Raw genomic sequence first — 144,179 nt, forward strand, 5'->3', positions numbered from 1 at the left:
TGGAATTTTCAAGTAGAGGGATGTTTTATTTCACGCTCGTAAAAAAATAGTAATATATTTTTCAAATAATAACTATAAAGTAATTCTTAGCATTTATTGAAAATAATGTTTTAAAATTATTGTTAAATAGGATTATCAAATAAACTATGTAATCTCAATAGAAAATATAGTTATGTATCAATAATTCTTATGTAACAATGATAACAATTACGTAAGACATGATAAATATAAGATAAGATAAGATGATACGACTAAAGAGATGCGATGCTGATATTTAAAGAAAAGACAAAATCTGTGTTTTGCTCATGATACAATCAATCTTGATAAAATTATCTTAATCGCTTTAACCTTTTATTAAAATACACTAAGTTACAGACACTAAGCCTTTTTATAAATATTTATATCAAACGTACCTTCCAATTAATCACGTTTATCGTGAATCATACATTGTTAAAATTTTCATTCTAAAATTAGGGTAAATAACCGGCTGCAATCTATCCATCCAATTAACCGTAAACATTTTTTGCCTTTAAGGTTTTGAAACCGCTTACAACTAGTATGGTTAAAAGGACCATGAATACAAAAGTATACGGTTTTTTTTAACCATTTTCAACTAGCATAGTTTCAAAACTGCAAAAAAATAATAATAATTGGACACTGGAGACAGTTTAGCAGCGCTATGATGCTACCACCTCTATGTGAATAAGAATACCGTATTCTTATAGCCCAGGGTCACAAATTGGAGACACGGGAATCTCTTCATGTGTTGAAGAGAAAGGAAGAAACATTGTAGTGTCAAGGCTGGAATTCGAACACCCGTTCTGTCTGATATAAGTTGACAGATTAGTTTTCTCGGCTATAATATGTACCCATCTGCAAAGAACAAAGTGCCTTCATTACATGGGCCTATTTGGTGCAATAAAATTCTGTTTTTTTTTACCGTATTAGGTGAAGGCAGTGTTAATAAATAATAGGTTTTTCTCTCATTAACAGTTTTGATATCATATCATTTAAGGTTATTTTGCTGTTTCGCTTGAATATAGTAAAATAACCTTAGAATAAATTGTTATTTAACCATTTTTTCCGAAAAATTTCTAACATTGTATTTTAATCGCTTAAAGCTTTTTCTTCTTTTCAAACGCCTAGTACTATACAGTTCACTAAATGATAAAGCGCATAACGTAAAACTGAACACCTCAAACAGCGGCAGCCATTATGGGTTTTAATGTACGGCATTAAGCATTCTTATTTTTTTATTAAAAAATATTTGTCGAAAAAATATATTTTAGCATCCTCAGTATTTGACGATAAACAGATTATCAAAATAGAAATAAATTAAATTAAATTACCCGAAGCATTAATAAAGAATTAGTTTCACGAATTTAGTTTCAAATTCTATTGATATAAAATTGTTACCTAATTATTTTATTCTATACCGCTACAACTTCATCCACAAACTTGTTTCTAAAATTCTTATTCAATACTTGGTTAATAAAGGTACTTATTAAGCATTTTTCGCCAAAGATTTTTTATTTAGTATAGTTCGAACAATTAATGTCTAATATTGCATTGAGTTTTAATAGAATTCATTGAAGAAAGTTGTATATATTACTAGGTTTACTCTAAGTGCGTTGCAACGCTTTTAGTTTGAATTTTAATTTTGTATTTAAGTGCGTAAATGAGATTTGCGATTATGATTTGAAATGAGAATTTTATTTAATGGTGAAAAAACTAGTGATAGTCTCAACAGTTAATTCTTTATGATATCGTTTGTACATTTTCAAACAGACATGTATGGTGATGCAAACGGACCATGAAACATATTTTGGATGATGATCTGAAAAGAGTCTGGATTAATGGTGACATCAGGTATTTCTGCTGATATGAGCTGACCAATTTGTCATGGTGTGATTTTTTTCAATAAGCCAAATCAAGTGGCAGTTCTCTTTTTTTATCATTCAACAGAATACATCAAACACCGTGTCTCTCCAAACGCATGACGCTTCGCAATAAAACCAAGTATAGAGCTTAATATTTGTTTTAATTCACGTGCGCTAATGCATCATGAAGATCCGATGATGTTTGCCAAGCTTACAAAAGCTCTTTAATTTAGCTCAAGCAGGATTGAATGTGAATGTAATAAATAACTCTGGCTGCCCATATGAGCACCGATACTTGTAGCACCGAATGAAGTCATTTGGAAACACGAATGTACCGACATATATTCGCCAAGAAAAGTTTCTATTCATTTGCTTGACCCGATAACAACGTTGATAATGGCTCGGCTGGCGACGTTAAATCTGTTCGTTTCACTTTGCCTCCAGAACAGCAAATTCTAGCTGTTTCATTCTTAAATTTGAGAGAACTTACAAAACATACATAATTGATCCATTTTTCCGATGATGACGCTTGGGTGAAAGACTATAGTTGGCTGTCGGATCTTAGTGAAATGCACTGAGATTCAAATAGTATTGGCAGCGTCTGAATAGCGAAGTGCGTTCTTGATTGATTTTCGTTCTTGTATCCCGTTGTTCTGATGTTTCCGACGAACGGGCTTGAGTAGTGCGTAATTGATTTGTTAACAGTCTTCTTTCCTGTTGCTCAGACGTTTCTAAGGAGCGGGCTAAAGCATTGTGTTCTCGATTAGTTTTAAGTTTTTTTCCCCGTTGCTTCGATGTTTCTGAAACAAGGGTAGTTCTCTTTTTGCGTGCTTGAGATGTTGATCGACTAAGAGCGATTCCTTTAGGCGGCATATTTTTGCAAATAATCTCTCTCAAACAAAAAGAAATGCAAAAGGTGACAGTGGTCGCAAATTTGCTAAATCGAAAATTCACATATTTATTTTTAATAATAAAAAAGCAATACAAATTAAATAAATTAAATAAGAAATATAATAATGATAAAATTTAAAACAAAAATCTACTTTTTAAATGAAAGAAATAAAATGAATGTGAATTCAAAAACTTTCTAATAATAAACAATCTAATAGTTTTCAAATGACAACTATTAAAACAATTCAAAAACTATATTTAGTTGTGATAACCAAAAATTGCATACTAAATATAAATAATTATTGAAAACGCGCAATTTGAATGAAATTTGCTTTTGCCTTTATTTTTATTAAGGCGACTGCCCACGTTCGGTGAACTTTTTTTTAAAAAAATAAATTTTAAAGGAATTTTATGCTTAGTTATATAAAATGGGATAAAAAGTGACACAAATAAGAAAAATTATAACAATATATTTTATAGTTTATAAAATTTTGTTGAATTTAGGTCAAAAATTAGTGATTTTTAAGAGTTACGCTGGACACCCTCAACTTAGTTGTGTTTAATAAAATGCAATTTCCTTTGGAATATATATTATTTTAACCCTTTTCTGTGTTCTGAACTAAAAGTTAATCGAAATTTTAAAAATTTAGTGAAATATGCCCTATTACGTAGAGAAACAGCAAAATAACGATATATTTTTGAAGATTTTTGGATTTTCATAGCTATAAAATAATCAAATATTGAAATAGAATTTTAGTTCTAGTTCAGAACACAGATAATATTATTTATAACAGTGTTACAAAATTGCATCATAAAATTCATAATGGTTTTTGAGAAATAAGGTCCAGCGTGAATCGAAAAACACAAAAATTCAGTTTTCCAGAAAACACATTTTAAGATTTATTTGTTCAGTAAAAGTAAATTACATTTATTATACAAACATTAAACAGTTTTCACATTCGCGATCGCAACGCTCGAGTACGCCCTCTATCGGGAGCCTGTAAATATCAGACATTAATTTATCACGTTTTCATTTAGTTCCATCAAAATCATCGGCCATGACGGACGCCATTATCTTAGCAGCAAATAAAAATCAAAATTTCCCTAAGGAACAGCTGAAGAACTTGAAAAAACTAAGCAGAACACGCCAAGCATTTGAAGAACAATTTCTCAATAATTTTTACCTTTCTATTACCAACAACATAATTTACAATTTCATGATCACTTGCTGTTACAGATGTGTATATTACGGCAAAATAATTTTTTCTGTCTTGAATTCATTACAAATTAAAATGAAGTCAACATTGCTTTCGTCATTCCAATAAAGAAATGTGAATTAAGAACGTCAAGAACTGCAATAGTTATAGAATTCTTCCTTGTTATAGAACAGTATATATTTCTGTATCTATATAATTCGGAAAACAACAATAAAGAATCAACCAAATTACTTGAAATAGTGTCATTTGTGCTGATGATTAATAAATTTTTTATCGTTTTCTTGGTAAGTATTTCTTAGTTTTGAAAGAATAGATAATTTCAACTAGAATTCAGCTGTTCTGTTTTTAAGCTACATATTCAAATTCATATCGAGATCGTACAATTATAAAATTTTGATGTGTGGTATGTTATCTAAAAGTAATAAAGGGATAATCTATGCACACATTATTTGAAAATAAAACTTTCAAACGAAGAACATTTCATTTGGAACTCTGCGGATTTATAAAGATGATTTATGATTTTTATAGTAAAAAATTAGCTTGTAAAACTTTTTTTTCTTATTTGATGATAGTTCTCTACAGAATGGTTTCTTACGTCTGATTAAGAACTATAAGAATAATAAGAAAAGAAACTATATGACAGTTTTTATTTCAATGTAAAGAATTCTTAAAATCGTTTTTTATCCCAAGAATTCTTTATTTTCCGTTTCATAGTTTATAATTTCTTGATAAAAATTGCTGTCAAAATACTTTTTTTGAAAACATAAATGGTTTATGTATACTTCTTCATTATGTGTTTATGTATACTTCTTGCATATTCTAATGTTTCAAGTAATATGATTCAGAAAAGTATGAATGAAAATTCGGTACTTATGTATTAACGCCACAACAGCTACAGATTTGGCTGTTTTTAAGTGCCGCCAATCTACACCTAAAATTTTTGTGACAAATCATAAAACGAAACACTTTATTTAAAATCAAAGTAGTTTATCGGATTTCGGTGGGCAATAGGCAAAATATTTCGCTCCAGAAAAAGTAAAATTGCATCTTGTTCTAATTTTGGCAAATCCCAAAGACGCATTTTCGTAGCACTAAAAAATGGTAACAAAAATCGAAAAACAAATCATTTTGGAATTCTTCTGATTTATAAAGAAGGTAAGTGTTAATTTTTATAAAATAAAAAAATTTACTTTTAAGTAGTTTTTTTCTTGATGATAGTTTTCTATAGAATGGTTTTCTACGTCCGATTATGAATCAAAAAAGAAAAAACATGAAAGTTGTTTATTTTAATATAAGGAATTTTTAGAATTGTTTTTTTTTGTTTTGTATCGTATGCATTCTTTACTTTACGTTTTTCAGTTTCTAAATAATGATTTTTGTTAAAACTTAAAATTTTTTGATAAAATTACTTGTCAAAAAACTTTATTTACAAAATTAAATTACATAAAATTATGAAGCTTATGTATACTTTTTGCTTATTTTAATGTTTGAAGTAATATGATTCTTAAAACTATGGAATGTAAAGTTTAAATAGGCCTTTCAGGTTATATCATTAAATTTAGTAAAACTATTTCTCAGGCATTAGGTTTTAACTCTAATAAGAAGATACATATTTTTTTCTGTTTATTTACAAATATTTTTCAGATGTGTTTTGGATGTTCCTTCTTTAAAAAAAAAAGAGATACCATCTTGTTTTCGGTTGTATAAGAAAGGATATCAAACGTTTTTCTTTTTTAAATTTAATAAGCCACATTAAAGAAGGAACGTTACAATGCTACAAGCTACATTAAAGACGTCTCCAGAGTAACTGAATGACGGTTCATATAGAAATCGCAGGTATGCGTCTCATACAACAACGCCCCCTATAGTTCGTTGCGATCGCGAATACTAAATCCGAGATACGATCAGTAATTACGAAATATATTCTCGTTGATTTTGCGTGATTTTGCTCACCTGACATAAAGAAACTTGCGCGAATTATAATTAAATATTAAAGTATATGTAATTTACTTTTCTAAATGAATAGAGCTAAAAGATAGAAAATATCACTGTCGTTATCTTCAAGATATTTGAAAACTGAATCATTTATAGCAAAATTTGAAACAATGGCTAGCTTTTAACCAATCAGGAAATTCCATTTCGATTTTCGCTGATACCGCTGAAACGGTTTGTCGCAAAATGTTCTAATGTCGACAGTGACCTTCCTCGTGCTTTGAACTATCTGTATGCCAAGTTTTATTGCATTTGGTCGGTTGGCTTAGGAGTCTATAAATGACAGACAGACACACAGTCATTTATGTATATATGTTACCGGCAAAGTATGAAATCCGGCATTGTATAGAATGCCTAAAACTAGCCGGCAAAGTATGAAATGATTTATATTTTACACACATCCTAGGCATTCTACAGAATGCCAAATGAGAAACCGGCAATGTATAAAATAAACGCCCTGATGAGGTTATTATGTAAATGATGTGCATGTTACTGTGAATGACCGAAATCGGTGGTTGTTGACTTTCACCAGTGAATGTTGACAATCACATAGTCGCTTTGATGAATGTCCGAAATATTTATTACATCCGATTTGATATTAATTTATTCTTGGATATAATTACATTTATTCGATATTTTAATACTTACAGACGATAGATTAGAAGAAACATCAGTGTAGGGTATACCGGGCAAATGTATACCGGGCAATGGCACTTGACCTTAAAAAAACATCAGTGTAGGGCCAAAGGTCGCCAAAGTGGTCTATATAGACCCCCAGGGGTCTATTTAACAAAAGCGGGGGTCGATCTAACCCAGGGGGTCGAATGGGGGTCGATCCGAATCGGAAGGGTAGATTGGGGGTCGAAGAAAAAACAATTCTTAATACGCAAATCACACATTCTTAATTGAGTTTGTGAAATTTGTGAATTTTTTTATAATTGACTTAATATCAATTTCTTTATAGAACATAAATTAATAAGCGTATATTTATTGGGGTGAGACAAGTATTTACGTATTTAAAATTGCAAGTTCTCTATTCAACTTGATGAATCTGTTTTTGGCGTTTCTGCTATTCTTATGATGTACGATGGATATTTTAGTAAAATTAAAGGACAAGTCATTGATGAATTTTTATTTGCTAAATATTTTGAAACTGATGGAGAAGGAGAGACAATTTTTAGATGTTTACAAGAATATTTAAATAAATTAATAAATGTGATATTCCGCTTGAAAATATAACAGCGGTAGCCACAAATGGTACATTTCTCAAAGAAAAAGGGCCCGGTATACGTACTATTCACTGTGTGTTACATAGGAACAACTTAGTAGCAAAATATCTGAGTCCAGAGTTACTTAAAGCTTTACAGTTTTGTATTAAGTGTATCAATCAAATTAAAGCCCAACCTCTTAAATCAAGAATATTTTCCAAACTTTGTGTAGAAAACGACGAGTTATTTAACCAATTACTTCTGCACACCGAAGTTAGATGGTTGTCTAGAGGTGCATGCTTGCAAAAGCTCGTTGAGTTATTTGACTACACGACCGAATTTCTCAGCGAAATAAACCCTGTTCTGATTGATGAACTCCAAAACAATAAGAACCATATTTTTTATTTAAACTTATTTGGAAAATTTAATGATGTCCAAACAAAGCTGCAAGGAAAAGATGTAACAATTATCGAAGCTCGAACAATACTGTTAGGCTTCCAAGTAAAATTAAATTTATTTAGATCTTCATTGCTACGTTAGGATTATCAGTATTTCTCAAATCTGCGACAGATGGAATAAAAGAAGAAGACTTGGAAATATATGCAGATCATCTTCAAAAATTGAGAGACGATTTTAAACTGCGCTTTGTTGATTTGGAAAACATTGACATCCCTGATTGGATTATTGAGCTAATTTCTGCTCAAATTGAAAACGTGGAAATCAACCTGCAAGATGAGCTTGCTGAATTATTATCGGATCTTGAAGCAAAGACGCTTCTTGAAAATTTAACAATAAGCAAATTTTGGACAAATATAAATATAATGCGAAAATATGTAAAACTTTACGAAATAGCTCAGCCATATATGCTAGCATTTCCAAGTTCCTGTATGGTTGAAGTCGGTTTCAGTCACGTAAATTCAATCTTAACTATGTACAAATAAATTAAATTAAATGTGGAGTTTCGAGGGGATTTAAGATTAAAATTGACCAATTTTGAACCCAATAAAGCGAACTTTGCAAAAAAACATCAGGCACACCCATCTCATTGATTAAGAAGCAATAAATTTGTAGTTACTTTACTTATTATTTCTATTTATTTATAATTACTTATTATTTAATAAATATTGAGGTATTTAAATTTCAACATTAATATATTTTTCATAAAACTATTGTTACACTATGTACTATTACCTTAATAAATGTTTAAAATCATAAAATAAATGTACAAACACAGTATCTAATAGAGTTTTATTTCAATTAACAGAAAATTACTTCTTATGAGGGTCGATGGAGATTTCGAAAAATTATATAGGGGTCGATGATCAAAAAATTTTGGTGACCTATGGTGTAGGGTATACCGGGCAGTGGCACTTACCTTAAAAAACATCAGTGTAGGGTATACCGGGCAGTGGCACTTGACCTTAAAAAAACATAGTGTAGGGTATACCGGGCAGTTGCACTTGACCTTAAAAAAACATCAGTGTAGGGTATACCGGTCAAATGTATACCGGACAGTGGCACTTAACTAGACCTAGTATATATTTCGGACATTTACCAAAGGTCTAGTCATACTAGGTCTAGTTAAGTGCAGCTGCCCGGTATATATTTGCCCGGTATATCTCACACTATGTTTTTTAAGGCTCAGAGCCACTGCCTGGTATATATTTGCCCGGTATTTCCTACACTGATGTTTTTTTAAGGTTCAGTGCCACTGTCCGGTATACATTTGCCCGGTATACCCTATACTGTTTTTTTTTAAGGTCAAGTGCCATCGCCCGGTATATATTTGCCCGATATTCCAAACACTGATGCTTCTTCTAATCTATTTTCAGTAAGTATTAAAATATCGAATAAATGTAATTATATGCAGGAATAAATTAATATCAAATCGGATGTAATAAATATTTCGGACATTCACCAAAGCGACTATGTGATTGTCAACATTCACCGGTGAAAGTCAACAGCCACCGATTTCGGTCATTCACAGTAACATGCACATATACACATAATAACCTCATCAGGACGTTTATTTCACACTTTGCCTAAATAGCATTTGTCAATCTATAGAATGCCTAGGCATTATAAACAATGTCTAGGGCAGAGGTCGCCAAAGTGGTCTATATAGACCCCCAGGGGTCTATTTAACAAAAGTGGGGGTCGATCCGAATCGGAAGGGTCGATTGGGGGTCAAAGAAAAAACAGTTCTTAATACGAAAATCACACATATCTAATTGAGTATGTAAAATTTGTGAATATTTTTTATATTTGAATTAATATCAGTTTCTTTATAGAACATAAATGAATAAACGCATCATCAAAAACGTGGACATCAACCTGCAAGATGAGTTTGCTGAATTATTATCGGATCTTGAAGCAAAGACGCTTTTTAAAAATTTAACAATAAGTAAATTTTGAACAAATATATATATAATGCAAAAATATGTAGAACTTTATGAAATAGCTCAGCCCTTTTATGCTAGCTTTTCCTAGTTCCTGTATGGTTGAAGCCGGTTTCAGACACGTAAATTCAATCTTAACTAAGTACAGAAATAAATTGAATGTGGAGTTACGAGGGTATTTAAAATTAAAATTGACCAATTTTGAACCCAATATAGCGAACCTTGCAAAAAAAAAAAAAAAAAAAAAAAAAAAACCCAGGCACACTCATCTCATTGGTTAAGAAGCAATAAATCTGTAGTTACTTTACTTATTATTTCTACTTATTTATAATTACTTATTATTTAATAAATATTAAGGTATTTAAATTTCAGCATTAATATATTTTTTATAGAACTATTGTTACACAATGTACTATTACTTTAATAAATGTTTAAATCATAAAATAAATGTACAAACACAGTATCTAATAGAGTTTTATCTTAATTAACAGAAAATTACTTTTATGGGGGTCGATGGAGATTTCGAAAAATTATATAGAGGTCGATGATCAAAAAAGTTTGGCGACCCATGGTGTAGGGAAAGTATGTAATAATTCTCACATTTCATGCTTTGCCTAAAAACATCCGGCATTCTATACAATGCCGGCGTTTCATACTTAGTCGGTAACATATAGATTACATAATTAGTTTTACATATTGAATATTTAGTATTGCATATCACACAATCAGTTATATGTAATATGAAAGTAAACTTTATTTTTTTACCGTTTAATGTGTGTAAAACGGTAACTAAATATTTTTACCACAAGATTTTACATCTAGATTAAACAGTGAGATATCTTTATAATATAGCGAAGTGATAACACATTTGGTTTTAAGCTATTGATTTCAGACAATCGATTGCGTAAAAGAAATAAAACCGAAAGCATCAATTAAGAAGAAAAAAAAAACACAATAATAACTAAGAAAAATCACAAAAAATGATAAATAAATATTACTGGTAAATACGTTTAATTAAAGGATAAATTTATAATTGTAGAAAGTGAGACGAACTCTCTGCGTTAGCTTATGGTTCTGTGTTTCTACTAATGAAGCATGTGGTTGTAAATTAATAATTTTTAGGTTGTTGTAGTTCATTAATGTTACACTAGAGCTGCACAATGAGCTATTGGCGACTGTCTGGGAAACATACCTGAGGATGATCCGAAGACATGCCATCACAATTTTGATCCTCTGCAGAGGGGATGGCACCCCCGCCTCGGTAGCCCGATGACCTGCACTTTACGGTAGAACAGTTTAACGAGAACCCATACCGCACACCCCCGGTCCCTACGCAGACTGATCCAAGTGGTCACCCACCCTCACACTGACCGCAGCCAGCTATGCTTGACTTCGGTGATCTGCTGGGAACCATGTCTTAACGATCAGTCCACGCGGGACAATAATTTTTAGGTAAATACCGGTTTAAATATTTATTAATTTTATACTAATGACAGCCAAGGATGTTTGGTTCATCGTTATTTGAGGATCGTATGATGCGATATTGCTTGTCCAATAAGAATGCACGAAACAGTTAGTCGATAATTACCTTTCAGTGATTTATAAAGATATAAACTTTAAAAAATCCTAGCTTATTTGTTGCAACTATCTTTCATTTGCAACAATGTTAAATCTAAACTTATATTTTAATATGAAGAGATTTTTCAATTTTTTTTTAAAAATTTCCAATGAATCCTGTGTTAATATTTCGTCAATTCAGGTATTTACAGGGCAGATTTGTGGGCTACTCTTTCAGGGGCACCACGTTAGAGGTGGGCCAACGTGGCTCCCCCAGTAAAGACATATAGTACAAAGAATGAAAGAACATCCATGCCTTGCCCGGGATTCGAACCCATAATCTTTCTGATGCGAGGTCAGTTCCTCTGTTCAGTCGGCATTAATATGAATAGATTCTAAAATGCGGGTTCTATTTTATCACTGTTAGGTTTTAATGAATTGAACATCTTTCGGAAATGAATAACATGAAAACATTTTTTCTTCTTAAATTTTACGACTCAAAATTGATTTAGTAAAAGTATAAAGTAAGATTATTGTCCAAATATCAAATAAAAAATACAACGTAATAAATGATGTGCTTTGTTCACATTTTTTTCTTTCTTCACTGGTCAGCTTTTGTGTGGAATGGTTCAATATAGCGAGCCATGTTACGAATGTTCTGCATTGACATTCATTTCCGGGTAGGGAGGAAGTTTCAATTTCAGGATACTTAATGCTTGTTATTGCTTATGGTGAATGTTGTTTTTGATTATATTGCACTGACTTTTGAGAGGCCTTTTAACAAAAGGAACATAAACTGCCCCAATTCTTCACCTGGCAAATTCAATATGCTTTCTTTTAATTGAGGAAAAGAATTCTAACAAAAAGATTCCAAACTATTTTTGAATCTTTTTCTATTATACAGAGATACTATAAAAATAAAATCCATAATTATGGATCCAAGGCATTAAAGGTTCGTCAGTTACAATGAGTGCTTCAGTTTTGTTTGGTGGAGTCACCTTCGTATTTTTCTTCGTATATTCTATGCCTCAGCCAGAGATAACAACACCGGGAGGCATCTTGAACACGATCTGCCATAAAGGTTGCACTGAGATAGTAGTCCATGAATCCAACTGCTGTGAGTAAATTTTAAAATTTCTTATCCTTTTCTTTGGTTTTTATACACTTTACGAGAGAAATGAATTCTTTTTTCGTGGACCTGAAAATTTAAAGTTTCAGTTAGTAGATACTGGTTGTTGTATGTACACTTTAATAACTAAGTAGCCACTTTTTCCTCAAATCTTATGAGTCGGTGAAATCTTTTCATTTAATAGCCACTTTTTGCGAACTATCTTTTTTGCTTACATTATATTACATTTTTAAAAATTAATTAATTAAATTATATTTAAAAAAAATTCAAATTAGAAATAATGTACGGCTAAAAAAAGTAAATTCAACAATGAAAATGATATATGACACAATATAGTTAAACAAACTGACTTTAAAGAACTTTTTTTGAAAATATTGTGGAGGTAAAATATAATTAATGTATACTTTGAAATATGTGAATTGTTAAAGAGCTCTCATTCTACATGAATCTTTCCGGATGGATTATTAAAGATTTTGAAAGGCGACATCATTTTGATGAAAATTCTGTTTTACAGAGTCTTTCTGCATTAATCAACATTAAAACAATAATTTTAAAAAAAATCGATGAGTGAGCGGATATTTATTTAATTTAAGTTGTCACATTTTTGTTGATTCGCCGCGTGGTAATTTTCTAGCCCACCTCTTCGGGAGAAGCGTAAAAAAGTAGTTCAACTTTTATTGACGTCAGTGCTGCTTAATTATGATAATAGATCCTAATGGTATTATAGTAATAGGTATCTTAATATGATAATAATAGGCTAGAATAATAGGCTTTTTACTATCCGTGGAAACGTAATAACACCGAAATGCATGTAATTAACAGGATTTATTCCTTTCATATTTGTAAAACTTTATTTTAAAAAGATTACTAACATTCATAACTTTTATTCTAATGACCAGATTTTCGTTAATCGCAATTGTTTGCGAGCTCAACCTTAAATATGCGATAAAGTTAGAACGATGAATTTCATCTTTTGTGTGATTTTTTTAATTTTATTGGATCAGATAATTTTCTCTGCTTCGTAAACTAACATTCTAAATTTTCCATCGCTCTCTTAACTTAACTATTAGGGCAATATTTTCTAGATTGCGGCACCCACACCCACAAATGAAGATCAAGAATCCTAATGTGTCGAATTAATATGGATTTTTTTATTAAGATGAAGTATGTTTTTGTGCCTGTTTGCTTCCCTTTAAATATCGTCAGCAGAAATTGATTAGCGAATGTCAGCATAAACTCTCGAATCATTAAGATTTTTTATTAGTTCTTGAAAATTGCAATATTTGAACAAATGTTATTCTAGTTGATATTCTTTTTTTGGATCACTGTAAAGTTTAACGAATGAAATTTGTTGCAAGGAATAATTGTGAAAGCCCCGAAGAAATGTTTTTTTTTGTACTTTTGACATTTTAGTTATTTTTAAACAAACAGCTTTTTAAATAAAACGGTTGCCGATAACAGAAGTTATCAGGGCGAAGAGGCGTAAAATAGGCATATGGAGAAGACTGGACCAGTCCCACAATTTCTATTTGATTTATTAAGTGGTTACATACAGAGCAAAGAAAAACAAATGAAGAAATGCTATATGAATGTTGCAACGCATGAAAATCGTTAAGAAGCAAAAAATCACTCCCCACCAGGGCCGGATTAGCCTATAGGCACACTAGGCACGTGCTTAGGGCCTGCGAAATTCAGGGGCCTACTAAAAACTTGGGAGAAAAGAATTTGTTGACAAAAACAAATTAGCTTTAAAAACAACAAGTGTATTTCGCACAAAATTATGAAGATGCAAATAAAAAATATAATATTTCTCGGTAATAAATTATTTTGCAGAATCTTATGATCTAATATATTACTTTTTTGCGATTTTTGGATTCAACGAAATCTTGTATTATGCTGTCGAATTTTTTTCTATTAGTAAACATTTAACCTACCTTGCAAATTTATTTATAAATAATTTCAAAGGATTTACTTTTGACAATGTTAATTTCCTTCACTTAGTTATTATAGTAGTATCATAAAAACTATGAAGCTATTTGTAGTATAACTTGTAATTAATCTCACTATCAATTTCACTGTTTTCTTTGCTGGTTTGTTGTTGTATTGTTGACGTGAAGTGTTTACATAGTTATTCATCGAACTAATCATAATGGTATTATCGATATCAACTGCAATATCGGCAGTATGTCGGTATTGCAGATAAAGTTCGATAAACAAATTTGTAAATTAAAATCCATATTAATAAAAATGTTAAAAAAAAATATGCAAGAAAATTTTAGCTTATATTTTGAAAAGAGGGGAGGAGTGGGGGAAGGAGGGGAGGGCCCAAAAACGGCTATGCCTAGGGCCTACGAAAGGTATAATCCGGCTCTGCTCCCCACAATATAAGGTTACGAAAAACAGCAAACTCTGTTTATTTTACAGAATTCTAATGACATAAGATGAGACGGCATTACAATTCGAAGATCAAAATGTTATGTGGGGTATACGCATATAGCATAAGTCAGGTGGTATTTAGAGTCTAATTTTACATTGTTTTTGTATTCACGTGTTTGGAGATTATGACGCAACTCATTCATAAGATCGCAGGGAAGAAGAAAACGGCGCAGTCGGAGTAAGATAAGTTTTTCTAGACTCACCCAAAGAAGTTGTGACACACATATTGCATTGCTGCATCCTGATTGCACGAAAGAGTATAGAAACGAATTCTTTGGATCAGCAGAAATCATGGATGATTTCTAAGAAGATCTTTAATAGAAGATTTAGAAAATCTATTTTTATTTATTTACTTGATAAAATGAAGTACACGCATTGAATAAATTGGGATCCTTTAAATTTTACCTAAATGCGCAACATTAAACACATGTTTAACAAATATTTAAAAAAAAAACATTAACTAGATACATCTGAGTTAACTCATTCTGGACTAATTGCAATGAAAGAAGGTCTGACAAAGGGCTCGAGTTTTTAGAGGAAAGGAATGGAAGGAACTTCATGATTAGCTGAAAGTTAAATCTTATTACTTAATGAACTAAAGTGACGCGCCACTTAATATTTGACTTGATAAGAAAATGAGAAAAAAAGCTCTACTATAGTCTATAGATTACAACAGGAAAAAAAGTGGTTTGAATGCCAAATCTGCTACATTTATTGATTTCATGAATAGTGTGCTGAGAACAATGGTCACAATAAGTACTTCAACTGTGATTTATGTGAATATTTATGTGGGTGCTCTTTTTTCCTATGGTGTACCAGGGTTTCCGCTACGGTAGCTTTTTTCGCAAAATGCGAAAAGACCCCTCAAAAATGCTAAAATTCAACAAAGCATTTTCGCATTTTTGCTAAAGGATTTTACTAAATTCCATTTAAAAAAAAGCTTCTGCGAAAAACTATGACGCTAACATCCATGAAAAAAACTTGATCAAGCAAGAAGGAGAAAAAATCTAAATATCTTTCGCAAGAAGAACCATGACGCTAGCGTTCACGAAAAAAACGTGATCAAACGAGATGAAGCATAGCGATCAACAAAAATGGCAAGTGCTAATTTAATTTATTCTTCTTTGAATTTATTTATTCTTCTTTGAAAATAGATGTTACAAAATGCTCATCCTTAGGTACAGATGGACCTTCAGTTATGACTGGTGTTAGAGCGGGGGTTGCTGCTCTGTTCAAAAACCAAAATCCGCATTTAATTTCAGTACATTGTGTGGCTAGCATTAGCCGTGAGCCAAGCAGCGTCTGAGAATGCTTACCTGGTAAAGTTTCAGGACATAATAAAAAGAATTCACTCTTATTTTGAATGCTCCCCTGCAAATACCAGGCGATTGAAGAATGTTCAAGATATCCTTGAACAAAAATCAAGGAAATTCATAAAGTTATTAACAACTCGGTGGTTGTCTTTGGGGAATTCAGTTACAGCTCTGGATTGCAACTGGCAAGCTCTTGTTAGTGTTTTAATGGAAGACAAACGTCCTGTTGCTCAAGGGTTGTTAAAAAATATAACTACTTTTTTGTTTTTAGCAACCACTGCCATCATGAATGATATCATGTTCAACATTAATAAATTAAGCCTCATATTTCAAAAATCTAATTTAAATTTTGAATATGTTCAATCAAGTGTGAAGGCTTGTATTTCAAGTTTAGAAGAAATAAAAAATGGCACCGGCACTCTTTATATGAGTTTTTTAGATGATGTGCCTAAGAAGGAAAGTGAAAAACTTGAGTTTCAGGGCCATATAATTTTAGATGGACTGAAACAGAGGGAAATATTCCGTAATTTGATGCACAATTTTTTAAACTGTATCATTGAAAATATTACTGATAGATTGGGAGATTTGGATAAAATCGAAATGTTCAATATATTTATACCTAGCAGGATGCCCCATAGTTCGGAAGAATTACAGCATTATGGTGTAAAGGAAATCCGTTGCATTTTCAATTTGTTTCCGGAATCTCCCAGAAAAGATTTTCAGTTTACAGAGACTGAATTACTTTGTGAATGGGGATTATTTAAACACATCTTAATGCAACGATGTAAAAACATGTCATTTAATGAATTACTTTTATTTTTATATACCAATGATGTGTCTGAACAGTACCCATTAATAACTTCTGTTATAGAGTATTGTGCAACAATACCAATGCACACTGTTGACTGTGAAAGGGGCTTTAGCTGCCTTAATTTGATTAAAACTAATATTCGAAACAGGTTGTTAATCAACCATGCAAACAATTTGTTAATGATTAATATTGAGGGCCCTGAAAGTGCATTTAACTTTCAAGAAGCATTTGTAAAATAGGCAAACATGAAAGAAAGGAAGATTGTTAATTATAAACCAAAATGTTTTGATAAATAATAAATGTGTTTTTTTTTTTTTTTTTTTTTTGTTATAGGTATTCTTTTTGATATTCTTGTACATTAAGCTATTCTTTGTCAGATAACTTACAGTACTTGTTTGATATAAAGTAATTTTATAAGCCTAATGGCATTTTAGCATTTTGCTAAAACTTTTTTTCAGATTTTAGCTTTTTTGCTAATGAATTTTTAGACTCAGCTTAAACCCTGTGGTGTACCCATCTTCCCCTGTTAAAGACCTTTTAAACAGTTTGTTTGATATATAAGTGAAATTTCTTCTAAAATAATTCGAAATGAAAGTATATAGTATCATTTAGGCAGGTTAACTGGTTGTTTTTAATTTACGCTTTGTTCTCTATCGATATATTTTTAAAAAAAAATTAATTGTCCCCGTCTTCCTCATCATCAAAATACCAGGTGTTTCTATATGAAATGAATAATCCTAAGAAACTAAAGTAGCTGTTAGATTCAAAATTATTCAGGCGAAAAAAAATCGACGTGCTTCGAGCGCTCAATAACATGACCTTACCAGGCAGGTCTTGAAAAAGGATGCATTGTTTTGTGGCGTTCGAAACAAGTCGACTTTTTCCACCTTAGTAATTATTGACAGGGAAAGAGGTTTTTTGTTGAAATTATTATTATTAGGAATTTCAACAGTATAAAATTACTTTAAGGTTTGTCTGTTAGCCTTTAAATCTTTAATAATTTTATAAATGATTCCAATAAACCAAATCCTAAATTTTATTTACAGTTCCACCTTGTAATACTTCTTTGTATGAACGATGTGTTGTAGCACCCAAGATGACAGCAGAGCCCTCTTGCTTTATGGCATCAGATACTGCTCTCCTCATCAATCAAATGAAAAGACCCTATATTTGCCGTTGCCATCCATGTCTCTACAGAAACAGTAACCATATTTGTGTCCCAGTTTGTCCAGTAGAAGAGACAGATGATTCAAATTAGAAGAAATGATTAACATATGCATGCATAAAGCACACATTTACTTTTGCACTCATTAAAAGTTCATATTTACTTTTTTATGCTTGTTAAAAGTTGCATCCTGAATTAAAAAGTGTCTCACAATAGAGAAAAAAGCTGAAAAAGTGCTTTGAAAGTTGATTGTAAATTCATGTTTTTGTTTTTTAAAATGTATTATAATTAAATATTGTATATCTATAGAATGAATTTCATCATCTAGAAAAGTTTATAGAATCTATATAGAATTTGCGTATGGATTAGCTATATATATTGAATTTCCTAGAAATCTGGATAAACGTTTAATTTTCTAGAAATCAATATTCTTTCAGCTTTAAAACAGTTGAACTTGTTGTACAGTACTAACGGAAATATTTGATTCTTTAAGAGGATGCTTTAACACGTGAGAAATCATGAGGAAAATGTATTTTTTTTCTTCTTCAAATTATGAAATTACAATCAAATTAAGGCAGGATTAGCTGTTGTTGTGGAGAGAGGAATTAAATCTGTTTTATTTTCATTGCAATTTGAAATTTTTTTCTAAAAAAAAATTTCATCATTTAAAATATCATAGTTTACTCTTGGTTTACCTGAATATTTTTATTTTTATTTTAAATCACTAATATAGTTGAAAATAATTTGAGATGCTGCCATGTTATAGCCTCCGCTTAATGTAACTTATTAGAGTCTACTAAATGTATGTCTGTAATATTCTATCACATTTCAACTTTCATATCGTTTGACAAAAAATATGCGATTTCTTTATATACATAATTGTAAGCTAAGTTACAGTGAGATACATTTGAAACTGGTTTCATATGAAAGAATACTTCCCGAAAATATCCATCCATACATGATATATCAAGTATTAAAATTGACGCTCTAGTTATTATAAAAATGACATTCGTTTAAACAGCAGAAAGCTTTTTACCCATATTTTTAACGAAAAGAATATAACAACAATTCCATATATTTAGACGATTTTCCGACATCAGAAATAATTAAACAGCAGAGAAACCTCTTTAGTCGATGATACCATAATTCTTCATTTTCTTACCCCGCAGCGACTTCTCAATTAAAACTGCCTTATATTATCACTACAGTCTCTATACTCTCAAAACAGTTCCGAAAATCACGTCAGCTTTTTTAATCTATCTCGTTGTACTACTTTTTATTATTACTTTACTTCTTATTATATTATTTATTTTATTATATATTTTTTTATTTTATTATATATTTTTTATTATAATGTGTATATTATATTGTAATATTAGTTTATAACAATGAGCAAGAAAATAATAAACAGAAAATTACATTTAATTGCTTTTTTTTTAAATGAAATATTTTTACAATTACAAATTATAAGGAGAAAACTTACAAGGATACAAACACTAATGTGATTTCTGTATTGTTTTAATTTTTACTAATTCTTTTATATTTAAAATTTTTAAAAAGAATTATTATTTTTTCAATTTAAATTAAGTTTGTGTGCCACATAAAATGCCACCTCTGGTTTAAAGTAACTTTATTTTTTATATGTCAAATATAGCATACACGAATCTGAATTATTTAGTGTTAAAAGTCATGTTTCTCTATTCAGATATTACCTTAAATTTTACATTACATTATGGGAACATACCAATTTTATTTTAAATTACGCTTGATGAAATCTTGAAAATTAAAGAATAAGAATACTGTATAAAATATGTATATATGTATAAGAATACTGTATATTAGATAAAAAATTATTTTTGGAAAAATTTTAAGAAATATATACAGAAAAGTTCGTTTTGTTCAGATTATATATTTTTTTAAAACTCAAAATTTCAGGAGAGGGATAACATGGGCCCTTTGCTCCATCACTGAGTAGAAACAAATATAGCCCATGTTAAAAATAAAAAAAAATAGTGTAGAGCTTTATTCTGTAATAATTCCAGGTAATGTTTGAGTATAGATCTTTATATTGAGTTATTTAGAGACTTTAAAAACAAACACACTTCAAAGAACCTTTATTTTTTTTAAAAACTTTTATGTATTCAAAGAACCTTTATTTAACTTTTATGTATTTTTCATATTAATCAACGATGATTGAATCAGCCTAAGTAAAAACATTAGAAAAGAAATAAGTTCTAGTTGCTCCGGAAGTTTGTGCGGACTGCAAGCGAAAATAAGCCCCGCCTACAGATCAGGTGAATACCCAGTATATAGCAAATCTAAATTTTTATTCACCTTTATTATCCAGTATATAGCAAAATTCTTAAAAATAGGTTGCAATTTTTTTTAAAACTATGCTATTTTATAACCATCGTTGAACAGCCAACCTTATTTCCGGTTTACGACTACTTATTCTGTAGCCTTGTAATTTTGAACCCAATCCAGAAGATAAAGGAACTCTTGGATCAAATATCGGGAGATACTCGTCTTCATGGAGGACTCTTTTGATGGAACTAACCAGCATTTCGTTACACGCAGAGGAAAACCACGAAAATTTTCAACGGTTAGCCTGACAGCAATGGGACTCTCACCCATAATCCATCTACCAGTGACGATATTTTATGTCAGCACTGTGATCGGTGTATCCCGAATGCGAAGTTCGGATCGACTAGCCATCGCTGGGATTTGAAACAGGTTCTGGGGTCCATCAACCATTGGGAGGCGAGTGCTCTATCAAATGCCCCCGAAAATTGGAGCATATTCACAGTTATTTATGTTACCCAAGAAAAAAACAAGAAAAATGAAATAAATATTAAAAAATAAACTGCTGAATTAATAATGCTTGATTATTTGGCGTATAATATGCATGGCCAGCAAATTTTCAATTTCAAACACGTTATTTTGAAATGCATACATACTGCATTTCAAAATGCATCTATACAATACTTGATCCATTTTCTCTAACATCACATTTACTTTCCAATTCCAATACTTTAAACTTAATTTTTTAAAATTGATTTCAGTAAATATTCCTTTTCGATAGCAAAAGAAGAAAAAAACTTTTTATATCCGCATTTAAATTTTTATAAATTAAGAAAGTATTAGCAGTGAATCCCGAAAATAATAGTTACTTATTTATCAAAGCTCTTCGATAATATAGTAAGATATCGTCAATATAATCTTTTTTTTATTGATACATTGGATTAACCACAATGAATTTTGCAAACCTAACTTCATATTCGTCAAGCGATCCTCCAAAACCATAAGTATTACATTAATATACTCTTTATCAAAACGTTTAGGTTTTCAGCCAGTTTTTTTTAGATCCAGACCACTCTGTGCACTGTTTTGAGTGTTCAACTTAACATTACATCTACTATTGCAAAACTGCATGACTTAGAAACTCGAAATTACGACAGTGTGTAAAAAAATGTACACGGAGTACAACAGAATAATAATAATAAAGCATTTGAGAGGTATTAACTGTCAAACTTGTAAGAAAAAACACCATGCGTGCCGCTCTACGGGCTGCAATTACATAGTTGAAATTCGACATGCTGAAAGGGCCATTTTTATTTATGTAACACGAGCTTCTACAGCGAGAAATTACGAAAGTATGTGAAAAACTGCACAAGGAATTCGATGGGGGGGGGGGGGACAAGATTATTTACATATATATATGTCAGCCTATTTTTGCCGATTGAATTGTAAATACAGAGTAAGAATTTGACCAGATGAAAGGGGCATTTTCAGTTACGAACTTGAGGTGAATTTTTCTCTCGATATTTTAGTCCTTTCGAAAGTGACTGCATTTTAAGTGCTTTATTTCATGAATTTTTATTCATTTTTTTTTCTTTACGTAACATTTTGTTTTGCGACTCAAAATCAATTAGGTTTAGAAACTTGAAATTACGAAGGTATGTCGAAAACTGTGCAAAGAATTCCATGAAATAAAAAAAAAATTTAGATAATTATTTATTCTTTGTTATCAAAAAATGTATCTTTCTGGAGGTCATAAGTTCCTGCTTAATTTGTTGTCAAAAGTAACAAATAAAAATAAATAAATAAGAGAAAGTAAACCGATGCTGCCAGACATAAAAATGATAACATTCAAATAGAAATTATAAATGTCCACGAGAGAGAGAAAAACAGTTTCCAATTGGAACTGTTATACAATGTCAAATTATCATTATATATTTTGTTAACAAATAAAGTTACTTTTCATTTATTACTTCTTATTGTGTCACACATCCTGAAATTTTTCTTTTAAATGCAGTTGATCATTTTTCAGATCTAAACAATCGTTCATTTTGCTACCATTAACAAATTAATAAAATGTTCTTAGATAAAATTGTAATAATTATATATTTTATAAACAAAGAAATCATCGCTTTGAAAGGTATCCAATTTCAAGGAGAAAATAAAAAAAAGCAAAAACGAATGAGAGGCTGCCACTGGGGTTGGCTAGCAGAGCGAGCAGGGGGTGAATTCTCCTAGTCATTTAAAAGAATGGACCTTGTATACAGTCGAACTTTGAAGAAAATAAAACTCCCTTCAAATTTCCTATACACTCAATGTTAAAAAAAACTTGATTTCACGAATTTTTTTTTCTAATCCCTCGATAACTTGAATTTTTTTTCTCCACAAATAGTGCAGATTTTTTTTCTGAAATTAAAAAAAATATTCCCAAAATTTCTTTTTAAGAATGGCTGACAAGGCATGGAATGATGTGTCTTCCTCTACGATAATGAATGGCTTCAAGAAGTCTGGATTCATTAAAGATCACAAAAGTAGTCAAACAATCAATATCGTTAATTCTGCCGGAAACTACACCGAAAATGATTGGAACAGATTGACCGGACTCATGAAACTTGATGACATGGAATTTCATGACTTTGTAAACATAGATGATGCAGTAACAGTGTGTGGTCAGTGGGATGACAGTGATATCATCGCTCAAACGAAAGCTTCTTGTGAACTATCAGAAGAAGAGGATGAGAAAATCGAAGATTTACCGCCCAATGTTACTAACAAACAAGCTCTTTCTGCAGTGGACACTGTAATGAGATTTATTGAAAGGCAGCCGAATATGTCAGAGGAGATATTTAAAGCTATAGTCCACTTAGAAAGTGTTATAGAGAAACTTTCTTACACATCTCTAAAGCAAACAACAATTGAATCTTTTTTTAAATGAAATTGTAAAAAGTGTTTTTAGAATAAATATGGAATAGTAAATAAGGTATGTAAAGAGCATCTTTCTTTATTCTACCATCGATAACATGCGATTTTCGATATTTCAAATTTTTTCTCCTCTCCCTTCAAGTTCGAGATATCGAGGTTTGACTGTATTTCCTTAAAATATTCACACATGCAGTCAAATGCTTGTTTATAGAATTTTTTTAAAAACTTTTTCGAAGATTATTTTGATTTAAATTAGAATCTTGATTTAAATCAGATTTTTTATATTTATCAACCAATAATTCGTGTTATTACTTAAAAACAATATTATAGTTAATTCTAAGGAATTTTATACAGAGGAAATTTATCATTTAGATATTTAAGGAAGAGTAAATTAGATTAGATCAGAAAACATTATTAAAAAAAGCAATTAATTATTATTTACTTAATTATCATTGTATTATTGATATACAACAACTACATACTTAATAAGTTTTAAAAGCATTATAAAGCAATAAATTTAAATAAATATAAATCTAAGTAAATGTGGGAATAATTTAAATATATTTATTACCAGCAAATGAGTTTACTTACAGCCAATGGAAAATTTTAATTTCAAAGATTCATGAAATTCTTATGTATTTTTAATATCCTTTTTCAAATTATTTTTTAGCATAATTATTTCTTTGACCTTTCATTATTCATTGGTACAAAACATTCATTACTAATTAAACAGATATTAAAAGAACATACATGCACAAACAGCTATGGTTTAAATTACACTAGTGATTTAAATCATACCAACCCTGGCACATCTCGGAGAGCAATAGCAATTTGAACCATCTTTATAAAAAAAAAAAAAAAAAATTCAATTGTAAAAAACAAATAAGAAGAAAGCTAGTACACCTATGAAAAATGGTAGCAATCAACACATTTAATCTTAAAAAAATTACAAACATAAATTATGTAATATTTCTTTTTAATAAAGATATTTTTATGTACTACTATTTTAAGTAATATTATAATATTAATATAAATTATGTAATATTTTTCAAAGAATGAAATTTCTTCAATAGTTTTCATAAAGCATTTATTAGTAAAGCAATTGCAATGCAAAAGGAGCTTATAGTTTGTTTTAAATAACTTTGAAATGCACAAATAAATAAATAAAAACTTGATTATGAAAAATGAAAAACAACTAAATTATTTATAATGAGTGAAGCAGATAAAAGTATGTATGAAGAACTATACATATATATATATACATAATTAAGATTGATTGTATTATCATAATTTTCTTTAGATCATTTTGAAAGTAGTAAAACCTATACAAAAATAATAATTTTAATATTTTAAACAATTATATAATAAAAGTTGTAATTAATGAAATGAAGCAGGAAAAAGTCAGTTTTAAATTTGCACTGTATGTTAAAAAGTACTGTAAATTTTTAGCCGAATGAAGGGCAACAAATATTATTCAATAATTGAATGAATAAAGTCTTAAATTCTTATAGGTAAATTAGATAATAACCATGTTTTCAAATATGAAGGTAAATTTGGGTATACTATTTTTAATTACTTAATTAGTCTTTTTCTTCTTCTTTTTGAATTAAAGGTGATACAGGAAGAACAAGAAGAAAACTCTGCTTAATTGCTACTTATAAAAAAATGTAATTATTATAAACCTAACTATACTATGAATAATAAATAAATTACAATATTAATTAATTATAATAAACCATTTCTTGTGCAATAATTATGAGTAGCATGGCAGAAATTTTTTAATTTGAATTTCAAAATATATGCTTGATAATATTTTAGGGTTTTAAAATATCCAATTTGCATTTCCCCTATTAATACACACTAAATACATGAATTGGATGCATAAAAAAAAGGGAATTTTCAAGACAATGAAAATTACTTAACATTGATTTCTTTACATTTTTAAGAGATTGTGTACTTAAACTATAATAAAAAAAAATTCTATCTCATACACATTTTTACACGGAATGTATACTCTAAAGTCTACACAAGATTAAATTTTTAATTTAAAAAAAACTTTTTTTTTTTAAAATAACTTTGTTTTTACAAATTTTTAGATTAAGCCACGAACTAATATTTGGGCTAGTTTCAAAAACATTTTTGTAATTTTTTTTTCAAAAAACAATTATGGAATTTAACTTTTCATTTTAACCAAATTTTTTAGAAGAAGCACACAGCGTTTTGCAATAAAAAATGTTTTCTTTAAATTAGCTATAGGCAGTTCTAATAAACAAAACAACTTGACAAAAATATACATGGATATAAATTTAGTGATTATAATAACTATGAAACAGAAATTTTATTTTTTTAACAATTCTTTTCTTGCACAATTTATGAAGTTTACAATACATATTTTCTAAATTCATAAATAAATTTTGTGTCTAAAATAAATATAGAATTTGCTTAGAAATTTCAATTTTGTGGCAAGGACTCAAATATTTTTCTTGCAATAGGTAGTTCTTAAAAGTCAGTAAACATAGCAGTTCGTTTTTTAAAAACTTAAAATGATTGCGGAATAGAAGCTTCAATTTGAGCCATACTTTCAGGTACAAGCTCTAACATTTCTTTTGCAATAGGTAGTTCAGTTTCAATAAAACGTTCATGTTCAGGATTTCTTTCTACATAATCTACAATATATTTATAGCAATCTTTAGACTTTGAGAGATTGTGTAGTTTGCGATTTATATCAGTCTCTATTAACTTGGAATGTAATCTGCCAATATATAACTGGGCCATCAATACTGGTCTGGCATTATCATCAGAAAATACATCTGGGTCCTTACCATCCTTATCCTGAAATGATTTTAGAAAACCATTAAAGTGTGTTATACCTTGCAAAATAAGAGAGTTAATCTTATTCACAGCATGGGCATTGGGATTTTTAGCCATTCTGCACTTGAAATCCATCATTTCGAAATAAATCTCTCCAAGTTCAAACTGTAATTGTCTACAAACAGACAGGTAGTACTGAGGATTGAGTTTCCTTAGAACATCTTCCAGCAAATCGATACGACGTTTGAACATTTTGCAGAGGCGGCCAAGATCCTTCTCGAAATGGGCAAGACATTTAAACAATGTGTTATGATCTTGCACGATTTGTACATGATAATTTGCATACTGATTTAAAGTGTAATGCAATTTCGCAACAGATATGTGATTCACAGCAAATAAAAAGACATTCTTTGCTTCAGTAAAAGTAGTAACATTAATTGGTATCTCCGCCTCCTGATCTGAAATTTCTTTCTCATCCGTTAATTGGAACTTATCGGGAAATAATTTTTCCATCATGTTCTTTGCAAGGTTAATTCCATTACGAGAATCCAGAAGGAGACCAATGCAATATTTTACCCAGAAACACGATATAGCAGCCTTCGTTTGTCGAACTTCATTCCACACATCTTTTTCTTCATCCATTTTCTTTTCATTTAATTCCTTTTCTTTCTTTGCCATGGCATCGGTGGCGCAACATAGCAAATGACGGGCCACAACATACATTTCATTCTTAGTATAATATTGTGACAATGTTGCACAATTGAGAGCCCAATCATTCACATCATAATCACCACTTTCCCTTTGTCTTTTAAGGGTTTCGCGGCAACAACTAGCAGATTTATCATTATCATCCACCGCTTCATATACTTGGGCCATGTAATACAAAGTATGAGTGAAAGTTTTTTCAAAAGTCGACCAATTTCTTTCTGTTGCATTTTCAAGAACAAACATGTCTTCAGTATTGTAGGGAGAAACATCACGAGTCGATTTGTAGCTGTTGTATATAGTCTCTGCTTTGGTAAGATACTCTAATGCTTTACCAACATCCCCACGTTCACTCCATATAATTCCAAGTTGATTCAGTATTTTCAAGGCAAGATGGCAACCTTCAGGTGCCTCTGCAAAGTCTTTAATGTATTCCCAGCTAACATTTAAAGCATCACAACCTGCTGCAATTTCATCAGTCTCTATAGATATTACACCAATTTCAAAGTTAAAGAGTGCATACAAAAGTTTAACTTGTATGTTTCCGTATGACACCCACTTCTTTTCGATTTCGGATGCCAGTTGGTTTAACATTTCTCTTGCACTGTATTTTGAACGATATGGCTCAGCAGGAGGATCATTTTTAGAATTTTTAAGCAATTCTTTGATTATAAGATACCTATCGTGCGCTGAAGTAACCCACACACTAAATTCAGAGACAAACATTTCGAAGGAACGAAAAATTACTCGATAAAACCCACAAGATAGGCTAGTAACTTTACTGGAGCAGCAATATTTAATTGTTTGCTAACTGTTGAAAAAAATTTGTTTACAAAACGATTTAGTTTTGTTTTAGAGCAAAATCGAAGTGAAAGTGTTTGTATTTGACATTGAAGTTGAAGTAACTATTATAAGGTGCTTTTTTGGCAATGCTCCGGAGCGAAATATTAACTGCAGCTGAAACTTTGGTTTGTTTACAAATAGTTAAATGCTCGAGCATCATCATCGTAAAAAAATAAAAAATAGTAATAATTATTATTTTTACTTATGATAATATCCCCATGATAATCCCCCCATTTATTTTGTGTTTATATCCAAGGCTCATAATACTTAAATTTCTTTTTTATTAGATCTCTTGACTTCAAATTATTGTAAATCAAGGATATAAAGGATCGTAGTTTGGATCACTTAATATGTCAGTTATTCTGACAGCTGGAGGCCAAGTTGATGTTTCTGACATTGTTGCATTTGACCCACAAGTTCAAGCAGAACTTGATCCTCTTAATAATGCAACAAATCTTATTAAAACACTGGAAACCGAACTTGATAGAGCCCGATCTGATTTTAGTTGTTTATTGTCTGAAACTTCATCGAAAGTAAACAGTTTGTGTAAAAAGCTTGGATCATGCGCTGAAAAGTCTAAACTTTGTCGGAATTCTCGAATACATGCAAAAAAATGGCTCACTGAAACAAAGAATACAAGTCATCTGGAAGACCAGCGAGTATTATCAGCACACAATGAATCTGAAAAAGCTGTCCATCAGCTTCATCAAGAATTGAAAAAAAGTATAGTTAAATCATGTCTTTCAACCCGGAGAAGTTTGCTTCAATTAAATAATTTAGCAAATCAACATCAGCTTCAACTCTTGCCGTACTTTGAAATGAAAGCTCAGTTTAATCAAATGTTTGAAGAACAAATAAAGAAAGTTCCTCCATTGGAATATAATGATTCAAAAATAAAAATGACTGATGTTGATACGCAGTTTCATTTAGAAAAATCGAGTGAAGAACTTCTTCAACATTGGAAGTTTCAGGATATGCTAGATAATAGAGAAAACAACACTATTCGTTCCAAAGCGTCAATTTCTATGACTTCATCTTATCAAGACAGCTTGTCATCTGAAAATGTATATTTGGAACATTTATTTTTTGAAGATTTGTTTATGGACCTTCCTTCTAGTTTGAAACTAACTCCAGGATTAGTTAATTGCACTGTAAGTCATTCAAGTAACAGTTGCTTTAAGTCTTCACATCATCATTAATTTGAAATAGGATCTTCCATTGAAAATGTAAGCAGCGAGTTATGTCACGAAAGCCCCTCTCATAATAGCTTGCTTTATGAAGGTAAGTCGAATGGCATTGTAAAGAAATGTTAAAACAATGGTAGGAATTGATGAAGCAAATGAATGATGTGATGTGAATAGGCAGTGTTTTCACTACAGCGCGAGAAAGCGAGAATCTCGTATATTTTTTTCTTTTCCCGCATTAAAAAATGATTACCGCGAGAAATTCGCTCATTCTATAAATTAATTTCAAAATTTGCGAATTTCTCTCATTTTGGAAAAAGCTTTGAATTACGCCATTTAGAATAAAATCCGTTTCACTTTTCTTCCTTGATCTTTCATTATTTTCAACATCTGCCCCATTATCTAGCTTCCCTTAAAAAATAGAAGACGTTAAAAATGTCGTTAGAAATCTCACTTAACTTTTTGAAATCTCACCCTGTTTCTGAGAAAGGGTGAGAAATTCTCATCCATTTTTTTCTATGATGAAAACACTGATAGGGATGTGATATCATTTAAAACTACTGATTCTACATCTTCTGTTTTTAATGGTTCACAATTGAATGTTAAATTTTCTGTTTTAAATGCAAACATTTCTGATGATGAAATTTTAGATTCAGAAAGTGTAACTAACAGTGATGAACAGTAATATGTTAGATTATGATCAAATATAATATTTTGATGCCCTGATGGTATTGTCATGTCACAATTTATTATAAAGTATAAAAATTATCATTTGAACTCCAAATGAAATTTTTTAAATAAAATTATTGCTAGAGAGATCAGTCAGAGAAAAGTATAATTCAAAAGGATTAACTATGAAAATAAATGTTAAATTAAGATATTTATAAAAGAAATAACATACGTATAGCCATTTAATTGCAATATTTTAAAGCAATATGTAAAAAGTGCACATTAAAAACTTTAAACCAGCTGGAATTTGTTAAAAGTTAATCTTGTTGCATTATATTTTTAAAACACCTATTATTAAAAAGGCATTCTAAAAAAATAGTAACTGTAAGCTTAAAATTACAAATACATAAATATAATGATAGTAAATCTTTTGTGTTTACTACGAAAGTAGTGCTTTTACAAAGTTATTTTTTATAAAATTTCAGAATTATCCCTTAAACATTTAAATATTTTACCTAAGTTATTAAGCTGAAATCTTTAACGTAATCTTTACAATGGTTATTGTTTTCTTCCGAATGGTACATTATCAATATATTAATGGATTATAAATTGATATTTATGAATTATATTTCTTGTTATATTTTATTGAAATCTTTTAATATGTATAATTTTTATTGTATGTTTTTGTTGTTTTATTTTGCTTCTAGGATTTGTCTAGTACAATCTGTTATTTTTGATTAATAAAGAGATATAAGTAGTTGAATATTTTGAATCATTTTAATTGGTTTGATGTTAGCAAAACTAGCATTTGAAATAGTTCTGAAAGTGTTTTCTTGCAAATTGGCATTGCATATTTAAATACTTTTTAGTCAAGGATGCTTCATGCAGTTTCAGTTTTAATAAGATTATGTATTAATTGTCTAGACCAAACTAGTTGCTAATTGCAATTTTTCATATTTTAATATTCTGATCTTTTTTATCAGAAGATTTTTTAGTAAAATGTAATAAGTTCTAAAAATTAAAATATAGGGTGACCCGGGGTAATTCACAATCACTCTGTTTCTGGGGTAAATAATGATCACCTAAGTTTTATTTTAAAAAAATAATTTTTTTCTAAATTTGAGACATGGACAAGAATGCTTGTACACTTTACTAAGGTATAACTACATTTACTTAATAATAGTTTCTTGTTTAATCTAACAAAATAAGTATCTTTAAACTGCTTTCTGTATTTTCCATTTCAAAGATGGGTTTCAAAAAGTGTACATTTCTGCAAAGATCTCCCTCCTTCTCTTAATAATAAATATTTTGAGTTACTTTCTTTTTCTTTGATATGAAAATAGTGTAAGCTCTTGTTTAATTGTTTCACATCTACTGTAAACATCATAATTGATTATAGGAAACTATATCAAATGTTGCCCCCTACAGATGGGGTAATTATTGATCACTGGGGTAATTCATGATCATTGTCATTTCTTTTCATAAATAGTATTAAAATAAACTAATAAATAACTAATTGTCTTTTCTTAAGTAACAGTTCATATTTTTCAAATGAAACTATAAAATATATTTTAACTCAATTTAATCACAAAATTTGTTTTTAACCGTATGCTAGACAAATGTGTTCCAATTTGTCTTACCTTGCTTCTATCTTAATTTTATGTGTGTACTTTGTTAGAATAATTTTTAAGTTTATAAATTAGCCTAATATAAATATGGTGAGAAATTATAAGCCGAAAAAGGATACAAAGCTTCTAGAAAGCAAAATTAGTTCTAGTAATTAAAATTTCTTAATTAGTAAATTTCTTTTAGTGATTGAAAATGAAAATTTCAGTTTGTGAGCTGTTGATATACCTTACTTAACTTTACACTCTCCCTTAATGAAGTTACAAAATCCAGCAAAAGTAACCCATGTGGGAACTCTTTCTTATATTCCAGCAGAACATGAGAATAAGTTAGCTGCTTGCCTAAAATGTATGGCAGGATACAAAGATTTTTGGAAAATTTCAAGTGCTAACCTTTATTTTTGCTTTTTAAATAAATCGTTTTATTAGCTGCTTAAACATATATTTTTGGTTTATTTGTTTGATCTTAATGTTTTATTTGTTAATTACCACTGCATAATTATTTTTAAACAGCCCCATTATTATTAAAACTGGTGATCAGTAATTACCCCAGAAGTGATCAGGAATTACCCCAGAAAGGATCAAGAGAAGGGGTAATTCCTGATCACTAAAAATTTAAAATATTTTAAATTCTAATTAAATTTTCAAACAAAACAAGGTAGCCTGGGACTCATCTCATATAGCCTCAAACTTCCAGTAAATATTATAATTCTATCTTGAATAGTTTTCTTACAAAATAGATGTTTGTATTTTTTGATCAGGAATTACTCCAGGTCACCCTATTGTATTAAGGATTTTTTATGCCTTTTAATTGCATTGGGTACAAAATTCAAATCACAAATAAAAAGTTACTTATTATTATAAATTTTTATATGCACAGATTGTTAAGAAAGAACACAGTTAGATTGATGTTAAATGCTTATTAGAGAACGCTTTCAAGATTAGAGAAGAAATTATGTCTAAGAATTCACTGTTTACAGGAAAGTTTATCATGTTTTTTTCTTTTTATTGGGGTTTCTTAGAAGAGCTTGATTTTTTTCCCTTGACACCAGAGTATCTTTCATTGTTGTTAAGAAATGAACGAGTCTTGGGAAAAAATCTTCCCCAAACAACTTGGAGTGTCTCATCGTCGGGGTTTAAAAATATTATAAAAGAACTAAATGAAACAATGCTTGACCAGTTATATTTGATAGGGTTTTAATTTTTTTTTTACATCTCAATACTTATATAATTTGTGTATCAAATCTATTTCTGAGACACTTAATCATTTGAAAAAATTTTTTGAAGAATTTTGAAGAAGTTTTCTCAATATAACTTCTTTTGCTTAACAACTGACTAGGGAGGACTCTGTCTGTTATAGTTCACAATCGACTATGTCAGTTCACCGGAAAAAAATTTAAAAAAATATTTTAAATTGATTCAAATCAAATACTTTTTTAAATGTGTGAAACGGTCATATTTTATTTTCAAAATTAAAATTCTGAAAAAGCAAATAACTCACTTATAGGCAATTTATTAATGAACTTTTTTTTCTAGTTTTAAGGTAATATTTTTTTCTAATGGCGGGCACTTGGGTTCATTTCCCATCGGTCTCAGAATTGCTACTCTGTTATCGTTACCCAGTGGGCACCTGTGGCTAAGCCACTACGGTGGAGTAGCGTCGCCCCGTCATGCAACCAAAAACCTGTTTATAGGGCTGGTTACATTAACACAATCGCAGAGAAGAAAGGACATCTCACAGAGAGAGAATGTTACATCCATGCCTACAGTGGGATTCAAACCCACAGACACTGGCCCCGTAGTCCAGTACAATAACCACTAGAACAGTGATTGGTGTTTTAAGGTAATATAATATTGTTAGTAATAAAATTTATATAATTATGTCCACAGATGAACACCATGCGAACGATAATCATAAAATTAAATATTTTTATACTTCACATTCTCTTCCAATTATAATTGCTATTGTTATATCATATCGTAACATTGTGTGTATTTGTCATATAAACATAAGAACTGACTTTTTTCTTTTGAAGCAAGAAAAAAACTTGGTCATGAGCCTATAATTAATGTACAGTATATACAATATATAGAATGAGTAAAAATGTGGAAGGTTTGAACACATTTATCACTTATAATGCTTCAAATTGAATCAATATTACCAAACTAATGTACAGTCATTATAAATAAATTAAGAAATTTAAAAGGCTGAACTTATTTAAGATGCTACAATTAGTGCTACAAATGGCAATTAGAAAATTGCCTGTTTCAAAATAATTATTGCATTGATTTATCAAATCCTGCAAAATAAGAAAATAAACAAATTTATATATAACTCTTTTATTTATATCTTAAGTATAGCTACTGTTTATTTTTCAACACCACATATATCTAAGTACATGATGTTCTAGTATTTTGCTGAAGTAAGTACAGATGTTCTAGTATTTTGCCAGCTTACTGATCCATTTTGCAAAAAACTCAGTTGCCTATCAATTGCACGTATGCTCTTTGGTTAAGAATATTTGTTCTTTTCTTTGAAATATCTGCAGCTTAAAGTTTCGGACGTATACAGAAGTGGTAAGTTAATACCGCAGTGGAAAAAGACTGCGGAAGAGATTATAGGTTTCTTCCACCCTAAGTGTAAGAAATTCTTTTTAAAATATAAATAGATATACTATTTTAAAATTGTTTATAACTGCACAGTCTAGTTTAATTAAAATATTAATTTCTTGGCTCTTCAATTTATCATTTTTAAATAAGGGAAAATTAAAGAGCTATGATTGGAAAGAAAAATAAATGTAACAAATTTTTAAAAAAATTAAATCAACTGGTTCCATTTTTTTTTTTCTCTAGACCTAATCATGAGATTATTGCATTATAATTTATAAAATAAACTAAAAAATTTTTAATTATGAAATTTCTTCATAGAAATTTTGTTTATGAATTATTGAAAAATTATACATAGTTTTGAAAAAATCTTATTTTCCTTTTTAAATTTAAATTTGATTTTTCTCTTTTTAAAAAAAATAACTTTTTTTTAAAAAATTCATTTCTTGGGAAATAAAATACTTCTCCAATAGCAACTGGATTTGAATATTACTATTGCTTGTCAATGATTTAAGAAATTAAATTATTTTATTGATCTTAACATTTAAACGTCTCATAAATAATAATAAAAAATTATTTTCGAATTGAGAGGGGACGTTTATTTCTGTTTGATGTGTGTAGATGGCGACATTATATACTGGTTATGCCCACGGTTAAATTAATATTTTTCGTAAATGCTATTTTGATCTTTTAGTATCTGGCATTAAGGCTTTTGCCGCTATTTTAACCTTTATATTAGTGGCAACGAATGTATTGCATTTATTTATATTTTTGTTTTCAAGTTTTGGTCCTCCGCATGTTCAGATAATTTTTTATTTATATTGTGGTATAATTCATTATGCAGGTATGATTATGCTTGACTCTTTAAATGTTAGAATATTAAAACGAAACCTTTCTTTTTATCTGAGAAGGATTTAATTTTAAGATATGACTGTTAGTTAATAATGTGTAATAAAATTATTTTCCTTCTCTCTCTCTCCGAGGTTGTGTGGTGTCGGAGTGCAGCTCTAATGTAATGTAATTATAGTACGGCTCTAGTCTAGAATCGAGGGTTCCTTGGTTTAGCAATAATTTTCTTTCAGTGTTGCTGAAATCAGATTTCTGGTTATCATGATGTATTTCGTGATCTTTGCTTTCGATGACATCACCTTCTGGTTACCGCAACTTCTGTTTACATTTATTAGATTGGTTTTAGGGGAATGTTTCAGTATCGTGATCGGTCACGCCATCTACAATCGCTAAGGCGCTAAATTGATTTTAAACAGGAAAAATTAAAAAATAAAGAAAAAGGGTTTGCTTGGGGGTGGCTACCAGTTATACCCTTCGAGTTGGTCCCTTTCTATATTTTTTCGCAGGCCGCTACCGGGATCAGATCCGTAAATCTGCCCGGTTTTTGGTTTATTTACATATATATTTGTTAATCTGGAACTCGCCAAAAATGATAGGGGTAACGATTGTAAACTATTACATAAAGTACTGACATGTCTTCTTTCTATAAAAATAGTTATTTAGTTAGAGGTTTTATTAATTCCGAGTTATTTAATGCTTATTGTGTTACATAAAAATTTGTAGCATGTGAAAAACTTATATATTTTTATAAACTTCAATTAAGATATTGCCAATTAATACGTCAAATGTCAAATAGAGGCTAATATCCAAAGTTTCATATTGACACTTTTCATCGGAAAAAGGATAATTTTAACTTTTTAGTGCACCTAGAAATTGATACAAAAATGTAAGTATTGTGAAAAATATTTGCTACAAATTGTATTGATTTTTAAGATTAATGGTTCAAAAGTTTCTTTCATTCTTCATATTTATTATAGTTAATCTATGTAAATAACTGTGGAAAATGTTGATGTTTCAATGTATTTCAAATTTGTTGACACATTTACGTGCATCTAATATTTTTTTTGGAATATTATGAAATTACTTAAGATTTAACACATTCAATATCGAAACAACTTTAAAATTCATCAAAAAATTATATAGTAGTGCATCCTAATATAGCTACATTTTTAATGATAATTAAACTCTGCCTATAAATAGAGTTATTTTTTCCCCCATTCAATTGCATTACCTTGCAACAGCTTCCAAAAATGAGCCAAAATTAGTACATAACCTAACCAGTATCGAGAGCTGGCAGTTTTGTTGCAGAATAAGTAATTTTTATCCATCTTGAAAAATCATTAATTCAACTAAAATGCAGAAAAATTCAGGGAAAATAACACATTTGTATTTGAGGTACCCAGAGGTGATTGTGCTCCAGAAAGAATCTGGATTTTTCTCTAAATGCGATCCGGAAGTTTCCGGAAATCCAAGGTCCAGAAGTTTCAAGAAATCATCGATCTCATTTATGTATAAAAATTCTTTCATATTTTATTTAAAAATATTGGAACTAGAATTTATACTTGGCATCGCTTTCATTTGCAAATATTTTTTCTGGTAGAATAATAAATGTGATGAGACATAAAAGTAAACTTAAACATAATTATTTATTTAAATTAAGCTGCATATAATTTATTTAGAATTTCATGGTTTGAAAATATCAATGATTTCAATTTATGATGACATTAATTTTTTGAAATGCGTCATTAATGATTTTACTCGAGAAATTTTCAGGACTTTTGAGTTGGGTTCAAAATCACCCCTGGGTACCTAACAGTCTAATATATTTTTAAAAAATAATTAGTTTCGTAATAATTTTTATTAAATTTTTTTATTTTCAACTGATATTTTCTAACTGGATTGCTGATCCAATGCTACAATGTGATAAGTCATGGTTGGTGAAGAACAGGGTTCATCAGGAATATAATGACCCCTTGATTAAAACGCTGTTGCTATTTTGTTGGCGACATAATTTTTTTTCTCCATCAAGTTGCATCCTCTTTCATCACCACTCAATTTTCGACTTAATATTGAATGTGTTTTGAAGTTTTTCGCATTTATCAGCATGTATATCATTTATCCACACGTAAAATATATAGCTTAGTAATCAACGTAACTTATTCTTCAAAAAAGACGAAAGAAAATCTTTTCTCAGAAAGACTAATAATTTTATAATCATTTTGTTAAGATTAATATAATAATATTATAATTATTTTATTCCTGCGACAAATTATCTCTCTGAATTGTTGCTTACATTAAAACTTTTATTCTTTGTTATTTGTTGTCCTTTTCTATTACTTTTCCAATTCATAACATTAAGTTTATCAAAACAGAGAAAGTTAAAAGAGAAAAGATAAAAAGTTTCTTTTTTAATGAAATTCAGTTTCCATATTTACATTTATTTAAAGGGTTATTCATAATTCCCTCCAGCGTTTCGGAGCGTTATAGTAAAAAAAAGAAGACGAATATGAAAAAAAAAGAAACATAAGAAATTATTCCGAAACTATTCAAGTTTTACTTACATACATTACAGCTGTTCTATGTGTGAACCCTTGGTCACACGGCATGCATCAATGCAATAGTCCAGTTCCTGTCCGGAGGGAATTATGTTTGACCCTGTATAAATATATTAAATAACCATGATAGTAAAAATTAATCTCAATCACAATTTTTCCTTTGAATTTTCTTTTTTAAATTATTTCAATTTTATTTTTGATTTTTCTTGACAGATTTTTGTTGAAGTTAAAAATACAATTTGAATAGCAAAATAAATATGTGATTTCTTAGATCTTTCAAAATCCTAATTCTCGAATGTCACTCAGAATTATCAATTATGATATTGCCTGTGCAAACCTACATAGGAATAAACCACGGAAACCAAACCTACATGGGAACCTAACCTATGTATGAATCCAAAGATAAATAATTAAGAAAAAGCAGGTTATATAAAAATCCTTTTGATTAAATAAAGCTATAAGCTAGCATGTGATTGTGTTTCTCATATTGTTAAATACTTATGAAATCCTGAGAAAAATTCTTTTCTGTGTGATGTAGTGTAAAAGGGAGTCGTATAATGCAGATTGGTCTGTTGTATCTTTAAATGTATGAATGCCAAATTTGGTGCCAATTGGTTCAGAGTTAAAAATCTGTATGTAGTATATACACATATAAACATTCTGCTTTATTTTCATTTAAAATATATGTTCATTATATATGTTTCAGGCTAAAAGAAAGAAGCATTTGCCTCTCAAGATCAAGACTGAAAATAATGTTAGTTTAAATTCTAATGGTATGGCTTAGCAATATCTTAACTTTTGCAGTAATATTTCACCTAATGTATACACTGAACTGTAAACCATGCTCTTAATTTTTAACTGGGTATATCGTTGGCTAACGGCATTTGTTGTTTAAAACTGTAAAAATGAACATAAGACATGCTCATGCTGTGAAAAACAGGTTAAAGTTTTGAGCGACTGTTTTATCATTTTAGAGTAATTTATCTGTGCTTATTTCCAGATTATGTTTACCTTTTATAATATGTCTCTAGTCAATGTTTTATCATATAATTTATGTCAATATTTTATTTCGTATAAAATAAAAATGAAAAAACTGAACTTTTAAAATTTGAAAACTTAATTTTTAAAGCTGAAGAACTTAAACTTGCTGTAAGTTATAACTTCCAATAAGTGGGATGATTTAGTGGGTTCCACAGAACAATTCTACTGATCATTTTTAGTTTCAACCAATTACTTTCAGGTGAAATCCCTATAATACAAGAATGTATGTAAATTTTTATTTTGTTTTGTCTAAATTTATAAAGTTTGAGCTTAAAATCTGATTTATACTTCACTATCTTGTTGTTGTCGACTTATTCCCTTGGTCAGCCGCAGGCTAGACCAAGTCGATGAGCTCGAAAGTCTTCAGGAAATCAAATACAAGTAAGGGACCAGAGTAGAGATCTTTCTTTTCCAGACTAAGACAGTGCAAAATGTGATCGGGAGAAGCCTGTGCAGAGTTGCACATCGTGCACGTTGAATAGGTCTTTCGCCCAAGCTCAAAAGAGAGACACCTGATGTGTCCACTTATGAGCCTACTTATAGTGGACTGTATGGCTCTGTCAGCCCCTTCTATGGTAAGTGCCCCACCAGGAGTCTGTCCATTATACCAAGAGTGGGCCGGAGGGATGTTCCATAGTTGTTGGTTAGTGGTTCTGATCTTGGAGCAAATCTCAGGGAAGGTCAAAGGTCGACTTGAAATTGTGCTATCAGAAGCTCCCTGCTTGGCCAAAAGATCAGCATTTTCATTATCAAAGAGGCCTATGTGAGAGGGAATCCATTGAATGAAGATTTTACGTCCATGAGAGAGTTGTTTAATTTTATTAAGTATAGAGACAGATGTCTTGTCGCCAGCCTTATTCCAGTTACTTAAGTGCTGTATGGCACTACGACTATCGGATAAGATCCAGATATTAGTGGATGATGTTATAGACCCAATAGCGTTGAGTGCCTCTTCGATGGCAATTAGCTCAGATCTAAAAACAGAGCAGAAGTCTGGATTCTTTATCGTAAGTTTTCTAGAAAAGTCAGGAGGCTTAATGAAAATTCCGCTACCACAAGAACCACATTCGTCTTTGCTGCCATCGGTATAGATGAGAATATCTGTGGCTGGTATTTAGTTAATTATTTCAAGAGCAAGTTGGTGTAAGTAATCAGGCAAGTCTTGCTTTTTGTTAATATGAGCTCCAAGATCAGGCTGGAAATGTACCCCTGGAAAGCCCTCCATGGGATTAAAGATTTTTCTCACGGAGTGACTCTCAACATTTATACTTAGTAAATCCATCAGGTGAAAACGAGAAAAAAGGCTGTCTCTTTTTAATCTTTGTTTGTTTGTCCAATTACAGAAATAATTTGCAGTGCGGTTAAAAACACCAAAACTGTAAAGCTTGTTAAAATACCTAGCCAGTAACTCATTCTTTCTTAGCTTTAATCACTATCTTGTTACGTATAGTAGTTGATAGTTACATGTAGTAGTTGCATAAAGTAATCTTGTTACATATTGCAACATTTCACATGATTTGAAAGCATTAATGTGATTCATTGATGATAATTCCACTTTTAAAAAATTGATTCTGAAATATTGTTGGCGTGCAAAAGCTTGGAAATTATTTAAAAATGGTTAAGTTAAACTTAAATGTATTTTTGTATTTCATATGTCTCCAAAATATTTTTCAGTTGCCACCTGTAAATCCAACAGTATTAAATATTTTAATAAAATAAATGATTAATCCTTTCGCAACGGGAAGCGCGAAAGTACGCTTACCACTGAGGCTGGCAGTCTCTCCAGGGCCGAAGGGGTTTTTGCTGTTAAGCCTAATTCCATGAAATTACCGAAATATCAACGCGTTGTTTAATATTGTTCTGTAGTGTATTTAAATGACATATGCTTTATATATTTCTATGGATATTTTATTCAAGTTATTTCTTGTTTAACTATATATTTTACACATTTAATTTTCTATTGTACTTATCATTTAATAGCATTTAACATTACATATCTGAAATATAAGACTTAAAGTTCTTTTTTCGTATGAAAATTTTTAAAACAGGGATCTACAAGATCTAACTATCCACTAAAAACTAAACCGAGAATCGAAAGTAGCGAAAATAAACCTCCCCTGATTACTGTAAACAAGTACCACATGCAAATTTAAAGAGCCGTCATAAAACATTCCTTCCCCCTCCATACCTTCCCTCTAAAAACCATGTGAATGTACTCTCATCTTGAGTAGAAGGTCAAATCTACATGTATCTGGAACCATATGGACATACAATGGCATCTTTTGGAAGAAATTGTATTTTTTAAAACGTTCCAAAACACAAATGAGTGACGGCCGGGGGTGAACGAGAAAACTCTCTGGCACATGGGTGTGTCGACCGGGAAGTGAGCGCGTCTCTTGCTGGCACGTATATGTGAAAATCGGCACGAAAGGGTTAAAGCAAAGATGTTCAAGGTTTATTTATGAACTTCACAAGTGGGGAAAAATTATCAGCGGAAGTGTCAAATGTATTTGCAGCTGCGGAACCATTTCTCATTTTTCTTTTTCCTCTTCCCTGGTCAAGTTTTTTCTTATTTAAACGGTTTTATTGATCATTAATCCTTTTATTTTACTATGTTGGATAATCACTAGTAGAATAGATGGGACTTAACTGTATTTATGAACATTTGAGGTGTGAATGTGTATAAAATTTTAAGAATCTTTGTATTTTATTTCACTAAATATCTTGATGGTGTAGTATTTTTTTGTTATGTGTATGTCCTAAATTACATGAAAAAGCTAATTAATTTCCTTTTTTTTTTGTGCTGTAAAATATTTTATAATTTATTTTAAATAAAACTTATATTTGTTATTTGTATTCATAATTGAATTTATGAATTTCAGAAAAACAATCTTCAAATCCAAATAAAATAAAAGATAAAAATAAGAAGACTAAGAAAAGAAAACGGCTTATTATACGCAATTTGTCTTTCCAGGTTAGTTCATAATTTTATATTTCATTTTAGTATTATAATAGGTTTTTTCTTATTTCTTTTTTATTACTTTTTTTGAAGATTAAATGAATCAAATAGCTTGATGGATTTTATCTTCAATACTAAAATATATTGTTTATATCCAAAATTTTTTGTTTTGAAAGTAAATTTTTACTGACAAGTTGGCTATCAATTCCTTTTGAGGGCAGGGTGATACTCTGACTATCAAAAGCTGGGCTGAGATCGGCAGCGAGCGCATCATTAACATAACGCAATTAAATTTTATTCAAGGTGTTTTGTTCAAGAGAAAATACCCCAATTTAAAAAAGTATTTTGAAAAAAAAAATTCAGATAGACCTTCACTATGTTTAAATTTGCAATCGGAATTTATAATTATTTGTACTAATTACCGCATCATTAACAGTGTTGATAATTTATCATTCTATAAATATACATTTCTCATCATGCTATTACTTTTGACTAAATATTTACCCCTGTGCATTACAACTATTTTTTAAAAGATTTGTATAATTTTTATTTATTATAATTTTTTTCCTGATTTTTCTGAAAGGATTTTCTTTTTCCAGACAGGGTTTCATTTATTTGACACTTTAATAACTGGGTCGGTTATGTTAAAGAGTTTTATTTTTAAAAGAACTATGTATTTTTTAATAATTCTTTTTAATAAATAAACTTTCTATTATTCACATAAATACTTTAAATCTGAATGTAATAATATGGAAAAAAAATTTCTCATGTCATTTTTAAAATTTTTTTAGTATAGTGCTAATGTGAATCTTTCAAACTTTAAATAAACATAAATAAAAATTTTTTAAAGCGTTTATATTTAATTAATTAATGTGAGTACTTTGATTACTTTTGAGTAATATTTAATCTTGATATATTATGAATCTTGAGTAATCTTGAGTAGTATTTAATCAAATTAATTTGATTTTTAAATAAATTAATTTAAGCAACTTTTAAGGTTGTGTCATAATGTTTCTAAAAAGTACTTATAGTAAAATTGAAAATCATCAACTCCATGACCATGTTCTGTTAAGTTTTAAAATTGGTTAAACAATGTAATTATCGAATGCGGGAAGTTTCTTTAACTTCATATTTTTCTCGTTAACTTTGTGTATTTGTTACAACTTTTTGCTTTACTTACTTTTTAAAATTTTAGATTTAATTTTTTTAAAGGTTTTTTTTTGTCACTAGTGTAAACAATTTTTTTTTTTTATGTAGTATGCTTTTGTTCTTTATTGTAATTCTATTTTCAAAATACATTTTTTTATTAAAAAAAACATGTTCAATAAAGAGTATTCCAAATCCATTTAAAATATTTCCAATATCTATACTCTTATTTAATTCTGAACTATATTAATGAGCATTGTACTAAAACCCCCATTATGTTAAAGAAATGACAAATTTTTTTTAAAGATTTATTATTAATCATTAGTAGGGAAACATACCTTTACTATGTAATGCTGATAAAATAACTGAATCTCTGAATTCTGTGTTTATAAACACAAGTTAACTTGATGAGAAATAATCAAACAAACATGTAACACACAAAAAGTGTTACACTTACTAGTGTTGACCTCACTTCTGGTCCCCACACCGCTAACCTTAATTGGTGACAACATTTATGTAAGCAAAGCCTTTTATTGGTACCCTTTTGTATTTTCTGAAAATTTCAGTAGATAGCAGCACAAATCATTAGTGGGAAAATCACTTTCTATTGATATTTAAACATTAATTAATTCTTTTTGAAGGGTTAAATACATTAATAACCTTAAGATTTTTTTAATGTTTATTCACACATTAAGTTGAGTTGCAAAATATAAATGTGAGTACATTTAAAATCTTCAGCTAAATTTTTTTTAATTATTTTTTATTTTATCATGATAGCATATTTATAAAATAAAAGTGGATTTATTTGGATTATTTATCGAAAATATTTATTAATAGTTGAAAAAAGTTTCTGTAAAATTCTTTTTTATTTAGTTGCTTTTAATTTCTGGTTTAAAATATGATAGTCTTTTGTTTTACATAAATACATAAACTTAAACAACCTGATTTACAAAGGCAGATTTGCTTTTTTCCTTCAAAACCTCAACAAATATATAACTTTTGATATCATTGGTTCCGTTTTTATGTAGGTTCTATTTTTATGTGCGCCTTTTGTGGTCGCTACTTAATTTTTTTAAATGAGGTAAGGAGGGTGAAAATTGAAAATTAATAATACTTTTAAAGATGATGATTTGATTAGTATATGGATTTATTTGATTAGTATATTGATAAGTAGAGCCGCTGATTTAGTTTTTTTTCCTTATAAACCTATTTAAAAAGATCCCCCCCCCAAGAAAAGTTTACTTATTGAATCTGCTGTTATCGATAACTCATTTTTTTACGGGGAATAAAGGAAGTGTATGTTCTTTGCTAATTTCTGTTGAAATTTAATTTGATTACAAACTTGATGTTTGTATTTTTAATATTGTAAATATTTTTTTGTGAATATTTTCAATATAGTGAATATTTTTTTAAAATATAAAAATAAATTTTAATTTATTAAAAGTGAATAAGCTGTTTTAAATCATATCTCTGTACACCATAAATGTATCCATTGTTGTTGAAATGATTTATTTTTGAAACATATTTTATTTTTTCATTTTAAGGTATCATCTGATGAATTACAAGAAACTTTTTCTAAGTTCGGAAATGTTGTAAACGTAAACATTCCTTTAAAAGAAGGTAATTATTTTATTATGTACAAGTGAAAATTAAGCTTTTCAAGTAAACATTGAATTTAGGTAAATGTCTATCTTGAGCTAACATTTATTATAAATTAGGTTTAATTATGAAATCTTTATAAAACTCTAAATTTTTAAAATAAATTTCTTACTTACTTTCTTCCTTATACTACAGACTGTGTAGGATAATGTCCTCCCTAACAGTTCTTTTCCAGAGCCACTTACCTCGTGTTTTGGTCTTGGAAGTCTCTATTCAACCTGATCAATACATCTCTTCTCCGGTCTTCCCTATTTTCTCTTCTGTTAGTCTTTAAAAATCTCATTTATGCACCTGCTGTTGTCCATTGTTTCTAGAGGTTTCCAACTATTGAATTCTATTTGAATCTACTTTCCGTCTACACGCAAGGTTTCATTCTTTACTTTATCATAACCATTTTATGTCTAAACCATTCTAAACAACCATTAAAGTCCTTAAAAAAATGCAACAAGCATCTTAAAATTTGGAATAGGGTAATAACTTTTATGATTTATTTATTGTCAGCAGTTTCATCTGTTTATTTTTTTTACATCTTATAGTAGTTATTTCTTCTAAAAAATATTTCTTGTCAGTATAAAATTGTAAATTTATTGGTAAACATTTGAAGTATGTAAAATTAGATCAAAAGGAAGTAAATCTAACTTAGAAACAATGCAAAATACTTTTCAGAAATTTTTTGAAAAAAAAAAAATTAAAATTCTGTCATTATGAATTGTAAACTAAGTCAATATTGACTGCCTATTTATTATTACACTGACTTTGTATTTATTTTATTTTCCCTTTATTCTATACTTTTTATTATAATTAGAATTATAAATTTTACTTTATTATACTTACTATTTCTGCTATATTTTTTCATTTTGATGTATTTACAATCTATGAGGAAATGTGGAATTTTTATTCGATGTTCTTTCAAATCTGAAATCAGTTTAATCATGCTTATCTTGCTTTTGATGGTGCATACATTAATCACAGCTATTAAAATTTTAAAACTGATCTTATTTTTCGTTTTATAATTTGAACTAAAAGTTTTAGCTTTATTTGCATATTAATGATTCAACTTAGTTTTATGTATACTTAAATTTATTTAAAAAAAATCAGAATAAAATATCTTGATTCAGATTGTGATCATGCTGTTTTCTTATTTGTAAGTTGGATGTAAAATTTTATACTATTTATATTACCTTTCTTTCCTCAATAAAACCCTACTAACTCATGCTATCTATTGTACTATCGCATTGCAAGGGTAATAGAATGCTAGATTACCCTTGAATAATACATTCATACATTCCTTGTGATGAATAGAATTCAAGTATTTAGTAGAACAGTTTATGTGTAAACAAATAAAATTTTATCTTACTCATTCATTGATTGTTCACAATTGTCAAGCCTTAATCATATGGTTTTTATTTTATGTTTTTAGATGGTCGCAAAAAAGGCTTTGCTTTTGTTGAATTTGAGGATTTTAAGTCGTTGATTAAAGCTATGAAAGCTCTGAATAACAAAGAAATTCATGGTAAATCAAGTATAAACCTTTTTTTTACAATAATTTTTTATGTACCATTACTTATGCTGGTGTAAAGTACTTTTTTTATTTTATAATTATATTTTGTGAAAATAATTTTTTATTTATTTTCTCCTTTTTTGTTGTTGTTGATATTACCTTCTATGTTTTGTGTCTGGTAGCACACCAGATTTTGAAAAGTTTTATGCAAACTTCTGAAATAGCCACATATTTTTCTTTTTCATTTAAGAATAACTTTAAATCTGCAATGCCTTAATAATTAAAAAAAAATTAAGGCGAAAAATTGTTTTAATATTTAACTTATGCATTGGCTGAGATAATATATTTTAAATCTTGTTCCAATTTGATCTATCGCAAAATTCTGCTTTTTGTTATAGTTGTAAAATTAAATCTTTTGACTAATAAATGTGATAATAAATCAACCCTTAAATTAATAACTAGCTATAAAGTATTTTTAAACTTTCTAATAGTAAAACTCTGATAGAAAGTAAACATAATATATAAAGTTTTTGTAACTTTTTTTGTTTGAAGAAGATCTAAATATTGGTTTATCAAACTTTGAGTTGGTTATCGACCTTTCAACATTATTGATCCTTTCAAGATAAGTAAGGGAAAATTAAAAAACATTTCATTTCTGTAAAACCATAATTTGAATTATAGCTTAAAGATGAATTTTACTTTTTTTAATAATATTTTTTTGTGATTTATTTTTTGAAAAAGAAAAAAAAATTAAATTGCCAAGTTATATTTGTTTGGAAAACATTCCTGGTGTCCATGCGGCTTGCAAACTTTTGAGAATCGCAAATATACCTTTATAGTTTTTATCACAAAATATCATACTGATGTTGATGCATTTGGTGTAACTTGAATAATTTAATTTTATTCTAAATTTTAAATATTTATCATTGTCTAGTTTGGTTGTATAGTTGAATTCAATTAAAAAGAAAAACATATTTTTTTTTGTGATTGGTATTCGAATATTAAATTTTTTAACTAGTTGAATTATACATTTTTAATATTTTTCAAAAAGGAAAAAAAAAAAGATGGTTTAGAGACTAAATTAATGATTTGTTTTATAAATTGTCATATGCTGTGAATCATGAAGGAAATAATCAACAATTCTAAATGTTTGTGCAGAAAAACAATTCTGAAATTGTACATTTGCACTTTTTGTTTAATATGTCATGTTAATTCTTTCATGATAGGTACCTATTCCTGGGAACCTATTTTTTAATATCATTTGCTAGTGACACGCTATATTATGGAGTACATGTGTTATTAGTATAATTTTAAGATGGTTTTAAAAAGTATAAAAAAATTGAGTAACAAGACTAAGAATTTAGATCTTATTTATCATCATATAAATTGTAATAATATTAATATTATGTACCAATGTGTTGCAATATGTATGTGACTATCTGTTTATTCTTAAAAAGCAAAAAATGATTGTAGCTACTGTGAGGATTGGTTAGCTAGTTGCAACATAGTGTGAAATCAATTATGCCATTCAATAGTTTATTTCTTTTTAATTGTGTAAAAATTAATATTGAGTTTATAATTTATCAGTAGATAAAAATTGCGTTACAATTTATTACTTAATTCCAGAGATCCAATCTTTAAATATGGCAGAAAGTGTGATTTTTACTCAGAAATGTATTACATAGAAGATTGTTTACTCATGAATGCAATAAAATATTTTTTTTGGTGCAAAATTCAATTTATTAAACTCAACTATCATTTTTTTTTAGTTATTTTTAAATGTTACTTAAAAAATTGAAAAATTTTAATTTGAAGCATTTTTTGCTTATTGTATGATATTTTTATAGTGTATTTCTTCACATTTTAATCTTTGAGTAAAATCCACTAGACTCAAATAATTAGATATTTATATACCATAAAATTTTCTAAAATGTTAATTGAATCAAACCCCTCTGATGATCAGAGACTGATAGAAGTTGTTAAATTTTAGTAAAAATTTTCAGAAGCCAGCTTTTAGAATTTATGTGCTCTAAAATAAAAAAACTGACTTCTTATAGACAGACTTGAATAACCTTTTGGGTTGTGGGTTATGTGCACATATTTTCTCAGTAAAAGAGTTGTATATTTAATTAAAAAAATCAAATTCACCTAAAATTTTATCGATATCTTTAAAATTGCAATTCCTCTGATTTTATGAAACAAACTATGAAAAAAATTCTAAAACAGTCGGTAATTTAATATTGCTACTTTTAATATAAACATGAATTAGATAAAGAAAAAGTGATCGATTTTGACTTTTTCCCCATAAAGAATCCTACTGTTTATAATAACAAATAATAAGTAATTGAATAATATGTTGAAAAAGTTAGTCATCAAGGGAATTTTTCTAGTGGTTTTATAAAGGCATACAAACATAATAGAAAAAACAATCTTAAAATATTGTTTTTCAAGTAGTTTTAAAAAAAATTGTACCAAATGTTCTCTAATTTTAATGTTGAATAATGCTGGATAATAATAATAATATTTGCAATATTGCGGAGTCTTAAGAGGTTAAGTAGCATCTTAACCTTTTAACTGCCGTAATTCAAAATTTTCATTTTTAATTTTAATTTTTTGCTTAAATGACTCATTTTACCTCTAGTATAGCTAATCGTAACATAGTTTGGCGAAAAAAAAATTTTAAGTAGGGTTTTCACGATGTTCCCATTTGGGAACATCGGCGTTTGGAATGAAGTAAACGGGGTGATTTTTCTCAAAAGGTTATTTATTGAAAAAACATGAAAAAATTTTAATATTTTTTGTTTCTTTTACATACCATTTTACTTTTTTCTTCTGGGTGACATTTTTTTCTTATTGTCCATGGTATTGGGGGAAGCAAGAAGAATGGAGCCGCTTTTCGCAGGCAACGCACTGTTTTCGCACGTTCTTTTTGCAAACCGCGCAACGTCCCTGAGTGAAGGAGACTAGATAATGCTTATCCGTTTTTCTACTTATGAGAGGAAGATGTGGTCGAGGACCAGGTTTACTTGACTCCTTCGTCTGAGAATATAATAAGGCCATTGTGACGTTGCGGCGGAATTGGAGGTGCGATAACTCACTTTTAGTGCCTTTATTGATCTCACAGTGTATCAACCAGCTCGCTACTACTCCCATATTCAAAGCATTGGAAAATAAGTTCCACCACCATTTTTTGCTCCTAAGCTGTGGACGATAACTTCCTAATAATCTGTCTAACAGATCCACGCCGCCCATCCCTTCATTGTATCTTTGAATCAGAGCCGGCTGAGGAATGTCAACTCTTTTCTTTTCTGTTCTAGAATATCTCTTTGCTTTAGAGATTGGCTCGTGTGTAGCTTAATTTGAAGCAACCGTTACCACAGAGCTATCATTCCAGCGACAAACAAAAATATTTCCATTGGAACGGTAGTCATATGTCCCTCTCTCTGTTTTTTTCATATCCTTGGCGGATCGAAGAGGACACTCTCCAGTCCTATTTTCTCGAACAGTTCCAACAGCTCTTATCTTCAGAGAAGTCAGTTGATTCATCAAGTTGTATGATGTGAAAAAATTATCAAAAAAAACCTCGTGCTGCTCAGGATGTTCCACAACAGACAGCATGTCCATTACGACTCTAGATCCAAGTGGAGTATCTGCCTTAGCACCATTTTGTTTTCCAGAATAAATTTCCATCTTATATGGGTATCCATTTGATGAGCATATCATCCAAATTTTGTAACCAAATCTGATTGGCTTTCCTCGTATGAACATCTTACAAGAATGATGTCCGTAATACGGTACCATTGATTCATCAATACTGAGTTTATCATGAAAAACGCCGAACTGAATTAAATTTTTACATAATTCATCATATATGGGAGCAATCTTTGCGAGCTTATCTCCTGATTTCACATCTTTGTTGTTATCCACTAGATGAAAATATTTTTTTAGTTGACGAAAGCGTGACCTGCTCATTATTTTCGAGAATATTTGATTAGACGTGTCCTCAGAAGTACTCCAATACAAGTCTTCTGAAGGTACTGTGTGATATCCACTTAAAATAAGCAAGCCAAGGAACTGCTGAATATCCTTACTGGTAACAGTTATAGTCTCTCCTTTTTGTAGGGCATACAACATTGTCATATCAGCTAGATGTTGCATATAATCCAAAGGAAGTATTTTGAAAAATAACTGCAGAGGATCCATTGTCTGAAGCTCGGGAAATTTTTCAGTTAATTTTTCGAGGTTTTTTCCGTGAAGATTTTCTTCAAACGTTGCCTTTTTTTTCCATCTGGGATAGGGTTCTTGTTTTCGTTTCTTTGCTTTTGGAGCCAAGCAAGAGGGTGTGCTTTTCTTTTGATCTCTTGAATCATGAAGCTCATCATCTGAACAATTTGAATTTCTATCTTCATTGCTTTTGTCAAGCATCAGGTCAATCTGGCCACAGACATCTTGTGGATGAACTTCATTTAAGGCTTCGTCGTTTATATGCTCATCATCGCTCAGATTCGCGTCTTCATCAGGTGGCAAAATACAAAGATCAGGCTCCTGTACGTCATCGAGTTCGCTATCGGATAGGCTATGAAAATAGTCTAACGCAGCTTCCAACGTTAAAAACTTGCGAGGCATCTCTAGATGGTAGCTTATACCCAATAATAATTGTAAAACACTAAACAGATGAAAACTATTTCATTCAGAGTCTAATAATACTCTAAAAACACAATCGTTGATACGTATGAAATTCGGTAAAAGAAACAGATCGCAACTTCGTCGAGTCGTGAAATGAAATGATGAAATGAGACCGCTCATCGAAAGTCCCGTGTCTTTACCTCCCCCTGAGTCAAGTGATACATTTCTAAGAAATGTGAAACACATATGCAAATCTTAAAAATTGAATAGGGTAGAAGACAAGCAGATATCCATCTGAGAAACTGTGATTGACTAACAATAGAGCGAACGAATTACACAGAATAAGGGTGTGAAAGACAAGCTGATAACAGATGTACATTGAACATGTGAATGAAAGAACCAAGCCCCTGTTCACAACAAAAAACAGGGGGGGGGGCTTGTGGACAGGTGTTGTTTGCTTTCACGAAATAATTGTGAAAGAAAGAATAGAATCGCACTCAAAGTTTGTGAGTTACGAAAAACCCCCTCAAATACTATACTCCAAACGCTGATGTTCCCAAATGGGAACATTTTAATTTTTACGGAAATAACTCCCTAGAAATAATAATTGGACATATTTTGGTACGTTAAAACGAACAATATGTCCCCTGGCTACTAAATAAGACCAATAAAAAAAAATTTCTATTACTTTTTTTTAAAATTAGAGACTGAAAAACTTAAGAAAATTATAAGTTCAGAAATTCTGTAAATTTGGCCTTAAATCTATAAAAAAATTTAATGATTTTCCAAAAATTAAGAGCATCTAAAATAAATTAATACTGTTCTGTGTCATTTCAGAAAATATGACAAATGTAAACAAATAATTAGGTTAGTAAAAAAATTCACAAAAAAATGTTCCCATTTGGGAACATCGGCAGGTAAAAGGTTAATTTTATATTCTTTCAAGTTAGACAAGGTTAGAAATAATAATTTTTAATAAAAATCACATTGTTTTTGACATATTACAAGGCATAATGATGTAAAATTAGTATGATATCAGTAGTTAGTTGATCTTTAAGTGTGCTGAAATCAATTATTTATCATCAAATAGAAAATAATATTTATTAAACTTTATGCATTTATTACCTACTTAATCTGCCCTTAAAGTTTGACATGTTTATAATTTTTTAGTATTAATTTCAGTTAAAATTTCATTCTCAGTTTATATTGCAATACATATTGCATTCTAAGTCTTGTGAAATCTATTATGACATCCTTAGTTAAATATTTTGTTATAATACTTATTGTGCTAAAGTCAATGTTCCAGAGTGTCAGAATAATTAAAGTAAAAACTTTTCTCGCAACTTATTTTGTTAGTTAATAATGCCAGCTTTTTTTTTAAAAAAAAAAGAAGTTTTTTGTAAAACAGTTCTTTGATTTTTCAGGACGTCGGGTTGCTATTGATTATGCTGTTGATAAGACCAATTACCAATTGAAGTTACAAAGCATTAAAAAGGAAAAGGACGATTCACCACAAAAGCAGTTAAATGCAAAATCGTCAAGTTTATCAAGTGATGATGATTCTGAAGAGGAAAAACCAGATTTAAGTTTAATTAAAGATGAAGAGGAAGATATTGATGAGGATGATAAACGAGTTAATGAATTTCTGAAGGAATTTGATTCTGGTATTGAAGCTGTGCAGGATGATGATGATTCAGATGAATCATCTAATGATGGTGCGCTCTTTTTTTTTTTTCAAAGTAATTAATATATATCAGTGTATTCATTACAGAAAGAAAATGGGAGAGAATTTCTCCCCCTTTCTCAAAAACAGGGTGAGATTTCAAAAAGTTAAGTGAGATTTCTAAAAATTAAAAAAACCCGAATAGACTTGTAAAAAAATTATTTCCTTAATTATAACATTTTTCACATCTTCAAATTGAATATTTTTGCTGCATCATCATATGGAAAATGTTCTATATCTACTTTGTCATCGGCTATTATATTTATTTGATAGAAAAATATCCGTATTTGTTTCGTTTTGACCGCTTCTACCGACATTTGTTTCATTTTCATTTGTCCGTCATGGAGTAAAAGATGTCGCCTTAACAAGTTATTTGTCCATCTTACATTCATGCACAAAAAATTTAAACGTCTTACATGAAGAAACCTTACCTACGGTGAACACGTGGTTGCAGAGAAATGTGTTCTGAAAGGTGTTCGGGGGAGGGGGGTGCTCTGCTGTGTGCACGGGTGCAAACAATACTTCTGAACAAATAGGGAAGCTAGATAACAAAGGCCGATGTTCAAAATAATGAAAGATCAAGGAAGAAAAGTGAAACGGATTTTATTCAAAATAGCAAAAGACGAATTTTTTTCCAAAATTTGTGCATTTTGAAATTGATTAATAAAGTGCGCGAACTTCTCGCGTTACTCGTTTTTTATTGCGAGAAAAGAAAAAAATCGGCGAGATTCTCGCGCTGTAGTGAAAACACTGTATATCCATAGTATATTTTTTATTAATGCTTGCAAAAATAGTTATTGGTATAATGATAAGATGTTTTTACAGTTATTGAGTACTTGTTTTACATTGAATGAAACTGAGAAGTTTTGTGCATTTAATTAAATTTAAAGAATGAGGAAGATTAAAATGTAACTTTTTTTTTAAAGAATAATAGTTTAAACTGTAATGTCTTTGGGTCTTTTGAAAATATATTAAAAAAATATTTTATAATTATCTATTCATGTAAATTATTTTTTTATTTAGGTTCTAGAAGGAAATTAAATTTAACCTATTCAAGAAACATAAAATAATTAAAAATCATTTTAAAATTATTAGATAATTCATACTTTCTAAAGGTGTACTAACTTTCAAATGAAATGAATGAAAAGTTAAACATAAACTAAAAATAAGATGTATCTTAATTGTTAATTTTTAAATTTTTTTGTTTGTTTTTACCCAAAAATTTAACAGCTATGTTTCTAAATTTTAATTTATAATGAATTTTAGAATCTGAAAAGGATGAAGAAGATGAGGTGTCAGGAGATGAGGATGAAGAAATTGATGATGAAAGCGATTCAAGTTTGGCTGATATTAAAAAGCATCCTTATAAGGAAAAATCATTTAGTAACAAAAAACATTCTGATGATATATCAGAAGGGAAAACTGTTTTCATAAGAAATGTGTCATTTGCGACAACTAAAGAGAGTCTTAGAGAATCATTAGAGAGATATGGAGATTGTGAATATTGTTTGATTTGTGTTGATCCTGTTACAGAACATTCAAAGGGCACAGCATTTGTGAAATTCAAAAGTAAAGCAAGTGCTGATAAATTGCTTGAAGAATCTATGAAAGTGAGCATCATTTTTCATTGATTTAAAGTTTTATCTGTATCTTTCTTTTGGGAGGGGATCAAGTGTTTTTTTTCTTATAGAAATTGCTTAAATGACAGTTGTTGATTTAAATGATTTATTAGTGAGAAATTAATGAAAGCTTGATTTTTTTTTTGATACCATATAGTGAAAGCATCCTCATGATTTTACTCTTCCAGTCAATGATTATTTTCATAGTAATTTATTAGAGTAAGCTTTTATTAACATATTTAAGGACAAACATTTCTAAAGGATACAATTTTGTATAAAAAATTATGCACAATATTTTATTTAATTTTAAAAATAAGTCATATTATCTCACACTTTTTTTATATAAACATACTTTTTTTTTCAATGGATTCGGATTTCTGACCTCCAAAATATAGGGGTAGCCGCAATCTGGAAAATATGGTCCCAATAATTGGTCAAGAGAGCAGTCCAAAATTTGGACCCTTTAATGTTCATTTTATTCTTGCTTATTTCGCCATTTCTTGAAAACTTTTTAGGAGAAGTAAAAATCTTTGCCCGTAATTGTATATCCAAAGATAATTCTATGCAAAAAATAACTTTTAGTAAATATTTATTATTTTATTTAATAATGTTTGAAAAAAATTTGAATTGTAAGGTATACTATTTTAAAGAATATAATTTTACATGGCAAAACACAAAATAGTTCCTGATAAATTGAATTTCAAAAAAGTAAGATGTGTAAAATTCAATTTCTCAGGAACTAATCGACTGATTTTGCTCAAATTTTGCATTACAGTTTTAAACATTTTTTTAACCTTTTAAACTAATATATTTAAAATCAGTATTGAAATAGTTTTATTTTACTTCATTGTAGGAACCAGGTATTCTAGTTGATGGGAGAAAACTGACATGCTCTCCTGCTGTAAGTAAAGAATCAATATTTCAGCAAAAAGACCAACTGAAAAAACCAAAAGACAGGAGAAATTTGCGGCTGCTTAAAGTAGGATTAATTTTGCCCCATTCTGAAGAAAGCAAAGCGGTATCTCCTTCTGATATGGCCAAAAGAGCTCAGGTGCAATATTTTGTTATTAATAAAATAGTTTGTTACTTTATTTTGACTTTAATGAAGGTATTTATTTTCTTAATAATTGTTATATAAAAAATAAATAAAAAAAAGTTTTTAACATCTATATTTAGCTATATTATTGTGTACCTTAGTACCAATTACTTGCATTTTCTGAATTACTAAAAAAATATATGTAATTTCTAAATTTTATTAAAATTGTAAAAAAAAAAATTTGTTAAAAAAATTTAAAAAAGATTGCGTAAGTTTTTAACAGTTAACTTTACATGTTTCAATCCTATAGTGTATAATCTATCTTATTGTACAATCTAAGTACCATAATTAATATATTAGGGTTAACAGTTATCAATTAGAAAAAAATGCCTACTAAGGAAAATTCGTGATTTTGTACTTATGATAATTTTTTTTTTTTTTTTGAGGATTTACCAATAGAGATTTAGTGGTTAGGGATGAAACAATTAGGACAAACATTTAAAGATTTGCAAACTTAATTGGGAAAACTTAAATTGCAGATAAATTTTTGTGACCAGTTAGATCAGAGGAATTAAAATTGCTTTAAATAATTTTTTAAAATTATTAAAAAATTATGAAAGAATTTTTTAATAATTTAATAAAATTTTAATTTTTTTAATAATTTTGTAATGTTTCTTATCCTTTGAATAGACTATTTTCATCATTGTGTGAAATTGTACCATTTAAAATGTTAGCTTGAAATTAAAAAAATTATCAAAACTACCTGTAAAACATCCCTTTTATAAACAAACCTCTTTTGGAATAGCGACTAATTGTTGTCACTTACTTTCATTAATTAATAAAAATAAATTTAAAAAATATAATTATTATTTCAAACTTTTAATTGGAATATTTCAGCTAAATAAGTTTTTTCTTTTTATTTTAACTTTTTATTTATATTAGTTATTTTATAATATTTTTTTACTTTACAATTTCTAGTGTAATTTTAAAACATATTGAAATAAGTTGATGATTTTAAAATCCAGATGTTTTTACTTTCCTTTTTCTTAAGATTTTATCTTTCTCTTTTTTTTAAACACAATTCTTTTTTTGTTATTCTTTGTCAGTTGGAAAATGTTTTAAATTATGATATTTTAGACATTAAAAAAAAAAAGAAAAACATATTAAAGTACATAGTAAAAGCATTAAAAAAACATTAATAAAGTACATATATAGAAGAAAGTGCATAATAAACATGTAAAAATTAATGATGCTGAATTTCCTACTTATAAAATTTGTCTAAAAAGTGTTCCGTGCAAAGTGAAAATATTTCCTAATTTGATTCTCTCTCATTTTTGTATTATATGGTAGTAAATGAATTAAATAAAGGTAATGAATTAAATAATTTTTTGAAGAGTGAGGCAACCCCATCTTTATTTGTTTTGAGATAAAGATATTTATAAAATTGCATTCAATTTTTATATATAAAATTATAGATAATATATAAAATTTCTTTGATTTGTTTCAAATTGCTTTTATTTTTGAGGCACATTTTTATAATATTTTTAGTGATTGCATATTAAACGTGTCTTATTTTTTCTGCTATTGTGTTATTTATCTGTATATGTAATTCAGTATATTGAACAAATTTGTAGATTCATTTTAATGAATATATATTCAATAAAATTAAGTTATTATTTTTTTGTATAGCTGGAGAGGCTTAAGAACCAAAAATTGAAAAACGTCAACTTTTTTGTGTCAGATAAAAGACTGATGGTTCACAACCTTCCTAAAACATTAACAGATGTTAAGTTAAGAAAAATATTTAAAGATGCTGCTGGTAAAGGAGCTGTTGTTACAGAAGTAGTTATATTACTTTTTTCTTTTAATTCTATGAATTATCCTAAATACTAAGTCCATCAACTCCACTTTGATTTTATATGTGGCACTATTAATCAGTTGTTTACGATTTTCTTTCTTCATGTTTATCTTAAACAAAAAGCTAACAAACGTGCAAATATTATGTATTTCATTTGAAGAAAATTCATTATATAAAGTATATCATGCTTTTTTTTTAATTCTTGTAAATGTTTGTTTTTCTAATAGACTTTTAACAATAGACTGTTCAACATTTAACTGAGCAGCAGCAGTATCTGAGTAATAAAGATAACGAATAGACAAAAATAGGTTAGAAAATAATGATAGGGAGTAGGTAATGAAATAAGTGGATGAATAATAATATTTGTGTGTGATTGCATTGTACAATTCCGATGATTTGAATTTAATGATTCAAATGTCATTCTAAGCGCTGAGGATTCTTAGAGAAGAAGTTACAGCGAGTTCAAATTTAATTGAATTTAGGGAAGGGAAGCGGCTGAGATTTTCTGTGAATCAGAAACTTACTTAAAAAACAGTTTAAAATTCTTAGTTACTTAAATGTATTATTTTAAAAAGTTTTCTGATTTTGTATTAAAAAATCATTTACATTATAATGGAAGCAGCCGAGTTGATTAAAATCTTGTTACTGAGTTATAGATTATTTAAACAATTAGATAACTCTTCAATTTTTTTGCTGTTTCTCATAAAAATATCTTAAATTTACGTAATACATATTTTCTTTTTTAAAATCTGGATTACTTCACATTTTTAATTTATACACTGCTATGCTAATGAAAGAATACAAGTGCAGTTAGCTTTTGAGAATGCGATGAAAGAACACACATAGCTTTTGAGAAAAGCAGCTCTACAACTATTTTCTTCCTTTAGTTAATGTTATAAGGCTGAAATAAAATTTCAAAACGCTATTAAAAATTTAAAAGAAAAAGCTTTTTGTACAGAAATGCCAAATATATAAAAATTTAGATTAGATATTTGACAGTCTCAATTTTGAATTATTTCAATTTGAATTGCATGGCAGTACGGTTCTATTTAATTTTTATTGTTAAATAAAATATGACACACTAGATATTTTTTTACAATAGACTGTAAGTGCAAAAACTGCCCACAATAAGAGAACAGAGAGAATGGGCCATTGTAATTTGATTATATTCCTCTGCTGTTGAAAAAGAAATAGGATTTTTTTTTATATTTTAGTTTTTTTTAAAAATAGTTTTGTTTAATTTAGCCTATAGTGACAAAATTAACATGCACTATTTTTTTCCTTCCATAACCTGAGTGAAAAAGTATGCATATTGCTGTATGTGTCATATCTATTAATAACACAAAACAGATACAAAAACATACCTTCTCTGAATAAACATACTTTTTTCGATGGATTCAAATTCTTGACCTTCGAAATATTGGGAATTGCCGCAATCTGGAAGATGATCCTAATAGTTTGGTGAAGAGAGCAGTCTAAAGTTTAGACCCTTTAATGCTAATTTTACTTTTTGTGTATTCCTTCATATCTCAAAAACTTTTTAAGTGAATGGAAAATTTTTTACATAATTTTAAAATTCGTTTTTCCAAAGATAATTCCATAAAAGATATAGCTTTTAGTAAATATTTATTATTTTATTTAATAATAGTAGAAAAAGTTTTGAATTGTGAGGTTTAAAATTTTCACATCATTTTACAAGCTTAACTGGCAAAATACAAAATTTGAGTGGAATCAGTTGTAGATCTTGAGAAATCAAATTTTGAATATTTTGTATTTTTAAAATTTGATTTCTCAGGAACTATTTGGCCAATTTCTCTCAAATTTTGTATTTTGTTATGTAAACTTACATTCTTTAAAATTGTGTTAAAAATGTATACCTTACGATTCAAATTCTTTTGACTATTATTAAATAAAATAATAAAAATTTTAAATATTTACAAAAAGTTATTTTCAGCAGTTATCTTTAGATAAACAAATTTTATAATTGTGTGCAAAAATATTTCAATTCACTTATAAAGTTCTCGAGATATGACGAAATGTGCAACTTTGAACTGCTCTCAACTATGAACTCAAACTGTGGGAACCATATTTCCCAGATAGCAGCTACTCTCTATATCTGGGGTGGTCAAGCTCCTTGATAGTCGAGCCATTTTTCAAAATTACGTATTTAAAAGCTAGATGAAAAAGGTATGAAAAAATTTTTTTTTCACTGAAATTATATTTATCGAAAACATATAAATAAAAGTACAAAATATGTGTATTGAATTTAAATATTAAAAATTAAACACATTCATTTCACTTCTCTTGATAATTCTTTGAAATTTGGTGAATAATTGGTTACAACACTTCTCAGTAATTCTTTGAAATGCTGGTTAGTTAATACTGATCAGTGTTTTGATTTCACGAATTTTAAAGTGGAATAAAATTTTTCACATAAGTACGTTGCTCCGAATATTGAAATAATTTGACAGGCAGCCTTTTCTAATTTAATATACTTTGATTCTGGTACAAATTTCAAAATTCAGTAATCAACGGCGACTTATATTTTTATTGAAGAGCTTGATCTTCTTGCATCTCTATTAATTCTAATTCTCCAGATGCCTTTTGGGTTATAATTATATTGGAAATGGGAAACTCACATTGAATTATGTTAATTTCAAATAGATTCAGAAAAAAAATCAAGAGACAATTTAAAATATTTCAAGTCTTGAAATCTATTTTGGAATTCCGTCAATATTCCTTCTAGTGTTTTTATATACTGGTTGAGTTTTTCTTGTTTAATATTGGAACATTTTTTTTTTTTAATTCGAGGAAAATGACAAAATGTTTTATTTTTAATGTCCTTTTGAAAAAGTTGCAATTTAGTTTGAAAACTAAATATACACTGTGAGAGGTCAGATTATTTCATCTCTCCCCCGCAATTGTAAATTCAGTGTTTGCAAATTTTCCATGACATCAGTTAAAAACATTAAGTCTTGTAACCATTCGTCATCGTCTAATTCTGAATCGGCTATTTCCTTTACTTTTAGAAATGCAGTTATCGGATCAAACAAATCTAGAAAACGATTAATATGTTGTAGCTAGATAACCATCTAACAATGCAAAAGAAATTAATGACATTTGGAAGTTCTTCGTCCTTTAATTTTTTAAGGAAATTTTTGAATTGTTGATGATTTTTTGCATTGGTGCGAATGTAATTTACAGAGTGTAACACTGTTTTCATGATATCAGGATATTTCAAATATTTTGTAAAGAGATATTCTCAGTGAATTATGCAGTGAATCGGTATGAATTGTGGAATTTGAGAATCATCTCTTAAAAGCCCAATAAAACCAATTTTTTTACCCAGCATTGCCGGAGCTCCATCAGTTGCAATGCTTACAAGTTTATTAAGAAGCACATCAAAAGTTTTCATTATTGAATCTTATGCATTTTTAATATCGATACCGCTGGTTGACTTTTGAAGTGCTACTAAATCTAATAATTCTTCAATAACGAAGTCAGGTGAAACAAAACGTATGAAAACTGCTAATTGCGGAAGATCTGTGATATCTGTCGAATCGTCAAGAAACGATGATAATTGAAAAAAAATATATAATAGCTCAAAAATGAAAAGGGAACTCGGGTACATTTATTGAGAGTCTCAAATAATCCTTCAAACAGCCGCAGGTTGGCCACCCCTCTTCTATATTATGGGGATCAAAAATCCGAATCCATCCAGAAAAGGGTATGTTTATTCAGAGAAAGTACGTTTTTGTGTCGGATTGCGTAATTTAAAATATCATTTTCACTAATTAATTAACGTAAATAAATTGAGTCCTAGAACGTGAAGATCTGATTATTTGATCAAAAGTTGATCAGAGTGGTCTGTTTTTTATTTTGTGCTTTGTACACTTTTAAATTTACTTTTCTGAAAATGTAATGTAAAAATAATTCAGAATTCTATCATAATTTTGACAAAAGAAAAGCCTGTTGAAATTCTAGAATAATATTGATTTTATTTTAACATTGTAATTGGGCAAGGACATTCTATATTACATGTTTCAAAAGAGACTGCTAAGCCCAGTTAATAAACTGTTTGTGAAGTTGAATAATTAAAAACATATTTATTATTTATCCCTCTAGCTTCAGTGGGTAAATTTTGGTTGTTAGGAAAGAAAGCCTCTTAATGAATGTATATTTCTAGTTTGTTATGTTAGGGTTCATGCCAGAATAAAGACATAGCAACAGTTATCACCAAGGCGTTAAATGTATAAAAAATCATAAGTTTGAATGCTAAATTTGTCATTTAGAATATTTGTGTATTCATCAATAATACCATTGAGTAAAAAATTAAAATTTTAAAATTGTATAGAAATACTGTCAGAAAAACTAACAAAAATCCACATGAATGTGAAAGGAAACCGTTGTGAATACAATCCTTTAAATCTCAAGTAAATATTATATTAAAAATTTTTAGATTTGAAAACCATATGAATATCCATAGCAAAAACTAAGAAAACAATTAAAAAAGCCTTGAGAACTTACAATTGAATGGTCAGGAAACTTTAATGGTTAGTTTAAATGACTAATTTTTTATTGTTTTTGTGAACCCTAGTTGTATTTATTTATTATGTATTTGAAAACTATTATTTTATTTATTGTATTGAAAATATAAACACATTTCAGGCAAGAGTGATGAGAGATTTTAAAAAGACTAGTGTCCAAGGAATACCATTATCAAGAGGATTTGGTTTTGTTAGTTTTAGTAAACATGAAGAGGCATTGGAAGCTATTGGAAAACTAAATAACAATCCTAAAATTTTTACAACACAAAAAGTAATTTTTCTTGATTATTTTAAAATTAAAATTTTACATAGCATATTTTGTTGTAGATGTAACCTTTATTTGAGTTCTCTCACGGTTCTTAACCCCTGTGTGTTTGAAAAAGAGAATTAAGTGGAGTAATTTGTTCACATAAGAATGAAAACTAAATGTGTTTGTTACTCATAATACTATTATTTTGATTCACCATTCCATGCATCATCGTTGAAACTTTTCAATCTTCTAACAGATTTTTGAAAAATTTTAAGAATTAGAAAAAGATAAAAGGTTGTAAAGTAATATATAATGATAAAAAAAAAGTTTAACTGTAGATTCAACAAATAATGTTTTTCCCTAATTTCAATGTGTGTTATTATTCTGCTAATTTTATTCATTAACTAAAGATATTACTTTAGTTGGTTTTTTTATTCCCAGATTGTATTCATTTTGGAAAAATATTTTTTTTCTAAAGTATTAAGTTTATATCATTTTAAAAATAGAATGAGTTATAAGTTTTGTTCTTTTATTTTAAAATTTAACTTGCGTTAAATATTTATATTTTAGGGTAAACACCCTTATTAAATGATCAAAACTTAAATGATTAGATAGATCATCCTTTGTTAAAATTTTATTTAATCTATCATTAGTATTTTGCACATTAATTTTTACTTTCTATTTTTCACCAGTTTTTCAAGACTAATTTTCATAGAAGAATTGGTATCTATTTTTAAAGTGTGAGGATTTATATTTAATATTTTTATTTTCTTAAAAATTTGAGATAGCTTTTCATTTAAAGAATTTCAGTTTAATTATATTCTAGTCACACATCAGCTCTATGTATAAGTGCTCGAGTGTTTGCCAGATATTCTTTAATTTTTTTTTTCTGCTTAGGAATTTTAATTTCCTTTTAGATTTGCTAGAAATCTTGATAAGTCGATGTATTAGGGCAGCCTACATCATTCCTAGATATTATTTTATAAAGGTTCTATTAGCATATATTATGCACATGCACTAGCTCTGGATACTACATAGATTTTTTTTATCATATACAGTATCAAGTACAGTAATTTTATTCAGTTTTATAGAAATATTCATGAATAGTTTCTATTTTATATAGCTTCTCTTACTGATGGATAGTACATTTCTTTTTAAAAATTTATTTAAAACTTGTAATTAGAACTAAGAGTACATAAAATGCTCATTATTGTTTTTTTTTTTTACCCCCTCAGAGACCAATTGTAGAGTTTTCAGTGGAAAATAAAGTAGCACTTTTGACAAAAGAAAGAAGGAGGGAAAAATTAAAACAGCGGAACAAGGTTAGTATTTAAAAACTTTTTTAGATTTTTACATAAAATTTCAATATAAATAGGTAGATGTTAATGTATAGTAAATATAAATTACTTTTCTATAGTTAAGAAGTAAAGCAAATTTTTAGAAATGAGACGAAAAGCTCTTCTAGTGGCTTAATTTTTTAGTGTTTTTCAAAATTATTTCTCTCTTTTTCAGGGTATTAATTAACTTCTTATTGTTTGAAATATTGAATATAAAAGTATAGTTCTGCCTATAATTGTACTAATTTATTTTGAATGTTTATTAATTAATGTTACAAAACTAAATCACTGATTGTATTTTAGAGGCGAAGTGAAGAAAAAAGTGGTAGGAAAATGAACGAAAATGTAAAAAACAAGGTGGAAACTTCTAATGCAAAAGTGCTCTCAAAAAAGGTAAAATATTTCATTAAAGTTATTGTACAGCGGCGATTATCCGATAGCCAATTTACCAGATTGTTTAATTATCCATATCGTTGAAGAAATGGCTTTTTTTAAAACTCTTGGTGACCTTGAAAAGAGCATCATGTTCGTTCTGTCCAGTTTTAGTACATGTAAGTAGTATCAAAAAAGGAATAAGTTCTAATCAAATGTTAAAAGAAATTAAAGCCACACATTTGTAATTTGCTATAATAGGCACTACTGTAATAGTCAATCCTAAGCCTGGAAAAAGTGTGAAGGATAGTTACTTAAAGAAAATTTTTCATTTTATAATTATTTTCTTAACAATATCACAAAGAATTCTGCCCAAGGAGACTAACTGTGACAGAATTGATTAAATCATAACAAGCAATATTTGATTCATCATTTTCAAAAACTTAACTTAAATTGTAGTCTGCAAGGTGCTAGAAAATATGTTCCATCTCAGATGAAAGTTTCTTGTTGAAGCATTTTAATACTAAATTGTTTGTAATTTCATTCTCCTTTTCGAGGTTAAAACAGATTGAACTTTTTCAATTGTTTAAACTGCTACAATAATTTGGCACACACTCAACTGGCTCCATGTTGCAGAACTCAATTATTTTGTTCGAATTTTTATTATGATATAAAATGAATATTTTTAGCATTTGAAACAAAGATATTTGTTAGCAATTCATGAATGGGATTAAGTGATAATAGGTCTGAGATCGATAGATTGAAGTATGCAATTTATGTAACGACGTATGATTCTCACACTTTATTTCATATATAGCATAAATCATGAATATGAATGATAAATTCTGTGACAGACAAATAAAGTGTGATTTCCACACTTTAAAACGTTTGAGTGTTACGATTTCAAAATATATTACAAATAATTTTTAATACCATACTTTTTTTTTGGAAAGTATTTTTTAATTCTCAAATAAAGGCTTAGAATATTATCTTCAATTTTAATTTAAGAATTTAGAAGCTATTCTTTAGATTAAATTTACAAATGCTTTCATATTTTTTCTTTTTTATAATTTCACCTATATAAACAATTTAGGTTAATATATATTTTTTGTTCGAATAAGTTGCGAAATTAGAGGCATGTATCCATTTTGAAAGTGTAGCTATTCTTAATATTTTCTTCTAATATTTTTAACTAATCTTGCTTAATTCTTTTTATAATCTTGCTACACAGACTAAGAAAAGAAAAAAGATATCTTCTGTTTCTGAAGAAAAAGAAAGACCTGAAAATACTGACATTTCAGAAGGTAGTCCGAGAAAAAAACAAAAGGTAAATAAAACTTTCATTTATTTCAAAACTTTAATAACTTAACTAAAAGGTAAATAAAACTTTCATTCAAAATTTTATTTAGCGAAATTCAACACTTGAAGCACAATGCAAGGTTGAACCTATGACACACTCATCCAATATTTATAAAAGTTTACACCTTAAAATAGGGGTGCACAGCCTTTTTGAGTGAAAGACCTCTTGCACTGCAGGTTGACTAACAAAAGGCCACACACATATTTAATCATGTTGATGGCAAATATGATATTTTTTTTATAAATGTTACTGTTTTCAGCTCTAAATTTTTTTTAATCAAAAAAATTAGTAATATATTTGCAGAAAATTAAATACTTTTAATTTTTATGCTTCTAGAAATTTTTTTCCTGTTTTATCAATTATTGTTTTTGTTATATATTGTTTTTGTTTTATATATATATATATATATATATATATATATATATATATATATATATATATATATATATATATATATATATATATATATATATATATATATATTGAAGGGGGAATATAAATTCTAACAAAAGAAAAACTGTAATGCTCCCAGAGTGAAAGTGAGCAAAAACAAAGAATAAAACATAACCATTATAGTACAAAATAAGATTCAATATTTATTTGGTATTATATTTCAGATATTTTTTCTATTTCTTGAATTATTAAAGGTATAACATTTCGTGTTTTCTAAAAAAATCCATGCTACAAAATTTTAAAACAAATAAATTACTAACAGTGAACATGTTAAAAATTCACGTTTTCCTACAATTTTTCAAATTTTTCAGTTTGCAATAACATTGTGTCAAAATATCGAGATTCTAAAGAACACATACAAATGCATGGCACCACCTGTCAGAAAAATTACTTATATTTAGAGGGAAATATGTACAAATAAATAGTATCAAAAAGTGATTTATATGCGCTATAAGAAACTTGCATGTCATAATAATAACATAGTTAAAGTAGCAGAATTGTCAAAATCATGTGAAAAAACATCACAATAATTTCAACAAAAAAAAAATGCTTAAATTTCCGATGAAATTAGTATGAGTAAAGCACCTAAATAAGTAATTATTTAAATACGTGATTTAAAATTCTCATGTTGTAGCAAAATCAGCATTTTTAAAGCTAAGTGAAGATGTATCGCAAAAACTGTCTAAAAATTAAAAAAAAAATTAACTTTGCTTTACAGTAAAATCAGCAAAAATAAAGCTTGTCAAAAAGTAATTATTTAAATGTGCAATTTGAAATTCACATGTCGTAATGATATTGTAGTAAAAATATGAGATCTTCAAAATCGCGTGTGCTTTCCAAACGTTGGCGGTTTCACCCCTACACTTATATATTTTCAGTTCTGCCCAAGTAGTGTTCCAGAGAAATGTAGTCCAGTTATAAATCCTGAATGTCAGTTTCCTTATTCAAAGATAACTTTTGATATTGATAATTATTAATATGTTAAGTTTTGTTTGTTGATAATTGATATAGAACTGCAAATGTGTAAAAGACATATTACGCTCTTTTCAAAGCCTACATAAACACTTTTTTTAATAATAATTTCAATTGTATAATACAAAAAAAAAAAAAAATTGAAGTTTCAAACATGTTTGTTGGGAATTTTAAACTTTAGTACATTGTTTTGTTACATTGTTCTAATTAAAGATTTTGTTTTTAGGGCAGGGACAAAAACTCAGCAACAGATCAAGGTGCTAAAGCAGTAAATATCCTTGAAGGTAGCCAAATATCAACAGAAAAGTCTCCTAAAAAGAAGCAGAGAAAAGTAAGTATTTTGAAGTAATGATGTGAGACAGGAAAATTAATGTGATTTATTTATTTAAAAAATCACAAAATATGAAAATGTGATACAGGAAATTTTTTTGTCATGCAGGCAATTTTTTTGTGATACAGTAGATGCTTGATAGTCAAAGTGTGGTTAAGACCCCTAACTATAGAAAACTCTTAACTAATGAAATCATAGTATTTAATAAATGGAAATATGCAATTTTTGCATTTTAATGTAGTATATTTAACTCTTTAACGACCCAAGCAGAGGAAAATTTACCCCCGTAAACATCCTGAGTTTTTCATTCGCAAATGAACTCACCCATTTTGTTGGGGCTATCTTTGGTCATTTGCTTCACAGCTGGCAAGAGTATCCCCCATGTCACTAATAAATCAAAGGTGTGCTCATCTTGATAGTGGAACTTCCTGGCATTCAAACTAACAATCGGTTTGTGAATATCGCTTATTCCCCCCCCCCATAGAACATTTTCTCGTTAAATATTGAAAAGCGGGAATAAAACGATTTTTATATTTTTTTCCCACATCTTCTTTTTAATTATATATTTATTTATTTCTCTTCATTTTTTTTTAAAATTCTGGTTATTTTTTCTCAAAACTGATTATTTTAAATGCCTATGTCGTACAAAAAAATATTTTATCTTGAAAATGTGTTGAAAGATCAGCTTTTTAAAAGTAACAAAAAAATTTTTTAAATTTTTTTTTTTTTTTTTTTGTATGAGTTAATATTAACTGAACTCGCGTTCTTTTTAGTTTTAAAAGTCAAATAAAGTTTTGATTATATTGAAGTTTGTTAATGGAAATGTTTTTGTTAAATATTTCTTTGAACTATTTTCCTGATTTAATTGAATATGTGAAAGAATAACAGAAATAACTTTCCAAATGCATAGATATTTAGTTGTAACTGTAGCAAGAGACGCTGAAACTGGCAATTACTGTTTATAAATTACTGTAAAAAGCAGATGACTACCCATAGTATGAAAGTATGATTATCCATCACTGGAATTCGAACCTGGTTCACCTCATTGAAAGGCGAATGTTCTATAGCCTGAGCCGCAACGGCTTTACGTCATATTTTTAGAACTAATGAGATTATGACTACAATTTTGAGTAGGGAATATCATAACGTTGACCAAGTTTTTTGCAGTAATTGGATTTTTTACCGCTTGTTAGTAAAGATTTAGAAATCAACTGAAAAAAGGAAATTGTGATACTTTTCTTTTTTTTATATTAATTATAGAATTGTTTTTTTAAAAAACAGTTAGCATTTTTAACAGAGTTCGTACTATTTTAAATGAAATATTTTTATTCATTGATCTAACAAATTAAACCTGCAGCAGAAACAAATAATATTGTTTAACAAATAAAATTTACTTAAATAAAATAATTTCTTTTCATACAAATATAATATAAGCTTTTTAAATAATAAATAATGAGTTTCTTCACTTATATTAATTTAGAAGTTTTTCCGTTTCGCGTAACGAAAATGGGCGCATATTAGCTATTTCTCTTTTATGTCATACTCATCAAAGATCAAAGGGGAGATGAAAAAAAAAATATGTATATATATATATATATATATATATATATATATATATATATACACACACATTATATATATTTTTTTAAATAATTAGGAAACCTAAATTTCTCGTAGGTGGTATCTTTGGTATTGTTTAATAGTACATCTAAATAATTTTTTTTAAATGCATATAAATGAAATATATGAACCTGAATCAATCTGAACTATTTTGATGTCTGGTTTTATCCATAAATATGCTACACCTTTAAAGCCATATTTTGCTCAACATAAAATGTCTGAAATATATTGAAACATGAAAATAGTTTACTTATACTTCTCTTTACTGTATTAAATTCATTTATGGTGACAAAACTTTATTTTCATAAACAAATAAATATCGGATAATTCAGCTATAATACTGTTTTTAGAATAGTACCAAATCAGACACAAAAATTAACGTTTAAACGTATGGTACTTTTTAGCAGGTGAGTTTGTTTTTATTTTCTGAGATTAAAGATTAACTTTTAAAATTGCTATTAAATTAAATTATTTATTTATTTGAATAAACCATTGACTGGGTTAAATTTACCATTGCAAATGAGCGTATTGTCAATTCTATTTAACTACCTGCACTCAATTACAGACTTTACCTACTAATCATATGAGAGTACTACCGGATGGTTACAAATAATTGCGGCGTTTAGTGAATGGAAATAGATTCCAAGTATTTTTCAAACAAGATAAGTTGCTATTGTCAGTGCCTATCTATTTACTTCACTTTTCGGCTTAGTCACGAAAGAACACAAATATACCATCCTTTCGCCGTTCAGTGACCAAGGAATATCGCTTTCTGCACTTCTCCTGACTGATGGTTTTTCTTTGTTGCATTCAAACTCGTTTTTAACAACTAATGATTTAAAAGGCTCATTATCACCTTATTCTTTTCTCTAATAAATCAGTTAATTTTGAAATTTTTCCTTATATATATCTATATTAGATATATATTGAAATAATTTTGTTAAATTTTTTAAATTTTTAAGTCAACTAAAGTATCTAGCAATTTGACTTAAGTAATCAAAAGAGTGACTAACAATTAAAATTACACTATTCAGAAAACTCCAGATAATAGATATTATGTATTGTGATTTGAAGATTACCTGGATGCTTTTTACTGCTATCTGATCCAGGACTCAAATTTATATACAAAATTTATATACAAAATTTATTTATTTATTACATAACTTACTATAAGATTATTCAATTAAATTAAATTCTTATCAGCAATGCCAATAAACAAAGTGATAAACTTATTTTTAAGCTGATTTGGAGATTGTAATAGTAGTAAAAAAGTAAATAATAACTAACAGGCTCTGGTTTGCAATTAGAATATATAACTTGTTTCTTAAAGAAAATGTATTAGAATTTAATAAGCTATTTTCATAACAATTAATTATTTACAAACATGACAGGTGAAATCTGAAAAACCATTTCATTCAGGAAGATCTACGATATTGTTTGACCATGCCTATTGAATTACTTATATACAATAATTGCATTACCAAAACTGCTTACATATAAGTGAGATAACATTTACAAAATTCCTTTACATGAAAGTAATTTTCTGTCAACAATAATTTTATATAATTTATTATCCTTAATAAATAATTTATTTAATTTTGAAAGCATTTCAAGTGTAAAACCACTGAACTTCAAGTTTGTTAACGAGATATAATGTGTCCAAATTTAAGACTCGAAAGTAGTAGGAAATTAATACCAAAAAGAACGAAATTCCTATAACGATACAAATATAATACAATGAAACGAAATTGAAAAAAAAAACAAAACAAAACTGCATTATTTTTTTAAAAATATTTGTATAGCATTTAAAATTATATAAAAGGGCATAGTTTAGTTCATAGAAATTTAGTTCAATGGAATAGCCAGTTATGTATAAGATTTTTTATTCTCTTAGGTGTGTGTAGGTAATTTTACAAATAAGTGAGTGACATCAGATGAATAATTTTTTTGAATAAAAATTGAAATTATCAATGGCTAAATCTAGAACAAAGTCAATATCAAACCCTTCTACAATATCAAAACCCTTCTAGAATAATTTATGGAGGTAAACCTCTATAAATTATTCTAGAAGGGTTTGGTTTTGATTTCGAAAAATTATTTAAACTAAAAGTAAAAATGAAGCTAAAATGCATAGGAAGATATTAAATTAGAATGAAGATATCTAGACAAATTGTGTTATTAATAACATTATAAATGTTGAAAAACTTTATTTGCTTCAAAAATGTATAAATAGGAAATATCAGTCGACGTGCTTTAAGTGCTCAAAAGCGGGTGCCCATTTTCAAGACTAGCCAGACGTGAAAGACAAGAAGCAAAAGTGATTTGATATATAAAATAAAGATGCGAAGCAAAACTAAAAAAAATAGTGTAAAATGCAATTCCACATGCTATGAAGAGGTGGTGAGGAACTATTGCCATTAACAAGGGAATCAACATACGTATGAATACATCAATATTCCAGGGCATCAAGATGCGCTGATGTGGAAATAATTTTGGCATTGTTGAATTAAAGTTTATGCCCAGTTTAAAGATTTCAACAATGTGCAGCAATTAATGATTTCTTTTATTCTTGATAACAAACATATCTAACATATTCCTTAAGCCTGAATTTTAAAGTGTTACTAGTTTAGCCGATGTAGTCAAATTTGCACTCACAAGGAATGCGGTAAATGCCCCAGCCATTATTAAATTTAATTGGGTCTTTTAAAGGCTTAAATTTAATTTTGTTAACAGGCCTAAAAATGACTTTAAAACCAAAACTGCACAGGATATTAGCAATTTTATAACAAACGGGAGAAAAATACAGTAAAGTAATGAGTGCTCTGTAAGGATTAGAAGAAGAGAGACGTTTAGGTCTTGTGATTTTTAGTTAGAGCGGAATCAACTATAGAAACGTTTAGGTCTTGTGATTTTTAGTTAGAGCGGAATCAACTATAGAAACGTTAAATCCATGGTTAGCAGCAGGAAGTTAAATTTGGAGTTTAAGGAAGAAGAGTGAGATTAAAGAGATGCAAAGATTTTCTAACAATTAGGGTGAATAGAATTAACATGACGTGGAAAAGAGACGGCAAAACGTTTACTGTAAACAGAGGTGAAAAAATGTTCAGGGTATTTAGTCACAAGAACATTTTAAAAAAGTACACAAGTCACAAGAGCATTTTAAAAGTAAAATTAATTTCACCTTTAAAGTAAGTTGAATGTTGGGGTTAACTAAGTTGACAGCAGAAAGTAATTCTTGAAAACCAGTATCACCGTCTATTAAGACAAATGTATTGTTAACATATCTTTTCCACCATGGGAATTTGGAAACTTTTTCTTCAAAATAATGCATGAATATGTCCCAAAGAATGGGAGAGAGGGGATCACCCAAGGCTAGAGTCTCAGTTAGTTAATAGAAATTATCATTGAATGGAAAAGCAGTTAGTTTTGATAATTGCAAGGACTTTTATCGAATACCTTGTCAGTGGGGACCTTGGTTACATTGGACAAACTAGAAACGCTTAAAAACTTTGACTTAAGGAACTTGATAGATATGTCTGTTACCCAGAATTCGAGAAATCATGAATTGCTGCGCATTTCATAACTATCATTGAACAGCCCACCCCATGTTCTGGGTTTACGACTACTAAGATTTACTTTGGATTAGTTTTATTGGTCTAGTTATTTCTATATTCAATTTAACTAAAATTGGAAACAACTTTTGGATAAATCTAATAGTTAGAAACTTTAAACCTAACTAATTAGTTTAATACTATTAATAATATTCATGAATTGTTTGTATAAAAAAATTTCTCTTTTACAGAAGAATAAATCAAAATTCAAAAAGAAAACTAATCCTGAAAAGTCAGACAACTTTAATCAAGAAACATTTAAGACTATGGTCGACAAGTTTAAGGAAAAGCTGTTAAATAAAATGTAATTTAAGTTTTTAATTTTTATTTTATTTGTAAATAAAATATTTTTCTCACATCTTTTGTGTTCATTGTTAAGTTATGTACTCAATATTAATTCATTAAGATTTTAACTTTTGTTGAATAATGTTCAAAAAACTTTGAAATCTATTCAAAAATTCATCTATTCCCATAGTAATTACTGGATTAAAATATTTGGATTTTTAAATATTCTGAATTATTAGTCTAAGCTTAGTATGTTGAAAACTATAGGAAAAGTTATAATAAATGAGAAACCAAGTAAAATAATTCTAATTTTATAATTCTAAATTTTATTTTATATGCAGATTCTATATGCATTATGTTGCCAATTTTAATGGTTCAAAGCATTGACATCAAAAATGTTAGATACAAAAATGAATTTTTTAAAAAATAAACATAAATTTTTTTCAAAGGATTTGAATTTTTTTTAACCATAAAATTGTTAGGGGCAGTCTGGAAATTATGGTCACCGTTTAATCAGGAGAGCTGTTGGAAGCTCCTGCCCCTTCCAGATAATTTTACTTTTTGCGTATATAGCCATTTTTTAACGATTTTTTGGAACTTTTTAAACAAATCTAAAATTTTTTGCTCTCTTAAAAAAATTGGTTTATTAATGACAAAAATAATTTTCAATAATTTTTATTATTTTATTAATTAACAGTTGAAAAAGTTTTGATTGACATAGTTTTAAACAATGTATAAGTTTCTCATTGTTAAATAAGTTCATTGTTAATAAGAATACATAATTGAAGAATAAATATTTATTAAAAAATGTGTTTTGCATAGAATTTTTTTGGTAAACCAGTTTTATAGCAATGTATAAAAATGTTTCAGAACATACTATTGAAAAAAGTGAATTTAACTTTGAGGGGTTCAAACTTTCAACTGCTCTGCTTACTAAACAATTGGGACTCTATTTTCCAGATTGCAGCCAATGCCCATATTTTTGGCAGTCAAAAATGTTTATTCAGATAAAGAATATCATATCTGATATCTTAACTTAATTCATTGTTAAAACTAATATATTACTAAATTAAAAGGGGGGGGGGGAGAGCCTATTAACTGTTTTGTTTTCAAAGTAAGTATTTCCCTCATATATCATATTTGATTGCATATCATAAATAAATGTCAAGTTTAGCTAAGTTAGTTTAAGGCAAATAAAAGAAAATTATTTTAATTTATCAGATTCTTCAAACAGTTCTTATTCATTTTTCTAGAATAAACTTGTCTATTTAACTTTCGAGCTTGTTAATCTTAGATATTTTAACAATTAGGAACTTATTTTAGATGTATGATAGAAAAAGAAAAAAAAAGTTACTTTCTGAATCCGTGAGATCCAGCTTTTTCTTGTGAAGTATAAAGTTGTGTCTCAGTAGATCATAGAAGTCAAATATCACTGACAGTTGTAGTTCGTTTACGTTGCACTATAGCTACACAATGGGCTGTTGGCGATGGTCTGGGAAACATCTTTGGAGATGATGTGAAGACCAGCCATCACAATTTGATCCTTTGCCGAGGGGGTGGCACCGACAGCGATGTGTGAGCAGGGCCTAATTGGGGTCCCCCTCTGCTTCACTACTTTAGGGTAATGAAGAACCGAACTTTACGGAGGTATTTAAATTTTATCACCTCATTATAGATAACATAACAAGAAAATTGACTAGAACCTGGACAGACGAAATATCGTTCTGTCCATTTTATAGATTTTCTGACAATTCTATGTCCATCATGCCAAATGCAGTTTTCTGATTGTCATCTAGCTGCGAAAAATTCATATCCCTGCTGACAAGGTGGAATTCATCTAAATTTTAGCAATTAGGATGGCTCAATTAAGCCAATCAAAAGCCTGTATTTGTGTAAACACATCGCTTTTTGCGATATGTAAAAATACAGGCTCTTGACTGGCCAAATTTGTCCATCGTAATTGCGAAAATTTAGCTGAATTCTTCCTAGAAAGCCATGGATTTACGAGATATAGATTTTTCTGTTCATACGATAGATTAATGAAGAAGCTAATATGAAACTGACGGATTTTACACTGTACTGATATTTTGTTTAAAAACAGTTCATTCTAAAAGGAAACTTAAAATAAACTTGGCCCGGGCCCCCTCTGATGTGAGGCCCGGGGCAACTGCCTCGTAAGCTCCTGCCTTAGTCAGGCTCTGTGTGTGAGCGGGTGGGTGACCACTTTGATCAGCCTGTGGGGTGTCGGTCGTCGTTTAATTGACCTAATATAAAGTGCTCGACTTCTTGATCCTCCTTATGTATGTTTCCCAAACCGTCGCCAATAGCCCATTGTGCAGCTCTTGTAAATAAAAGTATTATTATTTTTTTCTTTCCCACTCTCACCCTAGATGGTTTTTTGACTGCAGGTGGACAATATAGTGTTGATGAGCAGGAGTTATGCCTTTGCTTGCTTAAATAGAGTTTGACGACGATATGGATAGCCAAAAGCGAACTGGTTTAAGATTAAAACAAAAGAACATTTGAAATCGTTATGGCAGTTTACCAAAAATGAGTCAACGCAATGCTGCAGCACAGTTCTCAACCTGTACATAAATGTCCAGTCTCTGTTCAAATGTGAAATGCAATTGGCGTTCGAAACGGGCTACAGGTCGCGCTGAGCAGAACTTTTTACCTATGTCAACTCTTCGCATGCTTTCACCAGTAGTAGTTTCCACCAGTAGTAGTAGGAAGTTCGTTAGTTTCTGTCTTTATTTTTAAACAGATTAAAAATTTTCAAGTTATTAAACTATATGGCACTCGATACTGCATTAAAGTTAGTTCTTAAAGAAAGCCTTATATACTTCCCATAAAACTGAGCGAAGGTGGAAAGGGAAGGGGAGAGGGTCAATACATAAAAACCGGTCTTCTCCCCAGATGGCGTATTGCAATCGCGAATGCCATTCCGATGACTTTAAAAAGCTTTAATTTCTAAATAAGCTTTTCGGAAAAAATTGTACTTTTTTGTGTGAATATTCTTAGTTTTTGTATTTTAAAGGAGATATACAGCACATAAATATACGTAATATTTTTTTCATTTTGTTTTCACACTCGGCATGTGGGTTTTAATTTTTCTTGATTCGTTTCTTTTTATTAAAATCACTTGTGTTCCAAAGTGATAACATTTTAGCATTAATTTTGATTTTAACAAATAATTAAGACTAAGTAGGATTTAAAAAAATAAATTAATGTTTAAGTAACTATCGATTCATAAAATTACATTTAGTTAGTTAAGAAATACAAAATGAAAATCGATGCATCACCACGCAACGTAACATATCGAGTATATAAGTATATCGTTCACGTTTGGTGCAGTATAATAAATTCATGTTCGTGTATCACTAAACTTTACATTTAACCATTCAACCCAAGAAATCACTGTAACTAACTTAACTTTTGCTCTTTAATGTGCAAAACTGTAGTAATATGAATTAAGCTTTGAACTTTAAATTGCAATAATTTATAGATAATGATAATTTTTTTTCCATGCGAAAATAAATATTTCATTTTGGAGAGGAGAAATTCAGAGAAATAAGTAATAAGCTACCTATGATCACCTATATGCCATTCATAAGTTTTTCCAAAAGTGATATTTTTACGTCAATTGTTACCGAATACTGTTTGTAGGTAAGTACTTATTGAAATTTCCTCTAAAACACAGAACAGTACACAGAATATCTTATTGCCTACATAGAAATTCTGGTATCTTTTATTGCTAAGAAAACTTTCCTGAAGTATTTGATAATGTGGCTTGTTATTATTCTTTTTCTCTTATTCTCTTTTTACTTTTTTTTATAGTAGATAAATAGACAAAAAAATTTTAAAAAAAAGCAATATATCTGAATATTTGACGAAAGGAGGGTAAACTGTATTAATTTAAAATGAGTTAGGATTTATGTTAGCAGTCCCTGTTTGAAGAGAATATCTTTTTCAACGTTTATAATCGCACGTGCGATTATAAACGTGTAGAAAATAATTGAAATAATTGAAGCTGCACAGAGTGAAACTTCGCGTATCCATTATTAAACATTTTAAAGGCGTTACAATAATGTTAACGTTGTCAAGAAATCCCTTTCTTCTTTAACGAGAGAGGTGTACCGCAAACTTCTTAAACCTTTCCAAAACTTTAAAGGTGTTTCAAGAAGAGGGCAATTAGAGTAGAAAATATTTGTAAAAGTTACCGTTATAAATTGCCGCTTAGGGGAGTTTTAATAACTTTCCTGATTGCCCTCAATCTCCTTTCAATTCCTCCTTTAATAAGCTCATCATGATGTTACTGAAACGGTAGTCTCATAGGAGTTCTACCTAACCGCCTGAGGTTTTGTTTTGTAGGAGCACTTCATTAGCTTTAAAGTGCTTGGTGGTTCCAATTTGGGGAGAGTTTTTTTCGCCGTAGGAAACCGTGAATTTTCTTTTAAATTTAGGACATCAATCGCTTCATTTTACAACTTTCTGTTACACTGTTGAAAATACAAAAAAAAAAAAAAGAATATTTTTGATATCTCGTTAAAAAAAAGTTAGGAGTTTACCTTGGTTTTTATCTGGTATTGCATTGAACAATATTAATAAAAGCCAAACGGAGAAAAAAAATCGCGACTTAATGGTTGAATTTTTATGAACTCAAACGAAATCTTAATAGTTCATTTATGCTGTATGTAATTATTTCTTGCTGACGACATAATTTCTACGAAGAAACATTATTACTATTATGCTTGACGTAGTTTACTTTTTGTCTGTTAACCCTTTAGTGGGCCATTTATTTCTAGTAAAGGTAAATTAAAGAGTTTTTTGAATTGAAATACATATAAGAATAGTAATTGATATAAGAAAAGAAAAACTCATTTAGCTTATAAAAATTAATTTAAATTTTAATGCCATTTTATTTTTTTAAAACTTTAATGCCATTTAAGTACATTTACTACGACCTATTAGGAACTTATTGACTTTTATTTTTCTTTATTTATAAAATAAATTTTATAAATGCTACGAACTTCAGAAGGAATTAAGCATTTTATAACTTTTATACGTTTTCTTATACTACTAAAAAATGGTTGCCAACTTTATTCAAACGCACTTCAAGAAAGCTGAAGTTATTAACAAATTTAAACCTAAATTAAAAGTGGTAGAGAAGTGAACATGGACTTTAAAAATTGGTGGTAAGTATACTTACTACGTCTTTAGAAAGGGTTAAAATACCAGAAGCTGCTACAGTCTGAAAAATAGGAACTACATATAGTTTAGTCAAGGTAGTAGTTGAAGTTGATGTTATTTCTATTTTGCACGCATTGCGCCATATCTCTAGAGCTATGCACTTATGCGAATCAAAATCTGATTGCACCCAATTACGAAACTTGTTTATTTAAAAGATAAATGCCCCGCAGAAATAATTATTTAATACTGACTGTAAAAAATAATTGTTAAAAGTTATTTCTTTTTTAAATTTTCTTTATGTAGTTTTAAAGGACGAAATCCGAACCTTGGACATCAAAGTCGGTCGAGAAATGATTAATTTTTCGTATCATTATTGAGTTTAGTGAACACTGAATGCTGGCTAAAAAAATTAATTGGGATTTATTTTACCCAAAATATTTATACGTTATATACGTAGGGATGCTCAACTTATGGTCCGCCATCAAAGAAACTTTTTTACTGAACTGTCTTAAAAAAAAATATATTTGAAAATTTCTTTTCTGCAGGCCGTTCTGTAATAGTTTACTAGCTTTTCTCAAAGTATCCAATTGTAACCATTTCAATTTTTGTTTGTGATAATTGGTTTAATATTTGCAGTGAAATGTAATTTACTTTGTGCACATATAAAACCGAATCATTAGGAAAGAAAATAACTAAAGAGAAGAAACTAGAAAAGAATAGTTTTAAAAAATCAAAGAAAAAAAATTATGCTTTTGAAATTCCAATGATTAACAACCATAACAATAAAAATGTATAGTTAGCAAATTTTGTCTTCTGAATACACATTAGCGTTTGGGTAAACGAAAATTTAAATTTTCAGCTTTTCCTTTTATATACCAATATTAGACATAATCAGTAGTTGATTTATTTTCATTAAATATTTTTATTTATTTATTTTTTGTACTTCAGCAAAATATTAGGTTATACCTACTTGCTTAACTCATCAATATTGCTTTCAAATATAATCTAAATATTTCTTGCATTTTCAAGATTACAGAGTAATGCTAATATTGGCCCCAGCAGTTTATTATTAGTTTTTGTGACCCCCAATAAAAAAAATCCCTGTTATTCAGACTTATAAAATGCTAGAATCTGGCTAGGAATTGTAAATTCCTGATCTAAGTAGACTTGAATAAAGTATTCAGTGACGAAACACTACGTTGTGCACTGTTCATTAATTTTAATTGACATTTGTCAGGCTAAGCGCTGGAGAACTTATCATCAGTGATTACAATATCTTAAACCAGGGGTGGCGAACCTTTATGCACCAACGTGCCATTTTTTCTAAAAAATTGTTTAATTTGGTCATAGACGTGCCGTCAAACAATTTTGACTTTGTGATTATTGGGAAAATAATAACACTAAATACTATCAACTCATAACTCTTTATTTACTATGAAAAAGAATACATTTCGCAATGTCTCAGTTATACGCGTAATTCAACTTAAAGTAACATCAGTGTGACTTCTGTTGTTGCAGATTAGATGACAAATAACTTATATTAGGTTGTAAGATGTTAGTTTAAGCAGGTCTGTTAATTTTTTTTTTGCTAGTTATTTATTGTTAGCTTGCTAATTAATTGTTTTTTTGGCATTAATTGTAACTTTTTTGTTAATAATTGTTTATTTTTTTATGCTTGTTTTTGTGAATTTTAATTTAATTGGTAAATTGCTTCACAGTGAACTTCGTGATCGGTGGCGTGCCCAAAATATTATGTGGCGTGCCATAAATGGCACGCGTGCCATTGATTCGCCACCCCTGTCTTAAACAGTTAAGCACCTTCAAAATCTGTGAACTTGTACCCATTTTACATTTAGAGGAATGATTAAATCTAAGGAGAATAATGAACTTTAAAAACTACATTCCAATACGTCAAGACATTTGCTGAAGGTGTTTATGTGTTTCAACAAGATAGCTAAAGGCAATAAATCCAAGATGAAAAAAAAAGGTAAATAACAGTTTGGAATTGACCTGAGAATTTTCCATATTTAAATCCCATAGAAAATTAGTGGAGCATTGTGAAGAAATTTATGAATAAGGTGAACTACAGTCTGGCTAATACGATATGAGCCCCCTACACTAGACTCCTAAGTGGCGGTTCCTTATAGAAAAAAAAATGTCCGATATAAAATAATTATACTGGCTTATGAAACACCGGTTCTAGTCTGATATTGGACTCATATTATACCAGACCCTAAATTGTACCGGAATCAGAGTTTCATAAGCCGGTATCATATTCGTTCCGATATTATATCAGGTCTGTTAATGCAGGAACCGATGTTTCATAAGCCGGTATCATACACGTTCCGGTATGATGCCGGATCCGATTATTATACCGGAACCCGTGTTTCATAAGCTGGTATCACACAGGCTCTGATAGGATACCGGATCTGATTATCGTTGTTTATTTATTTTTATTCAAAAATTATGCCTTGTTTTCGCTGCCGCGTTGAATTATAAACTATAGTTTCTGTTTGGCTGTTAGTTTTAGCTAATATCCATTTTCCTTATTACTTCGCGATATGAACAAGCCTCTAAACCTTACCAAAAGTTTATCTCATTCTTGAAAGACAGTACTCCATCCAAAGGAAAAGGTTGAGAAAAACTTCGATTCCTAAAGACGAAATCCAGCATTTCTGTCGTACTCATCCTGTCGAAAACGGATCTTTTAAAAGCTAGGAGAACATATTTTCAGCTCGGCTGTATGTCATAAAGCTAATGAAACTAGATATGTTTGTGTTTGTATCAATTAATTTGCACAGTACTGAAATTACCAAGTCGGAGGAAACTAAAAAGTAAATTTTAGAACAGTCTTTCATCATCATCTGGTAATAAAAATAGTTTGAAATATTTTTTTCACTTTTAAATATTATTTGCAATTCCTAATGAACATGTTATTTTGCACTTCTTGCATTCCCAAATAATTCTAAAAATACATATTACCGACATGGGTTAATCTTGTTTATACATATTTAAATAGTGTAAATCTTTAAATAGCTTCTTTATGATTTACCAAGCATTTAATAATTTTTTTTTATGTAGTTAACTAATTAACTCATTCATTAAAATGTATTCGCTACCACAACATTCGAATGTCTTGACCCTCCGCCTTTCCCTCTTCTCTGCTCAGTTGTATGGGAATGTACAACACATTTCCCCCCCTTCAGTAATATTTTTCGCATTTAATTGTCAAAAGCATTTCCTAAAATTTCTCAGTCACTTTCTTTTAAAATTATGTCCAATGCAGTTTTGAGTTTCATACATTATCTTAACTTAAAAACATTTTAAATCTTTCTTCTTCTCTGGCCATCCATACGCTACTAATGAATTCTGATCTGCTCCACCTGTAGCCCCTTTCGATCACCAATAACTCAAACCTTAAAAAATGTATTTTAGGTTTCTGAACATACATAAACAACGTTGCCAAAAAAGAACAGTTCTGACTGTTCTTTACTTTAACATCAGGAATAGGGTTAAAATTATTTTGATTAGCTACATTTTTGATAAAAGGACTGAAAAGAAAATATGGGAAAAAAACAGGTGTTTCATGAAAAGTCAAGATTCTTTGAGATTCTATTTTTGGCACTTGCCAACCTTTCATCTTCAATGAAATGTTAACAAAAAAGGCAAAATTTAATTTCATTTATAAAATATATTTTCTTTTCTAGGAAGAAAAATTCGAGCTACTGTAGAGCTCAAAAAAAAAATTTTTTTTTATAAACTTTTCATACTTTTTAGAATAACATACCTTGCAAAAGAAAAAGTAGTTTTTTTGCTCTGTACGTCAGGAAGCTCTAAGCTAATATTTTTTGACAGGTTTATATCTTGCTAAAAGAAACAAGTTTTTTTTATTTTTATTTTGGATGAATCACTTTTTCACGAACTTTCTTTTCAAAAGATGATTTTGTTATTAAGCTCTTGCAGTTAATTTTTTTTTATATTTTGTTTAACAAGGAATATATGTCATATATTTCTCTCAAAATACTGCATTTTTCTTCCTTTGATTTTAAAAAGTTTAATATAATTTTTTTTTTATTTAATTTTAATATTTATGTTGTTTTAACGATGCTGAAATTCGTACAAGAAGAAAAAAATGTCCTAAACTGTCTTATTAAGTTCATTTATTTATTCCATTTTGAAAAAGTTTCAAGCTAAAAGATATGCAAAATTTTTCATGTGTCTAAGAAGGTAGGAAAAAAGTCCCCAAGATGTAACACTTCTTTTAAAATTAAGATTGTAACATATAACTATTATTCTTAAATTTAATATGAAGTGTGCAAAAAAAGTTTAAACTTTAAATATTCTTTGATCTAATGATCAGACTTTCATGTACCAAAACTCAGTCTAAATGATTCAAGGTTCCAACCTTAAATACGCTGATAAATTAGGTGCCAGCGATTTTTAAGTTACGAAATAAGGCAGGGCTCGAAAAACCACCCGTCCGCCCGTCCTCAGCGGTCAAAAATTCCCAGCGGACAACAAATTTCTCGAATCCGACGTCCGCGCGGACGGCCATTTTCCCGTTAATTATCGTGATACATTTTCAATTTTTGTTATCTTACAATCTTTTTTGAAGGAGTAGATAAAATTTTTTTTCTCAAGAATGGGTGTCATTAAAATTTAAGATACATAACATCGTTAAACACCAGAAAACTTCAGCCTTCCGAGACCAAGCTATTTATAACGACCTAATGCATCAAAATTATCCACAATACAGCAACATATTGCGCATGGTGGAATTGATAAACAAGAAGTGTTAAACGCAATTATGAAAATCTACCTAAATGGAAAACCCCTTTCCGATTTCTGTGCAGAAACCTCTGTAAATCATTGGCATTGTGTAACTGGCAAACGTCATATTTGATTCATTTAAAAAAGCAGTACCCTCGGATAAATTGATATTCCAGATAACTTGGCCTTTGTAATTTAAATTATTTCATAAAAGAAATAAATCATTTCATAAAAGAAACACTAGGTTACTATTAGTAACCTAGTATTTCTTTTATTACTGTATAATGTATTCCTAGTAACTACTAATTCATTGTGCAATTCATATAAATGTTTGTAATAAGTAAGGGAAAATTATATTTTTATTTATTTAAAAGCTATGGGTTAGTTTCAAAGGAGGACGGGTACATTGTTGAACAAGCCGTCCTCGGGGACGGGTAAAATTTTTGAGTTTTTTCGAGCCCTGAAATAAGGCACAGAAATGTTTTGTCTCTGAATAACCATGCTTAACTTTCAAAGGATTCCGATTTTTTGACACTAATTATATAAGAAATCCATAGCCACAATCTTGAAAATATGGCCCTAATAGTTTGGTCAGGCGTTAATTTTACTTTTTTGTTATTTCACGATTTCATAAGAACTTATAAATCGAGTGGGAAATTTTTTGAACATAATTATAAAATTCATTTATCCAAAGATATTTTTGATTAAAAAATAATTTTAATTTTTTTATTATTTTATTTAACACTAATCGAACTGTAAAGCATTCAAATTTTTACATCATTTTAAAGAATGTAATTTCAATTGGCAAAATATAACATTTGAATGAAATTAATCAAATAGTCCGCGAGAAATTTAACTATACGACTTTTTTAAATGCGTTAACTTGTCACAACAACGGTTTCCAATTTTCTTTCGCCAATGGAACTCAAAATGATCAACTTTGTTCTGGCGGAACTCTTACATTATTAATACAGTATATGAAGACAATTGGGAACGTATTAAACAAACAATAAAAAAAATGCTAATTATGTTAAAAATATTTAATGAGAAGAAGACAATGTTATTTTATAACTTTATTATTAATCATCATAAAATTAGGTAACGCCCCCTATAGGCGTTGCGATCGCGAATTTCGCGATCGCAACGAACTATAGGGGGCGTTGTTGTGTGAGCCGCTTACCTGCGATTTCTATATGAACCGTCATTCAGTTACTCTGGAGACGTCGTTAACGTAGCGTGTAGCATTGCAACGTTCCTTCTTTATTGTGGCTAATTAAATTTAAAAAAGAAAAATGCTTGATATTCTTTCTTCTGCAAACGAAAACTAAATGGTATCTCTTTTTATTAGAGAAGGAATATCCAAAACGCATCGGAAAAATATTTGTACATTAACAGAAAAAAATATGTATATTTCTTATAAGAGTTAAAACCTAATTTCCCGAGAAATAGTATTACTAAATTTAATGATATAACATGAAAGGCCCATTTAAACTTTACATTCTATAGTTTTAAGAATCATATTACTTCAAAAATTAAAATGAACAAAAAGTATACATAAGCCTCATAATTTTATGAAATTTAATTTTGTAAGCAAAGTTTTTTGACAACAATTTTTATAAAAAAATTTCAAGTTTCAATAAAAATCATTATTTAGAAACTAAGAAACGTAAAATAAAGAATGCTGACGAAACAAAAACAAAAAAAAAACAATTCTTTTTTGTCGCCATTTTTAGTGCTACGAAAATTCGTCTTTGGGATTTGCCAAAAACAAAACAAGAAGCAATTTTATTTTTTCAGGAGGGAAATATTTTACCGAAAAAACGAAAATGTACCAATTCCCACAACATAAAACTTTATCTTGGTAAACATACGTTTTGGAAATGTTATTTCATTTGGAATCTTATTTATCAGAGTTCATATGGCGATATGATTGTTTTGAATCTATGCTAAACTCTATATCGGCTCATTTTCCACCGAAATCCGATTGACTATTTTGATTTTAAATAAAGTGTTTTATTTTATGAATTGTCGCAAAAATTTTAAGTGTAGATTGGCGGCACTTAAAAACCGCCAAATCTGTAGCGGCGGTAGCGTTAATAAGTAAGTACCGAATTTTTATTCCATACTTTTCTGAATCATATTACTTCAAACATTGGAATATACAAGAAGTATACATAAACACATAATGTTATACCATTTAATTTTTCAGAAAAAGTATTTTGAGAACAATTTTTATCAAAAAATTATAAACTGAAAAACGGAAAATAAAGAATTCTTAGGATAAAAAAACGATTTTAAGAATTCTTTACATTGAAATAAAAACTTTCATATTGTTTCTTTTTTTATTATTCTTATAGTTCTTAATCAGACGTAAAAAACCATTCTGTAGAGAACCAACATCAAATGAAAAAAAAAATATTTACAAGCAAATTTTTTATTGTAAAAATCATTGCACTTACCTGATTTATAATTCCCGGAGAATTCCAAAATGATAAGTTCCTTGTTTGAAAACTTTATTCTCAAATAATATATGCATAGTTTATCCCTTCATTACTTTTAGATAACATACTACACAGTAAAATTTTATAATTGATATGAATTTGAATATGTAGCTAAAAACAGAATAGCTGAATTCTAGTTGAAATTATTCCTTCAAAACAAAATAATAATTACCAAGAAAACGATTCAAATTTATTAATAATCAGCACAAATGAATCTATTTCAAGTAGTTCGGATGATTCTTTATTGTTGTTTTACGAATAATAGATACAGAAATATATACTGTTCTATAAAGAAGAACAATATTCTATAACTACATATTATACAGTTCTGTGCATATTCTGAATTCTTATTTATTCATTGGAATGACGAAAGCAATGCTGATTTCACTTTAATTTGTAATGAATTGAAGACAGAAAAAATTATTTTACCGTAATGCACACAATCTGTAACAGCAAGTTATCATGAAATTGGAAGTTATGTTGTTGGTAATAGAAAGGTAAAAATTATCCAGAAATTGTTCTTCAAATGCTTGGCGTGTTCTGCTTCAATGTTTGGCATGTTCTGATTAGTTTTTTCAAGAAGTTCTACCTTTTCCTTAGGGAAATTTTGCTTCTTATTTGCTGCTAATGAAATGGCGTCCGTCGTTGCCAATGGTTTTGTGGGAACTAATGTCCGATATTTTCAGTCTCCCGCTAGATGGCGTACTCGAGCGTTGCGATCGCGAATAGAGTTCGTATTAGTTGTGTTTCTGAGCCCCTAATTGCGAGGATTTTCGTAGCGACCCCGCATGCATACGTGTTTAGAAGAAATAGACGTGTGAGAAACAAAGTGGGGCATGCAGTAGCACGGAACATCCGAATGACTGTGACGAACCGTACATCATCCTTTTGTGATTCAGCACAATCCCAGAGTACAGATGTTTTGTTGTCTAGCGCCATGCTTTGTCGCCATCTGCTGCAGCTGTGCGGAAGATTTCCTCTACGGAAAGATTCCTTTCTCGCTGACGCATTCAGCAACACAGTGCATGGCTTGCTCCGTGAATACATGTTACTTTCTATGATGAGTCTCGCTACAATCTAGAGTACAGTGACGGAACAGTCCAGACGTTACTGAGTGTATTATCAAGAGTCTAACCACAAACGCTCAGCAAATTGTGGTCAACCTCAACAGTGATCTTTACATAAGAGAAATTGATGACCGCCAGAGGGCCACCCTATTCTTCGAGGCAGTCCGATAGGCAGGATAACGCCCAGGCAAATAAGCCGTCTTCGGTTCTTCCATGGCCTGCTTATTTCTCGCCCATTGATGTTTGTCTGTTATTACATATGTCGGTGACTCGCTCGTACAGCTGGTGAAGCGCACAGTGAAATTGAACTTCGGCGTCAAGTTGAAGCCATGTGGAATGCCATTCCTTCGGATTACATTCAGAACCTATATGATTCAATGTCACGATGTAAGCTTCTCATCGCTCAAAGTGGTGGATACACAAAATATTAAATTACAATTTTTTTTGTCTTGTAAATTAGATCGTTTAGTGGTGCCGGGATAGCCTGGTTGGTAGGGTATTGGGCCCATTTCCAAGAGATCATGAGTTCTATCCCCGTCGGCCGAAATCTCCCCATGTAGTAAATGGTGATTGGGGCACTTTAAATCTGTCGAGTCACAAAGGTCCTCCATGTTCCCATAAAAAGTCATATCCCTGGGGGTACTGAATTGGAGATAGATCGTTCCCTGGTTCAGGTCAAACTCACGATCTGTGAATGGATGTATGAATGATCCCGCCTTATAAACGGGCTATGACATATGTATGGCTGAATTCGTATTCTTCGCCACAGATTGCGCCACTGAAAAACAAGAAACGATCACTCTGCTTTCAATTCGCCGGGTTTCATCAAGCAGGCTTGCAAGGATTTGCAAGTGGCATTAGAAACAGCAAAAAAAGATCGTTTAGTTGTACCACTAATATGATATGTGGAATAAATTTCCATAATTTCTGACAATTCCTTCATAGTGCGGCAATTTTTACAATCATTATTGTAGATGTATAATTGCCGTGCAATTGAAAAAACAGCGTAGGTGCTTCATGATTGATTCCGAGAACAGTGGCTTGACAACTTTTCTCCTTCTATTAATAATGCTATGAACGCTAAAATAGAATTTCAAACAACTGATTAAATAAAATTTATTTTTTAAATTCTTTTTTGTAATATATATTTGTTGCTTACCATATAAAGATGCCAAACATACAAAAATTTTACTTATGAATTTTTCGTATCCTACGTCGATTTTTTAATTGCACAGCAGTGAACACCTTTTGAGCAGGGCAGATGCAAACCTTTTCAGTCCTCCTTGTTCGTGTTGTCCAGCATTGTAACCTATTTTAATGGATAAATGAATAAAGGTTCTGGCCTATAGACAACCACCCTATGATGAAATTTTTTAAAAATAATTTGAGTCTAAATTGTAAGTTAAATTAATTTTTTTTTCAAAATTTGAATGTTTTTTAAGTCATAATTTTTTTTTAAATTATAAAACTAATTACCCGTTTGTGTTGATTTTTATATCCCTTTTGTGCCTAGATTTGTATCTTTGAACTAATTTTTGTCTCTTTGCTAAGAGGCAGTTCTAACACTTCCCAAGCCGTGACTTCTACAGCGACAGTTCTATTGTTTCACTTAATTTAGGTCTTGATATGGAAATAGAATCTAATCTAAATGGTAATTATATCCTTAGGATATGAACATTTCGAACTAAAATTTTTATTCTGTAAAAGTTTAGAGCCCTGAAGATGTACTTCTGCTTTTTTTTCTGTTTCGCTTTCGTTACATTTGTAACATTATTGATTAGATCTAATTAAAATTTTTTTTAATCATATTTATACAATTGGAAACTATTGTACAGTGCTCAAAAAAGGAAGAAAAAAAAACAAATAAAAAATCGAACCACTCTGAAAAACTTTTGATTTAATGGTCGAATCTTCACGTTCAATGACTCGTAATGGTTCAAATATGCAAATTAATTAGTGCAGATGATAATTTAAGTTATGAAATCAGATACAAAAATACCCTTTCTCTGAATAAACATACCTTTTTTTCAACGGATTCGGATTTTGAACTCCCAAATTTATAAAGGGTGGCCGAAACTGGAAATATCGTCCCAATAGTTTGTCAGGAGAGCGGTTCAAAGTTTGGACCCCTTAATGTTAATTTTATTTTTAGCGTATTTTGCCATATTTCGAGAACTTTTCAAGCAGATTGAAATGTTTTTGCATGCAAATATAAAATTCGTTTTTTTTCCAAAGATAATTTCGTGTAAAAATTAACTTTCAGTAAATAGTAATTATTTTTATTATTTTATTTAATAATAGTCGAAAAAATTTTGAATTGTAAGATATACGATTTTTTACGTCTTTTGAAAGAATATAATTTATAAAATATAAAAGAAATCGAACATGCAGTTCGGAGAAATATAATTTTAAAATAACGACATTTTTTAAAAATTTGCTTAAAAATTCCCAAATATGGTGAAATACGCACAAAGTAAAGTTGAAGGGTCTAAATTTCAGACTGCTGCTCTCCTCACCAAACTATTGGGATCATATTTTTCAGATTGCGGCTACCCCCTAGATGTTGGGGGTCAAAAATCCGTATCCGTTGAAAATGAAAAGTTTGTTTATTCAGAGAAAAATTGATTTCGTGTATTATTTTGTAAGTTAAAATATCGTCTACTCTAATTAATTAGCATATTTGAGGTCATCTCTTCAAACCATAAAGATTGAGTCCTAGAACGTGAAATATGATCATTCGATTAAAAGTTATTCTGAGTGGTCTGTTTTTTTTAATTCCCGCACTGTATATTTAAATAATGATAAAATTGACTGGATTGCTCATTTTTACCTATTGCTGTATTTTTAGCATCAAAAAAACTATTTTAAAAATAGCTTTTTCTGTTTAACTAGTAAATAGATAAGATGAATGTAATTTTTTTTTTTAACTTAACTTCTTAGGGTCAGGAAATAAAAATTTAACAGAATCTTTTACTCGAAAACTGATTTATTAGGTAATTAGTTCCTAAGAAATCATTGCACCTCTGGAAGGATAAAACTTAAATGTCTGTAAAAAGGGAGAAAAAAAAAAGCATTTGCTGGAGAACGATATCGTCGCGGAACACTATTTACCGGTAAGACATTCAAATAAATTAGAGGAATTTCGACACTCCATAAAATGTAATGCGATTTAGATATTTCAGGCGAAATTGTCGCCAAACGTGGATAAGAGTTGATCGTTTTCGAAGAAGTTGTAGCTTGCTTGGTATTTCTTTTTCTTATCTCATCTTATTTGTAACTGTAACTGAGCAAGTTTATTTCTGATTTAGAGCCCAGGAGACGACATTAAAGAGAAGAGTGATTCGAAATTGAATTCTTTTTTATTTAGATTTCTTTCTGAGACACTTTTTCTTCCTTTACTTTGATCATTGGCTTGGGTGATATTATTCGACGCCGGTTTGGCTCGAAAAGTATTAAAAGAGAGGAAATCTGAAGGTCGTAAAAAGAAAAAAAAAAGCTAAGGAATTAGGTTGCCAGAAAAAAAAGTTTATTTAACTTTTTTTTCAAAATTTAATACGAAAGGAAAAGATAAAACTTGAATTGTAAACGGTAAGATGATAAGAAAAAAACTTGGAATTCTTAAACTTTAATATAAATTTATTTTTTATTTATTACATGCATAGATCTTTTTAGTCACAGTCAATGAAAAGTCAATTCGGCTCAAATAATCAAAAAACTTGTGTGTCAAATAGGGGAGCAGATTTGTTGCAATATTCTTTGCGGAATAAATTAATTGGGAATTCGTGTTATATATGAAGAAATCTATTTATCCAAAACACGATGGCAATGTTCTCATTACTTCAATAATAGTGATATGAGATTTTGCTAAGATAAGAAATCTGTAAATACGCGACAGTTTTCAGCTACGCAGGATATTTTATAAGTAATTGATGTAACATTTGTAACTCATTTTCGTCTGTTTCCTCTTAAACTTAAAACAAAATTTTTTCCCCACATGGTTGTTGTTGTTGTTGTTCATTTACGTCGCACTAGAGCTGCACAATGGGCTATTGGCGACGGTCTGGGAAACATCCCTGAGGATGATCCGAAGACATGCCATCACAATTTGGATCCTCTGCAGAGGGGATGGCACCCCAGCTTCGGTAGCCCGACGACCTGCACGCGAAGTCGAGCACTTTACGGTAGAACAGTTTAACGAGGACCCATACCGCACACCCTCGGTCCCTACGCAGACTGATCCAAGTGGTCACCCACCCGCACACTGACCGTAGCCAGTGATGCTTGACTTCGGTGATTTGCTGGGAACCGTGAATTAACGATCAGTTCACTGCGGGACTTTTTTCACATGGAGTTAGATAATTCCGCATATGAAAAAATGTATCTCTTCTAATGACTCTGTATTGTTTTTAGTACTATTTTGTAAATAAGAGAGACTCAAAGCATATCATTTCATTCATCATAAAGAATCAGAATATTTCAGTACCGCTATATATTACTTTTTATAATTTTACAATTTTATAACCGTCGTTGAACAGCCGACCCAATCTTATGGGTTTACGACTGCTAATCGAAGCTTAATCCAGTCCCGCCCCCCTCAGGGCGCATCCGGAGAATACTGTAGACTCTAATTTTACGCACGTGACCTCTCAGTAAAAAAAAAGAGGATTCAGAAAGGTAGGCTTGGTGGCGTTCCATGGCAACACCAGAAGGCCTCAAACAATATAGTGAAATCTTAAAATTAACAATATCAGCTACTCAGAAAATAGAATTTAGGAGTTTGAGTGTTCAAACATAATAGGCGAGGCATAAAAAAAACAACTTAACAAACATATTGTGATGATGAAAAGTACCAGAATTTGTCCAAAGCCCCTCAAAACAGATACAATTTCAAAAAGAAGAGTTACGGCGTTTACGACTACTAATGTTCAACTCCGTAACCTTGTAATTTTAAACCCAATCCAGAAGACAAGAGAACTCCTGGATCGAGTATTGGGAGAAATTTGCCTTCGTGGAGGACTTTTTGATGGAGCTAACCCGCATTTGCGTTATATGGAAAGGAAGACCATGAGAACCTCCTACGGTTAGCCTGACGGCAAGGGGACTCTAACCCATGGTCCGTCTACCACTGAGGATATTTCACGTCAGCACTGTGGTCGGTGCAAGCCGGATGCGGTATTCGTATTGACTGGGATTCTCCCTTCACAGCATGAACTTGGTTTTTCGAAGCTCTGTGGCCAATGAAAGCAAAGGAGCCATAGTTTAAGTGATTTACACTTAAAGTGATGATTTTTAAGTATATGTATCATCTTGCCGTGAAGAATTATCTGGACTTCAGAATGGATAATGGATAAATGACTCAAATATTTTAAAACTTACTAATTTTTTTAAAAACAAATTGCCAATTTGGCGACATTTTCCCACCTAGATGTAAACTATCAAAATCACTCTTATTCTCAGTTTTTATGAGTCCAGATAATACAGCATTGGAGTAAGTTTTTAAATATTAAAAAATTAGGTTTCAAAAACTTTTCATTTTCAATAAACTGTGGCTTTTCTTCATATTGGCGTCTTACGCCATTTTCAAAATAAGCATACATCGCCAGCTTTAGATAAGCTAGACTTGAACTAACAGTCATGAGTAACTGTTGCTAACTCACAAAAGTTATAAAAATAAAGCGTATTATACGCAAAAAAGTATCATTTCAAAAGATCAAAGAAGTATTAGTGTAATTATATTAAAGTATATTATCAAAAAAATATCAGTGTAATTAGCAAGAGAATAAGTATTGAAAAATAGCCTGAAATAAACAGATGAGTAATCAGCGGTATTTGATTCATCTTTCTTAAACGAAAAACATTAAAAAAAAACTGTTGATTTAAATAAAAGTTGATGATTTCCCTTTAAATGACATTATAAATAAGAATTTGAGAGAGTTGATTTTTTATCCAAATTATACTTTATGACTGGCATTGAAAACGCTTATCCATGTATCAGATGTAAGACATTTAATTTCAATTGCTGTTGTTAATTTACGTCGCACTAGAGCTGCACCATGGGCTATTGGCGACGGTCTGGGAAACATCCCGGAGGATGATCCGAAGACATGCCATCACAATTTTGATTCTCTGCGGAGGGGATGGCACCCCCGCTTCGGTAGCCCGACGACCTGCGCGCGAAGTCGAGCACTTTACGGTAGCACAGTTTAACGAGGACCCATACCGCACACCCTCGGTCCCTACGCAGACTGATCCAAGTGGTCACCCACCCGCACACTGACCGTAGCCAGTGATGCTCGACTTCGGTGCTCTGCTGGGAACCGTGTCTTAACGATCAGTCCACTGCGGGACTAATTTCAATTGCATAATCTTAAAATTTTGAATCAATCCATGTTCAACTCCATAACCTTGAAATTTTGACCCTACCCATAAGTCAAGTTATCAATTGAATCACATTGATTAGTTTAGACGGTTAAGGAGATTTTAAACTTACGATTAGGCTACCGATGTGATGTCCCATATTTAATACCAGCACTGCATAATATTTAAGTTGTTAAGGCATTGAACGGTCATTTATTTATTTTTATTTATAGCAGGCGACGACGTTGGACAACCGACTCATTTTTGGGTCAATTGACTCTCAATGTTGAACTTGCAGTCCTGTAATTTTGAACCCCTCACAGATTGCAAGGGAACTCCTGGATCAAGCATCAGGACAAACTAGACTTCATGGAGGATTTAACTAAACAGCATTTGCGTTGCATGCAGAGGAAAATCACGAAACGTTCTCGCGGTTATTCAACGGTATTCTAACTCATACTCCGTCTATCACTGAGGATATTTTACTTCAGCACAGTAGTCGTATCGACCAGTCATCGCTTTGATTCGAACCCGGTTCACTTCATTGGAACGCTCTATAGCCAAAAATATTTTTGTTCTTCTCAACACTTATGTGTTACTCAAACGAACACCTCCCTGACCGAGCCTGCAAACGCTGTGCAAAGCCTGTCTGCATTATGTTTATCTGTTTGAGAAAGCTTTATAAGCCTAAATTGAGCACACCACTGGGGATACTCGGCACAGTGATCGCTGCAAGTAAAAAGCAGAATTCGGATCGATCAGCCATCGCTGGGATTCGAGCCGGTGTCACACCAGCAAGTGCTCCTGAGCCACCACGGCTCATTGGCCCAAGTTCAAGAGGTCGTGGGTTCGATCCTCGCCGGCCGAAGACTCCTCGTGTAGTAAATGGTGACTGATGCACGTTAAATCTGTCGAGTCTCAAAGTCCTCCATGTTCCCATAACAAATCAACACCTCTGGGGGTACTAATCCAGGAGTTTCCTTGTCTTCTGGATTGGTTCAAAATGACAAGGCTACGGAGTTGAACATTAGTAGTCGTAAACTCATTAAATTGGGTCGGCTGTTCAACGACGGTTATAAAATAAAATTAAATCAATGGTTGAATCTTGAAACCTACCTAGTTTTCAATCGATGAGTCTTTTTTTGGAAGTAAAAGCGCAGTACTGATTCATCATATCATGAAGTGGTGCATCAGCCAACAACTGATTTTCTTCTTCTTTTTACTATATTGTGGTTTTGTATATGCTGAAAACAATGCATGACTAAACTACTCATAGTTGAGATTCAAACCTGGGTCTTATGATATTGGAATTCTTTATTTCCTACGATAAAACCTCTCATAAAAAATTAACTCTATAGAAGATATGACAGTTGTAATAAAACATGCTAACTTTTCATTGTTTAATTTAAGATTATAAAAACGAATCACACAATATTTCCTTTTTTAAAGAATAATTTTTAAGATGGTGGTAATTCTTGAAACCCATTTCTTTACCTTTTCATATCTTTTTCTTTTTAAATTCACGAAAGCAGTATTAAAGCAAAATGACTGTACATTTTTGTTTTACTTTATTGTTCGATCCCGCTTTTGTTGGATAATGGAAAAAAGAAATCTTTGATTTCTAATTTTTCTTTAAGCAAACAAATAAAAATATCACACAAATGAATTTTTTTTTAATCTTTCTGTAACACGCATTGTAAAAAAATATATTTTATAAATTTTTTTTCAAAGAACCATAAAAGGAAATTGGATTTCGATTAATTCCTACCTATGTGGAAAACAAAGCAACGAGAATAAAATCCAAATACAATAGCTTTTGAAGATAATTCCAATACGCAATAAACACTGATATTTTTTCTTAGGAAAAAAAGAGTGTTTTATTTGAAAAAGAAACGACTGATAAAGCTGCTGTAAGAATAATACATATCATTAAATTGCAAAACTTTTATTGATTTTTTATTTTGCATATTAAATATTTTGGAGAGCTTTACTATAATCTTGAGTTTTGTTTCACCGTTTAAAACGAATGCGTCTAGAATTTTTTGTTGTTTTCAATTATCACTGTAAGAAGTTTCGTTTTATAATTTAGGGGAGAGTGGGATTTCGATGGTGTCGAAATTAGTTCAGTTTTCTGGAGGACAAAATCTGAATTGCACTTAACTAGACAAGTATCAGCGTGTTGTTGATTTATTTACAACGTTGATTTTAATGTCAACTCTCTAATGTTTTTAAAGTTTTGTTTTGTTTTATTGGTCATTTAAGTTACAAAAATTATTTTTTGTTCAACCAATTATACTTTTACTGAATATTCGCACCTTAACTAACACTAAGGATTTAGTTCAATAATAGTACTTTTACATTACGATAATCTCTGTTAACGAGGTAAGACCGGTTACAACCAGGTTCTTTCTGTTGCCCATGAAAGTTGCAGTTCAACGGAGAAAGAAGATAAATAGATTCAAAGCTGAACAAATGTTTTACGGGTACCAGGTCAAAATTTATTGAGAGCCTCTTAAAGCGCACACACAGAAAAAAAAAAATCGCATTTTGTAGTATATTTGAAAACCTTTTTATAAATAATTGCAGTTTTTACATGTAAATAAAATTCTTTGAAATTTTCTTTTTAAAAATTAATTTATAAATACTATATATATGTCGGAACAAATTTTGGTCGCGGTTTCAACAGTCCCTTCTATCTCACAAGGGAATCTAGGGAAGTGTGACTCGCCAATTTTGAAATAAACTAGTGGGATGTACGCGTTATGAGGAATAATTTTAGGGGGCAACATTCGTTTCGGCCCATAGAAGGTCCTATGAGAGATAAAAAATAATTCAACTCATAGAAAAATCGGTATTTTATTACTTCAATGCAGACTATTAGTTATTGTAATTATCTCATACTCCAATTAATTTACAATCAATTGGTTAAATAATTAATTAGCAAATAAATTGTTAATTAATTAATTAATTTGTAATTACATACTCCAATTAATTTGGAAAATTTTTTTAAAAAAAATTAAGAAATTTGATGCCATTTTTTTTAAAAATATAATTTGACAGGTTTTTCTGAAGAACTACAGATATATAAAATTTTCGAAATCAATTTTGACAATAAATATGCAGTATATAGTACGTGAAAGTATCACAAAATTAATTGAAGTATGAGATAATTACAATAACTAATAGTCTGCATTGAAGTAATAAAATACCGATTTTTCTATGAGTTGAATTTTCTTTTATCTCTCATAGGACCTTCTATGGGCCGAAACGAATGATGCCCCCTAATATTATTCCTCATAACGCGTACATCCCACTAGTTTATTTCGAAATTGGTGAGTCACACTTCATTAGTCTCCCTTGTCAGCCGAGTACGACCTTGACTACATCACATGCAAATTACATTCATAATTTTCTTAAATTGTCATATATAATAAAAATGCTACTTTCTCACTGAAATTTTAGTATCTTTAAATTTTTCCTAGAGGTAATGCGTATATCTGGTCTTATCCCACAAGCCGGTTAAGTTTTGACTAAGACCAGCTGTTTGAAAAAAAATAATTTATAAAAAATATAGTTCAGAAATGATATTTTTGACACAATTACACAGAATATCTTGATTAGTTCTCACTGTTACTACGTCGAAAAGTTTAACTCCAACATCTTTTTAAGTCCCACTTTTTCCCATATAATTGACGAGCCTCACACCTATTTTTTGTACCAGACGAAAGCGGTAAATAATCAATGAACAGGCATCTATTAATAATACGAAATCATGAACAAAAACTGAAAGACATATACCGACATAAGAGATTAAAACTAAAATAATAAATTATTATGTGTTGTCCTTCTAGGTGGCTTTACGATATTAGATTAAGAAAAGGAGGTTTTTAAAAGTTCAGCTCATCAAAATAAACATTAACTGCATTCAGGATTGTTTGTCTTTCACGAGGATTAACACATGATATTAAAATATAATATATATATATGTAACAAAATATAATATTTTTTGATAATTTTACATAAAATTAAAATTGACGATGTGTGTTTCTTAACCATTCATACATCAAAGTAAAAAAAAAAAAATCAATTAAAAACTCTTCAAAATTTTATTGAATTAATACAAATGATTTTTCATTATATTGAAGTAAAATTTCTAGCAATCAATAAGTTTGCTTAGTTACCATTTGTAAATTTACAGTTTTTTAAAAATTCTTTTTCTATAGTTTGACTAGGTTTCGATAAAATCTCGTTAAATATTTATCGCCAAAGAGATTATTTAACGATAGTGTGAAAAGTATTAATAATTTCAAACAGTTAAGTTTTATTCATTATATTAAAATTTGATATAGTTTTGCAAAAAATATAGGTTTACATTACAAAAGTATATAGAATTTGTTAAAACGTATTGTTTTTTCCCGCTCAATAGAACTGTAATTAAATATTTCTTTTCATAAAATGTTGCATAGCAAGACATTATCGCATAATTATTTGTTAGTTTTGAGCCCTTAATGGAATAATAAACTCAACCTAATAAATACTAAGATATTTGGATCTTTTTTGATTATTAAAGACCATATCGTGATTTTTCAAGCGGCTTAATCCTAGAATCCATTACACGGTGTATTTGGCGGCATTGGGGATGGTGATACAGTTTGCAATCTGTAGTTGTACATTTGGATAGACATACATTTTTAAAAAATAATTGAGCTTTAGTTTTGTTCCGTTAGTGCCACTGCCCGGTATAAATTTGCCCGGTATACCTTGCTTTGATGTTTTTTTAAGGTTAAGTACCACTGACCGGTATACCAACAGTTTGGTGACAAGCATCATCACGGCGTTGGTAACATTTCTAAAAATCACGCGAGGCTTGTAATCTATACTAGGATTTTACCTTTCAATCCAATGAGAATACGTTAAATGGTTTGTCGAGAAATTATTTCCTTAATTACATAAATCTATGTAACTTATTAAAATTTTCTCAATTCTACTTCTTTCAATAAATAGTATTTGTGATTCAGTGAGATAAAAACATCGTCCTGAAGCCTACAAATTTTGGATTAAAATATTTCGTAGTTGGGATTATTAACAATCATAATTTAGGAATACAAATGTAATCATACAAAATTGCACGAATGTTTAAATAAGTACAATCGAAAAATAAACACAATAGAAAAATAAGTCCTATTTACGAATCAGTAACTTTATCAGAATTTATCAGCAACTTTATTTTTCAATAGATTCCATATAGGCAGGTAAAATAGCTCGTTACTTAAATAATCTAGAGCTTAATTAAAGTTTTGTTGTACTTACAAGTAAATTTATTTTATTGAAATTACATACATTTGCTGACTTGTGTGCTCAATATAGGCTTATAAGTCATTGTCAAGTAGAAAATACAGATAGAACAATTCAGAGAAAGACATCACAAAGAATACATCTAGGGTTACGGCGGGATTCGAACCCGCTACCTCCACGCTTAACAGAGCGTTTGGACCGGCGATACCGCTCGGCCAGGGAGGCCCCCTTACAAGTAAAGAAATCCAACAATGCAGTGGAGTGTTTTTTTTTGTAATTGATTAGTTTATTGTTGTTGGAATTACATACATTAGCAGGCCTGTGTGTTCAATTTAGGCTTATAAACCTTTGTCAAATAAAAGGACAGATAGCACAATACAGAGACGAACAGCACGAAGATACATCCAGGGTAACGGAGGTTCGAACCCGTTACCTCCTCGCTTTGCACAGCGTTTTGTGGGCGATACCGTTCAGCCAGGGAGGCCTCTTTATTGATTTATTGAAATTGCATACATTTGCAGGCTTGTTTGCTTAATATAGGCTTATAAACGTTTGTCAAGTAGAAGAACAGATAGAAAAATTTAGAGAAGGACGTCACAAAAAATACATCCAGGGTTAAGACGGGATTAGAACCCGTCACCTCCACGCTTCACTCAGCGTTTGACGGGCGACACTTCTCGGCCAGAGAGGCCCCGGAGGCCTCTTTGTAATTGATGATGATGACTGACAGGCATTTTTGGACTTCTTTGCGGTAGTGCGCTAATAGCTCGCTTGGTTTTTAGGATGAGTAGAAGATTTTTATAGATTTATACTCCTTAAGCATTGAAATTTGTGATCGTTTGAGTTACAAATAAATGTTGAGAAAAACAAAAACATTTTTAACAATGAGTACAATACATTTAGGACGCAAAAGAATGAACGGCATTTAAATTCCTTATCAGCACAATTGAATAAAATTATGAATGCTAAAATAATTCATTCATTGCTAATTAATATAAAATTATAAGGAGCTTAGGCTCCTTATAATTTCCATTTTTATAATACGTAAACCAGCGGAGTTCATAAAATAGCTCAACAACGTTCATAATCCTGTAAAGTTCATAATAAAGCAGCCAAGCTTGTAGTAACAACACAGCCAAGTTCATATTAACACAACAAAATTCATGTTTATGTAGTCAAGTTCAGAAAAAAACAGTCAAGTTAGTAGTCACGCAGCCAGTTTATTAGTAAAACATAAATTTGCTGTTGCTGTTGTCCCGCAGTGGACTGATCGTTAAGACACGGTTCCCAGCAGATCACCGAAGTCAAGCATCACTGGCTACGGTCAGTGTGCGGGTGGGTGACCACTAGGATCAGTCTGCGTAGGGACCGAGGGTGTGCGGTATTAGTCCTCGTTAAACTGTGCTACCGTAAAGTTCTCGACTTCGCGCGCAGGTCGTCGGGCTACCGAAGCGGGGGTGCCATCCCTTCCGCAGAGGATCAAAATTGTGATGGCATGTCTTCGGATCATCCTCCGGGATGTTTCCCAGACCGTCGCCAATAGCCCATTGTGCAGCTCTAGTGCGACGTAAAGTAACAACAGCAACAGCATAAATTTGCAGGCTTGTGTGCTCAGATATGGCTTATAAACCTAATAAGTAGATGGACATATAGCACAATGCAGATAGGGACAGCACAAAGATAAGCCCGCTACCTCCACGCTTCTCACAGCGTTGACATATAAGAACGACATTTAAGTTCCGTCGAAATGAAGGTTTAAAATGCGTGCTAAATAAATTGATGTTAAACATAATGTGGGTAGACTGGAATACTTAAAACAATTCTGCGAAAAAGAAATTCAAATATATATTATTTTTACCATTTTAGTAGTTGCTCTGCAGTATTCAAATTTGAAAAAACTTGCATCAATATTGATTTGCATATAAAGATAATTAAAGCCAAAAAGCTTCCCCTTTTTTTCATATGGGTAGGGATTAACGCTATCTAAATAATTATGCTAATAATAATAATTATTATTAATAATGATTAATAACTTTCATTGATGAAGTCTCTCATGCTCGTTGCATAATGCGTTTCTTAATGTGCCATTTGAAAAAATGTAACGTCAAATTGTAGTAAGTGAATAGTATTTTAATTAGATAGTTTTTAATTTATTATTATTTTTTTATTTAAGTGATGTTTTGAACCATTTGGTTGCAGGAAAACATTAAAAAAATCGATAGTTTTTAAGCTGACTCCATTTCTTTTACAAATGCTTAAATCTTTTTTCTTTTTCTTTTTTTCGTTGTTGATCTCAATGTCATCTTTCTTAAAATGTGTCAAAAAGGAAATTCCAGAACAATCTTATGTAGTTATTTACTTTTTGTTTCTATTCCTTTACAGGAAATTGAATACTATATTCGATTTTCCATTTTCCCATTCAAACAAATAAAAAAGAAAAAAAACAATAAAGGTTATTTTGCTATTTGTTTCGGAAAGATAAAAGAGATATTTCTTTTTGTTTCAATTTTTTTGGGATATAAACCGTAAAAGGAAATTGGATTTTCAGTATTATAGCCTATAAAGCAATTAAAAAAAATCTCAATACAGCAGACTTTCTTTTCGAAAGAACTTTCAATTTAGGTAAACAACAAGAAAAAGTATATGATTCAAAGTGTTCATTTTAATAAAAGTGAAAATTGTTTGGTAATTTATGTTGTGAGTGCCATGATTAGACAGTGGAAAACGTGCTCTATTGAGTTTGCTTTTAAAATGATGTACCGTTGAAAAGTTGCAGAAATTTTTTTTTTCCTTGTTCTTATTTTAAAAATAACGATAACATGAAGTGAAAGCATATAAAGAATTCGAATGCCTGCAGCGACTGGAACCAGAAAAAGAGAAAGGAAAAAAGTTTAGCTCTTCGAATACGTAATGAACGAGGAAAACTGCTCGGTGCAGTATGCAATCTGATCAGCCTGCGAAGGGACCGAGGGAGCGCTGTATCGGTCCCCGTTCAACTGTTTTACCGTACAGTTCACGCGCAGGTTGTCGGGCTACCAAAGTAGAGGAGCCTTCCCTCTTCAGAGGATCAAAATGGCGCGTCTTCGGATCATCCTCAGAGATGTTTCCCAGACCGTCTCCAATCGCGACGTAAATAAAACACCTTTACATTTTGTTATGCTCTTGGAATTTAATTTAGAATTAGTTTATGCTTTTGGAATTTAGTTTATAGATTACTGAATAAATTAACTTGTGTGTTGGTGCTAACTTTAATGAACTTCTCATATTGTTTTGGGGAGTCAAGGGCTGAGAAAAAGCTTGAAAATTTGAATGAATAGAGCTGTCACGAGAGTATAGCCTCGAGCCCATACCTATTGCCAGATGTCTTCTGCATGACACATTGCAACGTTGAATGTTAATTAAGCTGAAATCCTCGAAGAGCTAAAAAAGTGATAGTAAAATTTCTAAACGGATATTTGAAAAAAAAAAAAACCATGCTTTATTTTTGTTGTTGTTGTTGTTGTTCTTCATTTACGTCGCACTAGAGCTGCACAATGGGCTATTGGCGACGGTCTGGGAAACATCCCTGAGGATGATCCGAAGACATGCCATCACAATTTTGATCCTCTGCGGAGGGGATGGCACCCCCGCTTCGGTAGCCCGACGACCTGCACGTGAAGTCGAGCACTTTACGGTAGAACAGTTTAACGAGGACCAATACCGCACACCCTCGGTCCCTACGCAGGCTGATCCAAGTGGTCACCCACCCGCACACTGACCGCAGCCAGTGATGCTTGACTTCGGTAATCTGCTGGGAACCGTGTCTTAACGATTCGTCCACTGCGGGACGCTTTATTTTTGTAATTTGATACTTTTAGAACAGAAATCCATCGCAAAGAGTATCGAACAGAAATAATTATTTTAAAAATTAGAAAATTAAAAATTGAATTTTCGAATGTTTTTTTTTAAAAATTAGGGTACCAGTTTTTCAGTTTTCTGAGGACACTGGTCAACTTAATGTTAATAGTTTTTTTCTTTATATGTAATTTATTACCAGCGTTGAACAGTCAACTCATGTTTGGCTATCGATGTTCATTTCCGTAGCCTCGTAATTGTGAACCTAATCCAAAAGGAACTCCTGCGATCATTAATACAAATAAGTCTTTGTCGATGACTTTTTGATGGAACTCACCTGGAGTTTGATGGAAATAACCTGGACCTATTTGCTTTGCATAGGGAGGGAAACCACGAAAAGTTCCCGTGGTTATCCCGATGACAAGGGTATTCTCACCCATGATCCACTGAGGGTATTTTATATTATCGCTATGGTTTGGGCTCCCTGGGAGCAGAATTCGCATTGATCAGCCATAAATAGATTCATGTCAGCAACAACGCTCATTTTCAAGAAGTTGTTAATTTGTTTGTGCATTAGTCTTTTTTAAGTATATACTTTAAGCTTTTCTCTCTCAAACTCTAAAAATTTCTTTTATCGCATATATAATAGCATAGAGTATTTAGCCTATAAAATAAATTAAGGCGCCGTAAATTAATTGTAATATATCCAATTTGAAAAATTGAAATTGGATTGCCATTTCGAAAAAAAAAAAGATAAGAAAAAGAGTATTTTTTATGATTATTTGATCATTATTTTCAAACAGTTTTGCAATGTAATTAAATAGTAATAAAAATTTGGAGCTTTTTTTCCCACGTTAAAAGTTGTACTAAGTAGTTGGAAAAGTCCAAAAGTCATTTCATGCAGTTTTTGAATAATTTTATACAATGTTTTTTGAATTCGATGATTGCTTTGTAATTCAACTCGTAGGCAAATAAATCCATAATATGAAGAGTTTTACAATATTTATTGATGTGATCCTTGGGTGCAAAATGGCTTGTTTACGTTACAAAGTTCTTAAAAACTTGATTTCGAAATAAAAAAATTATAATAAATGATTTAAACAGTTTTTAAGCTTTTTTAAAAGTAAATAACGACTTAGGAAATGTTGAGCAAATTATAAAATAACCCTGCAAAAATAATAATTTAAATAATATCATATTTCAAGTTATAACACGCAGCTTAAATAGTAACAATAGAAAGATGATTTACTTTTTATGAAGAAATTTTTTTCCACCATAATGCCCAATACTAAATATTTCTTCCATTTTAGTCAACTTCTGTAGTTAAATTAAATAAATGAATAAACAATAAAAAGTAAATTTAATGAATAATTAACAATAACGCTAATACAACAATTTATTATCATTTCTCACTGATGAATGATAGGAAATTATGGCAATTTTAAACCTAAAACTTTTTTTTTTATAAGTTAAACAAAAATTTAAATCAAACCAGATGAAAAAAAAAGTGCTTTATTTTTAAAATTTATTATTTTTTTAATTTCTTTTTTGCGTGCAACCTTTGTTTTTGTTAATTTATTTTTAGTGATGCTTTATTCCTATAGATGGCGATAACAGCAACTCCCTAGTTGTAAAATTGAGAAAAAAGTAAGTTAGATTTGGGTTTTTGAATGAATCACCAATTATGTCTGTAAATAATTACCAACGTATATTTTCAAATCATGCCTGTATATAATTATCATATTTAAATTTCTTGTAATCCAAATTGTTTTTAATTTATCAAGCAAAGAGCTTGACTTTTTTAAAAGCTACCATAATGTTGCTTAAATCAAAATGTTTTTAAATCAATGTATATAGTTATTTCATGATGCATGTGATAGGGGTCGCTGTGCTGCCCAGGTGCCCAGTTTTTGGTAAATAAAGGAAGGAAAAATGAAATGTTGTTTGAATGATTGAATGAACAAAAAATATAATATTTTTCAATTTATTTTGACCCACTCAGTTCTTGTAGTAATAATGTGTCTATTTAAAGAAATTTTTAAAATTCTTTCACTTAAAAAAATAATGCTGATTACTGTACTGTAAAAAATAATTGTCTCTTTAAAACTGTACCTGACTTGAAACTGTTTCGAATGCAAAAAGTAACCAAATAATTTTTCAATTAATTGTAAATGGTGGATTTCCACATAAATAAAGTTTGTAATACTTTATTGGGAGTGAAAATTGAATAATTTTTAACATTAATTTTCCTACTTTTCCTTACGTTTTAATTGTTCAAATTTCAAAACTAAATGGTTCTTTGAAGCTTAATTAAAATATTATTAAAGTTTTACAGGCGTTGGTTGATCAAATTAGTTGATAAAACTAATTAATTTTCTTGCTAATTAAAACTAATTAAAATTTCTGCTTCGTTAAATTTTCTAATCACTAACTATATAAGAAACTCTTCATTTAAAATTTGTTACAAATTCGATTATAAAACAACTGTTTTCTTGGTATTTAAAATAAGAACAAACTATGTAAATCAATTTAATTTATATTCCTATATTAAATTTAATCTAAAACAAATACTTTGAAATTTAATTTACATAAAATGTAATAACTTTAGTTAAATTAATGCATTTTTAAGTACTTATTATTTACAGAATGCAAAATAAGTAAAGTATATATTTCTTACAAAAAAAAAAAAAAAAAAAAAAAACGTTTTACGTGTAACGTAATAATGAATATTTTTGGCTATATGTTTGACTGTTCTGAATTTTGAGAGAACATAACATTACATATTTAAAAAAAATTATCATTACTACGGAGAAAAAAAAATCTAATCTGGTAAAATTACCGTTCTGAATTGGAAAGATATTTCTGGGGGAAAAAGAATCACAATTCCAGTTATAAAACTAAAATATAGGGTATTTAATCTACCTATGATAACGGTAACCGGAAATTCTGGTTTTCAAAATTATAGTTCTTATTACCACACATTTATTAAAAACAAAACTGAAAAGTAAATTTAACCGAATGAATGGATTTATGCCATGCTCTAAGGTATCAAGACAAAATTACCAAATGTTACCACATTTACCAAATTATAACGCACATTATAAAACACTGTTTCACTGTTAATTTAACTAAAGCGCTCGAAAAAAATTACCGTTCTTTTGGGTGTTACCTTAGAGCCAGAATCACGATACATTTTACCATATTCTGGTTTTTTTGACCCTACTTTTTTTCTTCAGAGTATTATTTTGTAAAATTCTCTTTCTTACAATGTCTATTGATATTTCTCTAGTGTCATTTGAAAGATGAAGTTTCAGAGCTGCCGTAGATATTTTGAAACTCTTAGTATTCAACTGTTATCACCGATTACCCGAATTCTTATAGAATAAAGTTTAGGGAACAAAATTAAGGAACAAATTACTCAAAATATTAATTAATATGTTTATATGGAATTTATTCGTTTTCATACATATCCCTGTAGATTAATCGAAGAAAAGGTAAAAGAAAATTTGAATGAAGTGAATTTAAAAATTTTTTTTGTTTACTATACAAACTTCATAGTCAATAAAAAAACTTTTTTGATGAAAAAAATATTGTACTAATTTTGATGCGTTCGCTGTCGTTCTGGCGTCAGCGTTGGATGCTTTTCTAGAGTTGAACTGGAGCTATATTAGTGGTCAACGGATTAAAAATTTCAAAATATGAACTTTTAAAGGATTATTATTTCAGGATAACACAGGCATTTCGTTTTCATTGTGCGTGAGCAAAAATATAACGAAACGAAAACACAGTCTCTTTCCTTTACCATGTCAAATCATTTGAGTATGGCACACCAATGCTGATTCCTGCTTTTGTGCCATTAAACTCTATCGATAAAAATACTGTTCTGCCACTCAGTATTTTCATCCGCATTTTCTCTTCAACCTTAGTTTATAGTATCATTTGTTTCCATTACCTCGGTTTGTTATATAATTTTGATTTTTCGTAGTACAGAAGATGCCTGCCTTTGTGCCTTTATGTTCTACCCTCATATCCAATCAAAAAGGTGTTGACAGTTCTGCTACTTTATATTCTGTATTTTCATATCATGTTTTTGTTTATATTTTCCAGTCAGAATAGTTTATAACACATTTCGTTTTCGTTCCTTCGGTATATTATATTTCAGTAAAGCGAATTATAACTAATTCCTGCTCTTACATTAAAACTATGTATTAATTTCAATTCAATTTAAAATATGTTGAAAGTATTGCCATGTAAAGTATTAAGTTGCCAAATGGTGATTTTCCGTCAGATCTTATAGCACCGTTTTATTTCGTTTCCTTGATATATTTGTTGGTCTCTGCTGTTATGCCACTGAAATCTACATTTATTCCAATACGATATACAATAAAATTAATACAATAAAATTCATTGATAATTTTATTATTCAAAATATGTACTAAGTTGCCACATAGTTTTTTTTCCAAGGAAAATTCTATTAGTCTATATTTTCTTGTCAGAATTAATTGATAAGACATTTAGCTTTCGTTACCTCGGTATATTATATTTGAGTATGGATAACTGATTCCATCTCTTACGTCATTAAGACTCTATATTCATTCCAATCTGATTTAAAATCTGCTGAAAGCTTTGCCATGCAAAATACTAAGTTGTTTTACGGTGATTTTCCTCCAGACTTTGTATATAGCACAGTTTGATTTCGTTACAATTGTTATAATTGTTGATCCCTGCTCTTATGCTGTAGAAATTTTCATTTATTCTAATACAATGTACAATAAGATAAATACTATAAAATAAATTAATAATTTTACCATTCTAAATATGTTCTAAAGCTGTCTTTTTCTTGAAAAAAAAAATAATATTTACAGAGATAAATCTAATTTTTTTTAGGAATTTAGAACTAAAATCTCTTGGAATTAAAATGTGAAAACATTTTAATTTCCAATTTTCTAATATAGGAAATAAAGCATTGCAAAATAAATGTATAATTCGAAACTTTTTGAGTTATTTTGCGTCAGAAAACTATTTTAATTAAATGTCGTTGCCATTTCTTATCTGCAATGTATTAAATTTAAACTAATATAAAAAAATGGAGGGAAAAAGAAAAATGACATCTCATTTTAAACATTTTATTCGGTAGTTTAAGCAAAATCGAATTCTCAATAATGTGATAAAGTACATACTAATAACTAGATACTTTTACAGAAAGTATTTTTAAGCCGTTATTTAAAAAATAAAATTGATAGGAAAGGAATAAAAAATAACTAAGTACAGACCCGTTTGATGTTGCTGAAATCAAATAAACTGTAAGTTTTTCTTTTTTGAACTAAAATTTTCCTGATAAAACTTTGTTTTTCCTCATCTGTAAAATTAAATTTGGGGGAAACAAAAGAAATTGAAGAAAAAGAGCGTAAAGTTAATTATAAGCATTGATCATTGAGGTAGAACTGAATCAGTCAGGCAAATAATTTATACATGTATGATAAAACCTCTTTTCTTTGCTCCCTGCAGGGCATTATTCGCGACAAATTCGGGAATAAATCTAAAAATGCCACTAATCTATTACCGGTCTCTCGCCAGAAAGTAATCCATAAATATAATTGGATTTCTAAGCCCTAAAGGAAAAGTTTTTTTTTTTTTTTAATTTTGTGTGCCTTGTAATTGGATGCTTTATTACCTTAAATTTACGGTTTTCGTGCCTCTAGTGATGAGGAAATAGTTATGAAGATTTATAATTCTTTAACGAACGCGTTTCGAAATACCTTTTTGATAAATTTTGTAAATTGATAGGAGCGTATTTAAATTATTTATTAATTATTAGCTCTAAAAGCTTAGGGAAATATTTTCTAAGCATTCATTTAATGTTAATATCATTGGTATTTAAGTATGTTATTTTCTCTCGTGTTTGTTTGCTTATCACAATTTCAATCATAAGATATCATAAGAGTCATCAGATGGATATGTAGGTAGATAATTTATCTACGTCGCACTAGAGCTTCTATTAAGGTCTAAATACATTCCTGGGAATCATCCGAAGACATACTATTAAAAGTTTGATCCTCTGCAGAGGGAATCTCAGTCGTGAGGTCACTTCCTCGATCTAGACGTAGATCTGAAGGGGAAGGAAACTTTTTTCCTGTATCCATGGTACTGCTCAACTACCGACTTTGGATTCCACACATTTTACGAGATTCTATATCACATGTACTCTATGGTTCTTAACGGAGACGAGGATAGCAACCAACATGGCCTATAAGATGCTCATAGATTTCCCACCATGAGTTGGCGTGCAGACCGGTTCAATCAAACCGGTTAAACAAAAATGAGAATAGCAATGTCTTTTTAAACTGGGATTACACATTTATTACTTTTAAAAAAGAGTTGCCCTTATCGGCATCTCAATGTAAACAATCAACAGAATCATTGACTTGGGTATTGCCAATATGAGAATAACAGATGTAAAGATGCTGTTGCCATCGCAAATAAAAATACGTTTTTATAATAAAAGAGTTTACATCATCTTTCAACCTATTTTTTAAATATAATTATTTGCTTGCGATGCCGGAAAATTCGCTTCCAAGTAGCGACAGTTGTTCTACTTTTGAGTGCACTATGCGTCGAAGCACTAATTTATTATCTAGAATTAAGATGTTTAAATTCCCTGAAAACCCATCACGCCGTATACAATGGAGTATTGCATGAAAGAGGAACGATTGAAAAAAAAAAGAAATAGTCTAGTTCTGCCATGACGTCAGAGGAGGACACCGCAAGATTTCCTGAAGGTTTGTTTTCTATTTTAGGATAGATGGTGAATAAAAGAGTTACAAAGTTATGTACTTCTAGAATATAGTAGATACGAAGGAAATCAAAGTTACAAAAAAGGTTTTTAATGAATGAAAGGCACAAAAATAATTTGCCATGATTTTGTGACTTTGAAACAGCGACCCTGTTTTCAGTGGTACGCGAGGCAGATGTACGCATGCGCAGAGAATTTCTGTAGAATTGCATCTCCAGTCACTCCAGTACTTTTCATTGCAAGAGATGGATCTGTGACTTAGAACGAAAATTTACTGAAGATTTCGGCGACTGCAAATGTCAATAATGTGCTTCGTGATTGACTTTAAGGTTACGTTACTTGCATTTCATCATTGTTATCTATAAGATCTTTTATTATATAAAACAATGTTTTTTGAAAATAACATGCTGTTACTTAACACTTATTTAAAAATGTTAGACTAAGTTTTGTCCATCTCTTGCTAGTGCATATGGCTATGAAAAGGGTACGAAATATATGTAAATGTGAATGCATAGCATAACTTAATTACATGCATCATTAAAAAGTACACAGATTTAAAAAAATAGTACGTGGAGTCCCTCCGCACGGAAGAAGTTAAACTTTATAACCTGCGACGTTAATTGTAGAAGAATCAGCAGTCGTAGAAGGATCACTAGTTCTATTCAACGACTCTTTTTCTTGCTCCGCTCGCTTCCGTGCTCTGCAATCACGGTAATATTGTGCATTTTTCCCTCGTGGACCTCTTGAACCAGTGGAAGTGATTGTGGTTGCCTCATCGTCTCGCCCTGGAAAATGTATTTGTATTAATAATGTATGTGAATGCGTCATAATGTAATTTCAGAACAGAAAACCTAACAATCAATTGATATTCACAAGAGACATACCTTGAGATAACCTTACATTCGTCGCATTGTCCGTGGTATTGTTTTCACTCATTTTTTAAAATTGTTATCCACCAAATTTGAAAATAAAAAATACTACCCTATTAAATTATATGTGTATCAAAACAAACTAAAAAAATATTTATAGAAAAACAGTACTTTTATGACTTTTATTATTTTTATGCTAGTGAGAACCAAAACAATATGGAAATGAATGAGGGAGAACTGGATCCTACCACGTGATTTCCCGGCCAATAAAAATGTAGAGTTAAACGTTTAACGCAACCTTGTTGGAAGTCGCATAAGAAGTATAACTTCAAAAATAAGATAAACATATTTCTTTTGTCATTATAATATGTGATACAATAAGCGGTACATCAGTGTAGAGAGTTACGTTGTGTCTTTAAATTTCAGAAGTACAGTGTGCTGCCTTTTAAATTCAGAGGCAAAATGGTTTCATTTTTGTCTCTGAAATAAGAAATACTGTTTTGAGAGTATTGACACCTTTGGAGTACTAAAGAAAAAAAAAAAATCAATTTTTTAAAATAGTTTTTTACGGCAGAGAACCAAAGAATTGGAGTGGTATGCCAGTTTGAAATGCTTGGCAAAAGAAATATGCTCATTTTTTGCGAGCTTAAACTTTCCCAATTATGGAAAAGTGAACTCTTCCTCTGCTCTTTCCCGCTATCTGCTGTCAACTTTTCAGGGTTGAATAATACTTACCATGTTAAGCTTTTGTGGCCATCCAATCCAATCTATATATATATTTCTCTTACACGGCGACAAAAAAAAGCCTCATTACAACTCCCCGAATGGCAACGCTAGAAAATCGACCAATGATTGACGCTAATCTATATATATATTTCTATTACACGGCGACAAAAAAAAGCCTCATTACAACTCCCCGAATGGCAACACTAAAAAATCGACCAATGATTGCCGCAAAAAATGTCACATGCCAAATCTAGCTGAGATGGCTCAACATATAGCGCTTTTAAAAACTGAAACTGAAATAACCAGAGAGAGCATAAGCTAGGCAGAAGTGAGTAGTCTTTGTTGATAGATCTCTATTTTAGTATTTTGTCGAAAACGCTTTTTTTCACGAATTTATATATTACGAATTTATTTGACGATTTTTGATTTATATCACAAATTTATTTGTTTTACTAGAATTTATTTGTTTATGCAGGTTTTTCCTTTGCAATTCACTTATCTCAATTTTTAATAGACTTAATTATCGCCAAAATTTTGACCTTTTTAAAGAGATATCAGTTTTAGAAATTTTATCTTAAGATATTATACTATAGCACATTTCTAATGGGTTTAACGAATTACATGTCATTTATTTGAATTCAAATTTATTTTAATGGCTTTGTATTTACTAAAAAGATGTAATTTTTTTTAGAAAACAAAGTTGTTATAAGGATTTGAATGATTGTTTTGAATTCTTAGAATTTTGTGCATTTACAAAGTACCTTAGATAGTAGCGAGGGAAGCGAGCTTGGTTTGTGAAGCAAACCATACAAGATTGCGTAGCAATTTTCGGGGGTTTGCGAGCGTTAGCGAGCAGGGGGCGCATCCCACTAGTTTTTATTATTTCTACAATAAATTAATTTTCAATCAGGTATAAAATTAATTTAGTTTGAATTCACACGATTTATATTTCACGGGATAGCTGCTTTATTTAAGGTTATTAAAAAGTTTTAATACTTTTATTAATGATGAGAGAATAGTTATGAAGATTCTTTAACGAGCGTATTTTATATTTTGTAAATATTTTTCTCCTAATCAATGTCCAAATCTTTCGTATTAGTTCCGCCTTAAAAATTCGAATTATTTAGCAACAGAATACTAATAATAATTTATAAATAATAGATTAGATAGATAGATAGATATTTCCCGCCCCAAATTCTTTTTTTGTGAATAAAAAAGAAATGAAGCAATTTTTTGCAGCATTGGTAATTAGTAACATAGTTAGAAACTTGAAATCCGATTAAATTGTTTGTATAAGAAAGGTTTCATATTTCGATAAGCACGCAACTATTGCTAACATTGTAAATTAATTAGATATATGAAATGAAATATATTAAGTTAGTTTCTAATATTAAACTATTCTAAAAAGATATCATAAAATTATATGAAATATATCAATTTCTTTGGATTTAGATTAGAAAACAACAGACATAACATATTTAACAACGAATCTGCATTATTTGTGAACATTTAGTAAATACAGACATAAAATAAATTATTTTCCCAAATATAAACAATATGTAGGTGCAGTAAACTATATACTATTTAAAAAAAATCATTTATTAGCCTATTTAGGAATAACGAACATCGAACTACAGCTCTCCGAAAGAAAAACGAAATAAAATCTGCCTTATTAGTCCTGCACTTTAAATTTTCCAAAATTCAAATAGAACAGCAACAGAATTAGATCAATTATTTATGAATAATAAATTATTTCTCTATACAAAAACATTTTTTGTTTTCGAAAAAGAAATGAAGTAACTTTCTGCAGCATTGTAATTAGCAACATAGAAACTTGAAAATCCGAATAAATTGTTAGTGTATGCAAAATAATAAGTAATTATAAAAAATTATTTTTTGCGTGGAATATTATATCAGTAGAATTTGGGGTTGTCTGATTTTTTTTGAGTTTGCTGCTGAAGTTTCTTCTCACTGGTTGATTTCCACTATATTAAACCACTTACTCCATAATCGTGCCACTGATGCCTTAATTTTCGCGGATATGTAATTAACTAGTCGCGAAGTCCATATTTACACAAAGACCCTCTGAAAAGGTAGAGGTTGAAGCGCTCTGATTATCAGTGAGAAAACGAAAATCACACAAACGTGATATTAAAACAAATAGCGGGAAGAAAAACGTCCATTAGTGTTGGTTGATATATATCTATACTCAGTCACGCGACAGCTCATGGTTGGCCTAATGTGCTCATCACACTTTCATTAACCACGGGCTCTGGGGTGCAAGAGCAGATGCTCCGGTTTGTGGCCAGCTGAATGTGGGACACCCTGTGTTTTCTTTCCAAGCATGCTTGGTACTCCTTTTATCGACCCACTGAAGGGATGAAAGACTGAGCCATTCTTGTCCGCGTTAAGGGGACAGAACCCCGAACGAGGGCCACGGGCTAACATTTATCCACCGGGCCTTATTTATAGGTTGATAAAGAAGATTATGTATGAATATATATTACCTTAGCAATTTTTATTCTTATTAAGCAATCAAAATTTTAACTCTGGCTATTAATAATTAAGGTACAAAAATGAAGGAGTTAATTCGAGGATTATATCAAATGTCTTTGGTCGAAATGCTTGTGAAAAATACAACACCAGGAAGGAATAATGCAAATTGAACCAAACTAACATGAAATGTGAAGTGAGGTAAGGCATGCAAACGATTAAAATTACAAAGCGATTGCTCATGCGTGGAATGAGAACCTTATCAGCAGCTTGTATTGAGAACTGTAAAGATGCGTTTAAAGCAATTTCTGTCTGCGGCAAACATTTAATGAGTGGTCGAAACTGGAGAGTAAGCGCCTCATCAACAATAGAGTTCGTATTAGTTGTGTTTCTGAGCCCCTAATTGCGAGGATTTTCGTAGCGACAAATATCACGCCGCATGCATACGTGTTTAGAAGAAATAGACGTGTGAGAAACAAAGTGGGGCATGCAGTAGCACGGAACATCCGAATGACTGTGACGAACCGTACATCATCCTTTTGTGATTCAGCACAGTCCCAGAGTACAGATGTTTTGTTGTCTAGCGCCATGCTTTGTCGCCATCTGCTGCAGCTGTGCGGAAGATTTCCTCTACGGAAAGATTCCTTCCTCGCTGACGCATTCAGCAACACAGTGCATGGCTTGCTCCGTGACTACATGTTACTTTCTATGATGAGTTTCGCTACAATCTAGAGTACAGTGACGGAACAGTCCAGACGTTACTGGGTGTATTATCAAGAGTCTAACCACAAACGCTCAGCAAATTGCGGTCAATCTCAACAGTGATCTTTACATAAGAGAAATTGATGACCGCCAGAGGACCACCCTATTCTTCGAGGCAGTCCGATAGGCAGGATAACGCCCAGGCAAATAAGCCGTCTTCGGTTCTTCCATGGCCTGCTTATTTCACCCCCATTGATGTTTGTCTGTTATTACATATGTCGGTGACTCGCTCGTACAGCTGGTGAAGCGCACAGTAAAATTGAACTTCGGCGTCAACTTGAAGCCATGTGGAATGCCATTCCTTCTGATTACATTCAGAACCTATATGATTCAATGTCACGATGTAAGCTTCTCATCGCTCAAAGTGGTGGATACACAAAATATTAAATTACAAATATTTTTTTGTCTTGTAAATTAGATCGTTTAGTGGTGACGGGATAGCCTGGTTGGTAGGGCATTGGGCCCATTTCCAAGAGATCATGAGTTCTATCCCCGTCGGCCGAAATCTCCCCATGTAGTAAATGGTGACTGGTGCACTTTAAATCTGTCGAGTCACAAAGGTCCTCCATGTTCCCATAAAAAATCATATCTCTGGCGGTACTGAATTGGAGATGGATCGTTCCCTGGTTCAGGTCAAACTTACGATCTGTGAATGGATGTATGAATGATCCCGCCTTATAAACGGGCTATGACATATGTATGGCTGAATTCGTATTCTTCGCCACAGATTGCGCCACTGAAAAACAAGAAACGACCACTCTGCCTTCAATTCGCCGGGTTTCATCAAGCAGGCTTGCAAGGATTTGCAAGTGGCATTAGAAACAGCAAAAAAAGATCGTTTAGTTGTACCACTAATATGATATGTGGAATAAATTTCCATAATTTCTGACAATTCCTTCATAGTGTGGCAATTTTTACAATCATTATTGTAGATGTATAATTGCCGCGCAATTGAAAAAACAGCGTAGGTGCTTCATGATTCATTCCGAGAACAGTGGCTTGACAACTTTTCTCCTTCTATTAATAATGCTATGAACGCTAAAATAGAATTTCAAACAACTGATTACATAAAATTTATTTTTGAAATTCTTTTTTGTAATATATATTTGTTGCTTACCATATAAAGATGCCAAACATACAAAAATTTCAATTATGAATTTTTCGTATCCTACGTCGATTTTTTAATTGCACAGCAGTGAACACCTTTTGAGCAGGGCAGATGCAAACCTTTTCAGTCCTCCTTGTTCGTGTTGTCGAGCATTGTAACCTATTTTAATGGATAAATGAATAAAGGTTCTGGCCTATAGACAACCACCCTATGATGAAATTTTTTAAAAACAATTTGAGTCTAAATTGTAAGTTAAATAAATTTTTTTTTCAAAATTTGAATGTTTTTTAAGTCATAATTTTTTTTTAAATTATAAAACTAATTACCCGTTTGTGTTGATTTTTATATCCCTTTTGTACCTAGATAATTATCTTTGAACCAATTTTTGTCTCTTTGCTAAGAGACAGTTCTAACACTTCCCAAGCCGTGACTTCTACAGCGACAGTTCTATTGTTTCACTTAATTTAGGTCTTGATATGGAAATAGAATCTAATCTAAATGCTAATTATATCCTTAGGATATGAACATTTCGAACTAAAAGTTTTATTCTGTAAAACTTTAGAGCCCTGAAGATTCTGTTTCGCTTTCGTTACATTTGTAACATTATTGATTAGATCTAATTAAAAATTTTTTAATCATATTTATACAATTGGAAACTATTGTACAGTGCTCAAAAAAGGAAGAAAAAAAAACAAATAAAAATCGAACCACTCTGAAAAACTTTTGATTTAATGGTCGAATCTTCACGTTCAATGACTCGTAATGGTTCAAATATGCAAATTAATTAGTGCAGATGATAATTTAAGTTATGAAATCAGATACAAAAATACCCTTTCTCTGAATAAACATACCTTTTTTTCAACGGATTCGGATTTTGAACTCCCAAATTTATAAAGGGTGGCCGAAACTGGAAATATCGTCCCAATAGTTTGTCAGGAGAGCGGTTCAAAGTTTGGACCCCTTAATGTTAATTTTATTTTTAGCGTATTTTGCCATATTTCGAGAATTTTTCAAACAGATTGAAATGTTTTTGCATGCAAATATAAAATTCGTTTTTTTTCCAAAGATAATTTCGTGTAAAAATTAACTTTCAGTAAATAGTAATTATTTTTATTATTTTATTTAATAATAGTCGAAAAAATTTTGAATTGTAAGATATACGATTTTTTACGTCTTTTGAAAGAATATAATTTATAAAATATAAAAGAAATCGAACATGCAGTTCGGAGAAATATAATTTTAAAATAACGACATTTTTTAAAAATTTGCTTAAAAATTCCCAAATATGGTGAAATACGCACAAAGTATAACGTTGAAGGGTCTAAATTTCAGACTGCTGCTCTCCTCACCAAACTATTGGGATCATATTTTTCAGATTGCGGCTACCCCCTAGATATTGGGGGTCAAAAATCCGTATCCGTTGAAAATGAAAAGTTTGTTTATTCGGAGAAAAATTGATTTCGTGTATTATTTTGTAAGTTAAAATATCGTCTACTCTAATTAATTAGCATATTTGAGGTCATCTCTTCAAACCATAAAGATTGAGTCCTAGAACGTGAAATATGATCATTAGATTAAAAGTTATTCTGAGTGGTCTGTTTTTTTTTAATTCCCGCACTGTATATTTAAATAATGATAAAATTGACTGGATTGCTCATTTTTACCTATTGCTGTATTTTTAGCATCAAAAAAACTATTTTAAAAATAGCTTTTTCTGTTTAACTAGTAAATAGATAAGATGAATGTAATTTTTTTTTTAACTTAACTTCTTAGGGTCAGGAAATAAAAATTTAACAGAATCTTTTACTCGAAAACTGATTTATTAGGTAATTAGTTCCTAAGAAATCATTGCACCTCTGGAAGGATAAAACTTAAATGTCTGTAAAAAGGGAGAAAAAAAAGCATTTGCTGGAGAACGATATCGTCGCGGAACACTATTTACCGGTAAGACATTCAAATAAATTAGAGGAATTTCGACACTCCATAAAATGTAATGCGATTTAGATATTTCAGGCGAAATTGTCGCCAAACGTGGATAAGAGTTGATCGTTTTCGAAGAAGTTGTAGCTTGCTTGGTATTTCTTTTTCTTATCTCATCTTATTTGTAACTGTAACTGAGCAAGTTTATTTCTGATTTAGAGCCTAGGAGACGACATTAAAGAGAAGAGTGATTCGAAATTGAATTCTTTTTTATTTAGATTTCTTTCTGAGACACTTTTTCTTCCTTTACTTTGATCATTGGCTTGGGTGATATTATTCGACGCCGGTTTGGCTCGAAAAGTATTAAAAGAGAGGAAATCTGAAGGTCGTAAAAAGAAAAAAAAAAAAAGCTAAGGAATTAGGTTGCCAGAAAAAAAAAGTTTATTTAACTTTTTTTTCAAAATTTAATATGAAAGGAAAAGATAAAACTTGAATTGTAAACGGTAAGATGATAAGAAAAAAACTTGGAATTCTTAAACTTTAATATAAATTTATTTTTTATTTATTACATGCATAGATCTTTTTAGTCACAGTCAATGAAAAGTCAATTCGGCTCAAATAATCAAAAAACTTGTGTGTCAAATAGGGGAGCAGATTTGTTGCAATATTCTTTGCGGAATAAATTAATTGGGAATTCGTGTTATATATGAAGAAATCTATTTATCCAAAACACGATGGCAATGTTCTCATTACTTCAATAATAGTGATATGAGATTTTGCTAAGATAAGAAATCTGTAAATACGCGACAGTTTTCAGCTACGCAGGATATTTTATAAGTAATTGATGTAACATTTGTAACTCATTTTCGTCTGTTTCCTCTTAAACTTAAAACAAAATTTTTTCCCCACATGGTTGTTGTTCTTGTAGTTCACTTACGTCGCACTAGAGCTGCACAATGGGCTATTGGCGACGGTCTGGGAAACATCCCTGAGGATGATCCGAAGACATGCCATCACAATTTGGATCCTCTGCAGAGGGGATGGCACCCCAGCTTCGGTAGCCCGACGACCTGCACGCGAAGTCGAGCACTTTACGGTAGAACAGTTTAACGAGGACCCATACCGCACACCCTCGGTCCCTACGCAGACTGATCCAAGTGGTCACCCACCCGCACACTGACCGTAGCCAGTCATGCTTGACTTCGGTGATTTGCTGGGAACCGTGTCTTAACGATCAGTTCACTGCGGGACTTTTTTCACATGGAGTTAGATAATTCCGCATATGAAAAAATGTATCTCTTCTAATGACTCTGTATTGTTTTTAGTATTATTTTGTAAATAAGAGAGACTCAAAGCATATCATTTCATTCATCATAAAGAATCAGAATATTTCAGTACCGCTATATATTACTTTTTATAATTTTACAATTTTATAACCGTCGTTGAACAGCCGACCCAATCTTATGGGTTTACGACTGCTAATCGAAGCTTAACCCAGTCCCGCCCCCCTCAGGGCGCATCCGGAGAATACTGTAGACTCTAATTTTACGCACGTGACCTCTCAGTAAAAAAAAAGAGGATTCAGAAAGGTAGGCTTGGTGGCGTTCCATGGCAACACCAGAAGGCCTCAAACAATATAGTGAAATCTTAAAATTAACAATATCAGCTACTCAGAAAATAGAATTTAGGAGTTTGAGTGTTCAAACATAATAGGCGAGGCATAAAAAAAAATACTTAACAAACATATTGTGATGATGAAAAGTACCAGAATTTGTCCAAAGCCCCTCAAAACAGATACAATTTCAAAAAGAAGAGTTACGGCGTTTACGACTACTAATGTTCAACTCCGTAACCTTGTAATTTTAAACCCAATCCAGAAGACAAGAGAACTCCTGGATCGAGTATTGGGAGAAATTTGCCTTCGTGGAGGACTTTTTGATGGAGCTAACCCGCATTTGCGTTATATGGAAAGGAAGACCATGAGAACCTCCTACGGTTAGCCTGACGGCAAGGGGACTCTAACCCATGGTCCGTCTACCACTGAGGATATTTCACGTCAGCACTGTGGTCGGTGCAAGCCGGATGCGGTATTCGTATCGACTGGGATTCTCCCTTCACAGCTCACAGTATGAACTTGGTTTTTCGAAGCTCTGTGGCCAAGGAAAGCAAAGGAGCCATAGTTTAAGTGCTTTACACTTAAAGTGATGATTTTTAAGTATATGTATCATCTTGCCGTGAAGAATTATCTGGACTTCAGAATGGATAATGGATAAATGACTCAAATATTTTAAAACTTACTAATTTTTTTAAAAACAAATTGCCAATTTGGCGACATTTTCCCACCTAGATGTAAACTATCAAAATCACTCTTATTCTCAGTTTTTGCAAGTTTTTTTGAGTCCAGATAATACAGCATTGGAGTAAGTTTTTAAATATTAAAAAATTAGGTTTCAAAAACTTTTCATTTTCAATAAACTGTGGCTTTTCTTCATATTGGCGTCTTACGCCATTTTCAAAATAAGCATACATCGCCAGCTTTAGATAAGCTAGAAGTATTGAAAAATAGCCTGAAATAAACAGATGAGTAATCAGCAGTATTTGATTCATCTTTCTTAAGCGAAAAACATTAAAAAAAACTGTAGATTTTAATAAAAGTTGATGATTTCCCTTTAAATGACATTATAAATAAGAATTTGAGAGAGTTGATTTTTATCCAAATTATACTTTATGACTGGCATTGAAAACGCTTATCCATGTATCAGATGTAAGACATTTAATTTCAATTGCTGTTGTTGTTAATTTACGTCGCACTAGAGCTGCACAATGGGCTATTGGCGGCGGTCTGGGAAACATCCCGGAGGATGATCCGAAGACATGTCATCACAATTTTGATTCTCTGCGGAGGGGATGGCTCCCCGCTTCGGTAGCCCGACGACCTGCGCGCGAAGTCGAGCACTTTACGGTAGCACAGTTTAACGAGGATCAATACCGCACACCCTCGGTCCCAACACAGACTGATCGAAGTGGTCACCCACCCGCACACTGACCGTAGCCAGTGATGCTTGGCTTCGGTGATCTGCTGGGAACCGTGTCTTAACGATCAGTCCACTGCGGGACTAATTTCAATTGCATAATCTTAAAATTTTGAATCAATCCATGTTCAACTCCATAACCTTGAAATTTTGACCCTACCCATAAGTCAAGTTATCAATTGAATCACATTGATTAGTTTAGACGGTTAAGGAGATTTTAAACTTACGATTAGGCTACCGATGTGATGTCCCATATTTAATACCAGCCTGTATAATATTTAAGTTGTTAAGGCATTGAACGGTCATTTATTTATTTTTATTTATAGCGGGCGACGACGTTGGACAACCGACCCATTTTTGGGTCAATTGACTCTCAATGTTGAACTTGCAGTCCTGTAATTTTGAACCCCTCACAGATTGCAAGGGAACTCCTGGATCAAGCATTAGGACAAACTAGACTTCATGGAGGAATTTTTTTAATGAAACTAAACCGCATTTGCGTTGCATGCAGAGGAAAATCACGAAACGTTCTCGCGGTTAGCTCGATGGCAACGGTATTCTAACTCATACTCCGTCTATCACTGAGGATATTTTATTTCAGCACAGTAGTCGGTGTAAGCCGGATGCGGTATTCGTATCGACCAGTCATCGCTTTGATTCGAACCCGGTTCACTTTATTGGAAGGCGAACGCTCTATCCCCTGAGTCAAAAATATTTTTGTTCCTCTCAACACTTATGTGTTACTCAAACGAACACAAAGGGGCCTCCCTGACCGAGCGGTATCGCCTGCAAACGCTGTGCAAAGCGTGGAGGTAGCGGATTCGACTCCCGCTATTACCCTGGATGTATCTTCGTGCTGTTCTTTTCTGCAATATGTTATCTGTTTGACAAAGCTTTATAAGCCTAAATTGAGCACACACACACACACCACTGGGGATACTCGGCACTGTGATCGCTGCAAGTAAAAAGCAGAACGACCAGCCAGCACAGGGATTCGAGCCGGTGTCACCCCATTGTGAAGCTGTGGGGATTTATTTTAGACTATGTCAACCTTCATCTATCAAAAGGTACCTCATGATAGAATCAAGTTAACATGTCTTATATACTAGTGAATTGGTATTTAATATTTATAGTGGTAGTTACGCCACATTACTCCCCTTCCAGAATTTTATCTGTGATAGAATTCGATGAACAATTACCACTAGTTGATTAATGCTGTTTATTTATTAACTTCAATTTTTGCTCATTATATTTTTTTATTTTTATTTTCTTCCAAGCATTTCGCTCATTTTTTTTATAGCTTTTCGCTATTTTTTCCCATCATTTTTTTTATAGCTTTTCACTATTATTATTTTTTTTTCTAGCATTTCGCTCATTATTATTTATTAACCGGGAGACTTTTATTTACTTCACCGGATTTTTTTTTCTTCTTTTTTTTTCTTTCTTTTTTTTTGAGCAGTATATTTTTATTTTTTTATTTATTTTTATTTATCCAGATCAGAAGGTTGCGTGTTCAAATCACGTCCGGGTCACCAATGTGGGGATTTAATCTTAGACTATGTCAACCTTCTTCTATCAAAAGGTACCTCATGATAGAATCAAGTTAACATGTCTTATATACTAGTGAATTGGTATTTAATATTTATAGTGGTAGTTACGCCACAAAGCAAGTGCTCCTGAGCCACCACGGCTCATTGAGCTGTTATTGAGCTTCGATTCAATCAATGGTTGAATCTTGAAACCTACCTAGTTTTCAATCAATGAGTCTTTTTTGGAAGTAAAAGCGCAGTACTGATTCATCAAATCATGAAGTGGTGCATCAGCCAACAACTGATATTCTTCTTCTTTTTACTATATTGTGGTTTTGTATATGCTGAAAACAATGCATGACCAAACTACTCATAGTTGAGATTCAAACCTGGGTCTTATGATTTTGGAATTCTTTATTTCCTACGATAAAACCTCTCATAAAAAATTAACTCTATAGAAGATATGACAGTTGTAATAAAACATGCTAAATTTTCATTGTTTAATTTATGATTATAAAAACGAATCACACAATATTTCCTTTTTTAAAGAATAATTTTTAAGATGGTGGTAATTCTTGAAACCCATTGCTTTACCTTTTCATATCTTTTTCTTTTTAAATTCACGAAAGCAGTATTAAAGCAAAATGAATGTACATTTTTGTTTTACTTTATTGTTCGATCCCGCTTTTGTTGGATAATGGAAAAAAGAAATCTTTGATTTTTAATTTTTCTTTAAGCAAACAAATAAAAATATCACACAAATGAATTTTTTTTAATCTTTCTGTAACACGCATTGTAAAAAAATATATTTTATAAATTTTTTTTCAAAGAACCATAAAAGGAAATTGGATTTCGATTAATTCCTACCTATGTGGAAAACAAAGCTACGAGAATAAAATCCAAATACAATAGCTTTTGAAGATAATTCCAATACGCAATAAACACTGATATTTTTTCTTAGGAAAAAAGAGTGTTTTATTTGAAAAAGAAACGACTGATAAAGCTGCTGTAAGAATAATACATATCATTAAATTGCAAAACTTTTATTGATTTTTTATTTTGCATATTAAATATTTTGGAGAGCTTTACTATAATCTTGAGTTTTGTTTCACCGTTTAAAACGAATGCGTCTAGAATTTTTTGTTGTTTTCAATTATCACTGTAAGAAGTTTCGTTTTATAATTTAGGGGAGAGTGGGATTTCGATGGTGTCGAAATTAGTTCAGTTTTCTGGAGGACAAAATCTGAATTGCACTTAACTAGACAAGTATCAGTGTGTTGTTGATTTATTTACAACGTTGATTCTAATGCCAACTCTCTAATGTTTTTAAAGTTTTGTTTTATTGGTCATTTAAGTTACAAAAATTATTTTTTGTTCAACCAATTATACGTTTACTGAATATTCGCACCTTAACTAAGGATTTAGTTCAATAATAGTACTTTTACATTGCGATAATCTCTGTTAACGAGGTAAGACCGGTTACAACCAGGTTCTTTCTGTTGCCCATGAAAGTTGCTGTTCAACGGAGAAAGAAGATAAATAGATTCAAAGCTGAACAAATGTTTTACGGGTACCAGGCCAAAATTTATTGAGAGCCTCTTAAAGCACACACACAGAAAAAAAAAATCGTATTTTGTAGTAGTAAAACCTGTCTATAACGATACTGTAGGGACCTAAATAAAATATTGTTATAGGCAGGTTATCGTTATAGACAGGTTTGAAATTTAAAAGTATACGTTTAAAACTAATGATAAATTAAACTTCTTTTATAGGCTCCAAATGAAAATTTTACTTAGAATTATGAAACAGCACACAAGAAAAATTTACTTACAATTTTATGAATCAAAACAGAAATTATTTAGAAAAATAATCGGTTAGTTTTGTTTGCTTATTTTTGGAAGCAATTGTCATTTCCATGCACATAGATTTCAGTCCATCTAATGAATTCAAATGAACATCAGTTACATTTGGTAATGTTGCAACAAAATCTTGCAAAGTGTTAATTAGCAATATGGCATTCTCGGGTGAAATTTGAGTCCTGTTTTGAGAACAGTCAGCTGCTTCTTCCTCATCACTTTGATCACCCGGGATAACTTTTGCTAATATCTGTTCATCACTTGCACCACTGAAAGCCAACACATCATTATCTAAATTTAAAAATTCATCTGCGTTAAATAGAAATGATGTATTAGATGATCTTTGGAAATCACTGACAATCGAATTTAAACCTGCCACACATTTTTCTTCTTCATCAGTGATTTCAGTAAGCTCAGTTTCTGCGTTTCCGTTGCTTTTATCCTCAAAGAAAGAAGCTTTCTTCCAACAATTTTGGATGGTGGATTGTGTCAATGAATTCCACCCTCCGGAAATCCAATCACATGCAATTTTTACATCAACTGCATAAGGATTTGGGAGTTTTCCAACGGTAGAAAAATCGGAATAGAACTATCAACTATCAAAAGAGTAAAAATTATCGTTGTAGACATGTTTAACTGAAAAGTGGTTATCGCTATAAACAGGTTAAAAATACATTGAGTAAATAGGAATTTCACCGGGACCTCAAGGAAATATCGCTATAGACAGGTTTATCGTTATAGACAGTATCGTTATACACAGGCTTCACTGTATATATGAAGACCTTTTTATAAATAATTGCAGTTTTTACATGTAAATAAAATTCTTTGAAATTTTCTTTTTAAAAATTAATTTATAAATAACTATATATGTCGGAACAAATTTTGGTCGCGGTTTCAACAGTCCCCTCTATCTCAGCCGAGTACGGCCTTGACTACATCACATGCAAATTACATTCATAATTTTCTTAAATTGTCATATAAAATAAAAATGCTACTTTCTCACTGAAATTTTAGTATCTTTAAATTTTTCCTAGAGGTAATGCGTATATCTGGTCTTATCCCACAAGCCGGTTAAGTTTTGACTAAGACCAGCTGTTTGAAAAAAAATAATTTATAAAAAATATAGTTCAGAAATGATATTTTTGACACAATTACACAGAATATCTTGATTAGTTCTCACTGTTACTACGTCGAAAAGTTTAACTCCAACATCTTTTTAAGTCCCACTTTTTCCCATATAATTGACTAGCCTCACACCTATTTTTTGTACCAGACGAAAGCGGTAAATAATCAATGAACAGGCATAAGAGATTAAAACTAAAATAATAAATTATTATGTGTTGTCCTTCTAGGTGGCTTTACGATATTAGATTAAGAAAAGGAGGTTTTTAAAAGTTCAGCTCATCAAAATAAACATTAACTGCATTCAGGATTGTTTGTCTTTCACGAGGATTAACACATGATATTAAAATATAATATATATATATGTAACAAAATATAATATTTTTTGATAATTTTACATAAAATTAAAATTGACGATGTGTGTTTCTTAACCATTCATACATCAAACTAAAAAAAAAAAAAAAATCAATTAAAAACTCTTCAAAATTTTATTGAATTAATACAAATGATTTTTCATTATATTGAAGTAAAATTTCTAGCAATCAATAAGTTTGCTTAGTTACCATTTGTAAATTTACAGTTTTTTAAAAATTCTTTTTCTATAGTTTGACTAGGTTTCGATAAAATCTCGTTAAATATTTATCGCCAAAGAGATTATTTAACGATAGTGTGAAAAGTATTAATAATTTCAAACAATTAAGTTTTATTCATTATATTAAAATTTGATATAGTTTTGCAAAAAATATAGGTTTACATTACAAAAGTATATAGAATTTGTTAAAACGTATTGTTTTTTCCCGCTCAATAGAACTGTAATTAAATATTTCTTTTCATAAAATGTTGCATAGCAAGACATTATCGCATAATTATTTGTTAGTTTTGAGCCCTTAATGGAATAATAAACTCAACCTAATAAATACTAAGATATTTGGATCTTTTTTGATTATTAAAGATCATATCGTGATTTTTCAAGCGGCTTAATCCTAGAATCCATTACACGGTGTATTTGGCGGCATTGGGGATGGTGATACAGTTTGCAATCTGTAGTTGTACATTTGGATAGACATACATTTTTAAAAAATAATTGAGCTTTAGTTTTGTTCTGTTAGTGCCACTGCCCGGTATAAATTTGCCCGGTATACCTTGCTTTGATGTTTTTTTAAGGTTAAGTACCACTGACCGGTATACCAACAGTTTGGTGACAAGCATCATCACGGCGTTGGTAACATTTCTAAAAATCACGCGAGGCTTGTAATCTATACTAGGATTTTACCTTTCAATCCAATGAGAATACGTTAAATGGTTTGTCGAGAAATTATTTCCTTAATTACATAAATCTATGTAACTTATTAAAATTTTCTCAATTCTACTTCTTTCAATAAATAGTATTTGTGATTCAGTGAGATAAAAACATCGTCCTGATGCCTACAAATTTTGGATTAAAATATTTCGTAGTTGGGATTATTAACAATCATAATTTAGGAATACAAATGTAATCATACAAAATTGCACGAATGTTTAAATAAGCACAATCGAAAAATAAACACAATGGAAAAATAAGTCCTAGTTACGAATCAGTAACTTTATCAGAATTTATCAGCAACTTTATTTTTCAATAGATTCCATATAGGCAGGTAAAATAGCTCGTTACTTAAATAATCTAGAGCTTAATTAAAGTTTTGTTGTACTTACAAGTAAAGAAATCCAACAATGCAGTGGAGTGTTTTTTTTTTTTTTTTTTTTTTTTTTGTAATTGATTAGTTTATTGTTGTTGGAATTACATACATTAGCAGGTCTGTGTGTTCAATTTAGGCTTATAAACCTTTGTCAAATAAAAGGACAGATAGCACAATACAGAGACGAACAGCACGAAGATACATCCAGGGTAACGGAGGTTCGAACCCGTTACCTCCTCGCTTTGCACAGCGTTTTGTGGGCGATACCATTCAGCCAGGGAGGCCTCTTTATTGATTTATTGAAATTGCATACATTTGCAGGCTTGTTTGCATAATATAGGCTTATAAACGTTTGTCAAGTAGAAGAACAGATAGAACAATTTAGAGAAGGACATCACAAAGAATACATCCAGGGTTAAGACGGGATTAGAACCCGTCACCTCCACGCTTCACTCAGCGTTTGACGGGCGACACCTCTCGGCCAGAGAGGCCCCGGAGGCCTCTTTGTAATTGATGATGATGACTGACAGGCATTTTTGGACTTCTTTGCGGTAGTGCGCTTATAGCTCGCTTGGTTTTTAGGATGAGTAGAAGATTTTTATAGATTTACACTCCTTAAGCATTGAAGTTTGTGATCGTTTGAGTTACAAATAAATGTTGAGAAAAACAAAAACATTTTTAACAATGAGTACAATACATTTAGGACGCAAAAGAATGAACGGCATTTAAATTCCTTATCAGCACAATTGAATAAAATTATGAATGCTAAAATAATTCATTCATTGCTAATTAATATAAAATTATAAGGAGCTTAGGCTAGATCCCTTTCCATTTTTATAATACGTAAACCAGCGGAGTTCATAAAATAGCTCAACAACGTTCATAATCCTGTAAAGTTCATAATAAAGCAGCCAAGCTTGTAGTCACAACACAGCCAAGTTCATATTAACACAACAAAATTCATGTTTATGTAGTCAAGTTCAGAAAAAAACAGTCAAGTTAGTAGTCACGCAGCCAGTTTATTAGTAAAACATAAATTTGCTGTTGCTGTTGTCCCGCAGTGGACTGATCGTTAAGACACGGTTCCCAGCAGATCACCGAAGTCAAGCATCACTGGCTACGGTCAGTGTGCGGGTGGGTGACCACTTGGATCAGTCTGCGTAGGGACCGAGGGTGTGCGGTTTTAGTCCTCGTTAAACTGTGCTACCGTAAAGTGCTCGACTTCGCGCGCAGGTCGTCGGGCTACCGAAGCGGGGGTGCCATCCCTTCCGCAGTGGATCAAAATTGTGATGGCATGTCTTCGGATCATCCTCCGGGATGTTTCCCAGACCGTCGCCAATAGCCCATTGTGCAGCTCTAGTGCGACGTAAAGTAACAACAGCAACAGCATAAATTTGCAGGCTTGTGTGCTCAGATATGGCTTATAAACCTAATAAGTAGATGGACATATAGCACAATGCAGATAGGGACAGCACAAAGATAAGCCCGCTACCTCCACCCTTCTCACAGCGTTGACATATAAGAACGACATTTAAGTTCCGTCGAAATGAAGGTTTAAAATGCGTGCTAAATAAATTGATGTTAAACATAATGTGGGTAGACTGGAATACTTAAAACAATTCTGCGAAAAAGAAATTCAAATATTTATTATTTTTACCATTTTAGTAGTTGCTCTGCAGTATTCAAATTTGAAAAAACTTGCATCAATTTTGATTTGCATATAAAGATAATCAAAGCCAAAAAGCTTCCCCTTTTTTTCATATGGGTAGGGTTCAACGCTATCTAAATAATTATGCTAATAATAATAATTATTATTAATAATGATTAATAACTTTCATTGATGAAGTCTCTCATGCTCGTTGCATAATGCGTTCCTTAATGTGCCATTTGAAAAAATGTAACGTCAAATTGTAGTAAATGAATAGTATTTTAATTAGATAGTTTTTAATTTTTAATTTTTATTTAAGTGATGTTTTGAACCATTTGGTTGTAGGAAAACATTAAAAAAATCGATAGTTTTTAAGCTGACTCCATTTCTTTTACAAATGCTCAAATCTTTTTTCTTTTTCTTTTTTTCGTTGTTGATCTCAATGTCATCTTTCTTAAAATGTGTCAAAAAGGAAATTCCAGAACAATCTTATGTAGTTATTTACTTTTTATTTCTATTCCTTTACAGGAAATTGAATACTATGTTCGATTTTCCATTTTCCCATTCAAACAAATAAAAAAGAAAAAAAACAATAAAGGTTATTTTGCTATTTGTTTCGGAAAGATAAAAGAGATATTTCTTTTTGTTTCAATTTTTTTGGGACATAAACCGTAAAAGGAAATTGGATTTTCAGTATTATAGCCTATAAAGCAATTAAAAAAAATCTCAATACAGCAGACTTTCTTTTCGAAAGAACTTTCAATTTAGGTAAACAACAAGAAAAAGTATTTGATTCAAAGTGTTCATTTTAATAAAAGTGAAAAGTGTTTGGTAATTTATGTTGTGAGTGCCATGATTAGACAGTGGAAAACGCGCTCTATTAAGTTTGCTTTTAAAATGATGTACCGTTGAAAAGTTGCAGAAAATTTTTTTTCCTTGTTCTTATTTTAAAAATAACGATAACATGAAGTGAAAGCATAAAAAGAATTCGAATGCCTGCAGCGACTGGAACCAGAAAAAGAGAAAGGAAAAAAGTTTAGCTCTTCGAATACGTAATGAACGAGGAAAACTGCTCGGTGCAGTATGCAATCTGATCAGCCTGCGAAGGGACCAAGGGAGCGCTGTATCGGTCCCCGTTCAACTGTTCTACCGTACAGTTCACGCGCAGGTTGTCGGGCTACCAAAGTAGAGGAGCCTTCCCTCTTCAGAGGATCAAAATGGCGCGTCTTCGGATCATCCTCAGAGATGTTTCCCAGACCGTCTCCAATCGCGACGTAAATAAAACACCTTTACATTTTGTTATGCTCTTGGAATTTAATTTAGAATTAGTTTATGCTTTTGGAATTTAGTTTATAGATTACTGAATAAATTAACTTGTGTGTTGGTGCTAACTTTAATGAACTTCTCATATTGTTTTGGGGAGTCAAGGGCTGAGAAAAAGCTTGAAAATTTGAATGGATAGAGTTGTCACGAGAGTATAGCCTCGAGCCCATACCTATTGCCAGATGTCTTCTGCATGACACATTGCAACGTTGAATGTTAATTAAGCTGAAATCCTCGAAGAGCTAAAAAATTGATAGTAAAATTTCTAAACGGATATTTGAAAAAAAAACCATGCTTTATTTTTGTAATTTGATACTTTGAGAACAGAAATCCATCGCAAAGAGTATTGAACACAAATAATTATTTTAAAAATTAGAAAATTAAAAATTGAATTTTCGAATGTTTTTTTTTTAAAAATTAGGGTACCAGTTTTTCAGTTTTCTGAGGACACTGGTCAACTTAATGTTAATAGTTTTTTTCTTTATATGTAATTTATTACCAGCGTTGAACAGTCAACTCATGTTTGGCTATCGATGTTCATTTCCGTAGCCTCGTAATTTTGAACCTAATCCAAAAGGAACTCCTGCGATCATTAATACAAATAAGTCTTTGTCGATGACTTTTTGATGGAACTCACCTGGAGTTTGATGGAAATAACCTGGACCTATTTGCTTTGCATAGGGAGGGAAACCACGAAAAGTTCCCGTGGTTATCCCGATGACAAGGGTATTCTCACCCATGATCCACTGAGGGTATTTTATATTATCGCTATGGTTTGGGCTCCCTGGGAGCAGAATTCGCATTGATCAGCCATAAATAGATTCATGTCAGCAACAACGCTCATTTTCAAGAAGTTGTTAATTTGTTTGTGCATTAGTCTTTTTTAAGTATATACTTTAAGCTTTTCTCTCTCAAACTCTAAAAATTTCTTTTATCGCATATATAATAGCATAGAGTATTTAGCCTATAAAATAAATTAAGGCGCCGTAAATTAATTGTAATATATCCAATTTGAAAAATTGAAATTGGATTGCCATTTCGAAAAAAAAAAAGATAAGAAAAAGAGTATTTTTTATGATTATTTGATCATTATTTTCAAACAGTTTTGCAATGTAATTAAATAGTAATAAAAATTTGGAGCTTTTTTTCCCACGTTAAAAGTTGTACTAAGTAGTTGGAAAAGTCCAAAAGTCATTTCATGCAGTTTTTGAATAATTTTATACAATGTTTTTTGAATTCGATGATTGCTTTGTAATTCAACTCGTAGGCAAATAAATCCATAATATGAAGAGTTTTACAATATTTATTGATGTGATCCTTGGGTGCAAAATGGCTTGTTTACGTTACAAAGTGCTTAAAAACTTGATTTCGAAATAAAAAAATTATAATAAATGATTTAAACAGTTTTTAAGCTTTTTTAAAAGTAAATAACGACTTAGGAAATGTTGAGCAAATTATAAAATAACCCTGCAAAAATAATAATTTAAATAATATCATATTTCAAGTTATAACACGCAGCTTAAATAGTAACAATAGAAAGATGATTTACTTTTTATGAAGAAATTTTTTTCCACCATAATGCCCAATACTAAATATTTCTTCCATTTTAGTCAACTTCTGTAGTTAAATTAAATAAATGAATAAACAATAAAAAGTAAATTTAATGAATAATTAACAATAACGCTAATACAACAATTTATTATCATTTCTCACTGATGAATGATAGGAAATTATGGCAATTTTAAACCTAAAACTTTTTTTTTATAAGTTAAACAAAAATTTAAATCAAACCAGATGAAAAAAAAAGTGCTTTATTTTTAAAATTTATTATTTTTTTAATTTCTTTTTTGCGTGCAACCTTTGTTTTTGTTAATTTATTTTTAGTGATGCTTTATTCCTATAGATGGCGATAACAGCAACTCCCTAGTTGTAAAATTGAGAAAAAAGTAAGTTAGATTTGGGTTTTTGAATGAATCACCAATTATGTCTGTAAATAATTACCAACGTATATTTTCAAATCATGCCTGTATATAATTATCATATTTAAATTTCTTGTAATCCAAATTGTTTTTAATTTATCAAGCAAAGAGCTTGACTTTTTTAAAAGCTACCATAATGTTGCTTAAATCAAAATGTTTTTAAATCAATGTATATAGTTATTTCATGATGCATGTGATAGGGGTCGCTGTGCTGCCCAGGTGCCCAGTTTTTGGTAAATAAAGGAAGGAAAAATGAAATGTTGTTTGAATGATTGAATGAACAAAAAATATAATATTTTTCAATTTATTTTGACCCACTCAGTTCTTGTAGTAATAATGTGTCTATTTAAAGAAATTTTTAAAATTCTTTCACTTAAAAAAATAATGCTGATTACTGTACTGTAAAAAATAATTGTCTCTTTAAAACTGTACCTGACTTGAAACTGTTTCGAATGCAAAAAGTAACCAAATAATTTTTCAATTAATTGTAAATGGTGGATTTCCACATAAATAAAGTTTGTAATACTTTATTGGGAGTGAAAATTGAATAATTTTTAACATTAATTTTTCTACTTTTCCTTACGTTTTAATTGTTCAAATTTCAAAACTAAATGGTTCTTTGAAGCTTAATTAAAATATTATTAAAGTTTTACAGGCGTTGGTTGATCAAATTAGTTGATAAAAACTAATTAATTTTCTTGCTAATTAAAACTAATTAAAATTTCTGCTTCGTTAAATTTTCTAATCACTAACTATATAAGAAACTCTTCATTTAAAATTTGTTACAAATTCGATTATAAAACAACTGTTTTCTTGGTATTTAAAATAAGAACAAACTATGTAAATCAATTTAATTTATATTCCTATATTAAATTTAATCTAAAACAAATACTTTGAAATTTAATTTACATAAAATGTAATAACTTTAGTTAAATTAATGCATTTTTAAGTACTTATTATTTACAGAATGCAAAATAAGTAAAGTATATATTTCTTCCAAAAAAAAAAAAAAAAAAAAAAAAAAAAACGTTTTACGTGTAACGTAATAATGAATATTTTTGGCTATATGTTTGACTGTTCTGAATTTTGAGAGAACATAACATCACATATTTAAAAAAAATTATCATTACTACGGAGAAAAAAAAAATCTAATCTGGTAAAATTACCGTTCTGAATTGGAAAGATATTTCTGGGGGAAAAAGAATCACAATTCCAGTTATAAAACTAAAATATAGGGTATTTAATCTACCTATGATAACGGTAACCGGAAATTCTGGTTTTCAAAATTATAGTTCTTATTACCACACATTTATTAAAAACAAAACTGAAAAGTAAATTTAACCGAATGAATGGATTTATGCCATGCTCTAAGGTATCAAGACAAAATTACCAAATGTTACCACATTTACCAAATTATAACGCACATTATAAAACACTGTTTCACTGTTAATTTAACTAAAGCGCTCGAAAAAAATTACCGTTCTTTTGGGTGTTACCTTAGAGCCAGAATCACGATACATTTTACCATATTCTGGTTTTTTTGACCCTACTTTTTTTTCTTCAGAGTATTATTTTGTAAAATTCTCTTTCTTACAATGTCTATTGATATTTCTCTAGTGTCATTTGAAAGATGAAGTTTCAGAGCTGCCGTAGATATTTTGAAACTCTTAGTATTCAACTGTTATCACCGATTACCCGAATTCTTATAGAATAAAGTTTAGGGAACAAAATTAAGGAACAAATTACTCAAAATATTAATTAATATGTTTATATGGAATTTATTCGTTTTCATACATATCCCTGTAGATTAATCGAAGAAAAGGTAAAAGAAAATTTGAATGAAGTGAATTTAAAAATTTTTTTTGTTTACTATACAAACTTCATAGTCAATAAAAAAACTTTTTTGATGAAAAAAATATTGTACTAATTTTGATGCGTTCGCTGTCGTTCTGGCGTCAGCGTTGGATGCTTTTCTAGAGTTGAACTGGAGCTATATTAGTGGTCAACGGATTAAAAATTTCAAAATATGAACTTTTAAAGGATTATTATTTCAGGATAACACAGGCATTTCGTTTTCATTGTGCGTGAGCAAAAATATAACGAAACGAAAACACAGTCTCTTTCCTTTACCATGTCAAATCATTTGAGTATGGCACACCAATGCTGATTCCTGCTTTTGTGCCATTAAACTCTATCGATAAAAATACTGTTCTGCCACTCAGTATTTTCATCCGCATTTTCTCTTCAACCTTAGTTTATAGTATCATTTGTTTCCATTACCTCGGTTTGTTATATAATTTTGATTTTTCGTAGTACAGAAGATGCCTGCCTTTGTGCCTTTATGTTCTACCCTCATATCCAATCAAAAAGGTGTTGACAGTTCTGCTACTTTATATTCTGTATTTTCATATCATGTTTTTGTTTATATTTTCCAGTCAGAATAGTTTATAACACATTTCGTTTTCGTTCCTTCGGTATATTATATTTCAGTAAAGCGAATTATAACTAATTCCTGCTCTTACATTAAAACTATGTATTAATTTCAATTCAATTTAAAATATGTTGAAAGTATTGCCATGTAAAGTATTAAGTTGCCAAATGGTGATTTTCCGTCAGATCTTATAGCACCGTTTTATTTCGTTTCCTTGATATATTTGTTGGTCTCTGCTGTTATGCCACTGAAATCTACATTTATTCCAATACGATATACAATAAAATTAATACAATAAAATTCATTGATAATTTTATTATTCAAAATATGTACTAAGTTGCCACATAGTTTTTTTTCCAAGGAAAATTCTATTAGTCTATATTTTCTTGTCAGAATTAATTGATAAGACATTTAGCTTTCGTTACCTCGGTATATTATATTTGAGTATGGATAACTGATTCCATCTCTTACGTCATTAAGACTCTATATTCATTCCAATCTGATTTAAAATCTGCTGAAAGCTTTGCCATGCAAAATACTAAGTTGTTTTACGGTGATTTTCCTCCAGACTTTGTATATAGCACAGTTTGATTTCGTTACAATTGTTATAATTGTTGATCCCTGCTCTTATGCTGTAGAAATTTTCATTTATTCTAATACAATGTACAATAAGATAAATACTATAAAATAAATTAATAATTTTACCATTCTAAATATGTTCTAAAGCTGTCTTTTTCTTGAAAAAAAAAATAATATTTACAGAGATAAATCTAATTTTTTTTAGGAATTTAGAACTAAAATCTCTTGGAATTAAAATGTGAAAACATTTTAATTTCCAATTTTCTAATATAGGAAATAAAGCATTGCAAAATAAATGTATAATTCGAAACTTTTTAAGTTATTTTGCGTCAGAAAACTATTTTAATTAAATGTCGTTGCCATTTCTTATCTGCAATGTATTAAATTTAAACTAATATAAAAAAAATGGAGGGAAAAAGAAAAATGACATCTCATTTTAAACATTTTATTCGGTAGTTTAAGCAAAATTGAATTCTCAATAATGTGATAAAGTACATACTAATAACTAGATACTTTTACAGAAAGTACTTTTAAGCCGTTATTTAAAAAATAAAATTGATAGGAAAGGAATAAAAAATAACTAAGTACAGACCCGTTTGATGTTGCTGAAATCAAATAAACTGTAAGTTTTTCTTTTTTGAACTAAAATTTTCCTGATAAAACTTTGTTTTTCCTCATCTGTAAAATTAAATTTGGGGGAAACAAAAGAAATTGAAGAAAAAGAGCGTAAAGTTAATTATAAGCATTGATCATTGAGGTAGAACTGAATCAGTCAGGCAAATAATTTATACATGTATGATAAAACCTCTTTTCTTTGCTCCCTGCAGGGCATTATTCGCGACAAATTCGGGAATAAATCTAAAAATGCCACTAATCTATTACCGGTCTCTCGCCAGAAAGTAATCCATAAATATAATTGGATTTCTAAGCCCTAAAGGAAAAGTTTTTTTTTTAATTTTGTGTGCCTTGTAATTGGATGCTTTATTACCTTAAATTTACGGTTTTCGTGCCTCTAGTGATGAGGAAATAGTTATGAAGATTTATAATTCTTTAACGAACGCGTTTCGAAATACCTTTTTGATAAATTTTGTAAATTGATAGGAGCGTATTTAAATTATTTATTAATTATTAGCTCTAAAAGCTTAGGGAAATATTTTCTAAGCATTCATTTAATGTTAATATCATTGGTATTTAAGTATGTTATTTTCTCTCGTGTTTGTTTGCTTATCACAATTTCAATCATAAGATATCATCAGATGGATAGGTAGGTAGGCAATTTATCTATGTCGCACTAGAACTTCTATTGAGGTCTAAATACATTCCTGGGAATCATCCGAAGACATATTATTAAAATTTTGATCCTCTGCAGAGGGGATCTCATTCGTGAGGTCACTTCCTCGATCTAGACGTAGATCTGAAGGGGAAGGAAACTTTTTTCCTGTATCCATGGTACTGCTAAAACTACCGACTTTGGATTCCACACATTTTACGAGATTCTATATCACATGTACTCTATGGTTCTTAACGGAGACGAGGATAGCAACCAACACGGCCTATAAGATGCTCATAGATTTCCCACCATGAGTTGGCGTGCAGACCGGTTCAATCAAACCGGTTAAACAAAAATGAGAATAGCAATGTCTTTTTAAACTGGGATTACACATTTATTTCTTTTAAAAAAGAGTTGCCCTTATCGGCATCTCAATGTAAACAATCAACAGAGTCATTGACTTGGGTATTGCCAATATGAGAATAACAGATGTAAAGATGCTGTTGCCATCGCAAATAAAAATACGTTTTCATAATAAAAGAGTTTACATCATCTTTCAACCTATTTTTTAAATATAGTTGGGTATAATATGAAAAAAACACAACTACTTCGATTTAGTAGGAACAACATATGACGCAATGCTAAACGAATGGAATTTAGTTGCTGTTTATTTAGTTATTGTTATTAGTAGTTGTTGTTATTTGTTTTAGTTGTTGTTGTTTATTTAGTTGTATTTAGTTTCAATAACTTTTCTTTATAATGCAATAAAATCTGGCGAGCAGCTATTTAAACGATCGAACACTTCGTTTGTTTATTTGTGGCTTGAACTTAGGCTCGCAGAAAATGCCGTTCATGGGTTAAATTTAGTAGGAACAACACAACCTGTGACGTAGGCTATATTATACCCAATTATTTGCTTGCGAAGCCGGAAAATTCGCTTCCAAGTAGCGACAGTTGTTCTACTTTTGAGTGCACTATGCGTCGAAGCACTAATTTATTATCTAGAATTAAGATGTTTAAATTCCCTGAAAACCCATCACGCCGTATACAATGGAGTATTGCATGAAAGGGGAACGATTGAAAAAAAAAAGAAATAGTCTAGTTCTGCCATGACGTCAGAGGAGGACAACGCAAGATTTCCTGAAGGTTTGTTTTCTATTTTAGGATAGATGGTGAATAAAAGAGTTACAAAGTTATGTACTTCTAGAATATAATAGATACGAAGGAAATCAAAGTTACAAAAAAGGTTTTTAATGAATGAAAGGCACAAAAATAATTTGCCATGATTTTGTGACTTTGAAACAGCGACCCTGTTTTCGGTGGTACGCGAGGCAGATGTACGCATGCGCAGAGAATTTCGGTAGAATTGCATCATTGTTTCGCACTTCACTTCCGACATACACTTCCAACGGCCGTTAAGAAGCGAACTCTAGTAATCTCCAGTCACTCCAGTACTTTTCATTGCAAGAGATGGATCTGTGACTAAGAACGAAAATTTACTGAAGATTTCGGCGACTGCAAATGTCAATAATGTGCTTCGTGATTGACTTTAAGGTTACGTTACTTGCATTTCATCATTTTTATCTATAAGATCTTTTATTATATAAAACAATGTTTTTTGAAAATAACATGCTGTTATTTAACACTTTATTTAAAAATGTTAGGCTAAGTTTTGTCCATCTCTTACTAGTGCATATGGCTATGAAAAGGGTACGAAATATATGTAAATGTGAATGCATAGTATCACTTAAATACACGCATCATTAAAAAGTACACAGATAAAAAAAAAATAGTACGCGGAGTCCCTCCGCACCAGGGGCGGATCTACATAAGGGCTCTTTGGGCTGCAGCCCAGGGCCCCGTGGAAACAAAGGGCCCCAGTCCCCACTGAAAACAATAGGTGATATTTTGAATTAAAAAAATATCTAATATTAAAAAAAATAATTTTATAAGGTTGGCAACCCCGAGATCAATCAACCCATGCATGTGCGCGTCTATCGAACGGAACGGGGAATTACCCGTCGCTTGTTTTTCGTCAGTGTATTTTTTCGCGTCTATTACGGGGGACTTCCTAACGCCCGCCGTAATTTTGCTTTTTTTTCCCGCACTTCTGTTCTCGTCATCAATGACAAACTTGTTTAGTTTACTAATAACTGTCTTGACTACCAGAAACTCTCTGATCCCACTGAAAACTATATTGGTGTTCAGCAAGAGGACGGTAATACCGAGGCAGAAAGAAATTTAAAGAATATTAAGTTTGAGTTTGAGAAATATGTTGACGTGGGCTTGTGGCCAGAATTGCTAAATAATGATTTTATTAATGACATACTCTCGCATGAAATGACTGACTTTTAAAATAAAGATCCGAAAAATATATATTCAGCTTCAATAAAGAAATAGAAAGAACAAAACAGAACATTTTCAAATAGGTATTTCATTAAGAAAATGGAAAATGGTCAATCACTGGAAAGATTTTGGTTATGTTATTCAACCAGGGTTGGTACTGTTTATTGTTTGACTTGCAAACTTTTTTCTAAAATCTTTTCTCAATACACAACCAGATTTTCTGATTGGAAACACATAGGAGCTTGTTTAGAAAATCATGAAAATTCTAATGAACATAAGAAATCAATGTTAGTGTGGTTCACACGTGAGGGCAACAAGTTAATTGTATCATTAAAAGACTTCGTGAACAACATAAGGCACCAATCAGATCAGAAGCTAAAGGATTACGAAGAGAAAGCTAAAAAATTAAGTACTAGTGTGGGAATAGACTACAATGACATAAACAAGAGACGCATTACTCCAAAATTTTCAGATAAGTCTACAAATAAATTCTCAGTATACGGTGCAGAAGAATTTAAAAGAGACACGCTAAACGTTGCTTTGGATAAGCTGATTATGGATTTAAACAAAAGGAGCCAAGTTTATGAGATGTATAGCAGGAAATTCCAATTTTAAATGGATTTGCAAGACAAAAATATGGAAGACATAGATCTGGAAAGTGTACGTAATACTCGTATTGTTGATTATTATCCAGATGACGTAGACGAGCATTTAGTGAATGAGTGCATTCAGTTAAAATCTTATTTACTTCAGTCTAAGCTAGAGTCTTACACCTCTTGCAGTGAAATTTTTATGCTAATTTATGAAAAGAAATTTGTTGACGTTTTCCCAAATTGCTACACTATCTTAAGGATTTTTTTAACTTTGCCAATCACTAGCTGTGAAGCTGAACGCTCTTTCTCCAGGATGTCATATATAGAAAACAAATATAGGACAACAATGTCGAACCATCGACTAAATCATTTATCAGTTCTTTCCATAAATTGGGATTTAACGAAGGACTTACAATGTGATGAGCAAATAAAGAATTTGCAGCACAAAAATGCAGAAAGGTTGCTTTATAATTTATATAACATAACTACACATAACATAACTACACATAACATAACTACACATAACCTGTCAATTTCTTTTGCAATAATGTTGTACAGTTGCTGTTTGTATAGACAAATAAAAATGAATAAAATTATTTTATTGTCTTATTTTTTTCTATATACTTATCTACATCACTATAGAAAACAGTTTTTTGACAAAATGGCTATTAGGGCCTCAAAGTAGTTTCAGCCCAGGGCCCCACAAATTCACGATCCGCCCATGCTCCGCACGGAAGAAGTTAAACTTCGCAACCTGCGACGTTAATTGTAGAAGAATCAGCAGTCGTAGAAGGATCACTAGACTCTTCAGCAGACTATTCAACGACTCTTTTTCTTGCTCCGCTCGCTTCCGTGCTCAGCAATCACGGTAATAATGTGCATTTTTCCCTCGTGGACCTCTTGAACCAGTGGAAGTGATTGTGGTTGCCTCATCGTCTCGCCCTGGAAAATGTATTTGTATTAATAATGTATGTGAATGCGTCATAATGTAATTTCAGAACGGAAAACCTAACAATCAATTGATATTCACAAGAGACGTACCTTGACATAACCTTACATTCGTCGCATTGTCCGTGGGATTGTTTTCACACATTTTTTAAAATTGTTATCCACCAAATTTGAAAATAAAAAAATACTACCCATTTAAATTATATGTGTATCAAAACAAACTAAAAAAATATTTATAGAAAAACAGTACTTTTATGCTAGTGAGAACCAAAACAATATGGAAATGAATGAGGGTAAACTGGATCCTACCACGTGATTTCCCGGCCAATAAAAATGTAGCGTTAAACGTTTAACGCAACCTTGTTGGAAGTCGCATAAGAAGTATAACTTCAAAAATAAGATAAACATATTTCTTTTGTCATTATAATATGTGATACAATAAGCGGTACATCATTGTAGAGAGTTACGTTGTGTCTTTAAATTTTAGAAGTACAGTGTGCTGCCGTTTAAATTCAGAGGCAAAATGGTTTCATTTTTGTCTCTGAAATAAGAAATACTGTTTTGAGAGTATTGACACCTTTGGAGTACTAAAGAAAAAAAAAATTTTTTTTTTTGAAAGAGTTTTTTACGGCAGAGAACCAAAGAATTGGAGTGGTATGCCAGTTTGAAATGCTTGGCAAAAGAAATATGCTCATTTTTTGCGAGCTTAAACTTTCCTAATTATGAAGAAGTGAACTCTTCCGTTGCTCTTTCCCGCTATCTGCTGTCAACTTTTCAGGGTTGAATAATACTTACCATGTTAAGCTTTTGTGGCCATCCAATCCAATCTATATATATATTTCTCTTACACGGCGACAAAAAAAAAAGCCTCATTACAACTCCCCGAATGGCAACGCTAGAAAATCGACCAATATATCGACCGCAAAAAATGTCACATGCCAAATCTAGCTGAAATGGCTCAACCTATAGCGCTTTTAAAAACTGAAACTGAAATAACCAGAGAGAGCATAAGCTACGCAGAAGCGAGTAGTCTTTGTTGATGATAGATCTCTATTTTAGTATTTTGTCGAAAGCGCTTTTTTTCACGAATTTATATATTACGAATTTATTTGACGATTTTTGATTTATATCACAAATTTATTTGTTTTACTAGAATTTATTTGTTTATGCAGGTTTTTCCTTTGCAATTCACTTATTTCAATTTTTAATAGACTTAATTATCGCCAAAATTTTGACCTTTTTAAAGAGATATCAGTTTTAGAAATTTTATCTTAAGATTTTATACTATAGCACATTTCTAATGGGTTTAACGAATTACATGTCATTTATTTGAATTCAAATTTATTTTAATGACTTTGTATTTACTAAAAAGATGTAATTTTTTTTAAAAAACAAAGTTGTTATAAGGATTTGAATGATTGTTTTGAATTCTTAGAATTTTGTGCATTTACAAAGTACCTTAGATAGTAGCGAGGGAAGCGAGCTTGGTTTGCGAAGCAAACCATATAAGATTGCGTAGCAATTTTCGGGGGTTTGCGAGCGTTAGCGAGCAGGGGGCGCAGCCCACTAATTTTTATTATTTCTACAATAAATTAATGTCCAATCAGGTATAAAATTAATTTAGTTTGAATTCACACGATTTATATTTCACGGGATAGCTGCTTTATTTAAGGTTATTAAAAAGTTTTAATACTTTTATTAATGATGAGAGAATAGTTATGAAGATTCTTTAACGAGCGTATTTTATATTTTGTAAATATTTTTCTCCTAATCACAAGTTCTGTTATCCGGACGTTTGAGACTTCATGAAGTTCTGGAGATGAATTTCATGATGTTTAATTACTTTTACCCAAAAAATGTTTAATTATAGTCCAAATTCCCCAACGAAATGCAATGGCATACTTTTTACTCAAAAGTCCACAAAAAAGTTTTCAAAACAGTTACAAAATATGCATGTAAACAGCATGAAAACTTATGAATTTAATTCTTTCGTTCTAAAACAGTATAAATATTTAACATTATGAATGTAGATTTTATAAAGTGTACATAATTCAAATGCTAATTTTAACATATTTCTGACATGAAAAAAAAAATGAAATTTAAACATTATAAGGCAACAGCAAAAACTTTAATTATGAGATATGCATCATTTTTGATTGCATCATTCCATAATTACCGCCTTTTATGGAACTTTTAGATTAATAAACTAGATTCTAAAATAAAATTAGCCACAAAATATGCATTGATTAGACTATTTATGAATAACTTAAATAGAATTTTAGTCTACTAAGCAAATAAAATAAAATTTTCCTTATTTGTTTTGTCTTTTAAAATTTTCAAAAATTCCAAATGAGTAACTACAGAATTACAATATTAAAATACGAAATAATTAGTTATTTCCTATCACAAAAATTAGTTTTTCAACTTAAAAAGAAAAAAAAATCCTTCCCCTAGCATCGGTATTTATAATTAATAATAAGAACTCCTAAATCCAGATTAAAAAAAAAAGTTTATATATTTTAAAAGCGTGTAACCAATGTTAGACATGTTTTCATTACTTAGCTGATGCTAAAGCAGATGATGTAATTTTTATTATGATTTTTATTATTAACTTCATTATACATTATTATACTTATTTATAATAGCCTTTGATGCAACAGGAGACATTTTGCAATTTAATGACAGTAATGATTTTAAGATTCATTTATTTAGAAAATTTGCATCGTTTGTGAGTATAGTTATAGCATTATTTTACAGAACCTTGTGAAATCAAATCAGCTTTTAAAATATAATTAGCGGTAAACTAAATACCAGCTTTAAAAAATGCATTCATTAGTATTAGAGTTCAATTAAAAATAATTAATGGTGCGAATTAGATAAAATTATTTAATTATTAATTAACATTGGATAATGATGGGTTGAAATATTTTTATGAATACTTGTATTTTGTATTTGTATTTAGATATAGTCATGATAAATAATAGTTAAATGATTGAAATGTCATGATAAACAAATTAAGGCCGAAATATAGTATAAAAGGGAATTAAATAAAGGGGAATGTGATCGTTAGGGAAAGTGGTAGTACAATGCTAATGTGGGATAACAATAACCCAATAGGTCCATAGGGTCACAAAGTGTGAGGTTTGAACAAATTGGCTAAATTGGAATCACCAAATTTGGAAAAAGGGCGAAACTAAAATAATTAAAGATAAATAAGACAAAGTCATGCTATATCCAGATATAAATATATGATTTAATACAGCAAGCTGTTGTTTCCAAAATTATCAAATATGCATGCCCAAAACAATAAATGAAAGGTACTCACCACACACACAGGAAAAATAATGGGAAAAAAAACGATAAGTTGAAGTTTTACATATAAGCAACTGAATATATTTTTATTATTTTTTTTAATCCCGCAATCACACACAAAACAAATAGTTGAATATGAATTTAGAGATATTATTTCACTAATGACAAGGTTTTTGTGGAGAAATGAGTGCCAAAGAGTAAGTTAGAAAAAGGGTAATCTAAAGGTTCGCAATCAAAGGTGAATTTGAAGAGTGATAAGAAAAATGCGAAATCATTTAACCTTTAGAAATTACTGATTTACGAAGAAAATTTAAAGATGCAAAAGGGTTGATATGAAGAACATTAAATTACTGAAAATTATAAAGATTTTAAAGATTCTACATTGATATTTTAGGTAAAAATAATTGGAATGTTGGAAAAGAATTAATTTCCTCGATACGGACCGAAGTTCGTATCTCGGAGAACAAAAAAGATAACTAGCCAGAAGGAAGTGCCAAAAAAGAATGTATTAAAAGTGGCTTAATTCGTTAACTGGTGCAGGACCAGGAAAGTTGCGGCCAATTAAATTTAAAGAGGTGGAGAGTTTGAAAATTAAAGGAAATGGATTGGTTAGTTAGCCCCCCTAAGAAATAAAAGAAGTAAAAAAAAAAAAGAAGAGGAGTTGATTCTCCCCCACAGGAAGTGCGATGACCGCGTTGACCATGAGGGAGGTCAACAAGAAAGTTAAAATAAATATAAGTGCTATATTGAAAAAAAGGAATAAAGTTTAAAGAGAATTAAAGGATCAGATATAATTACGAGTTAATTGTCACTTTACAGTAAGTGTAAATGTGACAATTAGTATATTAGGGAATAACAGACATCGTATTTTAGTTTTAAAAAACGAAATAAAATCTTTCGTATTAGTTCCGCCTTAAAAATTCGAATTATTTAGCAACAGAATACTAATAATAATTTATAAATAATAGATTAGATAGATAGATAGATATTTCCCGCCCCAAATTCTTTTTTTGTGAATGAAAAAGAAATGAAGCAATTTTTTGCAGCATTGGTAATTAGTAACATAGTTAGAAACTTGAAATCCGATTAAATTGTTTGTATAAGAAAGGTTTCATATTTCGATAAGCACGCAACTATTGCTAACATTGTAAATTAATTAGATATGTGAAATGAAATATATTAAGTTAGTTTCTAATATTAAACTATTCTGAAAAGATATCATAAAATTATATGAAATATATCAATTTCTTTGGATTTAGATTAGAAAACAACAGACATAACATATTTAACAACGAATCTGCATTATTTGTGAACATTTAGTAAATACAGACATAAAATAAATTATTTTCCCAAATATAAACAATATGTAGGTGCAGTAAACTATATACTATTTAAAAAAAAATCATTTATTAGCCTATTTAGGAATAACGAACATCGAACTACAGCTCTCCGAAAGAAAAACGAAATAAAATCTGCCTTATTAGTCCTGCACTTTAAATTTTCCAAAATTCAAATAGAACAGCAACAGAATTAGATCAATTATTTATGAATAATAAATTATTTCTCTATACAAAAACATTTTTTGTTTTCGAAAAAGAAATGAAGTAACTTTCTGCAGCATTGTAATTAGCAACATAGAAACTTGAAAATCCGAATAAATTGTTAGTGTATGAAAGGTTTTATATTTCAATACGCGGGTAACTACTGTGCACATTGTAAATTCATTTAAAATATAAAATTAAACATATATTTTACTTTTTAATAGTAAATTATTCTACAAAGATCTAAAATTACATGAAACATATAAATTTTTATGGATTTAGCATTAGAAAACAATAGACATGACACATTTATTAATAAATTTACATCATTTGTGAACATTTAGTAAATGAAGACGTAAAACAATTATATTAGTTTCCCGAAAATAAATAGAAATAAACTCTATGCCATTTAAAATAATTCATTTATTAGTTCATTTAGGAATAACGAACATGAAGCTTCAGCTTCCCGAAGGAAAACCTAAAAAAAATCTTCCTTATTAGTTCCACATTTTAAATTTTTTCAAAAATTCAAATTGAATATATACCGATTTAAAAGAATTATTTACGAAGAATAGAATATTTCCCAGAACAAAAATATTTTTTTTGCTTTCATAAAGATACGAACTGCAGCATTGGGTAATTAGTAACACAGTTAGAAAGCTGAAATCCGATTAAATTGTTTGCGGAAGAAAGTTTTTATATTTCGCCAAGCACGTAACTATTGTTGGACATGTTTTCATTAACTCACATAAAGGGAAGTTAATTTTCTGTCACATAAGCTGTTTTAAACAACTTAATGACAGTGATGATGGGTAAGATAATGGGTTTTTAGTGACAGTGCCTGGTTTTGTAGTAGTAATACGATGAGAAAATGGCCATTTTTTTTGTTGGCTTATTTTATTCTTTTTCTAATGAACTTAAAGCTCCTCTTCCAATTTTAATCACTTGAAGCTTTAAACAGTGGTAGGTAACGAAATTTTTAATACATATGTAGAATGATGCAGCATGAGAATCTTGTTTAGAAAGGATTTTCAAACTGTTTGAATTAAATAGTTGTATTGATTTTGTTGTCTTTTGATGTCCTTTAAAGTTTTATTGCGAATGCATTTGGGATTTTTGATGTAAAATAAAGGATTTGCATGAAAGGATAGATTCAAAGGATTATTTAAAATAATACTTTTGAAAATGAAGGATTTAAGAATTTTGTTGGCTAAGAGAATTTAATTTACTTTAGATAGCTCTGCTCAGATTTTTTTTTTTTAAAAAACATAATTTGATGCAGAATTTTTATTTATTTTTATGTGCGATCTTCGCTTAAAAAACTCGCCACATCTTGATCACCAGCTTTGTTATGTTTCTTCTCTCTATATGGGTCATTCTCACAAAAACAGTCATTTTCATGTCCCCAGTATATTTTATGTTTGTTTTACAGCTTACGAAGAAAAAAAATTCAGGGAAAGTGTCCTTCAGAATGCAAGCTAACAAAAGAATAAAATTAAAATTATCAATTTTTATTTTTTATTTATTTTAGGTAATTAAAATATACCAATATGTCATTCCCTCACTTGTCCCCACTGCTGATTTAAAAAAAGAAAAAAATTGTTTCTGAAATAAAATTTTTTTTTTTACAAATTCGTGTTTTTTATTTCAGAATACTGAAATATAGAATTCAGGAAATCAATTTTAAATTTAATTTCTGATAAAAATATTAACACAGCACTATTTTAAACTTTGTCCCCAGTGTTTCGCGTCATTCCCTCACAACTATGTTCTTATCACCTGTAATCTTCTTAGAATAAAAATATTTTAATAAAAACTTCAGAAGTTAACAACTGGCATTATAGAACAAAATTGCAGTATGTTTCCATCTTCAACTTAAAGAAGCTTTGCTGTGGAATAAATTTGAATGAATCAAACCAGGTAAATTTTTTTACATT

At 30.2% G+C, this 144,179-nt stretch overlaps 4 protein-coding genes across 7 annotated transcripts; 3 read left to right on the forward strand and 1 right to left on the reverse strand.

Moving 5' to 3' along the window:
• Positions 1-11,733: 11,733 nt before the first annotated feature.
• Positions 11,734-19,403, forward strand: LOC147814218 (uncharacterized). Its single transcript, XM_087159967.1, has 2 exons — positions 11,734-12,261; positions 17,880-19,403. The coding sequence occupies exons 1-2, from the start codon at positions 12,111-12,113 to the stop codon at positions 18,089-18,091; spliced, it is 363 nt and encodes a 120-aa protein (XP_087016093.1). The 5' UTR covers positions 11,734-12,110; the 3' UTR covers positions 18,092-19,403.
• Positions 19,404-25,537: 6,134 nt separating this feature from the next.
• LOC107448111 (KIF-binding protein) lies at positions 25,538-27,460 on the reverse strand. Its single transcript, XM_016063218.4, has one exon. It carries the CDS (start codon positions 27,458-27,460, stop codon positions 25,757-25,759), a length of 1,704 nt encoding a protein of 567 aa, XP_015918704.1. The 3' UTR covers positions 25,538-25,756.
• A 174-nt stretch (positions 27,461-27,634) lies between these two features.
• On the forward strand, positions 27,635-30,193 carry LOC107448112 (SH3 domain-binding protein 5-like). 2 transcript variants are annotated; one of them, XM_071184681.2, is made up of 2 exons: positions 27,635-27,759; positions 27,865-30,193. In XM_071184681.2, exon 2 carries the CDS (start codon positions 27,928-27,930, stop codon positions 28,774-28,776), a length of 849 nt encoding a protein of 282 aa, XP_071040782.2. In that variant the 5' UTR covers positions 27,635-27,759; positions 27,865-27,927; the 3' UTR covers positions 28,777-30,193. The 2 variants fall into 2 exon arrangements, 1 of the variants encoding a protein (XP_071040782.2); XR_015432715.1 differs by lacking the exon at positions 27,635-27,759 and having other exon boundaries at positions 27,766-28,938; positions 29,299-30,193.
• Positions 30,194-34,370: 4,177 nt separating this feature from the next.
• Positions 34,371-71,445, forward strand: LOC107448113 (RNA-binding protein 28). Of its 3 annotated transcripts, none has more exons than XM_087159968.1 (15): positions 34,371-34,506; positions 37,773-37,839; positions 40,990-41,081; positions 43,757-43,832; positions 45,292-45,384; positions 51,423-51,713; positions 52,988-53,331; positions 54,194-54,391; positions 56,066-56,218; positions 60,903-61,052; positions 62,267-62,353; positions 62,672-62,761; positions 63,972-64,067; positions 65,752-65,860; positions 71,282-71,445. In XM_087159968.1, the coding sequence occupies exons 1-15, from the start codon at positions 34,501-34,503 to the stop codon at positions 71,284-71,286; spliced, it is 1,857 nt and encodes a 618-aa protein (XP_087016094.1). In that variant the 5' UTR covers positions 34,371-34,500; the 3' UTR covers positions 71,287-71,445. The 3 variants fall into 3 exon arrangements, with proteins under 3 accessions (XP_087016094.1, XP_015918707.2, XP_071040772.2); XM_016063221.4 differs by having other exon boundaries at positions 65,752-65,856; positions 71,279-71,445; XM_071184671.2 differs by lacking the exon at positions 34,371-34,506 and adding an exon at positions 34,963-35,397 and having other exon boundaries at positions 65,752-65,856; positions 71,279-71,445.
• The last annotated feature ends 72,734 nt before the right edge of the window (positions 71,446-144,179 follow it).

This window comes from Parasteatoda tepidariorum, chromosome 3 (genome assembly GCF_982258835.1).
Source record: "Parasteatoda tepidariorum strain Cologne lab strain chromosome 3, Ptep-v5.0, whole genome shotgun sequence".
Taxonomy (NCBI): domain Eukaryota; kingdom Metazoa; phylum Arthropoda; class Arachnida; order Araneae; family Theridiidae; genus Parasteatoda; species Parasteatoda tepidariorum.

Bases quoted from the DNA above. Each gene is read 5' to 3' on its own strand.
- LOC147814218 (XM_087159967.1), top strand. From the start codon at position 12,111: ATGAGTGCTTCAGTTTTGTTTGGTGGAGTCACCTTCGTATTTTTCTTC. The intron at 12,262-17,879 runs GTGAGTAAATTT...TTTTATTTACAG, and splicing joins AGTCCATGAATCCAACTGCT to TTCCACCTTGTAATACTTCT.
- LOC107448111 (XM_016063218.4), bottom strand. From the start codon at position 27,460: ATGTTTGTCTCTGAATTTAGTGTGTGGGTTACTTCAGCGCACGATAGG.
- LOC107448112 (XM_071184681.2), top strand. From the start codon at position 27,928: ATGTCAGTTATTCTGACAGCTGGAGGCCAAGTTGATGTTTCTGACATT.
- LOC107448113 (XM_016063221.4), top strand. The intron at 62,354-62,671 runs GTTAGTATTTAA...ATTGTATTTTAG, and splicing joins AATTAAAACAGCGGAACAAG to AGGCGAAGTGAAGAAAAAAG. The intron at 65,857-71,278 runs GTAAGTATTTTG...TCTCTTTTACAG, and splicing joins CTAAAAAGAAGCAGAGAAAA to AAGAATAAATCAAAATTCAA.